Source organism: Cydia splendana, chromosome 19, assembly GCF_910591565.1.
Source record: "Cydia splendana chromosome 19, ilCydSple1.2, whole genome shotgun sequence".
NCBI classification, from domain to species: Eukaryota; Metazoa; Arthropoda; class Insecta; order Lepidoptera; family Tortricidae; genus Cydia; species Cydia splendana.
This window is the reverse complement of record NC_085978.1, coordinates 13,205,086-13,349,264: the sequence shown is the minus strand read 5'-3', so window position 1 is coordinate 13,349,264 and position 144,179 is coordinate 13,205,086. Positions and strand designations below refer to the sequence as shown.

The following is a 144,179-nucleotide window of genomic DNA, read 5'->3' as shown; positions in this document are numbered from 1 at the left end:
CGCCGACTTAAATGACTTGCCGCCGCTGTAACCGTATAGAGCGGCGGCAACAACGACGCCGCAACAGTAATGCAGCCGCAGTTGAGATCCGAACGTCACCTTAATGCTGCTGCAGTGATCTATGCCTACGGATGTAGCCTGTATTAACACGCCCACAAATGAAATGAGGGTTGATCTCTTATACTATTAAGTTTTATGGAAGAGTCAACGCAACGGTAAGTATAGGTAAATAATGTAATAAAAAAATATTTATTTTTTTGTCTTTGGTGTCGGAGGCCGAGATCCGCGTTGGATCGTTGCGTCACAACAGTAAGTTAGTAAGTATTTATTTATTTTAATGGTCTACGAATATACCTACCCCATCTAATAGACAAGTAATCATTAAATAACACGTAAAAGCAGAATGCAAATTACACGAATTAAGAATTCCTCGACACAATAGCGGATTAAGTCAAGCAAAAACGTCTAAAAAGATAAGACAACGTATTTATATTCCAAATCGATGGTTTTCCGGTAGACGCTCCCAAGTCTTTGTACGAAAATGTACTTTACTTATAAACGCGTTTTTTTATTTTTAATATTAACCTGTGCCCTCGCTAGCAATGGCCCGGGCAATATAATAGGGATCAATAAAATAGACTTCCCAAATAAAATACCAGCTATACCAGGATTTGCTTACAATAATGATACCGGGGGAACAACCACAGTTATGGGGAACTATGGTGATATAATACCGGAATTTGCTCAAAATATATTAGAAAATAATAAGACAGGATCAAACAGCATTGGAACCAGCTCAAATAATGGTGGAAACTTTGGATCCTTAATATCAGGTATTCCTAATAAAACTGGAGGTAATAATGGGATACCCGGTTACGGTATTATATCCGGTATTCCCCATATATTTGGGAATAATAAAACTAACTCTGATAATAGTTCTGGTGGAATACCGGATTTTGGATCATTGATACCAGGATATTTCGGAAATAAGAATAAAAGAAACTCCGGTAACGCGAATGAAACCGATACAGAAAATGGGAATGGATCGAACTCTGGATTTCCTGATATCAGCTCATATATACCAGACTTGATGAAAAAAAATAAAACATTTGGTTCTAATAATGGATCTTTGTATAGCGGAATACCTTTTATTCCCTACAGAACATCTTTCCCTAACACTATATTTGGTACAAACAACGATACTGGTGACAATCCGAACCCGTTAACATCAATCAATTTCGGTTCCATACCTGGCATACCTGATAATGTATTTGGAAATGACAAAGGAAATAAAACAATTGTAAAAAGACATTGTCACGAGCACAAGGAAGAACATGAACACGATGAAGAAAAAGAGAGAGATAAAAGACAAATTGCTTCTGGTCTTGGATCTTTGGGATCATTAATTCCTGGAGGATCGAATCTTAGCTCCATAGGATCCGCACTAGGTTCTGCAGACTCTGGTGATGCTACGTTAGTGCTCGGGATGTTCCAAGTGCTAGTGAAGCCTATTAAGACGCCTAGTTTAAACACAGTGACTGATATAATTCAGAATCCTCAAGCCGGAATTTCTGATATCATCAAGAATCCTCAGAATATTCTTACGCAACCTCAAACACTGCTCAGTGGCGGGAAGTGAGAAAATAATGAACATTACATAGCAAATAAGTTATAGGTTTTTACAAACTAATAGAGTTAGACCAAGAGAAGTCCGCAACGATTTTGATAGCACACGCAGTGCAAGTGTCATAATACGTCATAATTTCATAGAAGTTTGACATTTAAAATAACACTTGCACTGCGTGTGCTATCAAAATCGTTGCAGACTTCTCTTGTTTCAAATCTACTTATGGAAGCTTTTGTAGGCATCAGTTAGGTTGCGAACACTTAATAATTATCTACAGTGTTCAGTGTTTTCAATGTATATTTCACAAATAAATATTATGGTGATTTTCCTGATGACATTTTCGTTGTACAAATTCTATCTCATAAACGTTTCCTTTGCGTTTGGAAAGTTATATCATGTAAAAAATAATATTTAATTTTATTTCGTTAGTCCTCGGGATGTTCCAAGCTCCGGTGAAGCCTATTACGACGTGGTATTAACACAGTGACAGATATAATTAGGAATCCTCTAAATAATCTTTCACAGCCTCAAACATTGCTCAATGGAGGAAATTGAGAAAATAATGAACATTTATTACAAATACGTTATAAGTTTTTACAAACGAATTCTAATGCATATTTTAGTAGGCATTGTCAGGTTTCGAACACATAATAACTTACAGTGTTTTCAGTGTTTTCAATATTTTTTGATAAATAAATATTATGGTGATAAAGGGTCTAGCCAATAACAATAGATAGATAACGTTATAGGTAGGTTTCTAAGTAGGTAAATAAGTGAAAAACAAAAGAATGATTCTGGTAGGTATTTTAATTGCCTAAAGAAGATGTCAAAACTTTTAAAATTCTATTGCTCTCTCTTCAATCGGTCCCTCATTGCTGAAGATCGTGACTCCGTTTGATTCCGTCAACTAGTTGTCTCCATCGGTCCCGTTCTGTAGCTTGGTGGAGTGCGTCGCTGACAGGTATTTTTAGTTCCTCCGCTATTTGGTCCGACCATCGTTTGGGACTTCTACCCCTAGGCCTTTTTCCCTCTATTTTACCGGTCACGATAAGGCGTTCCAAATTGCTGGTATCCCTGCGTGCAACATGGCCAAAGTACCGCAATATTCGTTGCAAACAGATTGTGGATAGACGTTGAGTCTTTTCTATTTTTAATTGTTTTAGAATAGATATGTTGGTGCGGCGGGCCGTCCATGGATTGAAAATTCTATTGCGACGTGAAAGTAATTACAGTAAATAAATTGGTTTTACCCGAAGACTGTTTTGAGCCTTGCTTATCTTAAAGAAAGATATCATAAAATTAAATATAATAGGAAATAAATGACAAGAAAAATTCAATTTAACAAAAAAGTAGGGATTATGTCTAATTGTGTGTCTAATGGATGTTCCGTGTCATAAAACCTTAATAGATAAACACAATTTATTGTTAAAAAAGTATTTAATTTTTTAACATATCCTAACGTATACCCGCAAATCGTCTTCCGGGTATTGTATGATGACGTAATTTTTAGAATAGAATTGAATAGAATAACGTTTATTGCAAAAACCATCTACATAAAGCACCACCCATATAAATTTAATAAAGAGGATCTTATACATTAAACAGTTATAAACTATTAGTAGCTTAACTAACATGCAATAATAATCGTAGTATTGATGCTGCTATAGAGGCTACAAATGGACACCACTCAGCATATGCTCTAACATAATATATATGCTATAGCGCTGGTCTTCCGTGGAGCCCAGGGCAAAAATATAGCTCAGAACAGTAAAGGCAGTGTCAAAATGTGATTCAGTACATATACAGGGAGTTTTTTTACAACACTACAAATTTTGTAGATAACTTACCTATTGACGCGTATAAATATAGATAGGTACTTCTTTAACGTAAAATTCACGGTTTTACCCTTTAGGTACGGAACCCAAAAATGGAACTCTATGTAGCGCGACGTCATTTTTCCGTCAACGGCATGAAATGTACGGGCCCTGAATTGATAATACTGGGACAAAGCCAAATGATTTAACTAATATAGGTACGTAGGTACTAGGTATACGTGTCATAGCATATTTTGTTTGACTTTGCCTGTTAAAAACAATATTCCCAAGATTTACTTAACTTGCAATAATAAGGGTTGTGTGTCTATAAATGTGTCATCAATGTAAAAGGCAGTAAAACTGACAGGTGAAACGTCACCAGTTTTAGGTAAACAAACAGAAATGTTAACGTAAGGCCGACTGGTTACAGTACCAGAGTCTATTTATTATTATTACTACTGGATGAGGCAGAATATTATAAGCAATTAATAGCCTAATAGAGTATTTGACTACAAGTCAAATTAGTTTCTTTTTTCGAACTGTCAAAACGATTTTGCTACTATGGAATTTATATAAAACACTAGCATGTGACGTCAAAATCAAACTACGTGCTCTAGTTTTATACGGGTTTTAAAATAGATATTGTGTCCAAAAAATAACTGCTGTCTACGTTTCTCTATTAATCTTCTGGTGCTTTATTTCTTGCATGGTGTAAAATAATTTATTTTAAATACAGTCAAATACCCTTTATTAGAGACCACTTCCAGTTACACCTGTTTTTTAACACCTGAACCACGACCTAAGGCACTCGTTGTGTAGTCTCTGTACAAGTCTAACGGGGCACGCTCGGTAGTTTCCACGAAAGATTAAATTCAATAAAAAAGAATCAGCTTTTAGTAAAACAAATAAAAGTTTATCAAGTCCTGTTGATAAATATTTGAACCCCGAATTAAATTATGATTTGAACAGGTCGGAGAGACTAATTACGAAAGTGATAAGGAAAAACTAAAACTGGAACAGAAAACAGCAATTTTAATTTAAAAAGTGTCCCTGCGGTCCTGCTTTGGATCATACGCAAATATTAATTAACTGAATGGGCTTATTGTGTAACGTTTGTTTTTTTACTAGACACTGATTAAAAACTGTCTGTTTGGAAGTAACGCTTATTTGAAATAAACTTTGAAGTAAATTAGCAAACGAATAACCTAACAATGTTCAGATATCCTGTGCAATGGCCATCGGGAGATAATCTCGTTAATGATCAAATAATTAAAAATCGAGGTAAGAAACACACACGAGTAAGATATACACTTCAGGTAGACTCCACAGGGCCACATCGCACGCTTCGGACGCATCGCGCGCAACGGATTTTAGTATTCTTTGTAGGCAATTCGGTAATACGTAGTTATTCGGTGATAGTCAGTTTTATTGTCTTTTAGCCGAGTTGCCCGTTGCGAATTTTATTGCTTAAAACAATGTTTAAGAGATACCATGGATGTGACTAATGTGGTTTACTATGGTTTCAAGTAATATAATTACCAGGTACCGTAAAATGGGGTGAGTATTGGGTTCGCGGGGAGAGTTGGGCTATGAATGGGGAGACAAGGGTGGAAAGGGGGGTGAGATGGGTTTTTAAGGCTACTGCTACAAAAATAATGTATTCCAATTTAAAACGGAGCTATAGTAATAATACTCATAATAAAAAAAAATCGATCCAACAATCTTCCAAAATCACCTTTGTATGAAAACCCAACTCACCCCAAATACGAGGGACTACGGGGTAAGGTGGGTTTTCCTGTTTATCGTCAAAGTTATGAAATGGAACTACCCAAAATAAAATAAAAACTAAAATACAAACGTCCGGAACACTTATTATATACACCATTCAGTTTGTGAAAATGTTATCGAGGTTTGAATATCAGTATTGCGCCTCCTCACCCCATTTTACGGTAACGCGGCTAAAAGACATTAAAACTGACTATCACCGCATAACTACGTATCACCGAATAACCAAGGTTTGCCGTATATAAAGTCACACAAGAGCGTCCACTGATCCGCACCGTGGATTCGTGGACGTGCCGTCCGATGCGTGCGATGCGGCCCTGTGAACGCCTACCTTTCATCAGCACTATTTGGACAATGGACTCGGTAGCCGTTTGGATGATCTAGCCGCTAGACCAGACCACTTCACTACGCTAGACTCTAGCGTAGTGAATTAATGTTGTAAAACTTTCGAGTAGAAGAGTCAACTGACTCTGGACGTTTTGACACTTGGACATATATGCCCCTAAAGGGGGTGACGTGAAGAGCCGTAATTGTATGTTGGCGACGGTTTTCTATATTTTATTAACAATAAATATTCGTTATAATTTCAGCAGATCCCTCTCCAGAATGCGTAGTATCGGGGGCGTTTGCGCTGCTCCTCCGCGCGTCAACATACGCCGGCGTCTGCCCGCTACGCTTTACGCGCACCCCCGACGGCTGGCGTCCCTCTCCCTCCGCCTCCATCGCCGCGGCACAGCGCCTCGTTATGACTGTTTTTAGTGAGTATTCACCTATCTTAATACACTATCATTTCAGCAGATCCCTGTCCAGAATGCGTAGTATCGGGGGCGCTTGCGCTGCTCCTCCGCGCGTCAACATACGCCGGCGTCTGCCCTCTGCGCTTCACGCGCACCCTCGACGGCTGGCGCCCCTCTCCCTCCGCCTCCATCGCCGCGGCACAGCACCTCATTATGACTGTTTTTAGTGAGTATTCACCTATCTTAATACATTATCATTTCAGCAGATCCTCCTCGTATCGGATGCCCTAGCGCCGCTACTCCGCGCGTCAACTTAATATGCCGGCGTCTGCCCGCTGCGGTTCACGCAGACCCTCGATAGTTTGCACCCTTCTCCTTCCACCCCCCTCGCTGCGGCACAGTGTCTTAATCATGATTCATGACTGTTATATGAGTATACCTATCAGTGGCGACGCGTCTAGATTGTTCGTAGGCAAGCCAAGTTGCCCTTCCTTTTCTTCATAAGTTTAAAGAAAATGGCCCAAGGGCCTGAATACCAGACAAGCCTATGGGGATCGAGTTCTATGGACGCTCCGGCACTGATACTTATACCTATTATATCTGCGCGTCAACATACACTGGCGTCTACCGCTACGCTTCACGCGCACCCTCGACGGCTGGTGCTCTCTACCTCTACCTCCGCCCCCCCTCTCTCCAGAATATAATGATAGAATATAAATACAATTATCCTCTTTATTGCACAAACTCAAAATAAATTTATAAGTAAACACATAAAATATAAAGACAGAGGCTCGCTAAAGAGCCATCTTTTCCAGAAAACCTTTAGGTAATGGAGAAATGAAACGCTTAAGAATGTTGGGCAATCTCACCCTCCAGACGCGGTGATGCTGGCAGCCTTTATCCTGGACATCTGCCTAGAGCCCGGACAGAGGATCCGCATCGGCGAGACGACGCTGAAGATGTTCGTGTGGTGCTCCGACATGCTGCTGATGATGATGATCGCCAGCGTGGCCGTCTACATGGCGCCCAAGAGGATGAACCACCTCGTTCACGTGCTGGATCAGTTGCGACAGGTATCTGGCCCCGTAGACAACATGCCAATCCCTAACGCTACGTGGCGAACAAAACGCAACTGTCACTATCACACTAATATGGAAGAGTGATAGAGAATCACAAAGCGATTCGATGGTGAAGCGCAAGAGATTGTCACCTTGGCTAGGCCGCCAGCTCTTACCAATGTGACAATCGTTGATAGAAAACGACAATCGAAACTTGACTTTTTGTATTAGTAGGTTGAGTAAGGTCACTTAGCATGCACTTTAGTCTCAGGCGATGCCGCTTGGCACGATTGTTTCTTAGGTCAAACAAAGCTGATTTGCCCCGGTAGCCGGGAGATCGTACCATGCAGACCCCCCAAAAAGGGGGGGTGAAAGGGTTGGCTCCCCAGGTCCAATCTATGCTATATTCCTTCCTAGTCTTAGCAACTAGGGCAAGTTATATATCATATTCGTATAATTTAGGGACGGGGAATTCATTTTCGAAATAATTATTATACCTTTACATACAAAAAAAAATATTTTTTTACAAAAAATGAAAATGTTATGTAATTTTTTGTGACAATTTTGGATGTTACAATCACAGTGTGGCGATTTGCACTAAATAAAAAATTGGACAATATAGCCCATGTATTCTTTATTCAGAAAAATATCACTTTATTGTAGGCATTCATACATTTTTTCGTAATAAAAAAAATATTTATAGCGCGTGGCGGTAACGATTTCCATACAAATGGAACTATGCCCAAAGTCAAAGATTAAAAATGTTTACTAAAACACTGAATTTGGCATTTTTAAAGTTTAAATATAATGTTTTAATAATTTTGCAGTTATGCCCCCCTGCATAGGAATCTATTTTCAGGGGGAGGGGGGTCAACTATCTCTGTATATTGTACGATAGTCATCTTGGCTAGGCTCCGAGATATTACGCCAATACACGTCAGATGCGCATGCAGTACAGGTGCAGATTTTCCCGAGGGACTACTGGAGCTTATCAAAAAAGGAGTGTACCTACAGGTTTTTAAAGAGTCGACAACGGGCAAGTAACACGCCTGGACTTGCAGGCATCCATAGGCTACGGTGACCGCTTGCCATCATTAAAAAACCTCTGAAGAGCACAGGTCGGTTGTAATATAGTTATGACTAGTTGACTACCTATGTCAGTTGTCCCCTCGCTTGCGTTTTTTTAATAGTTAGGTTTTTCCATAAACGCGGTACTTTTTTAACTAGAAACTGACAGCGACCCTAGACTCACCTGGTGGACGGCGAGAGCCTAAAGGATGACTCACGTTAGACCGGGCCGTGGCCGGGCCGGAGCTTCCGGAGCTTCATTTTCACCACGCACCACGTGATCATCGATCAGCCAGCACAGAAAATGACATATCGGACGCCTCGGCTCGGGCACGGCCCGGTCTAACGTGAGTCATCCTTAAGATGTAGTTCCCTGCTTCAATTATGGCCTATTCACTCTTGCTCTAAGCAGTACCGTCTTTACCATAAGGGCACACGGGGCCCCATCCTCAGGGGGCCCCGAGGGACAGACAGTAACAGTATATTTGATTACCCATAATAAATAGAAGATCATAGTAGGAAAATGTTTTATTCGCTTTCTTTACTTTCCAAAAGGGCCCCAAATTCTTATGTGCCCAAGGGTCCCAGCATAGTTTAAGACGGCCCTGCTAACGAGGCCATACATTTGAAAAAGAAGTAGTGAAGGTTTTTTCCCACATGGATACCTGCAACTTTCGGGGCTATTTTAAAAATCTGCTGATTTTTATTTCAGGTCAGCGGAGAACTCAAAATCAATCCATCGGCAAGGAGCGAAAGGACCAAAACCATTACAATCGTCTGCATACCTTTGTGGGCAGCCTCCATCTTGATAGCAGACTTTTATAGTTTTTTGAGGCCCTTACTGGACGGCAAAATTTGTAAGTACTCTTACCTGTGAGCCATGGAATGTACCTACTCTCCGAGTATGCACGCTCAACGCTGATGCCAACAGTCATACATTTGACTTAACCAATGTATGGCAGTCGATGTCAGCGTAGAGGATAACTCACGCTAGAACGGTCCGGGTCCGACACTTCATTTTCTATGACGGTTAATTGATCAGTGATCACGTAAAATGATTTCTATAGAAAATTGAATAGTAAGAATTCAATTTAGGCATTGTAATATGCCTAAATTGAAGAATAAAGAATTTCACTTTCATTCACACCTAGACTTTTACTTTCACACTTATAAAGGGCTGGATATGATGATGATGATGATTACACCTATAGAATTAATAATGACAGTGTAATATAGGATCACAATACCCACACAACTGATAAGACGACGAGACAATAGATGTGACAGCAAGGTGTCATCTATTGGGCATTAGCATGTCGAGCACTAGTACGTTTACTTTATGAAGAAAATAATTCGCAGGGTACATAATGTGCATGTACGGGCCATACTACGTAGGAAACCTGATGGGAGTGCTTGTTCTTCTGCAATGGAGCTGTGCCGTGCTCGCCGTGCATGCCGCCGTGGTCGCCGTTAATGACGAGCTGGCAACGTTGCGCAGAGGTCAGTACCTGCCAGTTAACTACATCTACATGGGAAACTATGGAACCTGCGGCGGTAGCACGGTCGCACTTTTATCGCTTGTCACCATGCCTGTCACGTTCTAACAAGTATGTAAGTGCGAAAGTGACAAGTATGGCGACAGGCGATGGAAAAGGAACCATGCTGCGCCCGCTGGAAGTACTGTTGCTGCTGCAATGGAGCTCGTGGTTGCTGTTAATGACGAGCTGGCAAAGTTGCGCAGAGGTCAGTACCTGTCAGTTAACTATATCTACATGGGAAACTTTATGGAACCTGGAAGTACTATTGCTGCTGGAACCTGGAAGTACTATTGCTGCTGCAATGGAGCTATGCCATATTGGCCATGGTTGCTCTTAATCATCATGGTAGCCTTTTGATAATCACAATCTTGGATGTGATGTAGGCTTCTTCCCTCTTCTTCCACTCCTGTCGATCTTGTGCCCGATTCATCCAGTCCCACTCAGCGCTGCGGTGGTCTACCGCTCCCTCGGGTGTCCGCTCTGGGCCTTCATTCAAGACGTCGTCTTGTCCAGCGACTCTTGTCTATTCCCGCAATGTGCCCCCTCGCGGTTGCGCTTAATAAGTCTCTAATATGATAAATTACATTCAAATTGATAAAGTCATAGAAGTTACACATACTCATACATTTCGGAGGTGGAAACACATGTTATTTAATTGCATGGCCTCATTTTCCAGCTAAGTTCGAGTTGGAGTCAACTACAGCATTGGAAGACTTGTTGAGGCCACCGAAATCTGAACGCAACACCCTGGTCGACTGCTTCACAAAGCCAGCGAAGACTCCAGGTAACCAATTAATCCAATCCAATCTAATCCAGGACTCCAATCTAGCTATATTCATGTACAGTGGAATAGCGTGAATTAATCTAGCCGTGAGCGAATTCTCACCATGGCCTTCTCGCGAGGCCATTTTCTTTCAATGAGTGTAATAAAAAAGGATGGCTCCCGCGGGCCCCGTTTAGTGCGAGGCCATGGGTGAGAGGCCGCTTCGCCCACGCCTAGCTACCGCTGCTGGTCACCGTTTATCATAGCCTTTCAAGTGGCATACGTCATTTTTGAGTTGTTGGAATTACGATTTCATTTTAATTAATTTTAATTGTGATCAACGGGCAATAGAACACTCAGCATGGCCCGACATAGTCTTGACCATTTTTTTTAATTAAATGCCCAATCGCCCAGCTGATCATTAGATGAGAACAAAATGTTCGTTTGAATTGGCCTCCACCACTTAGTAGTTTTGCCCCTCTTAAATCATTTTTTGATGTAGCCGACTTAACGCCACTGGGATCAGAAATAATGTAACTTAGTCATGCAAAGGTCTATGACCTTATAATTACCTTAGTATAGTTACCTGCTGGAAAAATCCTTTATATTTATTAAAATACCTTACAAATGAAACTGCTACCAAAGATAAAAAAAATCCTTAGTGTGGCAATTTCTTCCAAAGACAATTCCCCAAAAAACCAACCTTTTCATTTTCAGGAGACTCCATGACCCTGTCACAAGCGCAAGCCACCATTCGCCGTCTCGCTCTCACCCACGAGCGTACAAGCGAGCTAACGAGACAGCTGAACGCGTCCAACGGCGTGTTCCTGATGTTCGTTCTCATGTCTACGTTCATCCGGCTGGTGCTGACTCCATACTACCTTCTGCAGAGATGTACGATCATGCTGTCTTACTTTCTCTTTTAGAGTGTGCGACAGCTCAATGCCACCAACTGCTGTTATTTTTTGAACGATCAGTCCTAACTTACCCTAAATATTACTAGGGGACTCCCTCTGGTCGCATAACAACTTTTGTCATATAACACTTTATGCATAAAATTGTAAGTCAGAAAAATCTTTAGTCAGAATTATTCCTGAGCATAACTGGGTTTTTGTCATAAATGAGTTATGACATATTTTTTATAGTCATTAATTTAATTCGCATAAAATTTTAAGTCATCTGCTTGATATCTATAATTGTTTTTCGTTCGAAGTATTGCAGTGCATAGTATTAATATAGACATAAAAAATAAGTCATATTTTTAGTGGTCATAATATGTTTTTTTCATAAATGTTACAAAGCATGAATAATAAATATGTATGGTTGTGAGCCACCTATGAAGCAAATATTTCTTTAGTCATAATCATAACCACAGAAAGACCGTATAAAAGAGGAGATCCAAGGAGCCCTATCCCCTAGGAGAAAGGGTCTTATAAAAGAAATTAATCATAGATATAGATTTATTCAAATAGTAGGTAGGTTAGGTTCGTTAGGTTTCTTTAGATGCCCGAAGGGCAAACCACGCAGAAATAGGAGCCCCGCGTCTCCGTCGAATTAAGTGTTTGGACGGAGATTAAGGCTATCAATAACTAAGTATGCCTTAAACCATTATGGTTGAAAATTATTATGCTACAAAACGTTATACGTAAAAACATTATAAGTATCGATAAATATCCTTTCAGCTGGTATGACATTTGATTCATTATAATCAAAACCTATATGCACAAAAAATATATGACACCTGCTGAGCATGTCATCAAATATTATGGCTAAAAATGTATGACACAATATAATATGACTTTTCATTTGTATGCGCAATCATGATTATGACACAAGTTGTTATGCGCATCAAAGATATGACTTAAACTTGTATGCAACCCAATATGGACCGTATTACTAGTTTTAAACAATTAGGTTTTGACGATTAGTACCTAGGTCATGCTTCTATTTTATAAGTGTAACTCAGTGTGACCGCCTGAAGATGAAAAAAATTGTCGTGAATTTCTTCTCTGTCCTTAACCAATGGTTCATTCGCGTTGAGAATGCAGTAAAATCATCACTGTACGCCGGCGTAGCCACCGCCAATCAAATCGTTCCTAATTAAAAAGTAAGTTCACAGTGCTATGTGACCACAGTTGAAGGCATACTTGAAAAGGAACGATTTTATTGGTTACGAGCATCGCTTAGCAATGCACTCACGAGAACTTTCCAAAGTTGCGAAACTTTCCACATGAGAATTTCTTGGTAACTTCTGAGAATGTTCTCGAGAACGAGAATTTATTTATTTATCGTAGTTTATATACCATGAATATTCACGATAGTTTAGGTGTAGTCCTTACTTCCAGAAAATTCCGACAAACGGTCCGACCTAGGTGGGGGGGGTGCTCGACCAAACGTCATAGACGGACCCTGGCCGTTTTTGACGCCGTCATGTTTTTTAGTTTGTCCTAGCGCGCTGAAATTTTGGTCACGGAATCTCGGGAAAATTTTTTTCATAGGTATCTAGGGGACAGATACCTATGAAAAATTTTTTTTGGAAAAATACTACAATTGCGGGAAAACTGGCCACTTTTATTTTGTATGGCAACTTTTAAACGGTGCGTGATAGGTGGGGGGTGCTCGACCAAATGTCATAGAGGGCTCCGAGACAAAACAAACTGCATTAAAAAAAAAAACAAAATGACCGACTTTATTTTTTAAATTTTCAAGTTGTTCCGAGTGCGCTGAGATTTGGCATGGCGGAAGACAGAGGCCTCTAGATTACTATGAAAAAAAAATTTTTTTGGAAAAAATCTAAGATGGCGGAACAATAATTTCCATGTTGCAGGAATGTTCTGATAACGTTTCCGCTTTTTGGGAATGTTCTGCAATTTGTACATTGCTAGCATCGCTATTAGGCTGGCTGACAATTATGATTTTACTGCATTCTTAACGCGCACGAACTATGAACTGTATATTGTTTTTTTTTTTCTTTTTTCTAAGCCCCCGCGATGGCTCTGGCCCTCAAATTGAAAAGCACTGAGATAAACCTAATGTAATAATACTAATAATACTTACTATATTTCCCTCAGTTGACCATGATGAAAGGATCATTTACGAGTTGCTATTACAAATCAACTGGAGCTTGTTCCACGTCGTCACACTCCTTTTGACGATAGAACCTTGTCACTGGACACAGGAGCAGGTAATCCGCATTTAAACTTAATGCTTAGACCTACTAGAGGTCGCTCTCTAGACTGTCTCTGTATTATTATACTGTTCGGAGCAGTCGCAAGCCAAGCGCTTCTGGACTAATCTGGACCACTGAGTGATTTACCAATATCTAAATGAGCCTGGCAACGTCATCTCAAAACTTCGTAGATATTTATATAGAATTTCATTCTATATTTATAACAGCCATTGGAAAATATTCTTTTGCTTACCGTATTCTTGGGCTTAATTACAAGCTTTTATTTATTTAGTTTCACTTGTCCCGTTGTCTGTAATCAAATCTTGCAAATTAAATTAAACCCACCTCCCGGTTTCCGATGAAGCTGAAAATTTGCTTGCATATGTAAATCGGGTGACAATGCAATATTATGCATGGTACCATCGAACTGATCTGATGGTGGAGATAGGAGGTGGTCACTGGTCGTAGGAACTCTGTGATAAAACAACGCAATCAAATTTTGTTTGGGGTTGTTAGAATTCTCTCGATGATTATTAGCTGCCTGTGGAAAGAAAAGTACAGTTAGTAAAAGCTTGTACCGAAAATGAGATTTATGCATAAAACTTATATTATAATCATGTTAAAACAGAGGGAGCGCACCCAGATCCTGCTAAGCCACTTGATCGTGCACCTGGCCCCGAAATGCGAGCGGCTCTCGAAGGAGCTGGATCAGTTCGCCAAGCAGATCCTACTCAGCAACGCCAAGTACATGCCACTCGGAGTCTACGCGTTAGCACGGCCGCTGATGGCTACGGTATGTTGTTCCATATCTCGGAAACATGGGGTCCCCGACCTTTTGGAGGCGTACGTGGGCCGAAGCCAACATCGCAGAGGTCGAATTTAAACTGTTGTGAGACATACTAATATTGAATAATTTTACGGTTTAGACTCACTTGTTTTTAGTCACTCGCGCGACATGTTTCGGAGAGCCTAGGTCTCCTTTCTCAAGCACTAACAGTGCGAGCAGCGTTCACGACGGCCGTGTATCCCGTACTGCGGCTCACCGGGTCGCACGCTGCGCGCGCGAGTAACTAAAAACAAGTGAGTCTAAACCGTAAAATTATTCAATCGCAGAGGTCCTTTAAGACAAGTTTGATGTCATGTAGAACTCTTGCTGGAACCCATTCACTGGTACAACAATCTTAGATATAATACCCGTGAACCGGTCTCAGCAGGCATTGGGGCTATTGTAACAAAAATATTTCAAAGAGTTAAGGACTATGGATGGAGTTTGGCTGGTGCTTAAGTTTGGGCTATTGTAAAGAGGTCCGGACAGGGCCAGAGTTTAATCGACAAACTAAACTGATTACTTTTCTTTTTATTGCAGATTTTGGGCGGAGTAACTACTTACCTGGTGATAATCATCCAGTTTCAGAAGATCTCTGACCAACTTTAAGATTTAATCGTAAATTAGGAACCAATGTCAAGACAACGCATTTCCCTGAATTCACATCACACGAGCTGATTATTGCCTGATTTTCTATGATCACTTAATAAATTCAGATATTCCGTGACCATAGAGATATTTAGAGAGATTCAGGCACTGAATTACTGAAAATTTCAGCTTGTGCGTGGTGTGCTGTGGCTTTTCCAGACTTGGCGGTACTATATCAGTATCAATATACTACCAGGCATATTCTAATTTTAATTAAAGGATATAAATTCGATCTGGATTAGATAGGTATGGATCGAATTCATATCCTATAATTAAAATTAGAATACGCTTTGATCGCAAACTCGTGGGTTCGGCTCTCGCCCACTTAATCTCGCCGATCAGTTAAAAAATCTGCGTAATGTACTTACTTACCGATTCCGTATTGCTAAGACCCACTTGCACCATCCCACTAACCCGGGGTTAAGCGGTTTAACCGTCAACCCAGTATCAAATTGTACTGGTAACCATGGTAACTCCAGGTTTAACCGGTTAACCCCGGGTTAGTGGAATGGTGCAAGTGGGCCTAAGGGTGGTATTCCACCTAGCACCTGTCCAATTTCTTTGTCCAATGCGTCTCACTCTCTCATTAAGCAAAATGTGAGACAAAATACACATTGGACCAATATATTGGACAGATGGAATACCACCCTATAAGTAGTTCGTTTTTTTTAGCATTAGAAAAAAGGTAAACAATCTTGATGTGTCTTCTAATTGAAAAACACGTTTTAAAAATAAGTCACGGCAAATATGTAACAATTATAAATCTAACACGATCATTTATATTCTTCTGCTTTCATAAGTAATAGTTACTGATTTTAAATGATCGGTTTTCAATTAAAAGACATGTCAAGATCGCTTATCTTCTTTCTAGTGCCAAAAAAACGAACTATAAAGTCAAGAAAAAGCTTACAAAACTAAATAAATACCTATATGAATAAATGTTGTTTGAATAGTAATATAATAGGTATGTGTTATCCTTCACGGTCGAATTAAGTAAATTTGTGTTGTGAATTAGGATCAGACTAGTCTCAAGGACTCGAAGTTTCAAGGCTAAATTAGCTCTTACTAGAACGCTCGCTTTCGCCTTGAGTACTTAAAGTGGGATCCAGGTAGGGTTGCCAGATGGTCGGGATTTGGCGGGATTCTCCCGATTTTTAGCAAGTGTTCCCGATTCCCGACAAAGTGTTAAGTGTCCCGAAAAACAGCTTCTCGTTATAAAGAAATAATTTCAAGTTCCGAACTGTCGTCGAGCGAGCGAGCGACCCGCGTCGAGCACGAGCGCGCGCGTGGCGAGAGACCTGAGCTGACGTAGAGCCAATAATGTAAAATATCGTTGTTTTTAATACAATTACTTTAATTTGAATGTTTCTTTTTCCCGACTTAAGCCCCAAAATCCCGAAAAATGTATATTTTTTCCCGAAAATAGCGCCTTTCGATCTGGCAACCCTAGATCCAGGCGGGACAAGTTTTGGCACAATCTGATTAAAATTGTCAATTTAATAGTGAGGCACGGACGCAATAATGAACTCAAGGACATTCCACTATTAAATTTGGAACGTGTGGTCGCTAGAGAGGTTGACGTCAATTTAATTTATGATCAAAATGGTGTCATCTTCAACTTTGATTATCCCATGGCGTCAAAGTAATGCGTAAATAAGATGATTTTGACTAACGAGACGGTAAGTTAAGTAATTGTCCACGACATATATCCGAATAACCACAAATAGAGTAAAGTTAGACTAAGAAAAGTCTGCAGCGATTCTGATAGCCCACGCAGTGTTATTTATACGTCATAATTTCATAGACGTTTGACGTTTAAAATAACACTCGCACTGCGTGGGCTATCAAAATCGCTGCAGACTTTTCTTGGTCTAACTCTAACTGACTTGACCACTAAATTTCATTTCTTCCGCTACAATCATTCATTAGGGGATGGATTTTAAATAAAACTGCCAATATTGCTGCAGACAAACTAAAAACACAATATTTATTAAATGCCAAATTACTTATTTTAAAACTGATTCCACAAAAAAATCTTAATTATTGTCATAACTGAACGAGGGACTATCCCCTTCCACATCATAATTGTCCACCCTATCCCCCTCTTTGTCCATATCTTCCGTCCCCTTCTCCTCGTACCGCTGCGCGTTGTCATCCGTGTCACTGCCGGCGGTGCTCCCTCGTTTCTCTCCCTCGCTCTCGTAGTATTCCCCGTTGTTGTCCTGCTCTTGCTGGCCGTAATGGTCCTCGCCGGCTTGTTGTGCTGCCTCTGTAAAATAAGGTTATATATATCTAATATCAGAATAAAAAGCGCATCATGCATATAATAGGGTATTTGAGTGTATTTAAAATAAATTATTTTACACCATGCAAGAAATGAAGCACCAGAAGATTAATAAAGAAACATAGACAGCAGTTATTTTTAGACTCTATTTCTATTTTAAAACACGTATAAAACTATAAAGAGTAGGTAATTTGATTGTGACGTCACATGCTAGTGTTTCATATAAATTCCATAGAAGCAAAATCGTTCTGACAATTCGAAAAAAGAAACTCATTTGACTAGTAGTCAAATACCCTATATTGTATTGATGTATTGTATTGTAGTGCACAATAGTGACGTACCAGTGTCCTCTTTGTCGTCGTTGTAACGGTCTTCAGTGTTGTCAGCGTTAGTTTCTTGTTGATTCTCCTGATATTCCTTTTCGTTTTCGTATTGGTCTTGGTTTTTCTCTTCGTTCTTTTCTCTGTATCGTAAAGAGTAAAAATATTATTATTACTACTTTTACATTGCATTTTTTTTACAAGAAACATTAGCACTTAAAAATCTGAATATAGCCAAAGAATGTATTATTAAATATTATATTATTGTGAATAGGGTTGTTGACACATGTGAATTTCATAACTAAACCTAGTTAAATAGACAGAAAGTGAGCAAATTATCACAAAATTGGAAACTTAATAAATTGGAATAGTAAAAAAATCACCTCAAAGTTCATAATTCAACATTTTTTTTACATCCAAAAAGGAAAAATACAATGGGACCATCCGATTCCTAACATTTTACTAAAAAAAATATTGTATACCTAGCAACTTTATACATATACGTAATATTTCACCGACAAAATCAAAATATCTTTGTTTTCCATACATCGAAATGGCTTTTTTTACATGGTGACGTCACACGTCACGATGTATTGCCATTTTGTTAGGAGCGTTTCGTCAGTAAAGTGCGATTGTCAGACTTTGAATATAATTTGTAACTTTTGTATTCCTTTAAGGAGTTTAAGGCAATGGGTCCAATATAGACATTTGATCCTCATAACAAATCTGATCGACTGATACCATTAATAAAAAATTGCCAACTAGCCTATTGGTAAGTATTTAAGAGCGTATTAGATTAATACATTAGGACTACAGAATAGGGACTATCATTCGACAACAGGTACAAAAAAAGAATTTCTCCAGCAGTTCACCTGCGTTCCTCCCCCTTCTCGTAGTCGTCCTCCCCTCTGCTCCCTTACTTCACGCCCTCCCTATTCCAGTAGCCTGACTCATCATCAGCCCGGTCCTGCAGCTCCTGGCTTCGCTCGGCGGAGTAGTCGGGGAACTCTGCCTCCATCTTGTCAGGGGATCGGGCGAGGCGGTAAAGGCTTACCACACAGCAGGCAGGGCAGGGTGCAGGCGCACGTGGTAGGGATCATCATTCGACGCCAGAGGTATAGAAGAACCGACCGATACCTTCAAACCTTCAAGAAAAGGGCGTAATCCCATCCTCACTTAGAACCCCTCTTGTGTCGTTGGGTAGCGGTAATCGCTTACCTTTAGGCGATTCGAAAGAAGAAGAAAATTCGCGTCCTCGTTTGCGTCCTATATAAAACAGAAGAATTTCTCCAGCAGTTCACCTGCGTTCCTCCCCCTTCTCGTAGTCGTCCTCCCCTCTGCTCCCATACTTGACGCCCTCCCTGTTCCAGTAGTCTGACTCATCATCAGCTCGGTCTTGCAGCTCCTGGCTTCGCTCGGCAGAGTAGTCGGGGAACTCTGCCTCCATCTTGTCAGGGGACCGGGCGAGGCGGTAAGCCTGCACGTTGAGATTTGCTGGAAAAAACAGTCTTTTGTAGGTAATTTACAATAATTTGAAGGGTGTCATTTTCCTCGTGTTATCCCGGCATTCTGCCACGGCTCATGGGAGCCTGGGGTCCGCTTGGCAACTGATCCCGAGAATTGGCGTAGACACTAGTTTTTACGAAAGCTACCATCTGACCTTCTAACCCAGAGGTTAAACTAGACCTTATTGGGAAGTACAGGTTTTTAAAGGGTCGGCAACGCGCATGTAAAACCTCTGGAGTAGCTGCAGGCGTCAATAGGCTACGGTGACTGTGCTTACCATATCTTACCGTATGCTTGTTTGCCACCGACATGGTATTAAAATAATGGTAAAGGAAGAATTATAAATTAATATGGGTTGCTTACCACCAACGCAGACGACCAGAGCGAGACAGACTCTTGCTGAAGCCATTTTCGGAATTCGTACCAATGCTTCAAGGCATCATCTTTTTATATTCTTCGGGCCTTTGAAGCTCCACCGCATTATTATTGGATAACGTATTTGCTGATAGCTCACACGCAACTTAGATAAAAGTACGTACTTATATGGAAATTTGTAATTACTTGACCTACTTTGAAAGAAATTAAATATGATTATAAGTGAGTGTGACACCAATTATAGTTATTATCATCATCATCATAGTAATTATACATACTACTCTGGGATACCTTAAAATCTTAGAGCATTTAATAACTGGAGTCGCCTTTGAGCTTACCCCTCTGCCGAAAAACTTGCACAATTCTGCAAACTTTTGTATGGACTGACATGGCTATTTGTACGTTACGTACAAATCATGTAAAAATAGCAATACATTTGACGTCCCCTCCCCCGCAAAAATCGGCAGACTATTTCGTAAAGAAAATGACAGCGATGACATCTCCAGTTACTAAATGCTCTAAGCTTAAAATATTACACATCTGCAGAGTTAAGCAGTACTTACATATTTCCAAACCACCCAGCACGGCTACGACTAGCTCTCTTAGGGCCGGTACAGACAGACTGCAACCCGACTGCAATTTGTATGGGAACTAAACGTCTTTCGAACGGGCCGCTCGATGACGGCTGTCTTCGCGGTAGCAAACCGTGTTTTAGCTGTCAGAAATCCCCGCAATTGACGAACTTCGATATTGGCGGTAGGCCCCCTGTACGTCGACTGCACGTCAACTGCAACGCCGGCGCGCAGTTCGCATAAATGTTGCAGCCGGGGTGCAGTCCGTCTGTAATTATCAAGCCGTCAACTCCACACTGAGAGAAAAATCATCACCAGGAATTAAAAAACAGTTCTGTACTGGGGGAAAAAATGAAGTTTAGTAATAATTATGGACGTTTCACTATTTCTGTAAAGTTTATTTATTTCTACAAACAGCTCAGTAATCCTAAATCTAATTTCAACAAACAGATAATAGAAATTGCAAGAACTAATAGAAATTGCAAAAGTCAATTTGTTCCTATTAGTTGACTCTCCTTGTCCCCGGATTAAGTTTATTTTTGTAATTCTAAGTGTGTTTTTGTTATCCTTTTCTCTCAGTGCATTTTATTTTTTCCACCATACTTTCTACCTGTATTTGTACCTACCTATTATTAAGCATGACGCACGCTAGCCCGGGCCGGAGCTTCCGGCGCTTCGTTTTCCATGGAAAGCACCACGTGTCGGACGCCTCGTCCCGTGCCCGGCCCGGTCTAGCGTGAGTCATCCTCTATTCATGCCTTTATGCAAAACCAACCCAATTTCTAAAATGTACGCACATGTCAAAAGCCGAAAACATGCTTCCTTATCTTATCTTAGTTTTATGTAAAACTGTCACCGCTACGTGACAGAACTTAGTGTGACACTGTAATTACCAAACGTGCATAATGCTGCTATGTGGCGTAATTTTGATACTTGGTTTCGTTTATGTGAGTGGAGAAGGTATGTATAAAATTAAAATATAGTGGACAACCGCTTTTCCTTACAAACGTAGTTCCCATTTTCCTCCCTGGATATCTAATACCTTTAAACGAGCAATTCTTGTCTATTTATTTAAGATAATATCTGGGAGACCGAGCTTTGCTCGGAAAATATAAAAACTCAAAAATGCGCGTTTTCCTAGAGACTACAGATAAAACCTAGATCGATTTTTCGCCCCCGAAAACCCCCATATAGCAAGTATCATCGAAATCGTAAGAGCCGTTACCGAGATCCCCGAAATATATGTCATCATCATCATCATATCAGCCAGAGGACGTCCACTGCTGGACATAGGCCTCTCCCAAAGAGTGACAATGACCGGTCTTGCGCCATCCGCATCCAGCGGACTCCTGCGACCTTAACCAGGTCGTCAGTCCACCTTATGGGGGGTCTACCCACGCTGCGCCTTCCGGTACGTGGTCGCCACTCGAGAACCTTTCCGCCCCAACGGCCATCGGTTCTACGGGCAATGTGCCCCGCCCACTGCCACTTAAGTTTAGCGATTCGGAGGGCTACATCCTACATCGGAAAATATATATGAATAAATATATACGAGTATACAAGAATTACTCGTTTAAAGGTATAAGATATACGTGCGTTTGACTACTAAAGGCGGTGCAGTCGGTGCTCCTTGATGAAGATCCTCTAAAATTGGATCGAAACATCTCGAGCGTATATTCGACTTAACAATACGTACGTAACCCTTTTAAAATAATTTTAATACGATCAACAGGCCTATTCGGATTTCGAGATAATCACAAGATCTTGAGACGATTTAGAGATCAACTAGATCTACATTAGATATCGACTAGATGTGACTTGGATATCTAAGTCATAACTTGTCGAAATCGTTGCAGAAGACTCACTCTCTAACAAAACGCGTCTGTTACGATCAGCACAGATATGGCCGCTAGGTGGCGACAGCGCCACGCGCGGCTTATGGCTTTCCCCATAATTGGTGTGGAACGGATGTACTTTTAGCTACCTGTAGCAAAGCGACGAAATCGCGGAGTGAGCCACGCCTGCCGACGGGAACAATTTTTGTCAATCTGATCAATCAGGTGGTGCGGCCACAAACGCCAATTTGGCCACTTTCACGAATATTAGATATCTAAAATAAACAAGTGCGAGTCGGACTCGCGTTCCAAGGGTTCCGTATATTACACAATTTTTAACAATCAGTGCCGGATTAAGATATGTTGATGCCCTAAGGATTTCTAGGTGCCCCCTCTCCCTCGGGTCATCAAGATTACATTGATTTTTTGGTAAATTGAGAGAAGTTCATTGCTGCGTTACAGCTGAGAATGGAAATCAGTCACATCATTTTATCACGAAAATTGACAGTGCCGCAGCAGTAATCTTGCAACAGAGTACCTAATGCTGTTGCAGTCGCCACCCGAATGTCACCTTTATCATAGCTTAGAAAGTAATAGAAACCCGAGCGAAGCGAGCGCGGAAATTTTTCGATATAAAAACGCAATGTGATAGACAGTTGTAAATTTTTACTTTTAGTATGGAAATCAGTCACATCATTTTATCACGGAAGTTGACAGTACTGCAGCAGTAACGTTGCAACAGAGTAATGTTGCTGCAGTCGCCACCCGAATGTCACCTTTATTATACCATATAAAGTTTTTAAAAACGCGAGCGAAGCGAGCGCGAAAATTTTTCGATATACAAACGCAATTTTACTTTTAGTCCCAACCAGGCGCGAATCCAGGATTTCATACAGAGAAGGGATGGGACAGTTTTCTATCAGCCTAGCTTCGCATAGGGCTCGATATTTCTTAGGCTTCGATATTCGAGGTTGTTTTCATGCATAAAATATGCAAGAAAGCAGAGCTTGGAATTGAATTGGCGAAGTGTGAGAAAGGCAGTAGGCCTAGCTGCGAAAGAGGAAAGCTTGGATTTGGATCCACGCCCAAGTGTAATTAAGGCAGAAGGCCTCGCATAAGACCTAACGCCGAACCGCAAAAGAGTGGGTTGAAATCGAATCTATGCATGTAATCACGACTCTTCTTCTGCTACCGATTGTTTCCCAAAGAATTACGCGCCATTATTTTTGCAAATTAGCTTTTGGACAGCTAAAAAAAATCGTATGGTAAAAACGATGTGTCTGTCCCTAATTTTAAAATTTGTTCATCTTTTTCAACCTGGCATTTTGGTGCCCCTCCTGACCGTGGTGCCGTAAGCACGTGCTTGTTTTACTTATTGGTCACAAAGTCTTTATTAATTCAACCATTAAAGTCGACGAGTACAAAAAACTTTAAGCTAGCTCTCAATTTAACATTTTTTTTAAACATTATTTTTAATTTGACCTTACAATTACTCGTAAGTAGGTAAGACCGTTAAATATTTAAAATGATTATCTTATCAGAAAACTATCACCAATTACTCTAAGAAAACTACTACTCTAAGTAATCCGGCACTGTTAACAATGTATTTTTTATGTGAAACGTGAGTGAAATCTCTTTAAAAAATCCGTAGGGGTCGGATTAAAAACTGTAATTAAGTCCGACTCACGCTTGACTGTACATTTCTAATAGGTTTTCCTGTCATCTATAGGTATAGACCTATTTTATGTATTTTTTTCAAAATTTTAGACCTAGTAGTTTCGGAGATAAGGGGGGGGGGAATGGTAATTTTTTGCCTATTTTCTTGAATAACTTCTAAACTATTGATTCGAAAATTATAAAAAAAAAATATTTGAAATCCTTACAATATTTCATTTGGTATGTAACATAATATAGTTCGAAAAAATTTTTTTTTCATTTTTTCATTTACCCCCCAAAAGTGGCCCCCATGTTTAAAATTCATTTGTTTACGTTACATGTCCGTATTCGCGTCACAAACTTACATATGTGTACCAAATTTCAACTTGATTGGTCCAGTAGTTCCGGAGAAAATCGGCTGTGACAGACGGACAGACAGACAGACAGACAGACAGACAGACAGACAGACAGACGCACGAGTGATCCTATAAGGGTTCCGTTTTTTTCCTTTTGAGGTACGGAACCCTAAAAATGCCCCAAACGCGAATACCAGCGTCACAAATTGGTATTCTTGCATCCGTACTTCCATTCTATCGGTAACATCGGTCATAATCGGCGGTCGAATTCGGCGAGCCAAATTGGCATTTGCGTCCGTACGGCGTGATTTGATCGGACAATTTAATCAGATTGGCGAAAAACTATCCCCGTCTGGAATGGGTCTTTTAATATCTATAAAATGTCTTTGATAGATTCGGAGCCTTCACAACGGCAATACTTAAGTGCGTTAGAAAACCTACCCACATTATTCAACCACATCATTGGAATGCTGCAAGTGAAACCAGAGGTTCTCGAGAAAAACGACGTTACAACCTTCCTGGAGTCACCGCTAGATGGCGACGTGGAAATAAGTCCACGGGAAACTGAACTTAATGTCTTTAAGAGAGAGTCTGAATTTGATGACGCGAAGAAAGAGCAACGATCTGATTGGTCTCTGCATGAATCTGATGCGTTCGTTGGTTCGATTCCTGGTGGGTTCCAGTTGACGGCAGAAGAAGTGGCGGAGAGGATGCTATTGACTGAAAGAAAATTGGAAGAATATCATAATGACACCCGTTGAATGCAGGGACCGTTACCGGTATTCTGAGTACCGGTTTTAATTGAGGTATAACCGGTTAAAATTGAATTTTGGTATTTATTTCGCTAAATTTTTGAATGTCAAGTGTGTGTTGATATTTTTTTTGTTATACCGATATAAGTAGGTATGTTACATTGTCACACTAGAGTTAGACCAATATAAGTCTGCAGCGATTTTGATAGTACATGCAGTGCAAGTGTTATTTAGTCATAATTTCATAGAGGTTTGACGTTTAAAATAACACTTGCACTGCGTGTGCTATCAAAATAGTTGCAGTCTTGTCATGGTCTAACTCTACGAGAGTAATAATAATAACACAAGAGTGTGTAGTGTTTGTCATCTTATAGATTTAATGTTATATCAGTTATATGTTACAGTACTTACAGTATAATAATTCTTGTGTAAAATACGCTTTACAATTTATGCATTTTAATAATAAGAGATATACAGTTAAGAGCATTATTCAGATCAATTTTTATTATTTTTGGTTGCAGTTGTGACAGCTTGGTATTTGAGGGCATACCGCGAAGCACGTTCGAGGTGTTGCCTTTCTGTCGCACTTGTATATTCGTACGTAAGGATGACAGAGAGGCAACACGTCGAACGTGGTTCGCGGTAGGCCCTTTGGTACCAATACCAGTGTGGAGACACTCCTGACTTCGGGCAAACTCGGCTCCGTTCGGCTCAGCATTGCTCCGAGCAATTATTAGGGTTGGCACAACTTGACGTCCCTTTGCGTGCACGACAACAGATAAGATAATGACTTGAATTTTGACAACCCTAAATAGCCGAAAGGGATAGTGCCGTATATTAGAAAGGGACAGCATGTTTCGACCCTGAACCGCTGTCAAACTTCGGTTTTGTAGAAAGATTCCTTTCTGTACGGTACATAGAAGGTAGGATCCTATAGAAGTGGTATACGCGTGCCTCCGTGAGGTACAAAACATACGCAATGCGACACTATGATTGGTCGAATTTATTTGTTACCCACCATAATGGGTACATACTAAAGGGCCATGGGCAACTTTGTATGGAGCCTTGCCCCAAAACCAACAGAGTTGAGAGTTAGGTCATTAGATAGGTATTTCTCTGTACTTCATTTCGTTCTATGGGCACCAAGCGGAATTCCATTGCAGAACTGAGATATTGGTATTTTAGCCAAAATTATTACCTAGGCAATAGGGTCCAAGTAAGTAAATAAATTGCTGCAGGGTAGATGTTCGATTGTTCGCGCACCGCCGCGCCGGGCGAGCACACTGAATGATTTGCCGCGCTCGCCCGGCGGTGGACTCTATTGCTTAGGTAATAAGGGTGACGACATTTTGACTAAAATACCAGTATCTCAGTTCTGCAATGGAATTCCGCTTGGTGCCCATAGAACGAAATGAAGTACAGAGAAATACCTATCTAATGACCTAACTCTCAACTCTGTTGGTTTTGGGGCAATTTTGACGCATAGTCCTTTACGGTGGGGAATAAAAAAAATGTGAGACTGTGACAAGGACAAAAAATAATAGCGCTTTCGCTGCTACTCCTACTGAAAGATACATAAGACTATCATGTTCGGTTATTATCCCCCACCCCTCATGCCAGATCCAGTTATATACTAGATTCATGGTACGGTAGTACTAAAGTTAGACCAAAAAAAGTCTGCAGCGATTTTGATAGCCCGCGCAGTGCAAGTGTTATTTTAAACGTCATAATTTCATAGAAGTGTGACGTTTAAAATAACACTTGCACTGCGTGGGCTATCAAAATCGCTGCAAACTTTTCTTGGTCTAACTTTATAGTTTATTCTGTGATGTAAGTTGGGCTCTTGAAGTGCGCAATAAATGGAGAAAACAAATAAATGATTCGGAAGATGTCAACATCGATTGCTCGGTGCTTGACCTTAATGCTTCCTTAAACATCAACAAGCCTATTGTTATAAAATAAATAATAATACAATGTTGACATGGCCGTGTTGGCGTCACGCATTATCACGTGTAGGTGACATTCAAAACAAATCAATAATCATTTCTTTTCTGGCAACAAAGGTCCGGATACATACGTACGGATATGATGGTCGTTCTTGTCTACGTGACAGCGGTATCCGTCACTTTTCAATCGCGCTCTGTTAAAAAATGACGGATATTTTATCACGTCGATAAAGCCATCCATAATAGGCCTACAGATTAACATACAATACAATAAATATTCTTCTTCTTCAACCTAGCGTTTTCCCGGCTAGCGCCAGGGTCCGCTTTCCTGATCAATCTTCTCCACTTTGCCCGGTCTTCGGCATCCTCATACAGCCTGTGAGATTGTTCTCATCTCGCCGCGAGATAGACTACCCGTCTTTTTCTATGTTAATAAAAGTAGTCTATCTCGCCGCGAAATACTGTCGTGCCAATCATGTGCTAGCCCGACTGGTGTAGGATACGATTACTACAGATGTACCTAGCGCATTATTATTTTCCATCATATTTTCACGGTAACGTACGAACGTGTCTTGCTATTTCAGTCAGTCTCGGTACAAAAAGTACTGAGGTTCACTGAACTAGCATGAAAAATACGAACGTTTCCGAGAAAATTCGATGGAAAACAATTAATGCACTAGGTACATATGTACCTAGAACTAAGTAGATATTGTGTCTAGTAAATGTGAAATTGCACGCAGGTTTAGCGGGAGTTATAGAAAAAGCGTTCTCCCTAGGGAGTTATGAAGTTTCTAGTGCCATAATTAACAGTTTTTTGTCTTTATACTTAATTTTTGTATCGCAAGTGTGATAAAAAACATTGTGTGTACTCGGGGCGTAATAATATTGCAAACTCGAGTCTATAAATCGCTCCGGCAAGCCGTCGCGATTTATCTTACTCTCGTTTGCAATATTCAACTTACGCCCCATGTTGCACAATGTAAGTACCTAGTATAATTTGAATGACGTCACATTTAAATCTATTAAAGTAAAGTTTACAAGTCGCAAATTGCTCGACATGTTTCGCTCCATGATGAGGAGCTTCAACAGGAGCCACACGCATTGGCTGACCGACTCTGTGGTTCCTGTTGAAGCTGCTCGCTATAGAGCCGAGTTACCTCACCTCACATATGTTTTATTATTTAGCCACCACTTAGCGCCACTTGCACCATCCTACTAACCCGGGGTTAACCGGTTAAACCGTTACCCCAGTGTCAAATTGTACTGGTAACCATGATAACTCCAGGTTTAGCCGGTTAACCCCGGGTTAGTGGGATGGTGCAAGTGGCCCTTAGCGGGGTGATTTTCTTGAATACTTATTACATTATCGAACGAGCGAGCGAAGTAACGAAGTTCTTACATTCGACTTGGGACACGCGGCTGGCTAGCGGCACGTCCCGGCATTTCGATGTTTTTAAGCTGAACTATCAGAGGATAGTTTGATACTCAAGAACTTAAGTAAATTTGTTCTAATTTAATTTAAATTGGGTGAACGTATAGGTCATCAAATTTTAGTCATTAAAGTTTGAGCAGGCTCGATCAAGAGGTTATTGAGCTAGAAGAGCTTAAAATGCTAAAAAGCTATTTGTGAGGGGTCTTGCTATTCTGGTCATTTTATTTGCAAGAAAGTATGGTCGAGTTTGGTATCAAATCAAAGTGCACGGTTTACACATTTATAATATTGTTTTTTTATTTTTATTTTAGATTTATAATTAATTACTCGATGTCAAAATACTTTTGATCGTTCTTATCCCAGACATAAATACACTTTTTGTGTCTAACTGTTTAATCAGAATCACTGTAAAATAATGCCTATTGTGCAATCCAAGATGGCGGCCATGCACTATGTCATAAAAGTCGTCATGGATGTCGTTTTATAGGTTTTAGGGGGCCCCAATTTCGAAAATGATGATCATTTTGGAATCCAAGATGGCGTCCATGCACTATGTCATAAAAGTCGTCATGGATGACGTTTTATAGGTTTTAGGAGGCGCAGATTACGAAAATGATGACCATTTTGGATTCGAAGATGGCACTGTGTCATAAAAGTCGTCATGGATGTCGTTTTGTAGGTTATAGGGGGCGCAGAGGGCCTAACGCGAACCACGTTCGACGTGTTGCCTCTCTGTCGCTCTTGTTAATTCGTACGTTAGTGTGACAGGGAGGCAACACGTCGAACGTGGTTCGCGGTAGGCTTTCAGATTTCGAAAATGATGACAATTTTGGAATCCAAGATGGCGGCCATGCACTATGTCATAAAAATCGTCATGGATGTCGTTTTATAGGTTTTAGGGGGAGCAGATTTCGAAAATGATCAATCAATTACGAAATGCCCATCTCGGACTAAGTAGTACTGCATTCAATTGATCTTTGTGTCGACCGCGAGTTCTCAGTTCGGGGCGAAATACTAGTTACCTGAAAAACGCACAGTCAACACACGGGATTATTGCCTATGCCATTTAGGGTTCTTGTTAAATTGGGAATTCTATAGCGTAAGTATTTAAAAAAAAGGGAGAAGCAGAGGTAGACCACACAAAAGATGGGAGGACGACTTTCCCAAACACTGGAGGAGAATATCCAAAAACCGCCAGGAATGGCGAAATATGGACGAGGCCTATGCCAATGGCAGCCTGACAGAATAAAACAAATATTTTAACTGTATTACTTTATTATGATGTCAGTGAATAAAGGCTATATTATTATTATTATAAGTATTGAACCAGGGATGTTGCGAATATTCGCATCCGCATCCGCATCCGCGGAACATCCGCATCTGCATCCGCATCCGCATAAAATCGATGCGGAGCTCATGCGGATGCGGATGTCGACCAAGTCGGTAACAGGAACGTAATATTAGCGGCGGCGCCGGCAGCGTAAGTGCTAGGTAATTTCGTCATTTCGTCTAGATCCCGAAAAGTCGGCCAAGGTACTGTTTATTAAATAAAACGCACCTATATACTTGCTCAAATACTAAACGTTTCGTTTTATTTAAATAAAAATTGCTAAAAATCTAATATTTGACGTTTTTTAAGTATCAAATTTGACATCCGCATCCGCGGATGTGATGCTTTAAATATCCGCATCCGCATCCGCATCCACGGATGTCAAATAATCTGCATCCGCAACATTCCCGTTTGAACAACCAATTTAGCTAGGACCTTAATTGCGGAGCGTGATGGTAGGTACATACGTACATGCAAATACCAAACCGAATTAATTTATATTAAATATTTTAACTACCCGCGTTTTTTATCATTGTAAAGTGGATATTTAAACAGATATACTTCAAATTTTTATTTTATTAATAGGTACACACATTGCTTAAAAAATAGGATCACAAAACTAGTTAGTCTAACTTAATCTGTTTAGGAAATATTGCGAGCATTGCGACATAACATAAAAACATAACATAAAAGCTAAAAGCAATTTGCAAATTTCGGTTTTCGCGGTAGGCCTCCTGGACCCCTAATTCGACAAGCGACATTTGACGTATCGTGTTGATCTCCCGTTGATGTGGGAAAAATCATAAGTTCTCGAATACGTACAATGTTAAAATTTTACATTAGCAATCCGCAGTTGGGTGACAACCAAACCAAACCGAGCCCCGAGTTCAGAGTTGAGTTTTGGTTGTAGGTACCAAATCACATTATCCACAGTTGATCGAATCAACACTTGATAGCTCGGAGTAATTAACAATGGAGCCGCCATTAACAGGCGTTCCCCTCTGTCGAAAATAGGCGGCCAATGGTCAACCACATGTCAACTATATGTATGGACTGACGTTTATCTGACATGAGTACCTATACATTTGATGTGCCCCTCCCCCGCAAAAAACGGCAGACTATTTTGTACCGAATATTTTAGACATGGCGTCTCCGTTGGTCCTCTAAGCTTGATAGAATCAACATGCAATAAAATAATAATTGATTTGACGTGGATGCGAAATCTGACAGTTGTAATTACTTACATGTCGAATTTGGCCCCACTTGACACTTTATACAGGATGGCCCAAAAATATGTTGACATAATAAATTCTGTATATTTTCCTTACTTGTTCATACGTGTTTCACAAAATGTCAGTACAACTACAACAATTTACCTAAAACAAAACGTATATTTCCTCAAAATATTCTCCTTCAGCTTTGATACACAAACGCGAAAGTTTGTTAAAATTATCAGCAATATGTCGCAGTAAGAAAAAAAAAGTTTATTTTTGGGCCAACCTCACACAAGGTGCTCACAAATATCTGTACACCGTGTACACGCCTCCATTGTCAAGGTGCTAGAGTGCATGTACAGATATGTTTGAGCGCCCCGGGCACTCAGATATATATCTCATGGCGACTGCACATTACATTATTTTTCACATCACCTATTCGAAAAAGGGCTTTTTCTTCCCCGCTAGGAGGGATCAAAGTGGCACTTTTCTTCCCTGCTAGGAGGGATCAAAGTTGTACTTTTCTGTTCTAGGACACGATTTTTTCTTTCTTGCATACTATTTTTTTTTTGGTCAAATAATACCTACATATTTTGGAACATAACAATTTCCTCATAGTTGATGTGAAAAGCAGTATGTGTCACACGGTATCAAAATTATTTCGTCTTGGGCGTTAACACTTGAATCCCTCATTAAGCTGAGGATTCTACTTTAGAATCCCGAACGTAGTGAGGTATCCATCGCTTCATTCAGGATTCAATGTACGCCATTGACGGAAATATATCATTTTGATCCCTTGTAACCCAAACTACTATTATAACCGAGGCTAGTCCTATCGTTTCAGTGTTCGGCGAGTGCATAGAATTGCATGAGAATGACGAGGTAGGTCGCCACGCCCCCAAACACCTGTAAAGTAAACAGATCTCTCATAGCATATATAAACAGCAACCCTCCTAACTTTACATCCGTGGACCTTATTAAAAAAGGCATAAAGTCCACCGATGTAGTTAACGGTGTGGACGATGGTATGTACCTAATAGGGAGTATTACTGCAAGTTCTACCGCCAGAGTGCAGCACTAGCTCCTCTAGTAAACCATAGAGTAACTTATACATACTGTGCCTTAAACTGTTTTTTGACTAGTTTTCACAGACAATAAAATATGACATTGATGCATCAAGGCGGTTTGTTAACAAGGGCCTACCGGGAAACGCGAATATCGACATTTAGTTATCTGCCTCTTTATCGCTCGAATATGCAAGAGTGATAGAGAGGTTAGATAACGAAATTTAGATTTTCTTGTTTCGCGGTAGACCCCCAGATTGTGACGGATAGTGGTAGAGGCGCCTCCTACGCGGAGTTTCGCGTAATATTCCCTATCGACTCCCAGATCTTTTAAATATGCAGCTAGAGTCTGCTCGGAAAGAGAAGAGTCGTGGAATGTATTGGGCCCTGTACATTCGACGACTCTTGTGCTTCCGCACAGACTATATGTGCTGAGTAGATAGTCTAGGTCTACATTAAAAGAACTCAACTCAGTCTGCAGAAAGTCTTCTGTGTCGTGATTTTTTATAGCGCGAATTCGTAGGTACCTTATCCTATTTGAAGATTCTCTCCTAATACAATTGTAAAGCCTGACCAGTAATATTATATGATCATTGTCAAGAGGGCGGTGTTATTCTCATGTATAGGGTAACAGTTCAGTATAGTATTAAAAAATTCGTTCCTATGAAATTCCGCAACATGGCGCGTGATTATATGACCGCTTTCGATATACTTCTTTAAAATAGATTTTTTCCGAAAAGGAGTTCTTATAATTCCATCTATGCCAGATGATGTCAGCAGTTGACTACGACACTGCAAAGAGTCTAACGACAACGAAGAAAATACTTCCATCACCTATACGTGCGGAAGATACCAACTGAACGGAGAAAAATAGAAGGAGGATGTCATACCGAAGCCACGAGAGGCCAGACGTGTCCTTGTTCGGCATAGTTTTCATGGCGAACTTATCGAGCTCGTTCTAAAACTAGTGAATTCTTTTTAGTTTAATCAGCTAAAGGTCCATTGGCGGATTTGCAGTCTTTGGCCCTATAGTAAATACTAGCCACCCCTTTCTCAGCACCCATCATATAGACTGCCTCCTTCCTGCTGCCCCTAATGTCTTGCCGCCCTAGGCCCGGGCCTTAGGGCAAAACCGTCACTGGGTGCCCCAAAGACTAGGCTATCATAAGCTCGCAAGATGCACGAAGCCATGGATAGCTTACCGAAGCTACGAGTGGCCGACCAAGGGTCAGCACACCGAGGGGTGTGAACTTGACATTAGCCAGGACAGTCTGTTTTGCGAACTGATCCAGCTCCCGAGCCAGAAGTTTGCTCTTCGGTGCCAGGCGGACGGTTACTCGGCTTAGCAGAAACTTGGTGGTTTCTCTCTGATAAAAGAAACAAAATCATTAGGGTTTCGTTGTCAACTAGAATATTTACATGTTTATTCATATTTATGTATGTAGCATGTATTTTATTTTATAATATTATTTATGTATTTTATTTACTTTTGGACGTTTTGGTTAGTTTACTTTTAAAATGTTACTGTGCATTCCGTAAGTTTGTCTATCTAATTTGAATTCTCCCCTCTGATCTACTCGAAGGTTAGCTGGAAGAGATCCCTTACAGGGATAAGTTCGCCTTTGTACCTTTATTTCTGTAAATATTATGTAAACCTGTGTTGTGTACAATAAAGTGATTACTACTACTACTACTACTATTTACCAGTTGCTTTTCGATGAAGGAATACATCGTGAGGAGACCGGGCTAATCGCAATAAGGCCTATTTAAGATGATGATGAGATGAACATTTTACATGTGTAGTAGGAGAGACCAATAAGAATAAGAATAAGAATAAGAATAATGTTTATTTCTTTAAAATTATCCAAAATTATAACATTCATAATACACTTAACCCGTGGAGCGCCCTAAACAGACACGTGTGCTGGTAACTAGTATAGGAGTTCGAGTATGGTCCAGCATTGGGTGTTTTTTTCGTTATGCTGTTAGAATATTACTGATATGAATATGGTAAAACTTATTTTTCATGCATATCAACGTCAAAAAAAAAACAATTAGTAAAATATTTACAGACTAAAGTCTAGATCACCTGTTCCTGGGTCCAGTGGCAAGGTTCGACGGTCAACATAAGAATGGATATGTGCAGACAGCTCCAACAGATCGGCAGCAACACCGCCTGCAGCACACTCGTGCCCGAATCTTAAAACAGACAATAAGGCCTCATTTAGACGGTGCGAGAACTCGCATGCGAGTTTCATTACATTGCGTTATTTGATCGGTAGGCTGAATTGATGTCCGCAATGGTCCGCAATGTAACTAAAATTGCATGCGAGTTCGCGCGCCGACTAAATGAGCCCTAATAATCTAATCTAAATCGATTTACTATCGGGGCGGTGTACCATTGATTTCCGATGGGCGGGTTGAGTTTTCAGTTTGATTCTTGAATATATTTCTGATATTCCGATATCAGAACATCATGTACAAGCTTTTATAACTAATTACCTATGTAATAATAATATAATCGTATGGCAAACATATTTTAAAAATAGAAACTAATATGTACAATCAGATGTCCATTCAGCCACCTATGTAGATAGGTCAAATCGTGGAAACTAAATTTGGCCCACTTTCCGATTGAGCTGAAATTTTGCATAAGTACATACCTATGTGACGTTTTCAACCAAACGGTACCACATTGTCGGTTGTCGATAGGTTGATTTAAAATTGAAGCTATGTACATGGAAATAGCGCCTTACTGGACATGGCCATGGACAACCGTCAATAAGTACCCTTTTGGTTGAAAATGGCACATATGTGAATCGGATGACAATGCAATATTATGATGACATGGAGCTGATCTGATGATGGAGACAGGAGGTGGCCATGGGAACACTGTGATAAAACAACGCAAACTAATTGTGCTTGGGGTTGTTGGAATTGTCTCGATGAGTATTAGTTGCCTTTGGAAAAAAGTACAGTCAGCGATAAAAGCTGGAACCAAATTCGGAATTATAGCAGAAAACTAATTTTCTATTAAAGATTATAATAACTAAACTCACTCAAAGTCAGTAACAGGTAGTACGGAGTGACCACAAGATGCAGGAACGCAGCCATAAGAATGGCTATGATGATAGTGCCGTTGGTCTCGTTCATCTGTCTCATCAGCTCGCCGATGTGCCCGTACGAGGAAGCGAGACGGCGAACCATAGATTGAACTTGCAAAGGATACGCGGCGAGCTCTCGTCGAAACCCTAAAATGTATTAAAGTGTAAGATAGTATAGGGTTCTGTATGTATTTAGTACTAATTATCATACCCCGTTTGCAATCAATATGTTTATAACATCTAACAAGTGTTGGGATAGTAGTTTCAGAACGTGACCTAACTCGAAAGTGACCTCCTAAGAATGTGACATACTGCGCCTAAACCAATTTTAGGTAGGTACGGAGTTTTGCTAATTCTTACTTCCAATTAATTACCTACTTACTTACTTACTTGGTTTGCGCGATGAGCCAAAATGAGTCTTGGCTTGGCCTCCAACACGAGAGCACGCCACTTAGCTCGGTCCTGAGCGGTATCCCGCCAGCTTTCGCCGACGCCGAGCCCACGGAGATCTGCCTCCACTATAATCTGCCTAACGGTATTTAGGATGACCAACAGGACGGCGTCCAGTTGGTCGACCCAAGTACGCCCTTTTGGCTGCCCGATCTTCACCCATCCTTTCGAGGTGGCCAAGCCAGCGGAGACGATGCGCTTACTTTTTTATACACCATTTTATAAAAGGATATGCTAATTATAATAATGTTAAACATCTGTACCTGTAGGAGTTATGTCGTAATGTCTCTCTGTGAAGCAGTCCACTACAGGCTTCGGAGGATTCAGGTATGCTTCTAACATCGCATTTTCTTCGACTCTCAGCTTCACTATACGTAAGAAAAAAAGATTAAACTAACTTTATAATCTGGGTTCAAAAGTGTGTGATAACGGATATGGCCCTGAATGATGGTCCCTATGACAAATCATTTTTTTATGGAACAGCTATGACGTTAAATGTTTGTAGACATTTTTTGAAAGTTTAGCACATTAATCTATTTAGAAATGTAATAAAAATACGATAAAAAATATATTTAGTATCGACTATATGGAAGATTTTGTCACCGTGGTGCAGACGCAGTAGCCGCTGGTTGACCGCGGCCCCATGCACAGCTCAACCAACTAAACCTCACTACTGACTATTAAGGATGACTCACGTCAGACCGGGCCGTGTCCGGGCCGGAGCTCCGGGGCTTACTTTTCTATGACATGACAGGTGATCACGTGATGCTTTCCATAGAAAACGATGCGCCGGAAGCTCCGGCCCGGACACGGCCCGGTCTAACGTGAATCACCCGTAAAAGAGTGCCTAGTCACCGTGGTGCAGTCGCAACAGGAGTTGGTTAATCGTAGCCGCGGCCTCGTGCACACTGCACAGTTCAACCGACGAAACCCCCTACCGATTATAAAGGAGGAGTTACCGTGGTGCAGTCGCAGTAGCCGCTGGTTCACAATAGCCGCAGCGCGGAGAACAGCTAAAGCGACGAAGCTCCACTACCGATATAGAACAGTACATGGTACAGTCACAGTCATTAGGCGCTGTTTAACCGTAGCCGCGTTGCCGTGCACGGCTAACCTACTAACTACTGACTATAGAACAGTAATAGTCACCGTGGTGCAGTCGCAGTAGCCGCTGGTTGACAGTAGCCGCGGCGCTGTGAACTGCTAAAGCTACGAAGCCCCACTGTAGCCGCGCCAGGAGACCCATATAGTTTGCCACATAGTACGAGCTGTACATTATCATTATCGGCCCTGTGAACATTTATTAATTTTAACGGTGGTGTTCGATTTTAATTACGCCTCCTTCAAATAATACTCAATGCGGCCAATTCCGTCATACGAAAAATTCCGTCAACAACGTTTTAGACCGCGAGCCACGAACAGATTTCCATGACCAAACGCCTCCCGGGTGATAACTCGTATAGTGGCTATGTATGATGAACCTTTATATGGACGTTAGCTGCCGCTCCATTGGTGGGTTGAGGAATGGCAGCCATCGAAACATGTAAAAAAGTAAAACAAATTTAGTTATCGCCTCCCATATGATATTTTGTCAAATGACAGTTTAGATGCTATTATGAGTTTAAAAAATCGTCAGGCGGTGCGAAGACTAACGGTTTTTAATTCACGATATGCATCCAAACCATCATCTGACAAAGTATCAAGCGGGGGCGATGACTGACGATATTTGCTCCTGGCCCGCGATCTATTTATTTTTCTAAACCGGTACACAATATTAATAATGAATTGTTTTAGAAAAAAGAGGTTGATGGCGGAATTTCCCATTAATTTTGCTTTATAGACCGTTCCCACTTACAATTGTATCCTTTATCAATGAAGAACTTCGTCTTGAGGTAGACCTCAGCAGACTGAATCATTATGGTGCTGATCAAAAAGCTAGTCATTACGATGACACCAATCTTCTCCACTTTTACGCATCCGGTGTTATTTAGGTCAGTATTGATCTAAAAAATGTAAAAAATTATAGGTAAGATACTGACCGCAACCCCCTGTACAGATGTATATAGTGCATAATTGTTTTCCATCGTATTTTCTCGGAAACGTTCGTATTTGTCATGATACTTCAGTGAACCTCAGTATTTTTTGTACCAAGACTGACTGTAGCAAGACACGTTCGTACGTTTCCGTGAAAATACGATGGAAAATAATTAACCACTACATCTGTATTTCTATTTGCAAATGCGAACTAATAACCACGTAGATAGCATTTGATATTGACATTGGAAAACTACTAGTGGTAGGTATCTTGTTTGTTTTTAATTCTTTTAGGTTGTTAATTCACCCTCCACTAATTGTATAGTTAGTTAGCTTGGTTGCAAATGGTATAGGTATGATATGATTTTTACGGTGCTACTTTATGGTGCTACTTTACCGCCCTAGGGCGGGATTAAGGACAATACGTGCGTTTGTCAAAAATTTGAAGGGCCATATGTACTGTAAAACGTTGTACCATACACGTGCGAAAAGGTATATAATTCGCAACTCGTGTCGATTTAAAGCACTCCCTTCGGTCGTGTTTCAATTTGGGTCAGCCTAGTGAACGAATATTATTCCTTCACTGGGTCAGCCGCATTCGAGGAAACCAGTGCTGTCAAACCGGTTTTACTTGACAGACATTCAGACGTGCTCTATGAGTAACCACTGATGAAACTCACCGTACACAATGTCAAATTTATCGCCACTCGTGTCGAATTTCCTACTTTTCGCACTTGCATCGTAATGTACTATTCTGGGTGGCAGATACTTTTGGCGCGTAGTTTAACCCGCTACTATTGAAGCTGACTGTACCTTCTGCAACTCCCTCAGCAACCGTATCATTTCCTCCATCCGAGCGGAGCCGCGGTACACGGCCAGGCTGGCTATGGCGAGCACCAGGACGAGGTCAGCGATCCATACAAAAGACGTCACGGCGGAATCCCCGACGCGGATACGCTTGCTTGGATCTTCTTGGAAGTCTAGAATTAGGGCTGCTAGGCATACGAGATCTGAAATGAACACTGTTTATAGCAACAAGATGATAACGCCGTCCGCTAGCTAGCGCCGGTGCACGGAGCGGGTGAGCGGGTTAACGAAAAAAAGTAAGAGCAACTACAACAACAGGCGCGGACGCGTGCGTCGGATTTTTGCCTATAATGGCACCCCACCCATGTACGTGCGACGGGTCCGTGCACTTGCGCCAGCTAGCGAACGCCCTATATATATATGATGCTTCCTTCATTAAGTATTTCTTTTGTTAAATAAAGTTTAAATAAATAAATTGACGTAAGTAGATATTGGTGTTTAACATTACTTTCAATTTTGTGCACAGTTTGTCAAATAGTCTCAGTACTCACTAAGAGCAGTCATGAAAACGCGCTGTAAGACGTCAAGCGGCGGCGACACCGCGATGCGCCAGCCGGCGTCCGCGGCGGTGATGCTCAGCGGAGCCACTCCTGAGCATCTCGAGGCGCGCAGCACTAGCGATAGGGCGCCGCCCACCAGGCACTCTGTAGGGGGATCTACGAAACAGAGTCCAAGGGTTAGGAATGTAATGTTACCATTGGAACTACGTTAACGTAAGTATTTTAGCTAAGTTTCTCTTGAGCATCTCGAGGCACGCAGCACGAGCGATAGCGCGCCGCCCACCAGACACTATGTAGGGGGACCAAAGAAACAGAGACTCCAAGGATTAGGAACGATATAGCGACACATCTATCCTAACGAATATACACCTAATACACCTAATTTCGTATCCAAAGTTAGGTGGCAGAGGCACATAAAATAAAATGTTTAATATGATAATATCTATCTATCACAAAAACATCAAAGTCCATCAAAAAACCGTACCACGATACCCGTACAAGCTCTGCTTTTCTGACTCCTGAAATGCCGTTGATCTCATGATGTACCATAACAAAAGTTCATTTATTTTTTACCAAATCCATTATTTCATTATAATATTATACGAGCTTTACGCTTGGTTTCAAAAAGTCTTAAGTCGCTTCAAATGTCATATATAGATGCGTCGTATCGTGTTTGGGCGGAGATTAGACTGAAGTCGGACGAGCGATTTACCGCTGAAGCTTTTATCGACTGGCGGCTTAATGTCCACCGAGTAGGGCGTATACACGGTGACACCGGTAAAAAAATACTGGTAATGGACCATGCTAGGTTTTCACGCCAAGTGCTACGTCAAGCATGGAGCTTATAGGGATATGTATGCATATTTAATGCCCAGTTTGTGTAAAGTTAGCATGGTCAGAGTTAAGTATATAAACCTACGCCACGAACTTCAATTGCTAAGCCATTTAAGGTTCATGCTAATTTGGGTATGCTACAATTTTCATTCGATTTATAGTCAATTTAAGTTGAAACCATGAGACTATATTTTTCATCCAATTTTAGTCTATGCCGAGAAGTGGAGCCACTTCTCGCCACAGGGGGTATTTTTGAATTTCGAGCGCTCTTTTTCTTTACTCCGCCCTAAGATATATTATGTCAGTAGCTCGTAAACTTTGTTGGCGATGGAACCTTTTCCAAACAGGTTTTTTATGGAGCCGGCAGTAAATTGCGCATTAGAGCGTATGTGGGGCACCCGGGTTCAGAACATCCATCCGGGCATCCCAGATACCGCTGGAGTGGCGAAGCCCTAAAAAACCCGGCCTAGCCAAGGTGACAATCGCTTGTCGCCATCGAATCGCTTTGTATCTCTATCATTCTTCCATATTAGTGTGACAGCGACAGTTGTGTTTCGGTCACTACGGAGCGTTAGCGATTGGCGTGTTGTCTACGGGGCCTGTCCGCCCACAGAGTATGCAACTGGCGTGAAGTGACGCAGAATATGGCAGAGTGGCGTTCTTTCTGGCCAAGATTTTTTTGGGTCACCGAGCCAGTGAAGCACAGACAAGACATCCTTCAGACTGAGCCTATGCTAGCGCTACCCCCTCTGCCACAAATATACGGTAGTTTTACTCCATTTTCGAGTCAAAGTGTATTTGTGTGACGCCTGTGTCTTTGAACGGACTAATCACGGCACGGGACTCGCTCACCTCGTCCCCCGCACCCCAGTATTTTTGGCAGCATCGGTTTCATGAAATAATTGCTCGAAACTCCGTCTAGAGGATTCCTAGTCTATGGACATGACAGGTGATCACGTGCTGCTTTCCATGGAAAACGACGCGCCGGAAGCTCCTGCCCGGACACGGCCCGGTCTAAGGTAGAGAGAGTAGAGAGTAGAGAGAGTAGAGGGAGAGAGAGTAGTAGAGTCATCCTTTAATCTTGACGTTCGGGCAAAAGAAAGAAACGCATACATGAGCATGACCACATCCATGCCTATAGAGCAGGGGTCACCAAATGGCGGACCGCGGTCCGGATCCGGACCGCCGCCAACATATTTTATTTTTTTGCTTATTTAACAATTTCAAGTAGAAACGGTCGTGATGGTAATTAATTATATTTCAAGAACCAGACCCCTCAAGAAACTAGGTAGTAAGAATATTATACAGGGTGCCCAGTAATTAATGGATAACCTTCTAACCACCGACAGGGCACCTTAAGCTAGTCCAGAAAATGCACATATAGGTCTAGTAGAAGTTTCGTGGTTTCGAGATAATCGCACTTTTCTAATTTTGGTTCCTTGTTTCACTAGACAGAAAAGCAGTCACATAAACTACTATATAGTGGTACACCCCTTATGGTATGATGGCCATTGGCCATTGACCTGATAGTTTAAAAAACATAATAACGACATTAGGACAAATATGATATACCTGTTATTGTTGTACAAGTTGTACTAACGCCTTAGAGCATTTAATAACCTGGAGTCGCCTTTAAGAGCTCACCCCTCTGCCGAAAAACTTGCACAATTGTGCAAACTTTTGTATGGACAGACATGGCTATTTGTGCGTTACGTACAAATCATGTAGAAATAGCAATACATTTGACGTCCCTTCCCCGGAAAATTGGCAGACTGTTTCGTACAGAAAATGACAGCCATGACGTCTCCAGTTACTAAATGAGCGTTTTCCAAAAAAATGTACATTTCATTCATGTCTTCAAAATATTGACTTCTGGGGCTCATTTCACTCAGAATCATTTGTACATTCACGCCTCGTACATGAAAAAATGTGTCCCCAGATTTCCTTTCCAGATCGTCACATTTTTGTATGAAAAGATTTTTTATTTCTATGAACGTGACGCACTGGAAAAATATTTTTTCATACAAAATTTTGGGACACGTTTTGTCATGTATGAGGCGTGAATGTACAAATGATTCTGAGTAAAATGAGCCCAAGAAGTCAATATTTTGAAGACATGAATGAAATGTACATTTTTTTGGAAAACGCTCAAATGCTCTAAGACTAACGCCTTTTTGTTATGTTAATGTATTATTTATTATAAAAGTCGTTACCGCGACGCTTACCACACATACATAAACAGGACAGGGTAAATACAAACAAATTACCTTTGTAAAAAAACGTTTATTGGTCGGGTGGCTTCACAATTTACAGGATAGGTACGATTTGTGTTGATTTTCTGTCTTTTCTGTATTTATTGAACTTCAACATACGGTTTTTACACGTCGGCGTCTAACAAGGAAACAGCCCGCCTAAAGCACAGAATAAATAATAGTACTAGGTACAGAAGACTCACTCTCTAACAAAACGCGTCTGTTACGATCAGGACAGATATGGCCGCTAAGTGGCGACAGCGGCTTATGGCTAGCCACCAAAATTGGTGTGGAACGGATGTACTTTTAGCTACCTGTAGCAAAGCGACGATATCGCGGAGTGAGCCACGCCTGCCTAAAGCGACGCAATCAGAGGGCCTACCGCGAACCACGTTCCATGTGTTGCCTCTCTGTCGCACTTGTAAATTCGTACGTAAGTGTGACAGGGGTTATAGTCCGTTTTTTTAGTATTAGAAAGAAGGTAAGCGATCTTAACGTGTCTTTTTATTAAAAAACACTTTTTAAAAATAAGTCGTTTTTCAATAATTTTCAATACAAAGACACGTCAAGATTGTTTACCTTTATTCTAATGCTAAAAAAACGAACTATACACGTCGAACGTGATTCGCGGTAGGCCCTCAGGCCCCGTAGCCAACATGTCAATCGCTTACGCTCCGTAGCGAACGAAACGCAACTGTCACTGTTACATTAATACGCAAGAGCGATAGAGAGAGACACAAGGCGTTTCGCTGTCGTAGCGCAAGCGATTGCCACCTTGGCTAGGCCGGCAGATACTATATTATATTATAGTTATAGGTAGGTACCTATACGTAATAGGTATTACGTGAGGCCGGCCCTTCACAAATGTAACAATTAAGGTAAACGTACTAGTGCTCGACATGCTAATGCTCAATAGATAACACCTTGCTGTCACCTCTATTGACAAGATGACATGTACTGGGACCGCGTCGAGCACCAGTACGTTTATCTTATTAATTTTATCAAATTATCATGATCCTATAGCCCGCTCACACTCGTGCGCGAATCGCGGTGAGTGTGGAGCGGGCTTATAATTTTTGAAGTGAAAACTTCTTTAGCGGCGCTACAGTGGGTCATTCTCGCATTTCGTGCAAATCGGTATTATTTGCAATTTACCAAAAATGTGATGGTGTTTTCGAATATCTGTTAATGCAAGGTTGTAACATAGGACCTAAAGTATATTGGCCCGCCATGAACAATTCTAAAAAGGTGGTTATTTTCTTTATATTTACAATTAACCCCCACTATTTTCATTCCTCTCTGCATGTAACGCGTGAAGTTAAACTTTGACCTCCATTTGAACCTTAAGATACTAAAAATAGAAAACTTGTTGTTGGTTCAGTAAACAAGCAATTTAGTTATGTTTTATATCCTATAATATTATACGCTAAGAAATTAACAATAAAACTATACAGCCTTATAAGTGATGGTCCAAGCAATTTCTTCATTACCGACGCGAGAAATGGATTAGCTATATTTTGCTATATAGCAAGGGTATATAGCACTCCCGCGGATACAACACATTGTTCGTCAGTCAGTTGGCCGCGTGCTACCACAGCGGTCGTCCGTATGTTGCTTTTGACGAAAATACCTACGTTCTCTCGTGTCGGGAAGGAGTGTGGTTCAGATAAATCTTCATCGCCATCTAGTGATTTATATAGTAAGTACCAATTGTACATTATTAAAATTATACCTAATTGATGTGTTTTAGGGTTGCCTTTCGTGTGGCTTATTCTGCGAAATCAAGGTCTGATATCAACCGACCTAGGCGACGAAAACTTCCAAAACTTCATTCATATCTGTTTCATTCATTTCTTTTCCTTCCAATTTTGCCAGGGAAGGTAATGAACGAATTTAGAAGGTAATGATAATGTATTTGAGGCAGTGCATTTAATGGAAAGAGGGTTAAGTTATTATAGATAGAATGTTGGTATAAGCATTTAAAACTGTATGTAATAATATATAGGGGAGCCCACCTGGTGATTTTTTGGATTTAACTAGAGCGCAGTAGATTAACATAATCTGCCGCTCTACATATAATACCAGACCGCACTCAAGGACTGTGCTGAGAAATTTGACACGTTACTAAGAGACTAAGTGAATTGGAATCATCTGATACCTGTCGACGATAAGGTAGAGAACGGGGTAAATGTTTGGAATAAAGGGCAGAAACTACAGAAACATAAACACAGGCCGATAAGCAATAATAGTGCCTCCGCCGTCAAAAGCGACAATTCCCAATCCGTGCGTGATAAATCTCAGAAAACTGATACCAGCAGTAAAAAGCGGTGTAAAATCCCTCTCAGGGCGGTGGACCATCGTGGAATCCATCCATCCATCTGTGGAATATAGCTTGAGGATCGGAGGACATACGGGCATATCTGCTGTTATTCATGGAGCACTGTCGATGAACTTAAACTCAAAGGGGACTCCAAGACTTTCGAAATAGGAGTACCCTCGACAATGTATGAATCCCGTTTATTTCCAACTATGTAGCCCGATAATCGTGGTCATTTCGTAAATCCAACGTCAATGGGAGTCAGACAAAAACCAACCAGTAATACTTAGTTCGGAATCCTGATTTGAAACCTTCACTGGATCTAATATACCAAAATATAAGGGGTCTTAACACCAAAGTAAGTTTTTCGGGCTTCTATGCTGTTGGTCTAGACTACTTAGGTACCTGCATAAGGGGTCTTAACACCAAAGTAAGTTTTTCGGGCTTCTATGCTGTTGGTCCAGACTACTTAGGTACCTGCATATATTAAGAAAGGGGTGTTTAGAGCATTTGAATGGTCCAGTACACTCAATGCTTAATCTGGTACCTACTCTCCACAAGTACATATCCTCACCATTGGAACATTTTACGGGTAAGACCGATCCCAAAGTCAAGGTATTCTTTTCTTTCAGCTTTAGCAAAGCTGTTTGAGTCCATACTCCATGGCACGTTGTCGAAACAAGTGAAACCATTATTCCTGTGCAACACTCAGCATGGTTTCAGAGCGAAACGGCCTGTAAAATCTAACCTGACCTTGGTTGACACCATCTCAGAGCATCTGTATATGGGTATCCTGATAGACGTCCTGTAACATATTATGATTTCCGAAAAGCCTTCAATCGTGTGGGTAACGATCTATTCCTACACAAACTAGACTCTATTGGGTTCAATCCACATTTGCTTAACATTTTTGCCAGTTATCTGCGTGATCAACCGCAGTATGCAACGACCAGCATGACCACTTCGTACCAGATCCGTACCATACTCGTTCTGGTGACAGCCAAGATTCAATCTTGGGGCCTTTCTTATTTGGAATAATGGTCAATGACCTGCCCTCGGTTATCCATAATGCTCGTTGTCTACTCTACGTCGACGATCTTAAATTGGTATATTGAGTTGAGAAGGAGGAGGATTGTAAGTTGCTGGAGGATGTTTCATCTCTGTTCCAATGGAGTCGGGATAACAAACTGACTTTCATTGCGGCTAAGTGTCAAGTGTGTAGTTTTAATCAAGCCCTATTTCCTACACATGCTCAATTTTTTCTTGGACCTGAGCCAATAGACTCTTAGATCCAATAGACTCTTGTAATAACAAGAGTCGTCTCAGTAAAGGATCTTGCGGTCATATTCGATACGCGGCTAACATTTCACGACCATATCAAAGCACTTGGTACTGTAGCTTCAGTAGATTAGGCTTTGTCACTCGCTACGTCAGAGAATTCCATGACCCTTGCCCCATAAAAGTTTTTTACAATGTTCTGGTCAGAAGCAAGTTGGAGGCGTCAGCATTAGCCTGGATCCCTTACGAGTCAACGTACATTCTACTATTGGAAAAGGTCCAAAAGAATTTCCTTAGGATTTATTACCAAAATTTATTTTAGGAACCCTGGGCTTCATTTCTTTGGACGTGAGGCACAAATTAAGCCTACTACTTTTAGCTTGTTGGGCTTTTCGTGGAAACTCTGGCTGCCTTGAACTATTAGAGAGGCTTGTAAGACTTTTTGTACCGGACATTAGAAATATAACCCTTAGGCTTCTCCTGGTGCATCTCCTGTTGACTCATGAGTGCTTGAGATTTTGCGAGTTTATGGAGCTACGGTGGATGGATTGGCAGTAGAGTGTATTTGGATGTTAATTTTAAATTAAAGTATGTAGTTTCTCAGTGTGTTGGTGACAAGACTGATGTAGTGCTGTGTAATCATTAAATAAATAAACAATACGAAATACGTCTTCAATCACGTACATTGTGCTTGACAATCGCTACAAGCTAGGTGGTAAATCATAAGTCGCGATTGTCAAGCCGGAGTATTTGTTAAGTCGGCTTGATCGTCTGCACAGCGCTTAAGACACGTGATTTTAATGTTGTTCATTATATTAATGGTGTTCATTTTCGTTAACTAAAGTTTTTTTTATTGCGATTTCATAAGTTTGTTTCATTACCCTCCACTGATAAAATTACCATCCATGCCCATTTCATTACCAGCGCGTAGTTCATTACAACCAGTCTTATTAAATGAAAAGGAATAAGGTTACGAAGGTGCCTTTAGCATAAAAGTGTCAATAAATGAATCCACAATGCATGGAAACCCAAAAATTTACCATTTAAAAGAAAATTTACAAATCGAGAGAATATCACCGATTTGCACGAAATGAGAGAACGACCCCTGTGCACTTTTTGAGGTGGAGAAAAAATGATAAACTCGAGACAGCGTAAGGGGTAACGCGTAAGGCGTCTCTCCTCTCTTTCTACCGCACTGCGAAAATGTATGCCTGAGCCTGCTGTTTCATGTAGGCGGCGCAGGGCGCTTGCGTGACTTATGTTATGTGTGACGGACAATGTCATTGTTTTTTTATTTAAATGCCATCTAGTGAGTTTCCCTCAAACTGGTGTGATGACTCTCACAGTGATGTGCTTAGGGGTTTCAAGTAATGCGACGATACAACGCTAGATGGCGTTAACCTCAATTATACATAGTGCTGCAGACATTTTGCACTAGGTATATGGCCCTGTTATTAATATTTTGAGTTACAATCCTCCTCAAAAAGTGCACAAGTGCAAAAGTGTCCTGGTAAGGGCATTTATTTGTATGATGATACAGATATTTGTTCCTGAGTCATAGTTGTTTTCTATGTATTTAAGTATTTATATATTATATATATCGTTGTCTGAGTACCCACAACACAAGCCATCTTGAGCTTACCGTGGGGCTTAGTCGATTTGTGTAAAAATGACCTAAAAAAATTTTTTTTTTTTTTATTATTTAATGTCGTTGAGTTGTTTTTTTAGCTAGCAGCTCATAGGAGCTAGCAGCTCATAGGATCCTATAGAAGTGGTATACGCGTGCCTCCGTGAGGGACAAAACATACGCAATGCGACACTATGATTGGTCGAATTTATTTGTTGCCCACCATAATACATACTAAATTAACGGTGGGGAACAAATAAAATGTGAAACTGTGACAAGGACAAACAATAATAGCTCTTTCGCTGCTACTCCTAAACTCAAAATCATAATTAAATTCCAAAAAATGTAACACAATGTTGCCACTTTTTACTAGCGCGTCTTGTATTTATGTAAAAATAAGTAAATAAAAGTACTTTTTTATATCATAGGAGTAAAATTACCAATAAATAAATTATTTTAACGTGTTTATTTATAAAAAGGAATTTACTATTTTACAAACAAATTATTGCAGTGGCAACATTGTCTTACTTTTTTGGAATCTAATTACGATTTTGAGTTTACTGAAAGATAAAGACTATCCTGTTCGGTCACTTCCCCCTACCTTTCATGCCAGATCCAGTTATTATACCTATACCTACTAGATTCATGTAGCAGCTGCAGGCAGCGTTGACTGTATGGTCAGGGGTGCGAAACTCCTGACTTCGGTCAAACTCCGCTCCGCTCGGCTCCGCTCGGCTCCGCTCGGCTCAGCATTGCTCCGAGCAATTATTAGGGTTGGCACCACTTGACTTCCTTTTGCGTGCACGACCACAGATAAGATAATCACTTGATTTTTGATAACCCTATATAAATAGCCGAAAGGGATAGTGCCATGTATTAGAAAGGGACAGCATGATTCGACCCTGAACCGCTGTCAAACTTCGTTTTTGTAGGAAGTTTCCTTTCTGTACGGTAGTACTATTAATTATTCTGTGGTATGGTCGCGTTTATAATTTCTTAATTATTTCTCTTATATTATATTTTCTTTTATTTTGTTTGTTTTCCAAATGATTTTTCTTGTATATTTCTTTTGTATTCTCTGTTCTCTTAAATTCCTTTTGTGTATTTTTGTAATGTTTTAATATATATCTTTATGTATTATCTGTCTTGGCATCACCGAATCGGCCCTACGGAAGACCAGCGCTGGCTTTATAGCTAGCATTATGCTGAGTTGGGTCCATTTCGTGATGAACACTTAAATAATTTCTTCTTTTCTTGCTGTTGTTGTCTGTGCATGTTCGTACATGTTTTGTGATCGTCACGAATAAAATTATCTTTTATCTTTATCTTTTTTAGGGTTCCGTACCCAAAGGGTAAAAACGGGACCCAATTACTAAGACTCCGCTGTCCGTCTGTCTGTCTGTCTGTCTGACCGTCTGTCTGTCACCAGGTTGTATCTCATGAACCATGATAGCTAGGCAGTTGAAATTTTCACAGATGATATGTTTCTTTTATGCTATAACAACAAATACAAACAACAGAATAAAATAAATATTTAAGTGGGGCTCCCACCTCCCATACAACAAACGTGATTTTTTGCCGGTTTTTGCGTAACGGTACGGAACCCTTCGTGCGCGAGTCCAACTCACACTTGGCCGGTTTTTTAAGCGATGAACTCCTTTTGAAACAAAACATAAGTGTTTAAAAACCGCTATTTTTGATTAATGATAAGTGATAATAAATTAGCAAGCAAATTCGAACGTACTTAGTACTTACACATGACATCAAAACAAAATCTGAATTATGTCCGTTAATAAATCATTCACGCGTTCATTTCGCTCGGATTTGTCGCAAGCGAGACGCACGCGCGAATTATAACTGCCATCATTCTGCAATGACCAGACATCGTAAATTTTATAGCATATTCGGTGCAGCGGAGTGGTATTAACGGAATTGGTATACCTAAACAATTTCAACCCTAATGATTAATTAGCGTTAATTACTTTAATATTAACCATTATTTACCATTTTAGTTGGAATTATCTATACCAATTCCGTTCACCGCTCCGCTGCCGCTGCACCAATAATGCTATAAAATTTACGATGTCTGCTGATGACAGTGTAGTAGAAGACCCTGCCGCAAATTTTCTAACCGACTTGATACCACGATGAAATGCACAATGGTTTCCCATAAAAGTGATGCTAAGTCCGAATTCGATAGTCTGCCACGGCGGAACTTGCCGAAAGTACGAAAAAGAAGGCCACTTCCGGTGCGAAAAAAGGGGGCTGATTTAACCCATCTGATACCGAAATAATAGTTATGGCAGCAGTTAGAAATTTACATGTAGACATAGAAAAGCGAAGTCTGCCAGTATTTTTTATGCCGGAAGTGCTTGGCAGACGTTCTCAAAGGTGGCCACCGGGACCCCTAATTTAACCCATCTGATACCACCATGAACCCAATTCCAGTCGGTAGGTATGAACCCTCATGTCAGGAATATATAAGTCTGCCAAGGCTTTTCCTGCCGAAACACCTTGGCAGACGAGATTATGTGAGCACGGTCACCATCGGTTACCCTACACTAACCCATCTGATACCACCATGAAACCAATTCCAGTCGGTAGGTATGAACCCCCATTTTAGGAATATATAAGTCTGCCAAGGTTTTTCCTGCCGAAACACCTCGGCAGACGAGATTATAAGCAAGATGACCATCGGTTAGCGTACACTAACCCATCTGATACCACGATGAAACCAATTCCAGTCGGTAGGTATGAACCCTCATTTCAGGAATATATAAGTTTGCCAGGGCTTTTCCTGCCGAAACACCTTGGCAGACGAGATTATGTTAGCAAGGTGTACATCAGTTACCCTACATCAACCCATCTGATACCACCATGAAACCAATTCCAGTCGAGAGGTATGAACCCTCATTTCAGGAATATATAAGTCTGCCAAGGCTTTTCCTGCCGAAACACCTTGGCAGACGAGATTATATTAGCAAGGTGTACATCAGTTACCCTACATTAACCTATCTGATACCACCATAAAAACAATTCCAGTCGGTAGGTATGAACCCGCATTTCAGGAATAGCCAAGGCCTTGGCAGACTTGACTTGGCAGACTGGACTTGTCAAACAAGCTGGACTTGCTAACTTAATCTCGTCTGCCAAGGTGTTTCGGCAGGAAAGGCCTTGGCAGACTTATATATTCCTGAAATGAGGGTTCATACCTACGGACTGGAATTGGTTTCATGGTGGTATCAGATGGGTTAGTGTACGGTAACTGATGGGAATCTTGCTTATAATCTCGTCTGCCAAGGTGTTTCGGCAGGAAAAACCTTGGCAGACTTATATATTCCTCAAATGGGGGTTCATAAGTACCGACTGGAATTGGTTTCATGGTGGTATCAGATGGGTTGATGTAGGGTAACTGATGTACACCTTGCTAACATAATCTCGTCTGCCAAGGTGTTTCGGCAGGAAAAGCCCTGGCAGACTTATATATTCCTGAAATGAGGGTTCATACCTACCGACTGGAATTGGTTTCATCGTGGTATCAGATGGGTTAGTGTACGGTAACCGATGGTCATCCTGCTTATAATCTCGTCTGCCAAGGTGTTTCGGCAGGAAAAACCTTGGCAGACTTATATATTCCTAAAATGGGGGTTCATACCTACCGACTGGAATTGGTTTCATGGTGGTATCAGATGGGTTAGTGTAGGGTAACCGATGGTGACCGTGCTCACATAATCTCGTCTGCCAAGGTGTTTCGGCAGGAAAAACCTTGGCAGACTTATATATTCCTGACATGAGGGTTCATACCTACCGACTGGAATTGGTTTCATGGTGGTATCAGATGGGTTAAATTAGGGGTTCCGGTGGCCACCTTTGAGAGCGTCTGCCAAGCACTTCCGGCATAAAAAATACTGGCAGACTTCGCTTTTCTGTGTCTACATGTAAATTTCTAACTGCTGCCATAACTATTATTTCGGTATCAGATGGGTTAAATCAGCCCCCTTTTTCGCACCGGAAGTGGCCTTCTTTTTCGTACTTTCGGCAAGTTCCGCCGTGGCAGACTATCGAATTCGGACTTAGCATCACTTTTAATGGGAAACTATTGTGCATTTCATCGTGGTATCAAGTCGGTTAGAAAATTTGCGGCCGGCTCTTCTACTAGTGTACCTACGTTCGAATTATCCTGTAAGTCAGTATCAATAAATCGCTCGAACTATCAAAACGAGTGTATTTACTTATTCGAACCGGCCATTCACACAATCACGCGAACGGCGAGTGGTGCATCCTATCAACAAAAGGTTTATCAGTAAGTACTTAAGTAATATTTCCAAACTCTTTATCAACGTTGCAATTCTAAAAAAAATACAATATTAATAAGGTAAACGTACTGGTGCTCGATGCGGTCCCAATACATGTCATCTTGAAACTTAAGTAATTGTGTGAATAGAGTTGACAGCAAGGTGTCATCTATTGGGCATTGGCATGTCGAGCACTATACGTTTACCGTAAAGAGATTTAGTTGTCAAGATGTAAAAATGTTCTACCTAAGTTTTAATGGAGCTAAAATATATTTAATACAAGTTACAGCGAGTAGTTTTAATGTGAAGACACGCGGTCAGGACGGGCCTCTTAATTTCATATTGTCTCGCACATAGAATTATATTAATTAATGTCATGTGATCTAAGTTCCCGTTTTTGTTTTGTTTTTGTTCAATTTTTTTGTCTACCCTGAACATTTATATAAACTAATATCGGGTAGTTTGGCGTTGTTTATTAATATCTCCATTGGCAATTTGCTGGGACGTCAGTCTTCTGTGACCACACCTTGCCTGTAACGTCGGAAAAAAGATAAAAATTATGAAATTTAATCGCGTTAGACCCGTTAATGACATTAATTATGTGTACAAAATGCGAGAATTTAAAGTGTTATATTTGCAATGTTGTTGATATTTCTCAGTGCAAACAATAAAGTGATTACTTTATGGGGTATCGGAATACCTTACACAATTTTTTTTGTATTTATTATTTATGATATTTTTTGGCACACTGAGCAAAAATAAAAAGTGCTCTTAAAGGGCCCACTGATTACCAGTTCGCCGGACGATATCGGCCTGTAGTTGTTGTTCGTAGCTGTCAAATTTTGCGTTTAATTGACAGGCTGATATAGTCCGGCGAACTGATAATCAGTGGGCCCCTTTAAATCCGGCCTTACCCAAGGGTTGGCAAAATTATTTATCGTAAGGAACCCACACTTTGCCAATCCTTATTTTTAATGAACTAAGTACAACATTGATAACAGGGTTTGTAGGTAGATACCTCGAGTGTTCATAATATAGGTAAGAATAAGATATAAGAAGTGCGTTCATTCCACGCGGTAATGCCGCCAGCCTTCTTGGCACCTTACCACAAGGCACCGAGCTGGAGCCAGTTTTTTATTTATAACTTTAGTTGTAGTTTGATTCTTTCCCCTTTTTTTAGTTTTATGTAATTTTAATGTTTACTTTAAGGCTTTAGTTAGCTTATAAGTTATAACAAGTTGTTTTTTATATCTATTAAAGATCCTACAGTCAATTATGGAGCGTTGGGTCGGCAAGACTGCGGTGGTGACGGGCGCGAGCGCGGGCATCGGGGCTGCGGTCTGCGTCCGGCTTGCCAACGAGGGGCTGCGCGTGGTGGGGCTCGCCAGGAGGGAAGGACTAGTTCAGGTCAGTACACGATGTTTTTTCAAGTTTATTTGTTAATAAATCTTATGGAACAATCTTACATAAATTACTTATTAGCCTAGTCCTACAGTATGGTCGATAAGGTTTGTGTTGTAGTTATATATGTATACTAGCGACCCGCCCCGGCTTACTACGGCTCACTATTGCTGAGTGAAAACCGCATGAAAATCCGTTCAGTATTTACCTATTGAGTTTATCGCGAACATATTACATACACACAAACAGACAGTCGCGGCGGGGGACTTTGTTTTATGAGTGTGTAGGTGTAGTGATAGTGATATATCATCGTCAAGATATATCATCGTCAAGTACCCACAACATAGAAAACATCCATTACCTACTCAAAAACAAATGTCGGTAATGAATGCCCTTTAACACACAAATGAATGCCCTTTACCAGGAATCGAACTCGAGTCCCAGTGAGCTTCATTTACCAACACTTAAGAGTAAAGGCACTTTGACAATCGTATGCGCGTATTATAGCGACGTCCCGCAATCGGACGCAGTGTGCCATACCCTTCGAGCAACACCGGCTTCCGACACATCGGAAGGGAGGGGCCCAAGCGATATCTCACCGTACAAATCTTTCTGCCATTTTTCGCGGGGGGAAAGGTGCACACAGTCGCACTTCTCACACTCTTACATACAAATTCCAATCTGTATGTAAGAGATCTAAGAATGTGAGAATCTAAGAGATGAGATGTAAGAATCTTGCAAACCTCGATCTCTTTTTGTGTACGGACGAGTGACAAGTGTCACAACACGCACACTAACACATTTTCGTTGAAGTATGTTATTGTATTCTGAGAGATGAGAAGTCGGATTTGTCGCTCAACCGATCCGCAATTTGTACTGAGCGAGCAAAATCGATAAATCCAACAATTACATGAGACTAAAATATAATAATTGTGTTTGAATGTAATTAAACGTATGATATGTAAAAAAAAATATTACATGTGAAATGTAATACTTTCTTTTTGTAAATTTGATGTCCCCGACCTCTTTTTACAACAAAAAACCGAGCAAACAGGCATTTTTGTGCAGCAGTGTTCACGCGCGCGTCTAGACTCGGTCTAGTGAAAAATCCAAGTGCAACTAGTTTTATTACCCGCGCTAGATTAGATTGACGCGCTAATCTTGTACCTCGGCAGAGGAGAAATAGTGCGAATGCCGCCTCCCTTCCGTGTTGCTCGAAGGCCATACCCCTAAGAGCAACAGAAGCAATTCATTCTCTCTCTCAACAATGCGGCGTTGTTACTCAGCGGGCATATCACCGGTCAGGTATAGCTGAATTAATGATTCTTCACGTAATTGTTTCTTTAGAAACTGCAAGCCGACGTGACCGGTGCCGGCAAGATCTACGCCGTGCGGTGCGACGTGGGTAAGCCGGGGGAGATCGCGGCGGCGTTCGAGCGCGTGGAGACCGAGCACGGCGGCGTGGACATGCTCGTCAACAATGCGGCGTTGTTGCTCAGCGGGCATATCACCGGTCAGTTATATACCTGAATGAATTTTATTCACATGAACATAAAAGATAACATACAAGACATACAGCGCATGAATGTCATGCACATAGATTAGTATATGTTATTACTGTAACATGCACTTAACGCATTCACTGCCAGGGGGCGTGGCCTAGGAACAAACTTATATGACGCTGAACGCACATGTGCGTTGGGGGCAGTGAATGTGTTAAACACTGCATTCTGCCATGTGGCATATGAAACTTAAAAATAGTTCGATGATAGGTATACAACGCGCAAAACGAAATAAGCCCTATCTATTTTTTTGTAGACAAACACAACTCAAATATTCACAAATACCTACATTAGGTTTCACACATATTACATTGAATCTTAAAGCTAAAAGATTCGTCAACCAAGACTATAAAAGCAACAATCTCACATAGGTACACAGCCGTGTCGGTCAGATAACAGATCAGATAACGGATGTTGTATCCATATTCTGTTAATGTACCCATAGCGGTAATTAGGCACTGTGTAGTCCACCAGAGATAGATATTTATTTAGCAGCATATTCCAAAGATCTTCAGGTACTTACTTAAATCGTAGGTAATTACCTACTTGCGTAATAAATGGTACCCTTCTGAATATGCCACTAATACTTGTTGTTGAATTGTTGTTCCTTAACCCGTGGAGCGCCCCAGTATCACAGTAGTATGGAACACATGTAACAATAGGGCGCTCCACGGGTTAAAATATCAACCCTCCATTTTTCAGAGGCCACCAGTAACAGTAACCCGCTACAAAATTCACAAGTCCAGCAAATTATTGACGTAAACATCACCGGCTATGTACTGTGCTCACGCTACGCCGTCGCCTCCATGAAGAAACGAGGAGTGGAAGGACACATTATTCATGTCAACAGGTTGGTATAGTCTGTAGATTTGTAACTGGCCCCGAACTGCTAATCCTTTGTCTATTGTTAAGTAAAACCGCACGTGCTACTTACCTGCAAAAAAGGGTCTTAATTATTCTAATTGGCACCTGAGCGCGGACTAGTCCAATGCTCAAACAACCAGTGCAGGTGCGCTCTCCGATAACGCGCCTTTGTTACGCATCTGGATGACACATTTTAGACTGGTTCGACTCGCCAGCATTCAGTAACCGTAGAGAATTACACGACCCTTTTTTTACAGGTAGACTGTAGAGGCACGTGCGGTTTTACTTAACAATAGGTAGACAAAGGATTAGCGGCTCGGGGCCAGTTACCAATCGAAAGACTAGGTATAAACAGAATTTCGGACATTGACACGGGGGAAAGGGCTTTACTGTACTCTATGAACGACCAACTACTAGGCACCGGAACAAAGGAAAACTCCAAACGGTTAGATTAGGAATGTTTATTCAAACTACTTGATTACATTCACTTGTTTAATACTCTAGACGCTTAAACTCAACATCCATTTACTTTATTACTCTAGACACTTAAACTCAACATTCATTTACACATCAATTAATTAACTTAGCTAGCTAGCAAGCCTAGGCAACCTAGGCTACCCACAGCCGTGAGCACGTCACTCCGAATAAGCTACCTATTTCCACGAACGCTCCAAACAGAATGCACGGTTTGATCAACTCCCGACCAAGAACCGTTGCCAATATGGCGGGAAAATAGAGCCTCGCGATTGGTGGACGACATCGCGTGATATCGATGACGTCAACCAATCGCTGAACGATATTATTCGCCCGCCAAGACATCAACCAATCACGTTATAGCGATGTTGCCAGAAATAAACCATAAATGTTACTAGTGTAAACCATAAATCATTAACTAAATAAGACTATTGAAAATAAATAATTGGTAAAATTGATAAATATTAAAAATAACGTAACCTAACAATCGGCTGTCCTGACATCGTGTGCGTCCCGCACACGACACCAGGTGGTAACCTAAGCAACCTAACAATCTGCTATCTTGACTATTTAAAACAAACTTATTAAACAAATTAGCCTTAATTATGCTTAACATTTTAATTATTCATTTATAACTTTTACATTACAATGCAAATGCAGACATTGATCTATCAAGTAATATTTAACATACAACATGTAAAATAATAATAGTTATTTTATTAGTAAATTTTAACACTACTCTAGTTAACATTATAGTTAACCCAAATTAAATTTAATCATAAACTGCATAATTTACGAAGCTATCATGTACCAAAATAAACTATAAGCTACATACATAATCCAAGTAATCAATCGATCAATCAATCAAATTTATTTCAGGCAAAAAAAATATACCCATACAAAATATTAAAAATTAAAATTATTAAGATTAAAATATTATCATATAAAAATTAAAATTGAAAATAAACTTAAAAACATGTCAACAAAAATTACAATAAACAAAAATTACATTAAAATTAAATTAAAATCTACATACATATTTACATTAAATTATACACTATGCCTCTGGATCCCATATGCAGGTCATTCCAGTGCCTCCAGAGTGTACCAGCAGTATCCCCAGGAACGAGCTGAAGCAGACTGTTGGAACTGTCACGTACTCGGCGCATGAGGGAGGCAGTGCGTTTACGGATTATCGGAATAAGTATAAGATTTTAATTTAAATAACAAATTCTATGAACAATCGATTGAATATCGAATCTAGTGAACCCAAACGATCGATTGATTGGGCCATGGGAACATCAAAATCACGACCGATCGATTATGTCGTGAAATACATTATTTACATCAAACGAGTATTCTGAACGATCGATTAATCAGAATACCTATATCCCCTGAACGATCGATTAATCAGGGTTCCCTAACCTCCTGAACGATCGATGCCTTTCAGGATGCCTATCGACGCCCGTCCGAGCCGATCGATTAATGCTCGTAATGGCAGTCGAAGGACTTTATTCGACACTTATTGCACCAAGCCGCGAACCGATCGATTCTCGCGTACTTGATCTGAAACAACGAAAAAACATTCTGTAGCAAATCAATCTGGATAAAATATCCTAACAAATATGATATCCATAATAATATCTATGTTCTAACTCGAATCGTTTCCATCATCGCTCTCAAGATCATCATTAGTTTTTTTTCATTAACTTCTAGAGCGGTCACGTGTATCCACGGCTTCATGCGGTCAGCAGCTACGGTCGTTGACCGCCTATTTTCTGTATCGACTAATCCAGGTATTGGAGCTACAACATAGCGGTCATTGCCTAAGACCTTACTCACACGGTATGGCCCTATAAAAGAAGGCATTAATTTCTTGCTCTGTCCGTTATTATTGAAACAAGTTTTTGTTATTTTAACGATATCTCCCTCATTATATATACGTGAAGGTGTCCTTCCCAAATCATAACTCTCTTTGTTTAGCCTGCTCCTGATCTATCCTAGCCTTAACACTGTTACGTATTTCACACAAATCATTTTCACGGCTATCGAAAACGACGTCATTGAGCATGGGGTTAATTTCGCTATTCATAAGAGTTCCGAACATCACTTCCGACGGCTTTCTACCTATAGTTTTCTGAAGGGTGTTATTCAGACCCCATTGAATGCGTCCCAAATGCGTATCCCAACTTTTCTCGCCACGTTTAACGCTTAGTGCCTTGAGATAGTCTAACACTGTGCGGTTATACCGCTCAACTTGGCCATTAGACCTGGGGCTAGCGACCGCATTTAAAACATGTTTTATTCCTTTATATAAGCAAAACCGTTTGAACGTGTGCGAGGTAAAACAACTACCTCTGTCACTAACGAGCCGGTCAGGGTTTCTAAATATGCTAAAAATGTCTTCTAGAACCTTAATCGCATTTTGGGCATTTGTGTTTCTGACAGGTCTGAGAAAACAGAACTTGGTAAAACTATCAACAACCACCAACAAATGAGTAAAACCCCTTAACGACTTTACAAAGGGTCCAAGGTGATCCACATGAAGGGTGTGAAAGGGGATCTCTACCTTTGCAATAGGTTGCAGTAACCCTTCGGGAGCGCCTAAATTGTTCTTTGTATACGCATATTCAATACAGGCACCCACGTATTTATTGATGAACCTGGACATTTTGGGGAACCAATAGTTACTTTTGATTCGTTCTAAGGTCTTCTCAATCCCAAAATGTCCAATTTCGTCATGATTGAGTTTACACACCTGCCATCTTGCGCCCTTCGGTACCGCCCACCTGATCTTGTCCTTATCCCCATCCAAATAGCGAAACAAGCGATTATCTTTAAGGACAAAATTCTGTTTGATATATTCTAATCCCTTTTCGTCTAGATCACTTTTCAGAATGTCAATTATTCTGCTCCACTCAGAATCGCCTAACTGCAGCGTGTGAAGCCAATCTTCGCTACGAATACCCATTACCACCGGAAACTGATCCTCGAGACATTCTGACGGCTCAACCGGATTTCGAGATAACGCGTCAACGCGACTCATTTTTACTCCAGCCCTATACTCGACAGTACAATCAAATTCCTGAAGGGTTAGCTACCAGCGTGCTATTCTTGGTATCAGATCACGCTTTGAAAATGTGGATCGCAATGCACTGCAGTCGGTTATAATATTAAATTCCTTCCCAAGTAAATAGACTATAAACTTACGAAGGGAACACACTACCGCTAGTGTTTCCAACTCGTAAGAGTGGAAGTTTTTCTCCTCGGGAGAAGTTTGCCGACTAAAATGCCACTGGGTGAAAGTTCTCAATACCTTGCGTTCGTTGCAGAAGGATCGTAAATAGCAAGAACCAGCCTATTAACCAAAATCGACTTTAGACTCAAATGCTCGTTCCTGTTCGTCACCCCACTGCCAGACGGCGTCCTTTTTCAATAGCTTGCTAAGAGGGGAAGAAATTTGAGCAAAATTCTCTATAAATTTGCGAAAGTAACTGGCTAGGCCTAGGAACAGTCTCACATTATGAACATTCTGGGGACGAGGGAAATTGACTACGGTCAAAATCTTCTTTTCACCGGGCCGGATACCACTAGCGCTAATTTCGTAGCCAAGATAATCAACCTCACACAAAAACTCTTATTTCGACAGATTCAATGTCAGATTCGCCTGTTCAAACATTTGCAGCACTTCTTCAAGGCGTTCTGGACACTGAGCAAAGTCCTTTCCAAAAATGAGTACATCATCAATGTACGCGGTCGCCTTACTAAATCGCGCCGGACCAAGTATCGTGTTTATCATTCGTTGAAAAACTGCCGGAGCATTCGCTAGGCCGAACGGCATAACGATTGAATTCGTATTGGCCGTCCGGCGTAACGAATGACGTCAGATGTTTGCTCTGCTCAGAGATCGGCACCTGGTAATAGCCAGAAGCGAGATCAAGAATTATGAAACAAGATTGACTCAATAATGGGCATTGGGTACCGCTCTTTAATGGTTACCGAATTAAGCATACGGTAGTCAACGCACAACCTTGAGGAACCATCCTTTTTACGCACAAGTAGAATAGGACTCGCGTAATCTGAAGTCGATTCTCGAATCACACAGGCGTCTAACATATCTCCAATCATCGACCGCACTTTCTCCCGTTCGTGGTGTGACAACCTGTATGGACGATAAACGACTGGACGCTGACTATTAAGTTCTATACTCATTTCAGTGATGCCTGTACAGCCTAGGTCTCTCAAGAAAGTAGCAAAACAATGCTGATATTTCGCCAACAGCTCCATCAGGTTCCGTCTTACGTCAGCTGGTACACCTCTGCCCACGTTCACCTGACTTCCATCTAGCGCCTGCCGAATATGAGTCTCACCCTGCGGAACATCCACTACCTACCCGCTTCACAACGTTGACAATTTCTGCACGACAGAAGATAAGCTTAGCCGGGATGCGACAAGATTCTGAACATGGCACGACAAGTACATTAATGTGTCCATTTACCGCTCGATGAAACCCGCCGCTAATGAAATACTGCTCGTTCGGCTTTCCTGCTACACAATTTTTCAAAAGAACCTCGCCGTTGAAAGCCGGCTTAGCTTGTACCATGACAGAAGCAGTTCCATAAATTTCAATTGTCCTAGTTGGGTAAAACATCAACAAGGCATCGCTATTATCAACAAGCTCTGAAGTAGGCAGTTCCTTCCCTACATCAAAGAATTGCAATTTATTACAACTCTTACATACCAATACATGCGCCTGTTCTGTGAACGACTGTCCCACAAGAACAGGGACCTCTAGCCAATGATCACTCACAACCTTGAAAGGTACCTTAGCTTCTACCCCATCGACGTTCATATCGAGACTTAGATTCCCTAGCGATTGGACTAAACCATTACCAAATCCCTTCAAGATCTGAGGAATATTATGTGACAGACCTAATCTACTAGCAGTTGTTTCCCTTATGAGCGTAGCGTCACTTCCGAAATCTATGAACGCCCTCAACTCAGCACTGTCGACTTTGATATCTTTATAATATTTAGAGCCTGGAGAGTCCACCATGTCTACGCTGTCCTTAATTCGCATAGTTTTCTGCACTGTACCGTTAGTATTTGCTTGCACTTTGTCATCTGACTTAGAGAAACATTTCTCCACAGTGTGGCCGATTTTATTACATCGCGCACATTTAAGCAGCGGCTTAGGGCAGTGCAGGAAACTATGACCCCTTTCTTTGCAGTTGTAACACCCTGTACCGTTGGTTGATCTATTGCTATCTATCAGATTTAGGATTTGCTGTGTTTTGACTGACTGATGTAACATCCTATGTATACCCTATCTTTCGCAAATAAATAACTTATGACTTATGACGTATCGAAATTCCTATTCCTAACATTCGATCGATCAGATTGGTTGGTTTGATTATAATCCCTATTACTGATCAAATATTGTAAGAGCTGGTCGGGATGGGTACAACGTAGTGCCAAAGCCCCGGATTTAAGTGTCTTGTCCGTAATACCATGTATTATGCACTCAGCTGCGCGGGCATCTACTATCTCGCATCGATTCACCAGACTCAACTTCTCATAATAGTACACCTCTATGGACTCATTGTACCTACTCTTCCTCCTAATCATATCCTCCAAGGTCTGGCCATAGTTTTGTTCACATGGGAAAACACTCAACAACTTATCTTGCCACTCGGCCCATGTAAACAAAATACTATTCAGACTCTCATACCATGTTTTGGCCAAACCTTGAAGTTTCTGCATAGCAAAATGCGTAGTTGTTCTTTCATCTCACCCGTATACCGAGGCGCACTCGTTCACCTTCTTCAACCATATATCCATCCTCTGATTTTTTGATGAAGGATCAAAATTTGGCAATATATTCTTATGATCGATTTTCTGTAATGGTTGGGGTGCGCCTTGGTTCACGGGCAACGATGCTAGACCGTCTCGCAGATTTTTAAATATATCGAGTAAATAATTATTTGAAAAGGAAGGGCTACGTGACCTGTTAATCCGTTCTTCGGTGTCAGGCTGTCGTGATCCGCGCTCAGCTCGACGCTCCTCATCCTGGCCCCTCGCTGACACGGGGATGCTTCGATGACGGCTGGCCGCTTGAGGTGAGCTGGCGCGCCGCGATGATTCACGTAGGTCTTCGGCAGCACGTACGCGGTTGCGCTCACGCCGTACTTCTTCCTCCAGCATCCGTAGTCGCTCGCGTCCCAGATCCACGTCCCGATCCGGCCGGTGTCGACTGTTGCTTCGGCTTTGCAGGCGACTACGGCTCCGGCTCGCGTTCGAGTGTGCATCTCTTCGTCTCGGAGTCACGAGCCTTCGTCGGTCTGGCGGCTCTGACATAGTCTGAAATCTCACGTCAGAGGATTTTAGAATCTTATAGCTAGACATAAGGAAGCAAACTACTAAGTTTAAGGTAAAAGATCCCATTAATCAAGGAAACGAATGATCAAAGCAATAACGGTTCATATAAATAAATCACAACACGACTTACTTGAAATATCATTACGTTACACAAGTTCTTTGCTCCAACAATGCTATTAAATATAGAAAGGCGTTACGTTCACTGGATTACAATTTAATCTGTTCCATTGTTGTCCGGGATTCGAACCCGATTGATGTATTAACTACTGTAACTTCAGCTATATAAATAAGGTATAGTATCACTAGGCTTAATTTCAATCGATAAAATAAGTAATCGAACGAAAATACTACCCACTTTCTATCGTAAAATGATATGAACACTAAATAGCATTAACAAAGAAATCGTTTGTTAAATTTAAACTGTTAACGGTATATTATAGCAATAACCACGGTTGAGATTTTAAACTAACATCACTAGGTAATACTTAAACTTTATCGTTAACTTTTAAATAAATAACGTTCACTTCAAATCACTTCGCACAAAAATAGCATACTATTGGGGCGTGTACTTACGTTTTAACTGTTCTTGTCACTTCTGAAATATGAACGACCAACTACTAGGCACCGGAACAAAGGAAAACTCCAAACGGTTAGATTAGGAATGTTTATTCAAACTACTTGATTACATTCACTTGTTTAATACTCTAGACGCTTAAACTCAACATCCATTTACTTTATTACTCTAGACACTTAAACTCAACATTCATTTACACATCAATTAATTAACTTAGCTAGCTAGCAAGCCTAGGCAACCTAGGCTACCCACAGCCGTGAGCACGTCACTCCGAATAAGCTACCTATTTCCACGAACGCTCCAAACAGAATGCACTGTTTGATCAACTCCCGACCAAGAACCGTTGCCAATATGGCGGGAAAATAGAGCCTCGCGATTGGTGGACGACATCGCGTGATATCGATGACGTCAACCAATCGCTGAACGATATTATTCGCCCGCCAAGACATCAACCAATCACGTTATAGCGATGTTGCCAGAAATAAACCATAAATGTTACTAGTGTAAACCATAAATCATTAACTAAATAAGACTATTGAAAATAAATAATTGGTAAAATTGATAAATATTAAAAATAACGTAACCTAACAACTCATTCATGCTGGCTCAATGGCGGAGACTTTAAAGCTATCTTAACTTTTCAGCGTAGCAGGGCACTACGTCCCATCCATACCATTGGCCAACTTATACCCGATGACCAAACACGCTATCACCGCCTTCTGCACCGCGCTGAACGACGAACTGGCACATGCAAAGGCCCGGATTAAGACCACAGTAAGTCCTTAATATATCAAATATACGGTCGATAACAGTGGCCTACTTGTACCTGATGACCAAGCGCTGTTGCCGCAGACTCGGATTAAAGGATGACTCGCGTTAGGCCGGGCCGTGTCCGGGCCGGAGCATCCGGCGCTTATTGTTCATGCTTATTGTACATGACAGGCGATCACATGATGCTTTCCATAGAAAACGATGCGCCGGAAGCTCCGGCCCGGACACGGCCCGGTGTAACGTGAGTCATCTTCTAGGCCTCCGTAACTCCCTAAACGAGTTAGTACGAAGTGGAAACGCCTGATAAAAATCAATGGCAATTGTAACAGTGTACCTAGCTATTGATATTAATTCGTCAGATGACAAACAAAACTCACTAATTACTAATTAAAAATCAACCTTGCTTTGTTACTATAACGGTTTACTATGGGTCTGAACTTGTAGTAGTAATTAGTGAGTTTTGGTTGTCACCCGACGTTATATTGTGATGTGGTCACTTAAAGGCTCTCAAGGGGCCTAGCCAAGATGAAAATCGTTCATATAAAACACTATATACGTATATATAATTGTTTATGCCAATGGAAACTTAGATAATGTATAGAAATACACAGTCACGTGACTTTTCCCGATACATTTTTTCCGTTTGTTTAGCGTTTGTCTATGTACGATTGTCATTTCTAGGCCGTCTGCTCCACTGCCATTTTACTAAATCGGTATTACAATTAAAGGATGACTCACGTTAGACCGGGCCGTGTCCGGGCCGAAGCTTCCGGCGCTTACTTTTCTATGACATGACAGGTGACTGGTTTCTATGACAGATGCCCCGGAAGCTCCGGCCCGGCACGGCCCGATCTAACGTGAGTCATCCTTCTAAATCGGTACAATTAAGCCAGCATTACACTATACTTTTACAGAGTCTCTCCCCTGGCCTGGTGGATACGGATATGGGCCGCCTGGTGAGAGAGGACATCGGCCCCATAGCCGACCAGGCGTACTCTACCACGCCTAAACTGCGCACGCAAGATGTCGTCGATGCCTTGATTTATGCTGTGTCTTCGCCTCCCAACGTCAATGTAAGACAACCCCCCATATCTTGTGTTACAGTCTCCTCTCGACCTGATGGATACAGAAATGGGTCGCATAATGGGCCGCCTCGTGAGAGAGGATGTTGACCCGATAACCGACCGCGACCAGACGTAGGTCATATATATATACCACGCTTGTCAATTAAATAGTAGCATGTATTGTTAAACTGTGGCAACCTTCTTTATATTGTCACTTGATCTTGATAGTTGCCCTAAAGAAAAAAAGGGACAGAGGTCTCCCTCGAGCTATCGCCAGGCACGTTTTTGGGAGGCGAGAGCGCAGTCTACTTTAATATGTCTATGACTGAACCCAGAAAGTTTATCAATGAAAATATTTTTTTCAGATATTGGAGTTGACTATCAGCCCTCTCCATGAGATAAGGTACTAAACAATAAACGAAGAACAATGAAACAGCGGCTGGCTTAAAACCATATTGCATCAAAGTGGAACAAAATATTTTATTTTTATTTTATTTATTAGGAAAACTTACAGCTTGAGTAACAAGTTAGGTAATAACATAGAAACAGTAAGCCAATTACAAGTTTCCATAGGTAGAAACTGTATAAAGTATATAGTGTGCGAACTTACAAATTTAATAAATAATACTTACTTACAATTATATTTTGCTTATCATGCTTAACATGGAGAATAGATTTACACAGTGGATGAGAAGAACAAAAGAGAAATACTAATAATTAAAACAAAAAGACAGAAGTAGGTACATAAGTGTTAACAGTGGGAGAAGTCTTGGCTCATTAGTTTGCGTATATAACTAAAGCTATCACAGAACAGATCGATGAAATCATGATGTTTGCAAAGCTGATTGAAAGACCTATAGTAGTATACCGTATAATGGACGTGGAACCGGTAATGGGACAAAAAAACACAAATACTCTAAAATAAGTATCTAAAAGTAGTTTATAAACACTGGCTATATTTTATCATAAATAAGAGTCCTAGAGCTGTTTCAGTTTGCATTTTTATTAAATTCGGTCACTTTTTAAGAAATTGGCGTCAATCCAAAAGTTGTCGTGTCCCTGAAAAAAATAGCACTAAGAATTCTTAACAACTTCGCTAAAAGAGGCGAGTTAATTTATTAAATTTTAATTAATTAATACTTGATGAAAACTAGAATGTGTTTTGTTAATTGCATTTATCATGAGATAAGGTATACAACACACTATGTTGTGACTCCACAGATGTAAAAAAAATAGTGGTATTTGGCCCAATCCCATTATAGGAGCTGTAAAACTGCATACCTCCTATAATGGGACAATTTACATAATGATGCTTGCCATGCCATAATTTCATGTTTAAACAATAGAGAAGTAAAATGTAGATTACGAAATATGTCAACCAGGAGGTATGCTCGGACTTCGGATAAATTAATATCGTTTTTTCAAACTTTTATTTAACTTGCCCTGTTAGTTAGTGTGGGTCAAATCTTGGTAGCTGAATTTGACCCACTTTCCGATTTCCGATTGAGTTGAAATTTTGTATACGTAATTAAGTATGCAAATCGGATGATAATGCAATATAATGATAACATGGACCTGATCTGATGATAGAGACAGGAGGTGGCCATGGGAACTCTGCGATAAACGCTAACTAATTGTGTTTGGGTATATTAGAATTGTCTCGATGGGTCTAAACAATAATAATTGTCGGTGGAAAGAAAAATACATTCAGCGATAAAAGCTTATACCAAAAATTGATTTTTTTGCTATAACTTATTCCCTATTTCAATATTTTATACTGATAGAGCAATGTCCATTATAGGGGGCCCATTATCGGATCCACGTCCATGGGGTTCCATTACTGGAGCTTTGGTGTCCGTGACTGGAGAAAAAAAACATAGTTTTAATTTGTTAAGTATGTGGAAACTCCTTGCAGTATCTTTGATACAACACACCTGAAACATGAAAGACGGATGGGACATTCATCTTGTAACACGCTAAGCGGTAGACCATTTACATGTATCAGGGAAATATCACAAATACTCCAAATTTCCTCTTAAATGTCCCATGACTGGTGCTGTTACCTTAGAAGCGCTTAGAAGAAAGGAGTTTTTCCTGTATTTACTACGAACAAAGGGAATATGGAACGTTTTTTTGGTGCGACAAGATATGCGTGAGGGGACTGAGAGCATCAATTTTGCTAATAGATCAGGACAGTCTACATAGTTCTGAGCAATTTTCATAATATAAATTACGTCAGATATATTACGCCGGATGTAGAGAGGTAGAAGATGAAGTATGGCACAATGCTGATTATAACTTTGTTTTGGAATTTATGAATTTAAATCTCAGAAAACGAATAAACTTTTTTTGGATTCTTTCAATTTTTGAAATATAGATGTCATAACAGGGGTTCCAAACCTGAGAGGCATATTCTAAATGGCTTCTTACAAATGCACAGTAGACAATTTTAATTGATTTTAATCTTTTGAGGTTCTTGCACGATCTTAAGATAAAACCAAGTGCCTTGAATGCTTTATTGACTATTGAATCAATATATATGTTTACAAATTAATTTGTATTTCATTTGTTACCAAAAGGTGAATGAACAGTGTGAGAGATACGATATGAAACTACCTAATTTAAGGATGATTATGAAAAGTGGACGTCCAGTTACACGTCCGTCTTTGGGTCTCCGACTTACGGATGACTCGCGTTAAACCGGGCCGTGTCCGGGCCGGAGCTTCCGGCGCTTACTTTTCTATGACATGACAGGTGATCACGTGATGCTTTCCATAGAAAAGATGAGCCGGAAGCTCCGGCCATGACACGGCCCGGTCTAACGTTAGTCATCCCTTAAGGGGCCCACTGATTACCAGTTCACCGGACGATATCAGCCTGTCAGTTGTTCGGAGCTGTCAAATTTTACTTCTAACTCACAGGCCGATATCGTCCGGTGGACATCAGTGGGCCCCTTTACGGATGTGTAAACAAATCGCTCAGTTTTTTCGGGACGAATTGACTGTGACAGACAGAAAAATAAATACACGAGTGAATTCCTTTGTGTTTTAGAGATGTTCGGAAATTGAATGTCCATCAATATCGACGGTATTGTTAGGCAATAATAGCATTTTCACTGATGAGAAATTTGCTATGACAACACGAGTTATTTTTAACCTGGCAGTAATTTCCGGTTTTTTAACGCATCATTGAGGGTTTGTGATATTATGTGTAGGTAAACTGTATAATGACGTTCCTAGTAGAAATGGCGTAGGTTAGTAGAAAGCAACACGTAGAGTCTGTATTACATTTTTTAACATATTCATTGCCACTAAGTGCTACGGGTTACGCTCGTAGCGCGTAGTCACGGTTTCGCCGTATGTAGCGCGTAGTCGCCACGAACAGTGTAGGTACCCGACAGTCGGGTTCTTGGCCCTGAATGTGTTGATGTGTGTGATATGCTCATAAGGAAAGTAAAGATAGGTATTTTATACATCAATAGCAATAGGTATGGATTTTCCATTGATTTTCAACAAGGAAAAACCACAATGGCTGAGTTACTCTGTGTACGGCCGTGGGCCGCAAATCCTGGGCTTATAAGTACATTCAGTGCAGTAAAAATAATTTATATTTGATATGTATAATTGTATACCGATATAAACTAAGTGAGTATACATCACATTTGAATGCGCATGTTTTAAATATTATACAGGGTGGCCAAAAAATAAGTGCATTCCCGTTGCCAGGGAGCTTTTGGGATTATACAGAGCAACTTTTGGGACATGGGACCAACCCAGAAATCGCAAAAAAATAATTACCCTCCCATAGAAAATGGACCAGCCAAAATGTATGAAACAGCCAAATCCCAAAACCTCCCTGGCAATGGGAATGCACTTATTTTTTGGCCAACCTGTATATTATACAAATATATGTAATAAATATATATTCTTAGTTTATTTCTGACGAAAGAGATAATTTTAAAGGTCACTTGATGACCTTGTGCAAAAAATAACGCATTCTGGTTTTTGCTTAGATAAATAATTTATCTTTAGTGCACTCTGTCGTGTTTTAGTGTTTTAGTGTCCCTAGTGCCTGAGTTCTAGAGAATATATCCTGGGTGCAGTTTAAAGGTACCTAGGTACAGGTAGGTACCTAATGTAATAATTATAAGTACCTAGATACATATTTCTATCAATAAAATTAAACTCCAAACAAACCCCGACAGTTAAAAATAAAATAAAATATTATTCCTTTTATATGCGTTAGCAAGTGATAGGTAGGTACTTATGTTTGAAGTCGGTGCCATACAAAATCTGAAAGTCAACACACTGTGGAACCGAATGCCAACTCTGGTGCGGTTCGATAAGAAAGAAACAAAGCTGTCCAGTAGTTCCTGGGGGGTGGTTGGGGTGTCAACTCAACCAACTCATTGAGGGTAAGTAGTAGGTGTAAAAATATACAATAGCTTGAGCCCGGAAATCAAAGAGGCAACTTCTCATGATGTTTGTCCATAAACTCAAAAAGTACTTAATTGATAAAGCCTTTTACAATGTTAATTCATTTTATGGACATTTTAATTAATATAATTATTTAAAAGAATTCATTTTGTCGTTATATTGTGTAATGCTTTTTATTTTTTTCTTCTTTTAGACAATTAACGCGTGTATAGTTTAGGTCAAATTAGTTTTAGCTGTGTGTGTGTTTTTATTTTTATGTTTTTGACATGTTCGTTTACACCGTATTAAACGATCTGAATCTGCATTTGAATCTGGGTATTGATCAGTACCTAGTGTTATTATTTGGCTTGGCACCGACTTCAAACAAATCAGTTGCTAACGCATATAAAAGAGATAGGTAGTATTTTATTTTATAATTTTAAAGTCAGCTTTTCTTTCTTTTTTGTTTTTGTTTTTGTTAAGTGTGACGAAGCAATCTGCAAGACTCGTTCCTGTCTGGCCAAACAGACATGTCACTAAACAGTTTTGCGCTTCAGGTACGTTTCAAGTTTCAAGGGTTGTAAGATCTGAATACATCAAGATTTGAGGAGTTCCCTCAATTCCTCGTGGAACCCTGGTCACCAGAACTTGAAATATGCTGAGATTTTTGTATCGTAGATTAGTCTCAAAGTTTTTGTACGGATTATAGACCGACCGCTTAAATGAGTATGGGCCTTAGTAACTTACTAAGCAGGCCCATACCAACCTACGGTTCTGAATGTTGGGTGCTGAGCAAAAAAGACGAGAATTCCTTGTTGGTATTTGAGCGTAAAATACTAAGACGCATTTTCGGAGCTGTGATGGAGGATGAGATATGGCGAACGCGTTATAACCACGGGCTATACCAAATGTATAATGAGCCTAACGTCATTAAGACCATAAAGATCGGACGCCTGCGATGGGCAGGGCACGTGATACGAATGGACGAGGCCAGAGTACCCAAGCGCCTTCTAGAAGGCCGACCGGAGGGCCGCAGAGGTAAAGGCAGGCTCAAGCTCAGATGGTTGATGGATGGCGTATACCAGGACAGGATCTTAGGAGTGAAAAGTTGGAGAAGGAAGGCCACAAACAGATCGGACTGGAGAGACTTGCTTGACCAGGCTAAGGCCCACCCGCGGCTGCCTCAGATGATGATGCTTAAATGAGTCCTCGCCTGCGCGGTACGGGGGCGACGGGGTAGGACGACTAGGGGTGGCGGGCGGCAAGCGTACGGCGCCCGCACCTTCCCCGCCACCCTTAGTTACCCATCCCCGCTACCCCGTCGCCCCCGTACCGCGCAGGCGAGGACTCATTTAAGCGGTCGGTCTATTAACGATTATATCTGAAGCGTACCGAATTCTCATTAAATAGGCAGACCAACGCATTTATTGTTATGGTAATAGGTTAGTTCCAGTCACAGACTACCTACTCCAAGATCCAGCGAATAAATAGGACGATTTGCGCCACTAACCATCAAAGTCACACATGCTACACTAATTATAGTAATTATTCAGATTTAACCTAAGTAGCTACTAGCTACCCACTTCTAAGATTTTAGATTAACAATAATGTTCTGCCGTGGAAACTAGGCATTCTAGGCAAGGCTCTCATCTAATACCTGATTTGCACAGTAATAATGGCTATGAATTAAAAATGGGGGATCTTTTGAGAGGGAGTCTGTGTTTGCAATGAATGCCGAGGAAAATTCAGATGTAAGTATATGTAGTTTCTCTAGAAAAATGTTTACACATATCGGGGAAAAACATAAGCAGACAGTGAACTCACTTCTTGAGGCATTGCATGGCCTGTTGTAGCTCATATAAAGCAAATCATTGAAATTAGTGTGTAGTGTGTGTTGGGAGACTGTGGTTACCTAAAATATTTTGAGGTACCTACCTACTTAGGCACATACAATCAAATAATTTAATTGCTTAACCATTTTGGGGTAACTTTATATTGGACATTTAATAGTGAGATTAGTGAGTAGGTATTGCACCACCAACATAGCTAAAACCATAAATAGATAAAAAATCCTATTCTAATCCTAATTTTCATTGGGTGTCCGCTATAGCTCGTTTTTTTAGCATTAGAAAAAAGGTAAACAATCTTGACGTGTCTTTTTATTAAAAAAACACTTTTGAAAAATAAGTCACGGCAAATATGTATCGTTCCATGACCAAATGCAGTAGCAATGGTCGCGAGCAGTGGGTAATAAGACTTAGGTAAAATAGGTAAGCGAGCGCGCGCACTGCTGTTTAAAATATGGAATTGTATAGAATATTCAACTCCCTTTAAATCTAGTTTGGGTAGCCAAAGCCATACCTATTGCTAAGTTTGTATATTGCAGGAACTTGTACCATGGAGCGATGGGTGGGACAGACCGCGATTGTGACTGGTGCTGGGTCAGGCATCGGTGCTGCTACTGCGGCTGCTTTGGCCGAGGCGGGTCTGAGGGTCGTCGCTGTCGACATAGCCAGTGAGAACGCTATCACCGATGTGAGTCTTTATCGATGAAATGGCAGTATCGTGGGTTAGACCGCGGTAGTGACTGGTGCTGGGTCAGGCATCGGTACTGCTACTGCGGCGGCTTTGGCCGAGGCGGGTCTGAGGGTCGTCGCTGTCGATATAGCCAGTGAGAACGCTATCACCGATGTGAGTCTTTATCGATGAACTGGCAGTATGGTGGGTTAGACCGCGGTAGTGACTGGTGCTGGGTCAGGCATCGGTGCTGTGACTGCGGCTGCTTTGGCCGAGGCGGGTCTCAGGGTCACCGCTGTCGACATATCCCCAGAGAATGCTATCACCGATGTGAATCGTTATCGATGAACTGGCAGTATGGTGGGTTAGACAGCGGTAGTGACTGGTGCTGGGTCAGGCATCGGTGCTGTGACTGCGGCTGCTTTGGTCGAGGCGGGTCTCAGGGTCGCCGCTGTCGACATATCCCCAGAGAATGCTATCACCGATGTGAATCTTTGTCGTGAACTGGCAGTATGGTGGGTTAGACAGCGGTAGTGACTGGTGCTGGGTCAGGCATCGGTGCTGTGACTGCTGCTGCTTTGGCCGAGGCGGGTCTGAGGGTCGTCGCTGTCGACATAGTCTCAGAGAATGCTATCGCTGATGTGAGTCTGCATTAATGAACTGGTAGTATTCGGATTTAAAAGCGGAAAACTTACAGTAAAACTTCCACTTTTAAATTGATTCTAAGCTTAATAGCATCGTTCGCAGACGTTTCTGCTTGTTAAAAATTAATTTAGTAGTGAAGGGGTAGGCGGTAGTGACAGCTACTGCCGAGCTTAAATCAGCCGATAGATATATTTTTTGGAATCTTTATTATTTACATCTAACTGCAATTTATTTGATAGTACCTGAGTCCGCTGTTGAAGCCCGAATCTCTGAAGAACGTGATCCCGAAGCAGGTGGATGTGACGGACCACAAGCGCCTCGAAGAGCTGTTTTGCTGGATTGACAAGTTTGGGGGCGTGAGCGTCCTCGTCAGCTGTGCTGGGGTCATGTTCCCTGGGCAAGTCACTGGTGAGTGCCCAAACGAGTAGGTACAGGATTACTTGGCTATTCTCATTTTTGATACAGTCACTTCCATGCGATTTTATTTTTTCAGACACTTAGAATATACAAGAAAAAAGAACTTAATTAACCGATAGGTAGGTAAACGAATAACAAATATACCTTACTAACGGTTTTCCGGAATGGCGTAATGTTGTACATTTCTTTAAAGTTCGTTTAGCTATTTTATAAATAAAATAAAAATCCTCTGTGAAAAAAACTAGCAGCATCAATGTCAAAAACTATCAAAGTTAAATTGGAATGGATGAAATATTTTTTCACCTCAGCAGCACGAACAAGGGTACTTTGCTTCTTAAAAACAGTGAGCAAAATGCGATTTTGCTCACTGTGTTATTTTGTCTCACTCAGTGAGCAAAATCGCATTTTGCTCACTGAGTGTGTCTAACTCAGTGAGCAAAATGCGATTTTGCTCACTGAGTGAGACAAAATGACATTCAAGTGACCTTTATAGTCAAATGTCATTTCAACATGCGGGGTCTAATACAAGTTCGATATACTTGGGTTCTATTATCTCTGTCCCTCTAGGTATGTTCTCATTGCTTAGGGTGAAAAATTTTGTGTACTACACGAGATCAAAGTTATTTACATCTCGTGCGCTTTTGAATCCCTTACTACGCTCAAGATTCTAAATTAGATTCACTCGCTACGCTCGTGAATCTATTATAGAATCTTTCGCTTGCACGGGATTCAAAATAAGCACTCGAAGAAATATCAAACTTTGATCTCTTGTTGTACAAATAACTATTTCACCTCAGAAGCTCGAACAAGGGTAGGTACTTTGCTTCTTAAAAATAGTGAGCAAAATGCGATTTTGCTCACTGAGTGAGACAAAATGACATTCAAGTGACCTTTATAGTCAAATGTAATTTCAACATGCGGGGTCTAATACAAGTTCGATATACTTGGGTTCTATTATCTCTGTCCCTCTAGGTATGTTCTCACTGCTTAGGGTGAAAATTTTTGTGTACTACACGAGATCAAAGTTATTTACATCTCGTGCGCTTTTGAATCCCTTACTACGCTCAAGATTCTAAATTATAGAATCTTTCGCTTGCACGGGACTCAAAATAAGCACTCGAAGAAATATCAAACTTTGATCTCTTGTTGCACAAATAACTATTGTTCACAGACGTGGGCAAAGACGTCGTGAGCGCGGAAAAGCTGATCCGAACGCTAGACGTGAACACCAAAGGGGTGATCCTGTGCTCTAAGTTTGCTGTCGCCTCCATGAAAAAGCGAGGCATCGACGGCCACATCGTCAACATTAACAGGTAACAATACTCACAATTACTCAGAAACTGATCCGGACGCTGGACGTGAACACCAAAGGGGTGATCCTGTACTCCAAGTTCGCTGTCGCGTCCGTGAAGAAGCGAGGCATCGATGGCCACATCGTGAACATTAACAGGTAACAACTGAGAAACTGAGCCGAACGCTGGACGTGACCACCAAAGGGATGATCCTGTGCTCCAAGTTCGCTGTCGCCTCCATGAAGCGAGGCATCGACTACCACATCGTCAGTAGGTATTAACAGGTAACAATTATGCATACCTACTATAGTCAAACTTATCTACAACGGCACAACGTTAAGCCGCTGGACTTACATGCTTGCTTTTACTGTTGCTGTTAAGAGCGCTCTTACAAGAAAAGTCGAAATAATGCAAAATTGATGATACTAGTCGACGAAATTCAGGACTTTGCGCTCATTATTAGAAACAATGAGTACTTGTTCCAGTAAAAGCGTCTTCTTATCTTTATAAATATCGTTGTAAATATTAGAAAAAGGACTTATTAAATTAGTAATGATTTTTTTTCTGATGGTCGTTTCCGAAAAACCCCGTGAAGCACTGAATGGCGAGCTCTTATTTGGAAATGTTGAGAATTTTACTCTGCTAAACCTGGCTATTTTGTATTACTAATACCCTGTACTTTAGGCATATCAAACTATATTTTTCCTACATACCTTTGAGAAAGAGAAAATCAAAGTAAAACGAACTCGATTTTCTCTCCGAAACAAGTGTCAATTCTTACGAAAATCTACTTAATATCGAAGTCATTTTCATACTCAAGCAATCTGCAACGTTTGCTTATACTGTTGGTATACATTAGTGTTTATGAAATTCTACTATAATTTTTTGGCAATTTTTTAAAAACTACTCTATATTACCGATGACGCGCGCTGCGCCAGCTCAGTGCCGCGGCAGAGCTTGTAGAGGCAGGACGTGTGTCGGTCGGCTCCGCACATTTTCAACGGCGACGACGAGGTTTTTTATCATTGTGTGCGGCGGGCGCCGTGTAAAACGCTATACTGTGTGCGTGTAAACCGCAACGAGAGACTTTGATCCTAGCACTGTTTTTATAGTATTATAATTTATAATGGTACAGTTTAATAAACTACCGGACAGGATTAAAAATATTTGAAACGACCTGACATTCTATATGTATTTATTTGACTCAAGATAGTACTCAGGGTCTGATGATGGAGCCGGAAGGTAGTCACCGGTACCAATCAACCATGCAACTAAACCACTTCGTGTTTAGGCTCGTTTTATTCATCTCAACAAGATCTTTGACACAAGATAGTACTCAGGGTCTGATGATGGAGCCGGAAGGTGGTCACCGGTACCAATCAACCATGCAACTAAACCACTTCGTGTTTGGGCTCGTTTGATTCGGCTCAACAAGATCTTTGACTTAAGATAGTACTCAGGGTCTGATGATGGAGCCGGAAGGTGGTCACCAGTACCAATCAACAATGCAACCAAACCACTTCGTGTTTAGGCTCGTTTTATTCGTCTCAACAAGATCTTTGACTTAAGATAGTACTCAGGGTCTGATGATGGAGCCGGAAGGTGGTCACCGGTACCAGTCAACCATGCAACTAAAGCACTTCGTGTTTAGGCTCGTTTGATTCGTCTCAACAAGACCTTGGACACAAGATAGTACTCAGGATCTGATGATGGAGCTGGAAGGTGGCCACGGGTACCAGTCTACCATGTAACTAAACAACTTCGTGTTTGGGCTCGTTTGATTCGTCTCAACAAGATCTTTGACACAAGACAGTACTCAGGGTCTGATGATGGAGCTGGAAGGTACCATTACCAATCAACCATGCAACTAAACCACATCGTGTTTAGGATCGTTTGATTCATCTCAACAAGATCTTTGACACTAGGTGATACTCAGAGTCTGATGATGGAGCTGGAAGGTGGTCACCGGTACCAATCAACCATACAACTAAACCACTTCGTGTTTGGCTTCGTTCGATTCGTCGCAACAAGATCTTTGACACAAGTTAGTACTCAGGGTCTGATGATGGAGCTGGACTGTGGCCACGGGTACCAGTCTACCATGTAACTGAACCACTTCGTGTTTGGGCTCGTTTGATTTGTCGCAACAAGATCTTTGACACAAGGTAGTACTGAGGGTCTGATGATGGATCCGGAAGGTGGTCACCGGTACCAATCAACCATGCAACTAAACCACTTCGTGTTTGGCTTCGTTCGATTCGTCGCAACAAGATCTTTGACACAAGTTAGTACTCAGGGTCTGATGATGGAGCTGGACTGTGGCCACGGGTACCAGTCTACCATGTAACTGAACCACTTCGTGTTTGGGCTCGTTTGATTCGTAGCAATAAGATGTTTGACACAAGATACTACTCAGGGTGTGATGATGGAGCTGATGATGATAGACAGGTACCCGTCGCCACCTTCGCGCTCCATCATCAGACCCTGAGTACTACCTTGTGTCAAAGATCTTGTTGAGATGAATAAAACGTGCCTAAACACGAAGTGGTTTAGTTGCCTGGTTGATTGGTACCGGTGACCACCTTCCGGCTCCAACATCAGACCCTGAGTACTATCTTGTGTCAAAGATCTTGTTGAAACGAATAAAACGAGCCTAAACACGAAGTGGTTTAGTTGCATGGTTGATTGGTACCGGTGACCACCTTCCAGCTCCATCATCAGACTCTGAGTATCACCTAGTGTCAAAGATCTTGTTGAGACGAATCAAACGATCCTAAACACGATGTGGTTTAGTTGCATGGTTGATTGGTAATGGTACCTTCCAGCTCCATCATCAGACCCTGAGTACTGTCTTGTGTCAAAGATCTTGTAGAGACGAATCAAACGAGCCCAAACACGAAGTTGTTTAGTTACATGATAGACTGGTACCCGTGGCCACCTTCCAGCTCCATCATCAGACCCTGTGTATCTTCAGTGTCAAAGATCTTGTTGAGACGAATCAAACGAGCCTAATCATGTTACTACATGGTTGATTGGTATCCGTGACCACCTTAATCATCATCAGATCCTCAGTACCAGTTCGTTTTTAAACCCTCGTTGATACAAACTTTACAACCTATAGGTACCAAATGCAATGACGAAACATGTAAATGAGCGAGTAGGTACCTATAATTTCTTTCGAGTAATATACCTTCATAAGTACGAGTATGGGGCTATTCATAAATTACGTCGTTTCAAATGGGAAGAGTGGGGGGGGGGGGTCTGGACATCGGATGATGGTAACATGACGTAGGAGGAAACAGATTCATCCGAAGCTTGATTTTTGGATGATTTGAGGGGTGGGTGGGGTTGGGTCAAAAATCGTCAAAAATAGATGACGTAATTTATGAACAGCCCCTATGTACATTTGCACTGCATTTAGTATTTTCGTACTTACCAAATAACAGTTTTAAAACTTTAAAAGTTAAGTACAGTTAGTGTTGTTATGGTTGATTTCAATATGCTTCGCGAAGGATCAAGAATGTTTAATCCATCATTGTAGTGCGAGTGTGGTAGAAGGGATCGGCATACTGAGCTCGCACGGCCTGCCGCAGCGCGTAAAATACCTAAACTCGCTCAACGCCGAAATGTAATAGCGCTCTTAACTAAATGGCTAAAAACTAAAACCTACAACGATATAGAAAACCTAATTCAAAATAAGTATATATAAGCACACACACACACGCGCGCGCTCACACACACACACACACACACACACACACACACACACACACACACACACACACACACACACACACACACACACACACACACACACACACACACACACACACACACACACACACACACAACACACACACACACACGCACACATCTCTTTTATATTAAGTACCCTATACCACATTAAATTTATATTAATATAATATAAGGAGTAGTTAATAGTTATATTAATGCTAGCATTTGTAAATTTTTTGTAATAAGTAATAAGTCATATTTTGTAATTTTTGTAAAAAATGTATACTTATTGTAAACTAACCGCGTGGAAGAGCGGTGTTCTCTTAGCACAAGTGTCTTCTCACTTTAAAAAGAGACACCAGTGCAGCTACTGTAATTTGCTTTTCAAGCTACTGAATAAAATATTTTTATTTTATTTTATTTATTTTATAGGTATCATACTTTATATCAGTCTAAAGAAAGGAGCACGAATAATTTCGTATATTTACCCGCCTGATCATCTCTATAGCACTAACACCAATAATCTCTAGGTCGCCCGTCATCCGGTCAAGCTCGCCGGATTTCGTAGATCTGCGAACTCGACTCCACACTCGCGTCCGCGGCTTCGCGCCGCGATTCGCGCACGAGTGTGGAGATGGCTTTGCCTCTAATTTTCTAGAGATATGCAATCTTTGAAAGGCTAGGCGTCTTATGGGCGTCCGCTAGCTGGCCGGAGCCGGAGCGGGCGCACGCACGAAATTGCCATTGTAGGTAAACTTCGTCGCACCAGAGAACCAACAGCTACAACTATGCTAATAACAACATAAATAGTGATACAGAGCCATTTATAGGATCTCACATTTGTTCTATGTAATTTTTCGTTAACCCCCAATCCGTTCAATCGCGCCAGGTAGCGGACGCCCTAAACATTGACATGTTTCAGAGCATCTCACCGGGTAACACGATGACCGAGCTTGCAAGCAAGTCGCTCGAATATGTTAGTAAGGAATCTAACGAAGTGGCGCTTCAACCCAGCGATGTCGCCGGCGCAGTGCTATATGCGCTTTCTACGCCGCCTAACGTTAATGTACGGTACAATACTACATATACAGAGTGGCTAAAAAATAACTACATTCCCGTTGCGAGGGAGGTTTTGGGATTATACTGAGCAATTATTACTATGGGATCAACCCGGAAATCACGAATAAAAAATTTGGCTGTTTCTTACATTTTGGCTGGTTCATTTTCTACCGGAGGGTAAATATTTTTTTTCGCGATATGAGGTTAGTCCCATAGTAAAAGTTGCTCAGTATAATCCCAAAACCTTCTTGGCAACGGGTATGCAGTTATTTTGAGCCACCGTGTATAGAGTCTGGGCGGAAAAAGAAGAGTCGTGGAATGTATGGGGCCCATACATTCCACGAGTCTTCGCTTTCCGAGCAGACTCTACCCACTTATTCATGAAACTTAGCATACCTTTGTTAAATTTTGTGTCTTTCTAACAAACACAAAGGTCAAAATGACAGAGAGGGACAAACGATTATCAACGGCTAGTTAGAGTTGAATAAAGCCAATAGAGTATAAGACACTTACTGCTGTATGTCTCAAGCATGTTGCTAACGAACAATATAAAGTGGCGCTACAGCATAATATATGTCCTTAGATGCAACGTTCATTCATTTGTATTTTCAAAACGGTGAACTTTTCCCTTTTATAAAACTACATAGGTATTGCAAAATTTTATGCTTTCTTGCAGATCAACGAATTAACCATCACCTCGGTAGGAGAGAAGCGACTATAAAAATCAGCGTTATGGCTTCCCGTGGCATTATGCTGAGTGGGGATCCTGTTTAGCATCTAAGTAGTTTGTGTAATTTGTATTGTATGTTATTCTATACCCAGATGTTAAATAAATGTATTTCTTCTTCTTTTACAAGCTTTTATTTAGTTTCACCTGACCGTTGTCTGTCTGTAATCAAATCTTGCAAGTTAAATTTGATCCACTTCTCGGTTTCCGATTGAACTGAAATTTTGCATGCATGTATAAATCGGATGACAATGCAATATTATGGTACCATCGAGCTGATCTAATGATGGAGACAGGAGGTGGCCATAGGAACTCTGTGATGAAACAGCGCAACCTAATTGTGTTAGGGGTTTTTAGAATTGTCTCGATGAGTATTAGTTGTCTGTCGTAAGAAAAGTACAGTCAACGATAAAAGCTTGTACCTTGTAAAATGAATTTTTTGCCAAAAACTTATTTCTTCTTCTTCTTAAAAAGACACTATCATCTGGCACGTACTATACATAGTTACATACTAAGCGAATATAGCATATATATAACTATTGAGTGAACTCTAATGCCTATTAATAATAGGCACAATAGCTGGTAACTACAGCTACCAAAACTAACCGGGACAACTATATGGCCTCAGTGGAGAGCGTGCAGCGTATCGTCGAGTTACCAAGTGATTTGAGCAGCGTGCATTTGAGGCCGCTTACAATGTTTTGAATGTTTGCATTTAAGAAAATGTGACATGTTGTGACAGGAGTGGAGTCACAAATTTTGTGACGTCACTTTCATTTGTTTAATTCGCTGTACAGTTAAATAACAAGTTTTTGGAACAATAATCATTTTAATTCGTCTAATTTTCTTTCCTAATATCAGTTTTGATTTATATAGTTACTAATATTTTTTCTTTCAAAAAGTTTTTGATAAAATATGAATAATAGGTACAACCAGTAGGTTAAGTAAGTATACTTAATTCGATTTGCCGATTTCGTTGAAAAAATGTGACGTCACACCAGGGGTGGGGAGGGGTTTGCCAAATGTGACCAAGTGTGACAATGAGGGGGGAGGGGTCATGGATGACCCCCGAGAGGCAGCCTCGGGTGCCTCAGCTCAGCCCTATAAGGTTGAGGGAACCGCTCGACCCGAGGCTGCCTCTAATCACTCTAGTGGATACGCGGCTGACGTCGCACCTCTCACCCCACTGGTCGGCCCGCTCGAGCGTCTACTCACTAATTAAACACAATTTTCTAGCACGTAATATATTAAACGAATATGGCACTTATGATTATTGAGTTATGGCGTTGGAAGAGCTGGATGAGCCGAGGGCGATGACGCTGGTGCCGAACTGCAGGATGGCGCGGAGGATGTCCATCTTCAGGGTCCAGATGGGGGAGGAACCGCTGTTGGAAGGCTGCTGCTGCGGCGGCTGCGTCTGTGGGTGCATATTTGAAGGTTAGGTAGGGAAGGATAATATAGTTCTTTTTCACATCACCTATTTGGGCGTTTTCGGAAAAAATGGTACCATTGTTTTTTCGAAAAACCAAAATTTTGGGTTATTTAGACTCAGAATCACGAGTACTATTCAATGAGACAAAGAAAAAAAGTGTCCCCAGTTTTTCATACAAATTTTGGGTGTCAGTTTTGTAACGGTCCATACAAAATATACTTATGTGAAAATGCGTTACAAAACTGTAGAAATAACCCAATAGTTGATGGATTTTCGAAAAAAGTACACTTATAAGTGAAAATGCCCATTTAGATACAGGCTTTTTCTTCCTTGCTAGGAGGGATCAAAGTGGCACTTTTCTTTTCTGTTAAGGGTATTCCGTCAACCAAAAACGCCACTTTTGACACTGACAGATCGGTATCGTACCGCAGTACTCTCTTAGAATCATTTTTCGAATTGGGCCGTTAGTCTTGAAAGGCTTTTAACCATTCTTTAGTCAACACCCGGCAATCCATCTCTAGCTATCAACTACCGATCATCGTCATCATTACGAAAGCCATTTTTTAAAAGAAGAAGATGAAGACTGTGATCGAGTCCGTCTAAGCTAACTTTGCATCGATTTCAATAAAACAAAGTGAGGAAGTGTCATTATAACTATCACCTTTTCATAGAAATTTGACATTAACGATGACATGGCCACACTTTGTCATTGCTAATGTCATGCAAAGTTATTTTGGTCCGACGATATCCTGCTTTATATAACGAAATCTGGTGCAATGGTATTTGAAGGAGATTGGATATTTCTAAATGAAACAGTTAAATATACGCAGTATTTTATTTACACCTAGATTCTTGTTATTAATATTAACTATCACATGGAATACAATTATTATAAATAAGAGCATTATGTACAGTCTTATTTTTTTATCACTGTCATCACTTTTGCTTTGCAGGCCTCCGCCGTCATATAGCGGTCGACTCCATACAAAATACTACTCCATCCATATTTACATAGCCGTATTATTTTGTATGGATACGGCCGCTATATGACGGCACCTAACAAAACTTAATTTTTGTTAGGAAAACATAGCTTTATTGACGCAAGTACGTATAGTATATAAATTTTGAGACCTGTCTTTTCTATATATTTTGTAGCAACCTTTTTTGACATATATGTAGGTATTGAAATGAAGGGTCCCAAAATTTACTTCTACAAGGTGATTAGAGAGAAAAAGAGATTTGAGAGTAAGCGTCTATTTGAGCTGAGTGGTGCGAGGGTACGCATGCAGGATGCGCTCCCATTAGGTTCCATTAGCATTCCTATTTCTAACTCTTTCTCTCTCTGTCTCTCTAGAAGTTTCTGTGTATAATTTATGTGTATCTGAATAAACTGTTTTTTGTCTTCTTCTAATCCTGTGCGTTTCGACAAACCAGGTTTGTCAAGCATCAACTCCCGAAGTGCTAAAAATGTTAATTAAGATTTTTTTCTCTTCTATAAATTTCACTTGCGAACGCTAGTCTTTTGTTACTCTAAGAATGCTTAAAGCCATGGAATACCTTCAGACAACAAAATGCTTAGCTACACTCTGTATCTTCAGGTATTTAAATAAAAGTAAACATACAATTTGTACATTTTCGGGTAGTTATAACATTTATTGGTTAACTAACCAACCAAATACGAAAGCGCCTGGATCTGTCACTGAATGCTTTAACCTACATTATTTGATCATGTAATGTTTTCATCTGCCCTCAACTGGCTCAAGGAGCCATTTGAGGGTAGATTTTATTTACTTTTATTTAAATACAGGCCTAAAGATACAAACTATAGCGTTTGTAAGCTACACTGCTGGAATGGGGTTGGGCCAACGCCATTGGGATGCTCCTACAGTCATAGTCTGTTTTCGGAAATAATGACCGGCGAGACCAGAATCCAGATCACCATTTGGAGCTTCCAGCCGAGCTGGTTTTGGACATGTCTGCTGAGAGCCCCATGAGCAGGCTCGCTATGAACCCGGCGGAGTCCTTCGGGCCCTGCGGCTCCCCGCTCTCGTCTGAGGCGCCCTCGGGGGCCTCGCCCTGAAACATCTTTCATTTTAAACACACAAAAGTAAAAGTGATAAAGTAATATTAGCTAGTCGATAGCTATCTCCCGTTCTTGCAGGATCGCTAGCAGGAGACGGTGAGCTAGTGTTGTGAGTTAGGCCTCGGCAGAGATTTAGGCCTCGGCAGAGATTTAAGCCTCGACAGAGAAGACTCGAGTAATTTGCTTTTTTACTAGGTACTACATAAGACTTGCTTTCGCTGTGAAGTCCCTGGTCTTCAAGACCGAAGCTTACTCACAATACTGCCGTGGTTATATAGGTTTTTATAAATATTAAACAAAGGACATTAAATTGGTTTTTCTCAAAACCAGTCAAGTAGCAAGTAATATGTGGCAGGAGTTTGGTAATGTTCCACTTATAAAATGTTGCAAAACTGATGTCGATTAATTAGGTTATTCCTAATTGACTTACCGCACTAGTTCCGGTAATTAGTTTAGATAAGAACTTTCCAAAGAATGCTCCGTTATTTTTCTGTAACAAATTAACTGATATGAGAAGAAAGATAAAAGCATAGGTAAAAAATATTTATATTTATATGTGTAGGTACCACATACAGAGAGGTCAACTAAAACCAAAGGAGACTATCCATCTTGCTAATCATTAGAATTATTAGATTCTGTTTTAGGTTTTTTTTACAATCTTACACAAATTGACGTAGTTAAATAATAGATACATGTAGATAAATATTTAAATACATAGAAAACATCCATAAGTCAGGAACTACTTGTGATAAACACACAAATAAATGGCCTTGCTAGGATTCGAACCCGGGACCTCCTGCTTCGTAGGCAGGATCACTACCAACTAGGCTAGGAGGCCGTCATTATAACCGACTAATTAAGTGGAACGAATTCAATCGATCGACCAAATGCAGCAATGTGTCAGAATTCGTGTACAACTTATTGCATGATCTATAGAGCCCTTTATAGATTTGACTAAAGTATAATATAAAACATAATACATACCGCGCCACCTCCAGTGATAGTTTCCAGAGACGTCAAAAGATACTGCGCTATTATGGTGCCCGGGTTCTCTTCGCCCTCTGATAAAAGGCCCGCGAACAGTCCTATCCCGGACGCTATGAGACTGTTCAGATCTATACCATCACCCTGAAATCATACGACGTAAGCAAAGATATATTCATTGTAGAAGACATGTAACATCTGTTGACAGCATCTATGCATCCCGAATGTCAAACATATGGCAGAGACTATTTCTCAGTGGAACCGCTCACTAAGCACCATAATGGGCTGGCTGAGATGTAGGATCAGTATCGCCGTTATACGCGCCACCAGCATGTGCATCCGAGGCACACGCCACCGCTTTGAGTCCACTGCCAGGTGGGTTGGGTTCGACGACGGTGCCGCCCTTCCACACATCGATTGAAACCCCTTTTCTACCCTAAATTTTTCATTGTATATTTGCCTATGTATTATTTATTATACTTATATTAAATTTGTAGAAGAGATGTAATGTAAATTTTAAGTAAGTAATATTCGTAAGTTTAACACAAACGGCACCAAGAATTAGTCATATAATTAATACACTCAAGAAATATCTCTCTCTGCACCAATTGTAGGTATCTCTATAATAATTGTAGGTAGGCATTAAGTCCGCCATTTGTACATTATTGTATTATTTTGCGCAATAAAGTTTAAATAAATAAATATAAGAGAAAACTTTCACTATTTTTGATATTTCACCGATACCTGTAAAATTTCTACCACTTTGAGCATTAAATGTCTTATTCGTCTTTTATGTTTTTGACGTGTTTAATGCAAGAGACTGTAATTGATTTCAACATAATTAACAAACTATGTTTATACTCCAATCATGGGCAGTATGGCGCCTTTTATTTTTTTATAACAAACAGAGCTTAATGAAACGTCAATCATATATATGGTGAAACATTGCCAATGTTTAAAATTTGATGTAAAATTATCCACAGGATTCAATTATTTCACAGGATTTGTGGTTTACGTCTCATTATTGGTGACACGTCGATTACAGGGGTGTTTACTAGAGTCAGACCAAGAAAAGTCTGCAGCGGATTTGATAGCCCACGCAGTGCAAGTGTTATTTTAAACGTCAAACTTCTATGAAATTATGACGTATAAATAACACTTGCACTGTGTGGGCTATCAAATCCGCTGCAGACTTTTCTTCGTCCGACTTTATAACAGATATATGGCTATAATTTTTAAATGTTCGCGTTCGCGTGTCCAGTATATAAAAATAAAATATTCAGACATCACTTACACTCAAATTTACCACAATACCACTGATTGTCGCCAGTAAAGAACCCAGATCTGACTCGCCGTTATCCTGAAAGCAAAAAATAATCAGTATTAAACAAATTAAAACATCAGTTTGCGAATCCAATTGCGCATAAATGCAGGTAGAGATTATCGTATTCGTCAATCCAGAAAGCCATGCCGAAAATAGCGACACTGAACATGGATCATTATATGCAGCAGACATTACACCCGTACAAAGTTACAGGTACCTATATGCTAGATCTAGACTAAAGAGTTGAGCCTTGAAGCGTAGTCAGAATTCAAAAAGAAATGTTTTACTTACGCCGCTCGACCCAGCCAGTATTCCCAAAATACCGCCGCCTTGTCCATCCCCACCCCCCGGCGGCTCATCATCATCATAATCAGAGTCGTTATCGCCATTACTATTATCTCCATTCCCATCGGACGCCGGCTTAGAATCCTCATCCTGCTGAGACGCATTATTGTCCCCATTATCATCATCGTCATCATCCTCTAAACTTTCTCCAGCATCATTTTCGTCAGATTCGTTGCTTTCATCAGAATCATGTTCGTCAGATTTCTCCTGACTTTTCTTACGCTCATCTGATTCTTTCGTTTCTGATACATTGCTATCGCTGTTTGAACCATTCTCATCGCTTTCTTGCCTTTGGAAAGGAGGTGGTCTCAAGTCGAACGTGTCGTCAATGTCAATTTCATTATCAAAGATTCCTTGTCTTCGTATTAATTTGTTTTGAGGTAGGAGGAATGGTTGCGGGTACCGTCTTATATACTCTCGAAGCATACGGCGAAGTATTCTCTGAAACTGTTGAGATTTATTTTCTCAGATCAAAGCTTGGAATATGGGTGGTATAAGTAGCGGATTATATTGTGTGAAAAGCAAAGTGTAAAGGTTAAAAATAACTTACCTTGTATTCAAGATTAAATACGTGCAAATTATAAATTGTGCAACACACGTTTAAATACACGTTTTAGGTGTTTTAAAACATATTTTATATTCTGAGTAAGGCAAAAAAAACCCTTAAAAAGTTAAACCAATAATTAAATGAAAACCTATTACAGAGTGTAACAAAATTAGTGGTGGTCCTTTCAAAGGCAAAATCTTTATCATATTCTGATTAGGAACGAAAGTTTTTTCTATTTCTTTGTTACACCTTGTATGTTCAACTTTACAGACAGTTCGTCGCCGACTAGATTGAGGGTTAATTTAAGTATCTGCTTGTCCTCAAACGAGACCCCTTAACAAACAGAGCACTTATTATGTAAAATCAAAAAATGCCAAGTCCATTGCAACTTGCAACCATTGCAACAGAAGTGTTCGTCATGACCGAGACATTTTAGCTCAACCAAGCGAGACCAATGTCAACGGGAAGTGTATCAACGCCACAACTACATTTAAGTGCATCAGTGACGGTGCAACATTACTACGAATCGTGCATTCACCCTAAACGTATGCCTATAACCATGCAGATTATTTCAAAAGAGCTGGCTTATGCCAGGTTTGTAAGGTAAACGTACTGTTGCTCGTCGCGGTCCCAGTACATGTCATCTTGAAACTTAAGTCATTGTCAATAGAGGTGACAGCAAGGTGTCATCTATTGGGCATTAGCATGTCGAGCACTATATAGTACGTTTACCTTACTCCTTTGTAATTAATTTGATTTACAAGCTCTCAAGGAAACTAGACAGTCTTCTCTAGCCGCCTACACATTAAAACTTGCCAAGCCAAGACTATTGCATATTTGATTTGACAAAAAAAGTTTCAAAATAGGGTTTAGCATGTCCAACATGCTAAACCTTATCTGGTCTTCGAAGATTTTTTTGAATTTTAGCGCATGCACGGAGCGGGTGAGCGAGAACCGTTTCGGTGCGGATGGCACGACAGGCGTGTCATCAATGTTTTTAACGTGTGGTATATGACACGACAGGCGTGCCATCATATTCTATGGCATAAAAGGCACGCCTGTCGTGTCATGAAATAATAGTTCGCCGCCACAGCCAAAAGTTTTCGAAAATGGAAGACGCAACGAACCGGTTAACAATAAATTGTATGAGCAACGCTAACTGGCGCGGACGCGCGCGACGCGTTTTGCACGCTATTGGGTTTTGCTCGCGGGTACGGGTAACCCGCTGGCGTGCACCCGCTCCATGCACCAGCGCAAAACGGCGGAGGGCCTTAACACAATATTTAAGTACCATTGTTCACACTGTTGATTGACAATTCGTAAACCTTATTACATAAACACATAAGATCCACCTATGGTCAATTTAGCGTTAGTGTAAGTACTCACGTTAGCACCTCCAGAAGACGGGAACAGCCCATTCACCAAATTCAACAAACTGATGATGTTGCTCCCACCGCCGCCTGTCGACGAGGTCTGCATCTCAGGGAAATCATCATCATCGTCATCAAAGGACTCTGCCGCTTGGAACTCTTTCCGTTTGTCTTCGTAAGAGTTCGTGACGGGTGGGAGGGTGACTGCCGGGTTGATGGGCCCCACTGAAGCCTCATCTACTGAGGTATCTGTGCTCTGGAACGAAACAGACTTTACGTGAAGTGGCATTAAAATTACTATATGCAGATACAAATAAATATGGAATCTCGGGCACTGAAGAAGAGATTTGGTGGATTTAATACAAAGCTGAAAATTTGTAGGTAATGATTAAGTATATATAAGGTACGACATGCCCAAGACACCTAAAACGACAGGAAATCTTGACATTGTTTTTCTAGGGCGTTTATTACTCGTAATTACTAAAGAAACAAGAAGCTAATTACTAACTAATTAGACACCAATTTGGACACTAATTAATTTTATTGGTTATTAGTAGACCAGGTATTTAATGTCATTTAACACCTGCAATGTCCCAAACTTTGCTATAATCTTTCAGGTACACAAACTGGTTAAATAGAGCTGATTGTGTCTATTTACCCATACAACCATTTCCAGTCGCCGTTACGACGCGGTGTTGACACATCTTGTGTCGACACCGTCTGTTTCGGTCACAATTCCAGTCGCAGAGTCGTCGCCGTGTCGACACAGTTACCAGAAATGGGGAAGGGTCGACACATGACACAAAGTGACATAAAGTGTGGTCGCCGTGTGCACACATTGTTTCGGGTTTGCGACTAGTTTATGCCAAAATCATTCGTTCATTCGTTCATTTTGTTCCTGTCAAATGGAAACTGTCAGATGGAAAAATACTTAAATAAAAATAAGTGACATTAATACGCCATCTCTAAAACGGATTACAAGACGTAATTATATATTGTTTGCATTTATATTACAATAGGACTTAAATTATTATGGGGAATTAAACTGCTCGAGTGATTTGATAAACTAAGTGTAATATAATCAACGCGCCACCACATTGTTTTAGTTTAGCCGGAAATGAAATTGTTTACTTCTCAGTGCCTGTGTTCATAACTATATTATTTGAAGCATTTTAGTACTTCGATGCGTATACTATACTTAAATAACAGAAATAACGCTTTACATACTACGAAACTTGTTAATAATGATGTATAAATATGGTTTAAGGCTGAGAAATATTGCAGTCACAAAGTAGTTGCAATGTTTCGACTTTGTGTCGACTCTGTGTTGACACATGACACGCGCTGTCAAAAGTAATAACAAAGTTACTGGTATGTTACTGGATTTGCAAAATGGCTCCTTGTGTTGATTTGTTTTCAGATATTCTCAAAGTGTAAAAATGCCGTGGTCAGAGATGGGCATTAATCGATTAACTGTTTATTCGACTAATTAATGGAATAAAAAAAGTTAATTCTCAAATTTTAATCGCGATTAGTTTAGTCGACCTAACATAGATTGAAATTGAATTAATCTGAATATTAATCGAATAAATTATCGATTAAATCTTGATTGAAAGTTGACAGGGGGCCATTTTTGTACGTAAAAATAATAGAAATGTCTTGCATGCAGATGGTAGCAAAACACTTTGTCATAAAAGTCGAGATGGGTGTCGATATATAGGTTTTAGGGAGTGGCGATTTAGAAAATAATGACCATTTTGGAATCCGAAATGGCGGCCATGCACTGTGTCATAAAAGTCGTCATGGATGTCGTTTTATACGTTTTAGGAGGCCCCAATTTTGAAAATGATGACCATTTTGGAATCCAAAATGGCGGCCATGCACTATGCCATAAAAGTCGTCATGGGTGTCGTTTTATAGGTTTTAGGGGGCGCAGATTTCGAAAATGATGACCATTTTGGATTCCAAGATGGCGGCCATGCACTATGTCATAAAAGTCGTCATGGATGTCGTTTTATAGGTTTTAGGGGGCCCCGATTTAGAAAATGATGACCATTTTGAAATCCAAAATGGCGGCCATGCACTATGTCATAAAAGTCGTCATGGGTGTCGTTTTATAGGTTTTGGGGGGCGCAGATTTAGAAAATGATAACCATTTTGGATTCCAAAATGGCGGCCATGCACTATGTCATAAAAGTCGTCATGGGTGTCATTTTATAGGTTTTAGGGGGCGCAGATTTCGAAAATGATGACCATTTTGGATTCCAAGATGGCGGCCATGCACTATGTCATAAAAGTCGTCATGGGTGTCGTTTTATAGGTTTTAGGGGGCGCAGATTTCGAAAATGATGACCATTTTGGATTCCAAGATGGCGGCCATGCACTATGTCATAAAAGTCGTCATGTATGTCGTTTTATAGGTTTTAGGGGGCCGCGCTTTCGAAAATGATGACCATTTTGGAATCCAAAATGGCGGCCATGCACTATGTCATAAAAGTCGTCATGGGTGTCGTTTTATAGGTTTTGGGGGGCGCAGATTTCGAAAATGATGACCATTTTGGATTCCAAGATGGCGGCCATGCACTATGTCATAAAAGTCGTCATGGGTGTCGTTTTATAGGTTTTAGGGGGCGCAGATTTCGAAAATGATGACCATTTTGGATTCCAAGATGGCGGCCATGCACTATGTCATAAAAGTCGTCATGTATGTCGTTTTATAGGTTTTAGGGGGCCGCGCTTTCGAAAATGATGACCATTTTGGAATCCAAAATGGCGGCCATGCACTATGTCATAAAAGTCGTCATGGGTGTCGTTTTATAGGTTTTGGGGGGCGCAGATTTCGAAAATGATGACCATTTTGGATTCCAAGATGGCGGCCATGCACTATGTCATAAAAGTCGTCATGGGTGTCGTTTTATAGGTTTTAGGGGGCGCAGATTTCGAAAATGATGACCATTTTGGATTCCAAGATGGCGGCCATGCACTATGTCATAAAAGTCGTCATGTATGTCGTTTTATAGGTTTTAGGGGGCCGCGCTTTCGAAAATGATGACCATTTTGGAATCCAAAATGGCGGCCATGCACTATGTCATAAAAGTCGTCATGGGTGTCGTTTTATAGGTTTTAGGGGGCGCAGATTTCGAAAATGATGACCATTTTGGATTCCAAGATGGCGGCCATGCACTATGTCATAAAAGTCGTCATGTATGTCGTTTTATAGGTTTTAGGGGGCCGCGCTTTCGAAAATGATGACCATTTTGGAATCCAAAATGGCGGCCATGCACTATGTCATAAAAGTCGTCATGGGTGTCGTTGTATAGGTTTTGGGGGGCGCAGATTTCGATAACGATAACATTTTCAATTTAAAAATGGCGGCAATGCACTATGTCATAAAAGTCGTCATGGATATCGTTTTATAGGTTTTAGGGGGCGCAGATTTCGAAAATGATGACTATTTTGGATTCCACTTTTATGACAAAATACGTAGCCGCCATCTTGGATTATAAAATGATCATCGTTTTCGAATTCTGCACTCCCTAAAACCTATAAATCGACATCCGTGACGACGCAAGTTATCTTTATTTTCAGATCTAACAAATTGCTACAGAATACAAAGGACAAAAAAAGAAGCGAGGAGGTAATGAAACAAGCAAAAATACAGATGATTCCTCGACGCAATTGGGTGATTCTTAAATTGTGTCCAGATTTTTTTTTGTCATAAAAGTTTTTATTTTTCACATATTACTCTCACAAGTTCCGTGACATTTCGACCTTGTAATTTTTTAAGTAAATGTTTTTGTTTATCTATGAGGATCTCACTAGAATAGTATAATCAAGGTATGTTTATATTTGATGAATGAAATAGTAACGCAAAAAAAAAATATATTTGTGTCTTATATTCCTGCCGAAGACTTTTATTTTACCTTTTCCTTCTACACAAGTTTGGCCAAGTAATAAGAATTTAGGGCTCTCAATTTTATTTTGACTTCTACCACAGTAAAGCTACGAGGCCATGTTTGGTATCGTTTTCGTATAAATTCGCAGTACCAAATTTAGTTAAGGTATCACATTGACACCATTCCGAAGTAAAAACATATAAACTTATTAAAATACTTTTTTTAAACTCCTCTTCACGCCTAAACTGCTGAACAGTTTTAATTTAAATTTGGTACACATATATTTTGAGTCCCGAGACAGGATATAATAAGTTATCTCAAAAATCATCCTTTAAAGGTGTGAAATGAGGTGTAGGGGGGAATTCAGAATTGACTTCTTGAAGTTAATACTGTTTAAGTTTAGGTTTGAAGTCATGTTTTTTCATCATTTTTAACTAAATCAAAGATGTAGACCATCCCAAATTTCATATAAATCGGTTCAGCGGTTATTGATTTCCCGTACAAATTTCCACGCCACTTTTCACACCTTCAAAAGATGATTTTGGTTATAAGATCTATCCTATGTCCTGTTCCGGGACGCAAACTATTTCTATACCAAATTTCAACGAAATCGGTTCAGCGGTTAAGCGTCAAGAAGAGTTTCAAAAAAACCGGCCAAGTGCGAGTCGGACTCGCGTATTAAGGGTTCCGTACATTAAGTCCGACTCGCGTTTGACTGCACATTTCTAATAGGTTTTCCTGTCATCTATAGGTAAAGAACTATTTTGTGTATTCAGACGGACATACATACAGACGCACGAGTGATCCTATAAGGGTTCCGTTTTTTCCTTTTGAGGTACGGAACCCTAAAAAGATTTATTTTTATTTTGTGGAATGGTGTCAATGTGATATCTTAAATGGATTCAGCACCCCAGATTTATACGAAAACGATACCAAACACGGCCTAGCACCTTCACTGATATAGATATATCAAGATAAAATTGAGAGCCCTAAATAAACTTTCAAGAGCGGATATCTCAAAAACTATTCAACATATCGAAAAAATTGATTGAATAAACTTGTAACAAATTAAATTGACTTTCATTTTGTATAAGTGGCCATGTCGCTGAGATGCATAGTTTCCGAGATATAATCGAAAAACGGGAAAATGGGACCTTCAAAGCCCCCTCTCTCCCCCCCGCTCAAGGGCTACGGCCGGGGACTTTTGATATGTTCACCTCCTAACTTGTCAAACCGAGTTACGGAGTCAAAAATTGTGTTCCGAGCATTTCCCTCTACAACTTTTGGAGCATTCGTTGCCTGACCTAAGTAGCTTATTGAATTTCTTTAAAAACTTTTCTGTAAAAGGTTGACGGGTGTTGGGTGTTTATATGGTTTCGGTCGATTATTATCATTTGCATTGCCCATGATGACTTACTAGAATTACGAGCACACGAGACACTAATAGTAGTTTGACAAACCTTGGTTTTCAAGAGGTATTTTATATTGACATTTGCTGTCACAAATTTGCTGTCAGATTTAGTCGCAAACCGCACGCAAAGTGCACACAAATGTGTCGACACCTTGTTACGGAAAAGTGTAGACACGGCGACGACACTTTGTTTCGAAACAATTCTAGACACATTGTGTGGACTCTGTTACGACACATCTGACATTTAGTTACCACTTTGTGATTCTGCGACTGGAATGGTTATATGGGTATGTAGGTACGTACGTAGTCTACAGCGGTATTGATATACGGGACAATTAAAAATACGGGACAAGTAAAAATACGGGACACGATACTTAAATACGGTGACAGTCCCATATATTACGGGACGTATGTCAACCCAGATCAGTAGCATATGCAGCATATGCTACTCACCACTCTACACAGGAACACGTACCTAATGCGTTCCTAAACACAAGCCAGTACGTCGATCCTTCTCTAATGTTGACCAAGCACTATAGGTATTCACCTGTTCATCTACAAATCTCTTTAGATCTCATCAGTTTTTCTTCAACGCAAAATGCTCCCCTCAGCAGACTCAACGCAAACACCTTTCTACATCTACTCACCATCAAGTCACTCGGCGAGTTCTCCCCAGAATCAAATCACAGTCATTTTATTCTCTCCTAAGTATTAAGCACGGTCACAGGAACGCACAAAGATGCCAAAAGACTCGCCGTGAACAAGCAAGCCATTGCTGATACTTATTACATATTCTAAATAACTAATACACTCACAAACAAATCGCTCCGCGAGATTTCATTATAATCAAACACATTGCCATTGCATCCTTTCCTTAGTCTTGGCACGTACTACCTACACAGGAACGCAAAAAGCGTTCTCCAGAAAACTCAGCGCGAACACATAAGAAATTGCTGGTACTTAATTATTCCATTGATAACATATTACTATTCTACCATCAAATCACTCCGCGAAATTTCATCTGAATTTCATGATTGTCATCGTATCGTCTCCTATGTCTTGGCACGTCCACAGGAACGCACAAAGCGTTCCCCAAAAGACTCAGCGCGAACACACAAGCCATTGCCAATACGTCTTCTATTGATAACATATTACTATTCTACTTCTACTCACCGTCAAATCACTCCGCGAATTTTCATCTGAATCCAGCTCATTGTCATCATATCCTCTCCTATGTCTTGGCACGTCCACAGGAACACACAAAGCGTTCCCCAAAAGACTCAGCGCGAACACACAAGCCAGTCGACCTCTCGCCATTGCTAACACTGCACAACTGATGACAACACACTCATTAATTTAATAAAATTAGCTTGCATTTGAAACTGGAATCTGGTAAGAATCTTCCATGCAATTACGGGACGGGTATTTTAAATTGTGTTACAACAGCGCGTAAGTGAAAGGCCTAGAATATTATTGTTTGAGTCATCCCAGATTAAAAGTAGGTATGTAAATATAATAAGTCTATAATGAACTAATTACGAACGAATTATTCCATTGTAGGTATTTGTAATGCTTTCTGCTTTGTTTTCTTTGCTCAGTTATTTTGAAGGTGAAATAGAGCTTTTTAGCGGCACAACCAGCCGCACGTAGTTTGTTTGTTCCATTGTAACGAGTTAATTTATTTTTAATAATTAATCGACCTTTAATTAATCGACCAGAATTTGCAATAAACTAGCCAATCTCACCTTCAAAAATGTACGAGAGTATGCCATAGATTCTAGAAAAATAGAAGCATAGTAAATTTAACCCGTTCCAAAATTGGTTAGCTACATTTAAAAATATAATTATTATTAAGTACATTAGTTATTATCTGAAGCATTTTTACTCTTTGGTCCATTTGGTGGCATTCGACAAGAATACGCCAACATCGATAAATACAAACCTTATTTTGGCAGCGTAGGTAGGTACCGTAATAATCTCAATAGCCAGAGAAGAAAATTTCAATACAAACGTATACCACGTTTGTATTGAAAAGCGGTCGTCAACTAAATATATCGAAACTAGCCAACCCTCTGTAACTACTGGCTAATCATATGCGTCACTAAAATTTGGCAATTTTGAATAATGTAATTTACCTATCACCTAGATAATTGAAATTGGGAGCTTTTTTATCGATGGAAATGGTTACCCAGACTACGTATTTTTTTTTAAACTATAAACTAACCTGTGTGACTAGATGCGGTGCTGGCGGATCGTCCGCGGTGATTGGTCCAGGCGACAGTGCATGGAATATCTTATAATGATTCTTAGTTCCTGCGGCGGCTACAGGGTGCTCTTAGGGTGACACGCGATATTAATTTCGAATTTTAAGAATTGCCAGTGATCGTTTTGGGGCATTCCATGAGCCCCTCATGAGTCCTCTGTCCCGTGCAAACGCATTTTATTTCTTACTTGCGACGCGTCCCGACTTCGCATGGGTTACACAATACATTTTTTAACGTTTCAAGTCGATGATTATTTACTGCAAATCTTCAAAAAATTTGCGTTAGCACAGGACAATTTTTTGTAGAATGTTCCTTTAAAACCTCAACATGAAAGTAGGTAATTATAAGTACCTAAGTTAATTTAGGTACGCATGTGTTATTTATATGCCATTGGATGTGGGTTATTTGGATAGATAAGGGATTAAGCAACAACGTGTAATATCAGAAACACTAGTAAGTACCTACTTTGTTTTTGTTGTGAAAAAACGTCATAAACAGTGATCGTACATTTTCCAGCATTTTTGGTGCACGAAGTGTTGTTAACGGAATTGGTATAAATAATTTCAACCCTAATGATTAATAAGCGTTAATTACGTTGATATTAAGCTTAATTTACCATTTCAGTTGAAATTATCTATACCAATTCCGTTAACACCACTCTGCTGCACCAAAAATGCTGGAAAATGTACGATCACTGGTCATAAACTGACTCAAAATATTATTTTCTTTTTTTAACAAAAATTGTTGGTGTTAGAGTTAGACGAAGAAAAGTCTGCAGCGATTTTGACAGCCCTCGCAGTGCCAGTGTTATTTTAAACGTCAAACTTCTATGAAATGATGACGTATAAATAACACCTGCACTGCGTGGGCTATCGAATCCACTGCAGACTTGTTTTGGTCCGACTCTATGTACCTATATAGTATTCGCCTATTGCTCAGCCAGCTTAAGAGCCTATCAACGTGCACACTAGCGCCACGGCTAAATAATCGTGATTATTTAAACTGGAAAATTTAACGAAATATATTGAAAAAAGGGGGTCGCTACGTACTGTAAAATCTTTATTTAATACATCAAACTAGTTTTTATGTTGCTGGTTTCAGCGATCTAGGATATCAAAACAAAAACGGCCGTTTTAACTTTGACCGCATAGATTGACGAATCCAACAACATAAAAACTAGTTTGATGTATTCAAAAGGTACTTAAATAGCGGCCCCCTTTTTTCAATATATTTCGTTAAATTTAAATAATTAAGATTATTAAGCTGTGGCGCTAGTGTGCACGTTGATGGGCTCCTAAACATCACCCTGTAGAGGGGGCGTGATGGCTGGAAGGCCTGGGTTGCGGCACTCGAGTTGCCAAACCAACGCGTCGCCGTTCCGCACATTATCGCGCTTCCTCGCGGTCACTTCCCGAGCTATGGTGCGTTTCCATCATACACCGTCATAAAATACTTACATACGTACGACTTTCGTACGTACGACTTTCGTACGTACGACTTACGTACGTTACGTAGAACTTTTAATTTTGCCCCTTAGAAAGTCCTTCTACGTAAGTATTTTAGAGCTAATTTTATTTATGCATTAGTTTTTATTTTCATACTTAATGACAAGTAATAGGTGTAAATAACAAAATATAAAGCCTTAAAGTAAAAATTACAAAATAAAATTTTAAATGCATTAGTTTTGTTTTTAGTAAACTGTATATCATTTAATTTGGTGTATAGGTAATATCTTTAAGTTAATATCTTTTCATCTTCTTACATGTTTTCGTTAAACGCATATCTTTAATCCTTTCATTTGAATGTAATTTTTTTTGTAGTGAGCCTTCCCACTGAACATTTTCACTAACTCACTAAGGAGGAGTTTTGGCCGATGGGTGTCAAGTTTCGGCGGTTCTGCGGCTGACTTCCTGACACTCCAGGGTTGCGAAACGCATCGTAGCCATAATTGTGTGTTTTGTTAGGTATAAGATATTTCATTAAAAAAATGTATGGTAGTTTTTAGCTATGTATTTATCTATGGGCAAATAGTTGCCTGTTTTTTTTATCAACTGTATTTATAAATTCTGTTGCTGCGTACGGCGTCAACCAGACTTATGCCCCGGCCAGTCAAGAAACGCTATGAATTATGGTGCACATTCTGGAGCAGAAGGCACATTTGATGCATATGTTCAGATATTTCTGTGAACTTTGACCGCTCCGATTTATCAGATGGCGATTGTGCCGGCAAATGTTCGTCTACCACTAGTAGAGTCTCTTCGGAAAGAGAAGAGTCGTGGAATGTATTGGGCCCCAAACATTCCACGACTCTTCTCTTTCGGAACAGACTCTATCCGTTTTGTAACAGGATTGTGTAATGGACACGCGCTCCCACGTGAATGCGACAGCCGAGGCGGTATCGGTATTATTTACATGGCGTACCTACTCGTTATGGCCCACACTTATACTTACTACTATAATATTATTAAGAAACGTAAGCGGGATGTTTAAATTAAATACTTAATGTCAGCGTTTGAAAAACCATTGTCGATTTAGCATAAACACTATATTACATATTTTGATGTATTATTGTTTTTTATGCGATTACTCCACCGACAAGAGCCAGGCTCTTATGAGGCTATTAACCCTTTATAAGACACAAGGGTGTCTGAAATTATGCAAACTTGAACCCTATCCCTTTCAAAGTTCAAAATCAATGTGGGAAATATATTCCCTCTGCCTTATAAAGGCTTAAGAAAAAGTTGCTTCACGAAAGTCGACCGATAACAGTTTTGTGTACGTTTTTGCCACATTAGTTGAAACACGTCTACTACTATAATATTGAAGAATAGGAGGAAGGAGGTGTTAACCCTTTACCAGGCTGACATTTCAGAAATGACAATAGAATGTCAGTCTTACTCATCGAAAATAGAACGCATGTTTGAAGTGCCGTATGTGGGAAATATAAATCCCTTAGCCTGGTAAAGGGTTAAATACTGTCGAGTTCACAAATATCTCTACAAGCCAACGTTCCAAAAACATATTTACATAAGCCATTTTACTAGACAGCTACCGCATTAAATGTATACCTAGGTAAAAAACCGGACAAGTGCGAGTCGGACTCGCCACCGAGGGTTACGTACTTTTTAGTATTTATTGTTATAGCGGCAACATAAATACATCATCCGTGAAAATGCTATCACGGTTCATGAGATACAGCCTGGTGATAGACAGACGGACAGACGAACAGTGGAGTCTTAGTAATGGTAATGGGACCCTTTTTACCCTTTGGGTACGGAACCCTAAAAATGAACAGTCGAATAGGCTCCTAGGGGGCTATTCATAAATTACGTCATTTCAAATTAGGGGGGGGGGGGGTCTGGACATCGGATGACGGTAGCATGAAGTAGGAGGAAATGGGGTCATTTGAAGCATGATTTTTGGATGATTATAGGGGGGGGGGGGTCCAAAATCGTCAAAAATCGATGACGTAATTTATGGACAGCCCCTAGGGACCATCATTCGATGCGAAACGAATAATTACCTAATTATTAACACCGACTCCATGTTACTCCACTGATAATTACGAAATTAAAACACCAGGTATATATTACAATAACTTTATTTACTAATTATATATATACTATTTCATAATTATATATATTTAGGTAACATAATTGGACGGATTTCCCTTGGTACATGTAAATAACTACGAATCTATGGTTTCTATTTACAAAGATTTTTTACAAGTAGGTACATTACAATAGATAATTAATAAAAAAGGTACAAATACAACGTATACAACGTAGGTTTGCTTACGTTAGATGTTGAGTAGCAACATCTAACGCAGTGGTGGGCAAAGTACGGCCCGCGGGGTATCTCCGGCCCGCGAATGGATTTTATCCGGCCCGCCGCCGGTCCTATGAAATAATTTAGTATATGGCACTGGCATTATCGCAAATCAAAATAAATTTTGGCTACAATTCTGGCCCTCCACTTAAATTTCCTAAACTTTTTGGCCCCCCACGAAGTAAGTTTGCCCACCACTGATCTAACGTAAGGTAAGGTGGGGTAAGACTAACATAAGTTTATTTTGCTCGGAGCAAGACACAGCTGAGGAGGGGTGCTGCATGAGGATTCCATACAAGTGACACCTCCTTGTGCTTTCAATGAAATCGGCAAAGCAATATTCTTTACATTTTTTATAACACCAAACCAAATAGTAATAAAAAATATAACATAAAAAAAAAAAAACATAGCCACAACCGAATACAGAACCTCCTCCTTCTATGAAATGGAAGTCGGTTAATAAAATACGAATAAAAACGATACCTAATCAATCATTGCAAAAAGTGTATATTTAACTGAACAGCAAATAAAACAAACAAAACAATTTTCGGTTACAGATGAAGTTAATGTGACGTCACAAAGTTTGTAAATCCCCCTTTCCCTTGTCCCAACATGTCACATTTTCTCGACCTCCTCCCTCCTTATCCTCCCCTTATTTTAGAAACGCGACGCGCGGAAAGACGCGAACATAAAATAAAGCTCTGTCTGATTGGCGCAGTCACTATTTTTTTCGAAAGCGACTCCTTCCAATCAGGAATTAGGTATGACTCCCTTATACTATACATCACGTAAAATTATATACTACGACAGAACTGAACCACAGTTAATGAGCTACTTATGCGTTTAATTGTTACAGCTACAATTCAGGGTGACTGTACAAGTAGGTATTTAAAATAGCATAGGTAACTACTGACACTATTAGACAGTTCTAGATATATACGCGGAAATTTTACGATATGAACAATTAATTAAGATTACGAGGAAGTAATTACAGTGAGTACTTTAGTGATTAAAAATTACGGATATAAAGACCGTGATTGATGAAATAAGTATAAAAATAATATTTTACACGAATTAGATATAAGGAAAATATATGTGCCATTTTCAACCAAAAGGGTAGGTACTTATTGCCGGTTGTCAATAAGGCGCTATTTCCATATAGCTTCAATTTGAAATCAACCTTATGTACAATCGACAATGTGGTACCTTTTGCTTCAAAACGTCACATATCGCAAACACAAATAGGTATCTCACTATAAGGATATTCTCAGACCACTACAACTAGTTTTACTAATTTTTTCTCGTCTAATTTTCTAATAGATATATACCAAGTCTTGCAATTTCGATGTACATTTTAAACTAGTAAAGCTATCTACCTAGCCGCTTTCTAGAATTCCTAGATATTCGTTTATATAAACAAAAACTATTCAATTTATACGACAATCAACCTGCAAAAGTGCTAAACAATTAGTCTTTAGATCTTTAGAATCCCGCTAATAGACATTATTGTGACCATCGTCCATGCGAAACAATGGTCTGGCAGTCCTCAACTGTACGTTTCACTTCACCAGAAACTTCTTGCCTCGCACAGCTAACCTCTGGAATGAACTATCGCCTGCGAATTTCCGGACCGTTACGACCTTCAAGAAAAATGCGTACTCTCATCTTAAATGCAACGCACTATCCCTCTGGTGTCGCGGGTATACATGGGCTACGGTAATTGCTAACCATGAGGGGATCCGTCTGTTCATTTGCCTATTCTTCTTCTTCTTCCTTGCGTTATCCCGGCATTTTTGCCACGGCTCCTCGAAGCCTGGGGTCCGCTTGACATATATATCATAAAAAAATGCCACCTGCATTATCGGGTTTACTAATCGGTGCCAACAGATGCGTCAGACCGCGGGGGTTTGAGTTTCTCCAGCAGTGGGATGGCAACGCCCACGAGCTCTTCCCAGGCCGCCAGTCTGCGGCACGGCCCGCACTCGCATCCGTCTTCTACCAGCATGTCTCCTTCCTCGAACCTGCAAGTGGATGTAAGGGTTAATTCATCATTAACCTTAAAAAGACATCTCGAAAAATAGTTTGCAGACGGAAAAATCGATGCGGTTTTCAAAAACTTAGTGGACCTATCTCTGATAGTAGTGAGCTTAGCGAGGAACAGAAGCTTATTATTACCTGGTATTTAACAGAATGACATGATGTCACGATCCTTAGCAATGAGAGAACGACTGAAGAAGAAGTTGTGTAAGCTCTCGTTCTTTTACTTCACCCAAAACCGAATGGTACCACAGGTGCCTTCTATAAATATGTTTCTTGCGAGATAGTGCGAGTGACGTAAAATTTCAAGACAAATTGAAGTAAGTTTAAAGACCCTTGATAGGATAGGATCCTGCGTTTTTAAGAGATCATTTAGTCTCTAACCTAGTATAATCTAAAAATGTAGCGTCTCCCTATCCTATCTCGGACAATGGCGAGGTTCAACCGAGTTGGATACACTAATTGAATAGATATACAAACCCGAGATTTTTCCCCGACAACGCATGGTCGCTGTCTTCCTCCAAGCAGCCTTCGAGATGCAACTCGTGTTCGACGCTGTGTGCTAATTGAATACATATACAAACCCGAGATCTTCCCCCGAAAGCGCATGGTCGCTATCCTCCTCCGAGCAACCCTCGAGATGCAACTCGTGTTCGACGCTGTGTGCTTTGACGAACATCGGCCGCTGAAACTCTTTGTTTGAATAGTTGTTGTTGTCGAGGTCGAATTTCACCTGTAATTGTAATCGTATTGTGTTTGAGCGAGCTGAATGGGAAACAATAAATTATATTATATTTATACATACATACATACATACATATAATCACACCTATTTCCCGGATGGGTAGGCAGAGCCCACGGATTTCCACTTGCTACGATCCCGACATACCTCTTTCGCTTCCTTCACTTTCATAACATTCCTCATACACGCTCGCCGGTTTAGGGTTATATTTATATTTAACAAAAGCGTTGCTTAGGTATTTAGTATCTGCATAAGTAGCCTAGGTATTTATATTGATCTGTAGCTATTCGTAACGTTCGCAAAGAACTCAGGGAGATGTTTAGGTAAAGGTGCTCTCGGGTAGTTAACTCTTTACCAGGCTGTCATTTCAAAAATGACAATCGAATGTCAGACCTACTTCATCGAAAATAGAACACATCTTTGAAGTGCCGTATGTGGGAAATATATATCCCCTAGCCTGGTAAAGGGTTAAAGTCGATGAGTCGATCTGTAGGTATAATTACTGCGTTATAGTAATTGTGTTTTGTTATGCGGTCAAGTTCACAAACATCTTGACAAGCCAACGTTCCAAAAATATAGTTACACGCCTCTAAAGGCCCCTGTACACAATGTGCCAGCGTGGGCCAGCCTGGGGGACGCATTTATGCGTTAGAAGGAGCAAGTGATATTGCTATCTCATTCTACCGCATGCCTGCGTCCCTTGGACTGGCCGGCGCTGGCCCATTGTGTACAGGGGCTTTAGACACTGACAATAAGGTCAGGTAAATATATTTTTAAAATTTTGGCTTGTAAAGATCTTTTTGAACTCGACCGTACCTCTGTAATATTGTAGTTACAATTATAAGCGTAAATTTGCTTAATTTTTTTCGTGCCTGTTTAGTGGTGGAAATGGTCGACCATTATAAATATACTGGGTCAAGCAGATCTTGTCAGTAGAAAAAGGCGGCATCCCATAGAAAATTTGAATTTCGCGCCTTTTTCTACTGACTAGATTTGATTGACCATCTATAAGTGTATTTTTCTGGTTGGCCAGTAATAATGTAGGTACAACTAGTATTGTATAGTCTGAAAAACAAAGAGTAGAAATTAAAAAGTGGCAATACTGTAGTGTCGTCCCGTTTTCTTAGATTGATTTGAAAGGGACGACACTACAGTATTGCCACTATTTAATTAATTCCACAAACGGGTCTACCGCGATATAATTTCATTGTTTTTACCTTTAATTCCGACGTTTCAGCGGAGTTGCACCAGCTGTGGTCACGGAAAGACTGACGTCCCAACAAATGTCAACGGAGATTTTAGACCCGTAGCGCCCGTAGCGCGGTAGACCCGTTTGTGTAATTAAATATGTGTACAAAACGCGAGAGTTTAAAGTGTTAGTATTGCCACTTTTAAATTTCTACTCTTTTTTGTCAGACTCTAGATACTAACGTGATGTTTTATTTGCGGATCGCTGGCGCGCCGCTCGCCCGCCGCGGGCGCCTCGCACGCGGCGAACACGGATTCGTCGTCTGAAAACATCACATTCATAAGCATACCCCGGGCACAGAACCAATAAAAGTACTACCGTACAGAAAGGACACTTCCCACAAAACCGAAGTTTGACAGCGATTCAGGGACGAATCAAGCTATCCCTTTCTAATGTATGGCACTAGCCTTTCGGGTATTTAGGGTTGTCAAATTCAAGTCTTTATCTCCCACCAACCCCAATAAAATCGGAGAAATGCTGAGCCGAATGGAGCCGAGTTTGCCCGAAAGGAGGAGTGTCTCCCCACTGCCCCGGGGTTGTGGAGGGAGGGGGGAATGATTTACACTAGCCTAAAATAGGTAAAAACTGTAAAAACTCGCGTTTAGTTTAAAGTAGAGAATGCTCCCGGTATAATGCTATGGCTGATTTTGTACGGCGAGAATCGGGAATTCCTGGTTCTTAGCTGGTACCATTTTGGTATCTAGAAAACCGGTACACACCCTAGTAAAAGATCCCGTGTCCCGTCCTTAGGGGACTCTTCCTTGTAATCCCTTTCTAGGGGCGTATACGTCGCGTTGTTGTTTATAAGAATTTTCAGTAAACGCGTAATAAAACGCCAAAATCTGTATGAAGATAGAGAAAAAAAATAAAGGAACTTTTTTGATTAGGTCAGCACCAATAGAAAATATACTTTCCACTTTGGCCATCACTATCTATGTATATTTGATGTTCACTGTATTTAGTTTTGATTTTTTGATTCGTTAAAGAAGTACTTCTCTTCATAGTTCATCAAAATATGAGCCGATTTTATATACAACCAGTAGGACACTATTAAAGACGCTTTCACGCATTGCACATTCAAAACAACACAAAAAGAAACAAAAAGTTTATTTGTGACCCCGACGTGATTTGAACACGCAACCTTCTGATCTGGAGTCAGACGCGCTACCGTTGCGCCACGGAGTCGTATAGCAGGGCTCGCGAAATTACTGATCACTTCTTGTATTTATTTACAGTATGGTCGACGCCAAAAATAATTATTGTCAGTATGGTTTAAATACTGATAATAATTTTTGTAGATAATGGCATGGCGTTCCACAATAAGATAGTAACACGATTAATTTAATTAAATGAATTAGGTAATCAACAAGTTGTCAAAAATAATTTGATGCATAACCATTATCTTATTCGTAATTAAATTTTGATTGGAATGCATATAGAGTTGAACCAAGAGAAGTCTGCAACGATTTTGATAGCACACGCAGTTCAAGTGTTATTTTAAACGTCAAACTTTTATGAAATTATTACGTATAAATTACACTTGCACTGCTGTGCTATCAAAAAATCTTTGCAGACTTTTCTTGGTCTAACTCTATTAATGTATTTTTACCAGTACTTACAAGTTGGAGTTTATATAAATATTTATTTATTTAAACTTTATTGCACGTAAAATAAAAAGTACAAATGGTGGGCTGAAATAGAAACCATTATTTTAAAGAAAAAGTGACAAAGCCCTCCAGTGGTGAAGACCGGATTCGAACCGAAATTACAAAGTTGAACAAATGGCAAACATAATGCCTTAAGGCATTCTCTACCAGTCACCCATATAAATGTTATTTATAGAATAAAATTTGTAATATTAGATAGTTTAGGTACACTCTGCAGCAATAGTTGCTAAGCGAGCGAGGTGTTCAAAATGATCTTGACGCGACTTTATTGTTAAGAGTTTGAACACCTCGCTCGCTTAGCAACTTCTGCTGCTGACTGTACTGTACTACTTATATTGTTTTGTTGAGAGGAAATACCAGCTGAGCCCCCCTTCTCAGATTTGAGAATTTTAGGTGAATATCTCCGTCGCGCTGACGGGGACGGCTCCTAAAATTAGTGCGATAAGGACACCTGCAGCTCAGACGAAAAATCCTTCATAAAAATCTCAGAAAACGAGGTTTCAATCTCAACATTTTCCTGTCACAACCGGCTGCAGACGTATCTTGGTCCGACTCTAGGTATATTCGTGAAAGTAGAAAATTTATATCTGCTGTACCTGTATTCCTCTCTTCCGTACAATAAAGTGTTACTTACTTAAGTACTTACTTATCTTCGTCTAACTCTAGTGCGCATTCCGTGAGCGTTTCATGAAGACTCCGTGGCGCAACGGTGGCGCGTGTGACTCCAGATCAGAAGGTTGTGTGTTCAAATCACGTCGGGGTCATTAGGCCCGATGACGGGCTGTTTAGGCCCGATGACGTTTGCAGTGAGGGTAGTGCGAATTCCGTGCGCGTTACACAAAGACTCCGTGGCGCAACGGTAGCGCGTCTGACTCCAGATCAGAAGGTTGCGTGTTCAAATCACGTCGGGGTCACTAGGCCCGATGACGGGCTATTTAGTCGCGATGACGTTTGCAGTGAGGGTAGTGTAGTGAGCATTCCGTGCGCGTTACACAAGGACTCCGTGGCGCAACGGTGGCGCGTCTGACTCCAGATCAGAAGGTTGCGTGTTCAAATCACGTCGGGGTCACTAGGCCCGATGACGGGCTATTTAGTCGCGATGACGTTTGCAGTGAGGGTAGTGTAGTGAGCATTCCATGCGCGTTACACAAGGACTCCGTGGCGCAACGGTGGCGCGTCTGACTCCAGATCAGAAGGTTGCGTGTTCAAATCACGTCGGGGTCACTAGGCCCGATGACGGGCTATTTAGGCGCGATGACGTTTGCAGTGAGGGTAGTGCGCATTCCGAGCGCGTTACACAAAGACTCCGTGGCGCAACGGTAGCGCGTCTGACTCCAGATCAGAAGGTTGCGTGTTCAAATCACGTCGGGGTCACAGTTGTTTTGTTTTTTTTTTTCTATTTTCACGAATATACCTAGAGTAGGACCAGGCAACGATTTTGATAGCCCAGACTGTTATTTAAACGTCATAATTTCATAGAAGTTTGGCGTTTAAAATAACACTTGCACGGGCTATCAAATCGCTGCCAACTTAGCTTGGTCCAAAGACAATAGATAGTATAGAGGGGTCCTGTCATAGTAAATTTTGTAGTCACAGTAAATTTACTGCCATCTATCGACACACGACTAAAACTCAAAATGAAAACGTATAAAATTATCAAAAAAATGTATATATATGGATAAATTATTTTATTATTTTTATATCATTTTGACCCATGTTCATTCACTGATATCTATGTGTTAAAATTGTTAAATATGAAACGGTGTCGTCACGCCATCTAGCCGAGCATAGGCCAAAGGTGTGTGCGCCATCTATCCGAGAATGACTTTTTCTTGATTTCCGAGGCACGTTTTTTCCTTAGACTTTATTCATCTTATTCGAAGTTACATATGCCTTTGGCTTGGTCTAACTCTACAGACGTATGACTACCTATAAGCTAAGGCAACATACTGACCAATAAATGCGGCAAGAGCCGCTGCAGCTTGCTTGGTACTAGCGGGCGCGAGCGGGCAGTGAGCGTACGCGTTCCACAGCGCGCGCGCCAGCAGCGCCGCCTGGGGCGCGTCGCGCGCCGCCGCCGCCGCGGGCAGCGCGCGCGCCGCCGCCTGCCCCGCCGCGCGCGCCGAGCAGCCCGCGCCGCACACGTTCACGAGCACGCCGGCGGCAGCGCAGCGGACACTGGCTTCCTCTGAAAACGAAGACGGTTATAAAACTATTATTCTTTTTAGAGCCCACTATGTGCCACTGCTGGGCAAAGGCCTCCCCCCTCTTTTTCCACTCGTCTCTGTTTAGTGCTATATCTGGCCAGTCTCTCAAAAAGGAGTCCAAGTTATCCCGCCATCGCCGACGAGGTCTGCCGGCTCCCCGGTTAGACTTCAACGAGAAAACTTCCCAGTTACTTATACATAAAACTACGCCTAGGTACTTATATATTAGGCATTAAATCATGTTATGCACGATCATCTCTGATCTCTGAGATATCTTCTGTATCACTTGAACATGCAAAGGCCCCCAGTTACCGTGATGCTGATAAGCGGGCAGCGCGTCCAGCAGCACGCCCTTTAGATCTGACCCTCGAGCACGACGAGCTGCGCCGCGCGCTGCGAGCACGACAGGTTGCCAATCGCGCGTACCGCCTTGCACGCCACTAATAGAGATAAGGGAAAAACTACACCCAAGTTACCGTGATGTAGGAAAGCGGGCAGCGCGTCCAGCACGCCCTCGAGCACGATGAGCTGCGCCGCGCGCTGCGAGCGCGACAGGTTACCAAGCGCGCGCACCGCCTCGCACGCTGCGTTCGCGCCGCCGCCGCCGCCCAGCCATCGACACGTTGCTAATGGAAATAAAGGAAGAAAGATTTCATTCCACAAAGCACACAATACTTAAAACCATACCTGAAACAGCAACAGATAATATAAGGTAGGTTACATTGTCATTTCGCGTTCAGCAATATTATGTTCTTTGTTTGTTTCTAGATTAGGTATGTACAGTTGCCATCAGATATATATCGGAGCGGTCGAGGTGCTCATAAACATCTGAACACGCCTCTCGGGCCACTCCAATGTTTCTGATGGCGACTCTACTAGTCCTTACTTCTCTTGTAATACCTAATTCCATTGGCGAACCAGACCAAGCTCTTATGACATAATACTAGTTTACTAGAGTAGAGCAGAACTCTATAATTCCGAGTGCATCTACTGCGCTATCTCATCTCTATAGTTCCTAATAATACACTGATTTAAACTTTCACGATTATTAAACATTATCAAACACATATATATATTATTTTGTTTGATAATGTTCCTAATAATTCCAAATTATTCTTGGATACAGCACTTATTACATCTATACGGCCACCAGACCGGGCGCTCGTCCTCGGCGGAATGATCCTCATTCCTCAAGCATGTCTACAAAGAAATAAATAAATGATACCTTTGCAGACGTCGTCCAGAGGTTCGGCCAGAGGATCAGGAGGCGCAGGCGGCTCGCGGTAGAACGTGACGTTGTTGAGCGTCGCTAGCGCTGCTGTGGCTAATTCTTCTCGGCGGTCCATCGTACCTTCCTCTGATTGGTTCTCCTAAACACACAATAATGCTCGCTAATGGGCAGTTACAAATGAGGATCACGGGAATTGGTGCGCCCTGGATTTTGAAAAAGTTGAGGATGTAAACGCTACGATAGGATAAAACGAATAAACAAATCTTACAATATACGACATTTTGGACAAAACTCTCCCAATGAAAAGCGGCATCGAACTCGCTATCAAGATGATGCAGGCAGTTTGTTGATATTTTTCGTAACGCAGCGTACTTCGTAGGCGAACAACACGCGAACGCGAAGCGAAGCGATGCGGCGCGGGGTGAATCAATCCTTTGATACCTATAGAAGGGGTGCGTATCATAATGAATACGAACTTTTGATATAATTTCAATTTACAAACGTTCAAAACGTAGTATAATCTTATGTATAATGCACTAAATCTATATTTTCAATTAGTATAACATAAAAATAATATAACATACAATATACATACCGCTGTTTGGTATAACATACAAATAAACTAATTACATTTAATATAAAATTCATTATGCATATAAATTAAAATAATGAATAACATCTCATATAAGTATCTGAACAAAACATCAGTAAAATTATTTGGATAGCTCAGTATTTCATAGGTCATCGAAACTAATTACTGTCAGAAAAGTAGGTTAGGTTAGGACTGTGACTCCCCAGAAAAAAAACTGCTACCAGAAAAGTAGGTTAGGTTAAGTTAGAACTGTGACTCCCCAGAAAAAGAAACTGCTACCAGAAAAGTAGGTTAGGTTAGGTTAGAACTGTGACTCCCCAGAAAAAGAAACCGCTACCAGAAAAGTAGGTTAGGTTAGGTTAGAACTGTGACTCCCCAGAAAAAGAAACTGCTACCTGAAAAGTAGGTTAGGTTAGGTTAGAACTGTGACTCCCCAGAAAAAGAAACTGCTACCAGAAAAGTAGGTTAGGTTACGTTAGAACTGTGACCCCTCAGAGAAAGAAACTGCTACCAGAAAAGTAGGTTAGGTTAGGTTAGAACTGTGACCCCTCAGAGAAACTGCTACCAGAAAAGTAGGTTAGGTTAGGTTAGAACTGTGACCCCTCAGAGAAAGAAACTGCTACCATAAAAGTAGGTTAGGTTAGAACTGTTACCCCACAGAAAAAGAAACTACTACCATAATAATTTAGAAAATAAAAAACCCGACTGCAAAAAAAGCTATCTTTAGAAAAAAATAAAAAAAAACTGTAAAGAAAAAAACAAGTTCAGTAGTCGAGAACATTGAATCAGTTTCATGATTAACATTTTGTATGTCAATTTGGACCTTGGAGTTTAAAAATAATGTCCAAATCGCTTGTGACGGATCCGGAACGAGGCATACGAATCGTTATGACACAGATAAAACAAACTATACATTCTTATACGAAACAGCAACTTCAACAGTCGGAACCCATTAAAAGTCTAGGCTGCGGCACTAATGTTGACGACAGTAATGGGTCCCGACTGTTGAAGTTGCTGTTTCGTATAAGAATGTATAGTTTGTTTTATCTGTGTCATAACGATTCGTATGCCTCGTTCCGGATCCGTCACAAGCGATTTGGACATTATTTTTAAACTCCAAGGTCCAAATTGACATACAAAATGTTAATCATGAAACTGATTCAATGTTCTCGACTACTGAACTTGTTTTTTTCTTTTCAGTTTTTTTTTTTTTTCTAAAGATAGCTTTTTTTGCAGTCGGGTTTTTTATTTTCTAAATTATCTTTTTTTTATTTAACACTTTTTAGTTAGTATTAAAAGACGGCAAATTTCGCAATCTTGTCATTTCATTGAGGGAGTTAATATCGTGAGGATTATTAAGTAGCTTGCGGTGGTCTAAACTACTGATAATTAATCCATTTAGAGACCTAACGCGGCTCAAAGCTACATATGCTTGACCTTTTGCAAAAATGCGAGAACTTAAATCAACCACAGCTCGGTCTAAAGTCGTTCCTTGTAGCTTATGTACAGTAACACCCCAGCACAATATCAATGGCAACATTTTTCTCTCTATTTTGCCCTGTCCACGAAGTGCATCGAATTCGGTCGTCGATGGTTCGATTCTTACGCCTACTCCAGGGACACTGTTTTTAATAGCTTTGTCGTCGGACGATACAGTAAGGTAGGTATACGCGCGCGAGCGAGGGCGATAATTTTTCGATATAAAAATCGCATTTTGATAGACAGTTGTAAATTTTTACTTTTAGTATGGAAATCAGTCACATCATTTTATCACGAAAATTGACAGTGCCGCAGCAGTAACGTTGCATCAGAGTACCTAATGCTGATGCAGTCGCCACCCGAATGTCACCTTTATCATACCTTAGAAAGTTATCGAAAACGCGAACGAAGCGAGCGCGATAATTTTTCGATATAATAAAACGCAATTTGATAGACAGTTGTACATTTTTACTTTTAGTGTGGAAATCAGTCACATCATTTTATCACGAAAATTGACAGTGCTGCAGCAGTAACGTTGCATCAGAGTAATGCTGCTGCAGTCCCCACCCGAATGTCACCTTTATCATACCTTAGAAAGTTATCGAAAACGCGAGCGAAGCGAGCGCGATAATTTTTAGATATAAAAAAACGCAATTTGATAGACAGTTGTACATTTTTACTTTTAGTGCGGAAATCAGTCACATCAGTTTATCACGAAAATTGAATGTCACCTTTATCATGTGTTAGAAAGTTATTGAAAACGCGAGCGAAGCGAGCGCGAAAATTTATCAATATAAAAAAAATCTGCCTAAGTTATATAATATAACTTAGTTTTATTGGAGTATGTATCCATATAGCATTCAACTCCAACCATAACTTGCCTGAAATCAGGGGAGCAAAAATACAAATGTAAGTTACCTACATCATATATATTTTAACTGATTCGATTTGTAAGAAAGGTAGCTTAGCACCCAGTGGGTACTTTCTACCCGCTTGTCACCATTGTTTGGATATTGTACTATACTACTATATTAGGAACATGCCAATTATGCTAATTATATCCTATTATTTCAGGTCATCGAAATAGAGGAAAGAAAACGACCTACGAAACCAGCTGTTGATAATAACACGACTAAGAAGTTGAAAGGTGAAGGAAAAGGGAATGGAACAGGAAAAAACCACAAGAAGATATAATTTGTTCACATTTCAATAATGAAAACAATTCTTACCTAAAACTTCGGAAAACTGGGTAGGGTGTCAGTAGTGTGGACGATGGGCCCACACAGCTTGTACTGAAGTCGACGACTAAGATATGGAGGATGTTTTGATATTATTTTTTCTATGAAGAGAATTAGTCCTTATCTTGCCCCATTTTTAATATTCCGTCTTATCCCATATGTGGGGTAAGATGGCGTATTTTCCATTTTTGATAATTGTTTGTACCCTTATTTATGCAAATAAATATTTTTGATTTTGATTTGAGTGCTGCAGAAATTTTGGACTAGTCATTGAGTTTTCACTTCTGTCGGCACTCCCGGAGTGCAACCCGTTGTTTTTTTTTTCAAAGTACCCACCTTCGTGGCCATTATTAAGTGCTTAAGGAGGCGATACGTATGAACATGGATTTGATATGGATACGATATAATTACGATTAGGTATAATTCATGACGGAGAAAATAAATAATTTTAAATAATTTTATGCAATTATACGCGTGTTCATATGTGTGTTTATTTTTTTACCACTACGTAACTATGTAAACTCATTTTTAGTTGTCTTGGTTACTTAATGTTTACTCAGTTCCCCAAAAGATGGCACTGTGCAATGAGGGGGCAATTAATTTACTGTCGTTTAATTTTGTTGTATTATTAAATCAACACAATTATCAATTCAATTGTTTTATCCGTACGATTGATTGAATTTTTAGAAGAGGGGTCTTCTAAACTTAAGAGTTAATTTAGCAAAATCCTTCCTCGGTGGCTTATTTATGTCACATCGTATTAAATTCAGCGCCATCTGTTAGTTTACCAGGGTACTCTATAGTGTTAGCACATATTTGAAAAAAATTTGCCCCTCCTTCCTAAGTAGCGCCATAAGATTCAGGAGCAAACTTAAGTCAATCGAGTGTTGTGCCCCCCCTTTTAGGGGTTGAAATTTTATAGCCTATAACCTGGCCGGGGATTTTCTCGACAGATTAGTAAAGTTTTCATCAAAATCCGTTCAGCCGTTTTCACGTGATGCGCGTTCAAATAAACAGACAAACAGATAAACAGATAAACAGATAAACAGATAAACAGACAAACAGACAAAAATTCTAAAAACTGTTGGAACGTGTTCTGTTATCAATTCTAAGTATTACCAGCCAACTTTTTTTCAAATATCTTCCATGTACAGACTTTCGACCCTCTTCAGCTTTATTATACGTATGTATAGATAGAAGATTTATTCCAAATGAAGTAATATCTCACCGTAAGCTGTAGCCTGTAAGTGACGCTTTAGGTCGTTAAATAGTTATTTGTACAACAAGAGATCAAAGTTTGATATTTCTTCGAGTGCTTATTTTGAGTCCCGTGCAAGCGAAAGATTCTATAATTCTATAAACTCGCTACGCTCGTGAATCTAATTTAGAATCTTGAGCGTAGTAAGGCATTCAAAAGCGCACGAGATGTAAATAACTTTGATCTCGTCTAGTACACAAAATGTTTCACCCTAAGCAGTGAGAACATACCTAGAGGGACAGAGATAATAGAACCCAAGTATATCGAACTTGTATTAGACCCCGCATGTTGAAATTACATTTGACTATAAAGGTCACTTGAATGTCATTTTGTCTCACTCAGTGAGCAAAATGCAATTTTGCTCACTGAGTGAGACAAAATGACTCAGTGAGCAAAATCGCATTTTGCTCACTGTTTTTAAGAATCAAAGTACCCTTGTTCGAGCTGCTGAGGTGAAAACTATCTTTCGAAGCAGAAGCACTCTGGGTTTGTCAATAGTATTTTATACAATCGTGATCTAATGACAGTTTTTTCAACCGAGTACCGCGTTTAGGTCACGAAGCTTATTTAATTTTTCTTAGGTACCTATTCTAATCAAATTTAATGATAAGGGAAACGTAAAAAATATAATTTAAATAGGTACTTACATAACGATATGACACCACTTGACATATAGTATGTCAACTTTTTATACTTGCATACATACATACATACTTAAATAAATACGTACGTACATATAGGCTTCATTACAATATTTTTATTTAAATTATAGGATAGTCATTAGTCACATAGTCACATTGGCCTCCTTTGCGTCGCGCAGTGCAGTATTTAATACTGAACAGAATTACTATAACTTTATAACGTTATAGATTTTAAATGGTCACACTAAATGAAAAACTGTAAAAGACACCTATAACTAATTTTTAAATACCTATTCAGTGATACCCCAGTCGACATATTTCGTTAACTTTTTTTTTTTTTTCAATTTTGGCGTCTGGTTGTCGCCATATTGAATTTTGATTACTGTCATGTCTTTAGTGACACACGCAAAAGTAAGACGGTTCGATTGACGTAAGAATTATCAAAATCGGTTCACGCGTTTGGTCTCTGGAGTGCCACATAGGAACAAACATACATACATACATACATACATACATACATACATATATAGGCTGATAAACACATTACCCTCCTTTGCGTCGCGCAGTCGGGTAAAAATAGGTTAGGTTAGGTTAGAACTGTGACCCCCCACAGAAAAAACTGCTACCAGAAAAGTAGGTTAGGTTAGGTTAGAGCTGTGACCCCTCAGAGAAAGAAACTGCTACCAGAAAAGTATTAGGTTAGGTTAGAACTGTTACCCCCCAGAAAAATAAAAGGTTAGGTTTATTGCGTGGTATTTGTTTTGTATATTATATTATTTCAACGTTATACCTTTTTATACTTATCATAAACGATATTATATGTAAAGTTCATTATACATTATAAAATTATAGAATTCATTGTTATACGTATCGCACGTTATACTTATTGCACGTTATGCCATTCAAAATTATACTAATTGAATTTATATATTCTGAGCAATATATTATAGGATTGTATACGTTCTATTACTTACCCCTATAGAAGTGTCCTACGTGGGCGATCTCGTTGCGAACGCGAACGCCTTGGGCCCGCCGCGCCGCGCCGCGTCGCGTTCGCGAGTTTTTCGCTTACGTTAAGCCCGCTCCACACTCGTGCGCGAATCGCGGCGCGAAGCCGCGTACGCGAGTCTGGAGTCGATTTCGCATATCAGCGAACTAGACTCCACACTCGCGTTCGCGGCTTCGCCCGCGATTCACGCGCATAGTCTGGAGGGGGCTTTAGACGCAGCGACGGTTCGTTCAGCGTGCTCTGCGCACAAACCGCCGCTAGCACGCCCCTTAACCCTTTACCAGGCAAAGGGATATATATTTCCCACATACGGCACTTCAACCATGTGTTTTATTTTCGATGAGAAGGTAAGAATTACATTCGATTGTCATTTTTGATATGTCAGCCTGGTAAAAGTTTAAGACACAGGTTGGCTACTAGTCTACCTAGTTGGTAATCGTCAGCTTACCATCGGTTCATGGGGTTTCTCCGCAAGTTCGAGACAGCCAAGCAGCGCACGCACGGTCCGCTCTGCATGCGCGGCGCACAATCCACGCCCCGCGCGCTCAGTAAGGCACAGGTTGGCTACTAGTCTACCTAGTTAGTAATCATCAGCTTACTATCGGTTCATGTGGTTTCTCCGCCAGTTCGAGGCAGCCAAGCAGCGCACGCACGGTCCGCTCTGCATGCGCGGCGCACAATCCACGCCCCGCGCGCTCAGTAAGGCACAGGTTGGCTACTAGTCTACCTAGTTGGTAATCATCAGCTTACCATCGGCTCATGGGCTTTCTCCGCAAGTTCGAGGCAGCCAAGCAGCGCACGCACGGTCCGCTCTGCATGCGCGGCGCACAATCCACGCCCCGCGCGCTCTGTAAGGCACAGGTTGGCTACCACTCGGACTGTCTGGAAACATTATCATTTATTAACTCACATTTATAGACGGGTCTAACGCGAATTTTATTCAATTACCTTGATTACATACACATTAACACATTAAACATTATTATTATCAGCCTTCTCTTTCAAATGATATTCAATAGATTTCTAGTTCCAAACCAAATTGCCACTCACTACCTAGTTCCAAACCAGTTTATTCGTGAGTAGCAAAGAGAATTTGAAATAGAGGAATATTTACTGCCAGCTTTCGAAACAAATGATTAACACTTTTAGAACGCCATTTGACTTTGTTTTGATCATGATTTTTTCACTGATATGCATTAAATGTGTTAAATGTCAAAAAAGGCGGCATCAGTTGGCCTCGGCTGGGCGGAGCTGGAAGAGGCCGCGCTGGACCGCGAAGAATGGAAATCCCTTCTGAGAGCCCTATGTCCCTGATGAGGGATAACAGGATATCATTATCATCATCATCATCAAATGTCAAAAAGTATCGCCATCTACTCGACGATAGACCAAAGGTATGGTGCCATCTTTTACAATATTCCTGTGGTCTAAATTCTTTTTGATGAGTAGTAAATACGCGTTACCATACCTTGATTAGCACGTCTTCGTTGGAGCCATCAGAACCACCCATGTCTGTGCCTGCAATAACATCAATGAACCTCATTATTAGACTCTACTACTGCGTCATTGCTAAACTTAGGCTTTCTCCATCGATCGCCACAATGGCTGGTCCTGAGATTCATCAGCTCCCAGGTAGTGAATAGATTCAGGCGTTACTTTGCGGAAACTCCCACTTTGTGGGTACTGGGAGCTCCCAGGTTATTATCTTACGAGGCCGTCCGACCACCCTGTTAAGGGTTCTATGCGCAGACCTTTTCTGTGGTCGCCCTTTAATGCCCTAAACGCCGTCCGTTCTAAGGACTATGTGGCCCACCAATTGCCAATTCCAGACTGTCTGTCTCTGCTGACGATTAGTATTGTCTCACCTACTAAATGCATGTCGGGATCGCTTTCCGAGTCCCTAACTTCGTGGTCGTTGTTTCTTTTCGTGTACGACTCCAAAATCGTGAGTAATACGTCCACTCCACCCTCTTCGTTGTAGATCTATAACAAACATATGTGTTACACATATATTACTTAACATAAGTCATCAGAATCATCATAGTCGAAAAGAGTGAAGCAAAGAGGGAGTCAGCGAAACCAAACTGAACGTGTATAATGATGACGATTGGGAACATCAAATAATTTAAGGAAGAAGAAGAAAGAAGAAAAGTCATTTATTCGATAAAGCACACATACACAGGACAAAAATATGAAAAACAAAGAAAAAGAAAAGGATAACAACAACAATACAAAGACAGCAGACAAAAATTATATACACACAGACAGAAAAATAAATTACACTTGAGTCCAGCAATGTGTGCAGTAAGGAAAAGGCTTACCACGATAAATCATCTGTATTTTGTTTTCGGCCATAGGTAAGTACTTGACGTAGAGAATGATAGTAAGGAGGAACTCACATTCAGCCTAGCTTGGTCAGTAGCGGCGGCCATATTGCCAAGCACGTACGCCAGGCGCACCGCGAGCGGCGCCCGCGCCGCGCACGCCGCCAGCGCGCGGAGCAGGGCACCCGCGCTTGATGGAGCCCCGCATAGCCAGAGGCAACACGACTCGTTCGCTGAAAGAACACTGGAGAACAGAATATGTTTAGTATTATTTAAGGGAACCTGTTTCTCCAGAATCGCATCAGATCCTGACGAAATTGATAATGGGGCCAACTCGTAATGAAGTAAAAAAAATCCAAATCGTTTCTCGAGACCCTACACTCCTTTTTAAAGTCAATTAAAAAGATTAAGGTGTTTTTGCACTGGTTTAGCCATAGCCACCAGAGCTGCCAATTCAGTTTGAAACATAGGTATGATTCGATTCGAACATCTTACTTGTCAATGTAAGAACCTTAATGTTTTTAATCACCTAAGACACCGCGCAACGTTAGTGAGCACAGCACGGTCAGTATGGTGCGCAAGCGCGGCGAGCAGCTCGCCGAGCGCACCGCTCGACACGAATGCTCGCGCCGCGCGCTCGCCGCTCGCCAAGTTCCGTAGCGCGCCCGTCAGTTGATAGAGCGCGTGTGTGGACTGCTCAGACACGCCTCGGGGGTTCTCGGCTTTCTGCAACAGACATGGTAAATCTTCTTGGTCTTTGCCGGCAAGAAATGGTACTATGTCACTTTAATTGTATATTGCTACAATAGAGGTAGCTTCAAATTTACTCTTCAAAATAGAAAAGAGTAGAAAAGAGAAATGGTAAGATAGTTTAACGCATGGCAACGGAGTCTACATTCTAAAGAAAAGACGCTTACCACAAAGATTTTCGTAGACTGACCCGTCTGTTGCTATCTCTATTGCACTCACATATTTATATTGCTGTCTCATATTTATGCCGGCTGTCAATGTCACTGTGCGAGCGCGATAACAATATTATGTGTTCCGTACTCTACGTCAGAGGTCTCCATTGAGAGAGTAACGTCTCCGGTGTCCGATAGATGCCGCTAGCGTCTATGTAGTCGCTCCGCCCCACGCCGTGACGTAGTTCCGCTTCCCCTTCCTGCGAACTGTTACTCGATTTCCGCGACTCGCCGCCATGACACATTGTTTCGTCGACTGTCTTGTCCGATGGTCCGCAAATTTTTTTTTTTGCGTACATTTTTGCAGCATGGTGCTTTAAAATTTCCGAACTAAAGCTTGTTCCATTAAATAGTGAAATATAGCAGAGATCGCTATTATAGTCTTTTGGCGATCCCGCGATCGAAAGTGCTTTTCGATTCTACCCACTTTTTATTTTTATTTTTCTTGCTAAATTATTTTTTACATACCATGCTGCTAAAATCGTTACCGTTAACAAGCCTGGGAGTACCTCGTGTCGTTAGTTGCGCATCGTAAATGCCTACTTTGACAGGCACGGTTCTCAGGCGGGTCGCGCATTTTCGAGATCGAAGTAGGAAGTGCGTCAGTAGTTTTTTATCAACAAGTGGTAACGTAAGTCGCTCCGCGTTCGGAGAGGGAACGTGCGTCGTGCCTGCGGCGGCGGGCGCGGCGCCCGGGCGGCGCGGAGGCGGACAGCCTGTGCGCGCCGCTGCTGGGTGCCGCGCTTCAATAGGACTGATAAGGAGGTTTGGATTGTCTCGAACCATCCGGTGAGCCAGTTTAATGATATTCTAGTTTTATTTGGCGTTCAGAAGCGACGCGACAGGGAGCCCCCGCCCGTGGCACCGGCGCCCCGCCCCCAGCCCCCGCCGTGTCGCGCGCCGCGCCGGCGCCGTCGACTTTCTTCTGCTGTCGTCCGAGATGACTCCGAGACGCCGCGACGCTGCGGAGTGGTGTCGCGGTGCGGGCGCTCCCAGTCCGCGGGACTCCGAGACACGTCACACGCCCACTCCTGTTGCTGCGGTCGCGGCGCGAGTGGATCACGGACCTCTCGATCCCGTCCTGGCGTCAAGGTGAAAGCGGACCGCTCCTGCGACTCCCGACTGCTCGATGTGGAAGGAAGGTAAGTTACGTGGAAGCAGTGGAAACATTACGAGTACAGCGGCGGTGCCGTTCGCCCGTCGGCTGCCGTCCGTCATGACGTCGCTGGTGACCTACGCGCCGGTGGAGGCCACCACGATGGAGCCGCCGAGGGCAAAGTGTCGCCGTGATGATGCGTGCAACTACGAGCCAGCCTACAGCGCTACGATGGCGCTGCCCGCCACACGCATCGGCGCCTCCCGTGCAGGTAACGTCCGTCATGTGCACCGGCGCCTGTCGAGCTGGCCGCCACGATGGCGCCTCTCGCCTCACGTATCAGCGCCTCCCGAGCCGGCGGCAGCGGCCGCCACGATGGCGTCGCCCGCCTCACGGCTTTCGAGCTAGCTGCTACTATGGCGCCTCACGCACCAACGCCACCTGAGCCTGGCGGCGGCCGCCTTACGTACCGGTGCCTCCCGAGCTGGCCGCTACGATGGCGCCTCTCGCCACACGCACCAGCGCCTCCTGAGCCAGTGGCGGCCGCCATGATAGCGCCGCCCGCCCCACGCACCGGTGCCTCTCGAGCCGGCCACCACGATGGCGCCTCTCACCTTACGCACCGGCACCTCCCGAGCGGCGGCGGTTGCCATGATGGCGCCGACAATCACGCCGATGCTGTCCACCTACAACTACGACGATGTCGTCCCTTGCAATGGCGCCCATGTTCTGTTCGCAAGAATACCACCGCGAACTTACCCGTCCCCGATGCCCTGCCCACCAAGCAGACGCTGGGCGCCACGGTATCAGTTTTGTCCTGTCCACATGGTCCCATTGAGGTACGCAGGCGCATATAGTTATGGTGCCACAGCACGAACAGACCGCTAAACTCTTGGTTTCGGTTAAGGATGGCGACGGCAGGCAAGGTCGTTAGGAGCCTCGTCCTAGCGTGGCTCGACTGCCCGGAGTTGAAAGCGGTAAGATTGTCGATACCCAGAGGAAAATACGTCGCGTCCCTGAGCTTCATAAAGGTGCTGATCGACGAGGAGCCGTGCCGCTTCGAGGGTCCTACAACGTCTCGAGGCCAGCGAGCGATCCAACCGGAGAGCAGCTTTGCGACACGATCCTGTGCGACCGCTCACAACCGAGGTTGAAGGCATCGAAAAGGTCTGCAGACCTCACATAATTATCTCTCTGCTGCCCGCTCTCTCCAGCTTAAGTTCCGTCTTACAAAGACGAACTCGTTCGCCAAGCCCCTAATAAACAAAATGGGACAAATAAACCCGCTGCGCCTGAACAAGCTTGAGTTTCCGGTGCTAAGAAAAAGGGGCCAGGGGGACTCCAGCAGTTTCCATCTGTCTGTCTTCGACTTTATCGAAACAGTTTTGTTACGCAAAGCGCCAAAATCGATTTTAGACTTGATTTCATCAATTCGATTTCTTTAAAAGCATGCTACCATACCCCTATACTAGCTCAATATAGGCGTTTCTTCGGATAAAGTGAATTAGACCATCACGCTCCTAGACATCACGTGGGACACGCGGCACAGCACCCCGATTGAAAGTTTTCTTTTTCGTGACATACAGGCCTGCCTTGCTGCCGAGTTCCTGGCAGAAATGAGACTCAATGCCTCCTGTTTAGTCTTAAATTCGCAAACTTTAGTTCATGGAGGAAGGTGACACCTTCGCAGTCCCCAGCAACACTTCTGACAGCTGCCGAAAACCTCGTGCCACTTCCCTCCTCATCTTATGCCTGCAGTCCGTTACAATCTCCAATAATGGTAGACAATGTACGAGGTAAGGCCCTTTCAGTGGAGAGTAATCGTTAACGGGCCGCATCTGCAGCGCTGACGACAGAAGTGTCCTACAAACATACAACCGGACCGTTACAGTATACATAAAACGACGGCGACACTACATCCCTTCCGTTACTACGGCTGTCGCAAAAACTGCTGATGCCAGCAGACCGTCTACAGGTCGCGCTGGTTCCTTGCTACTTACCAGGTCGGTACAACTCCCGAGTGCGACGGTTTATCAAGAAGTCACTGCGCGCCCGAGGGGCCGCTGCGCCCAGAAGCCGCCGAGACTATCTTCGCCTGATAGGCGCCCTGTTGGCCAGCCTCCGCTTTCGAGAGCCCTCGCACTGTGCCACGGTATTTCTTAACCGACTCTTTGAACTGCTACCACGACGCGTTTGGCAGCTGCCGGTGAAACGACTTGGCATGGATGTCTCCACCTCCCAGCCTAGTCTGTTTACTGTGACGGCGTGATGAGGAGAGCCTTCACGCAGCTGCGGTAAGCTTGCAATTTACTGGCGGTCCTAGTGAACACAACGTCAGACCGCCCTTTCTAACGAGTCAACGACCTTAAGAATCGAGGCGTAGCTCCTGTCAGATAGGACGCTCCAACACCGGGCTAGCGGGATCAGGAGTGACGTCCGCTTGATGTACTTACTGGCGTGACTGGCGCATGCATGCAACATGCCAAGGGCTAACGCTACGTAGCGAACGAGACGCAACTGTCAGTGTCTCACTAATATGGAAGAGTGATAAAGAGACAGAAAGAAACTCAAGTGATCGTCCGGGGGATGCTCCCGGTACTGAGTTTGTATGGCGAGAACCGGGTATTCCCGGTTCTGGTACTGTGTTTGTATAGAAAACCAGTACCGGGAGCACTCCTTAGATCGTCGCCTTCTCTAGGCCGCCTGTACACCCACAATGTAGAAATGGTCTTCATGGTGCATCAAAAATAAGATTGATTGCCAGGTACCTCTAATATCCAGTGAAGTAACGAGCTATCTCAGGCACCTATTTCTACTGTCCATGTTAGCTTTCAGAACGACACTTGTTCATAAGCCTATCGGACACTATGCCTTCTTCCAACGCCATTAATAGCGAGACCAGCGCCTCCCAAACCACCAGCTTGGGACGCGAGAAATCTAATTAAAATTACTTGCCCTAACTTGAATAGCCCTACAGCGTACCTATATAGAAGAGCTGCCGCTCTTTTACTGTTAGCATCAGGCCGCAGGGTCAATGACCTTACTCTACTACTCTGTAGCCCGGGCAATTGCATAGATAACTTTCGCGCTATTATTTTGTGTCCGAAATTCGGCTCTAAACCAGATAACGTGTCTTACCGACTGGACTCTTAGAGACTCCGGAATAAAGTATAGACCCAGTAAGTAGGTAGTCTGGGTACGTTAACTTGTGAGAATTACACAAAATGTTAGGGGACACTGCGCCTATTTCTTCCAGCCACAGTCTCATCCAAGCCGGCCTCGCCTACGATTGCTTTCGATCCACGATGTACTTATTCACTAAATTGACTGGAAAACTATCCAATTAGCTTAAGTTAATTGGAAACATGACTTTTTCAGACGATTCTATCGCCGAAATTCTGCGGATCGGATGCGATTTCGAATGAGAAATCTCTTAAACCAGTTTAACGTCAGATTCGAACCTGGGATTACAATTTAAATTCTCAATTTCCTGTAATGCATCATTATAACGAGTCACTGTGATTTCATGGGTTGCAATAAGGCGTATATATATTTATTCTTTCTCTGAGTTCTATGACAGTAGGTGTAGCCCTAACGCTTGCGCGCCCGCTGACTCGCCACCAGGAGATAATAAACAGGTCTCAATGGAGACCTCTGACGTAGAGTACGGAACACATAATATAAAAATTTTACCTTCCAATAAAATTGTTATTATGTTTCCTTCTACGTCAGAGGTCTGAGTAATGCCTTCCTGGCAGGCTACTAGGCTACTTTTATGCCGACGGTACTTCTCCTCAACAATGTGTCATGGCGGCGAGTCGCGGAAAGCGAGTAACAGTTCGCAGGAAGGGGAAGCGGAACTACGTCACGGCGTGGGGCGGAGCGACTACATAGACGCTAGCGGCATCTATCGGACACCGGAGACGTTACTCTCTCAATGGAGACCTCTGACGTAGAAGGAAACATAATAACAATTTTATTGGAAGGTAAAATTTTTATATAATTTATGCGTGTGCAATAGAGATAAAGGACGGTTAAAGTACGAAAATCCTTGTGGTAAGCGTCTTTTTCACCGCCTTCATCTTTATCTGCAACAAACTGAGCTAGAAGCTAAAGACCCCTCATGCCTCTTCCCCTGCGTGGGAAGAAAGTGACCGAACCCTAAGTCACTGTTTAGTTTTAAGTTTGTATAAATTGCCTCGCCTTCAGGGCGAAAGCACATTTCAGATATTAAGCATAAGAGCCCTGCGCGACTCGGCTTAAAAGTTCCGTGTCAATAAAAAAAAGGAGCTAAAGAACACATTCCAGGTGACAGGAAAAATCTGGTTCCGACTTACTGCATTGTTCAATATTTTCAAATGCAACGCGGCCAGATGTAGCGCGCCTGCGCGGTGAGCGAGGGTGCACAGTCGCGGCTCCAGCGCGAGGAAACGCAACGCCCCTGCTCCGTAGACGCAACACTCGCCTTCGGATAGCGGGTCGGCGCGCCCGCAGCCTTCCACTAGCAGCTCTGTTAACAAGTAAGTAATGCTCAGAGCACCAACTACAGTTGACAGACTGATCAACGCACTCACCATTAAACTATTGAAACTTCCCATTCAATAAAATTACATTCGTACAGTCACGCTCCGTGATTGTTACGCCATTTAGGGTTCTAGCTAAATTGGACATTCCATAGCCTAAGTATGGAACAACCAATTTAACTAGGACCCTAAATGGCGTAACAATCGCTGAGCGTGATGGTACATTCTATAATAATAATAATAAATAAATAAATCTTTATTGTTCAAAAAACACATACATGCTATATATGAAGTTGGAGCCCTGGAGACTGCGTTAGTTTACACTGTGTTGCAGCCCCAGTGGTTGCCCGTATTACATAATCAGCTAAAATTTGAAAGAACAATTTGACTTAAATTGTAACATAAGAAGTATGGACAATAAACTCTTTTATATAATATCTAGTTTAGGTACAAACAATAACAATATAGCGGGAAAGGCTATTCAAAAACTTGCATGCATTGGTGTGTGTGTGTGTGTGTGTGTGTGTGTGTGTGTGTGTGTGTGTGTGTGTGTGTGTGTGTGTGTGTGTGTGTGTGTGTGTGAGAGAGTGTGTTAAGTGTGAGTGTGTATGTGTGCGCGTGCGTGTGTACTAATCTAACACCCAAATAATCCCTGGCTTAATAGTTTCTCAGTCTCATCATAATTCATATTACACAACCATGTCCAAATTGTCTTCTTAAAAGCATGATTAGATAATGTTTTTATAGTTTTAAGTTCTATTTTTATTTTATTATACATTAAGGGGGCGCTATAATTGATATTACGTCTGGCAAATTTAGTTTTGCATTTCGGAAGAGGACAGCGCTCAATACGCTTGTGGCATATCGATAACGTTGGGACTACTTTGTGGTGATATCTTTTTAGACATTGCATGATATACAATTTACGAACTGTGGGAACCATAGCCATGTTATATAATTCGGTAGTGGGATAGCGGAAAGGTAGGTATAGCATGACCTTTAAAAGAGCTCGCTGGGCTCTTTCTGCCTCAATCATATGAGTCTTAGCAGCAGCACCCCAAGAGCAAATACAGTAGCTCACTATGAATTCACCTAGTGCTTTATATGTTTTAATTAACAGTTGCTTGCTTGCCACGCTTCTTAAGTTTCTGAAAGCATATATAAGTTTCCGAACTCTAGAAGCAACAACAGTAATGTGATGATTCCATTTGAGATGCGCATCGATCTGTACTCCTAGGTATTTGAGGTGATCAGTACGTTTCAATAGTGCACAGTTGCAGTCCACGGAGATATTTCTGTTGCATGGGTAAGTGTGTATAGTCACTTTAAAATCTTTCCCAGGTTTAGTGGCTGCTGTTTTACTAAAACAAATGTAATTTGTTTTGGTTATATTGAGTGAGAGCAAAGAATCTTCCAACCAAGAGGTGACTAGTCTAAGGCCATTTTCTGCAAGCGCACGTACTCCGCCCCAACTCTTATCATGGAATAATAACACTGTGTCGTCTGCATGAGGGTTTCGCAACCAGCTATTTTATTTTTGCAAAGGCCATTAACGTAAATAAGAAAAAGAGTTGGAGCTAGGGTACTGCCCTGTGGGACGCCGTACTCAATAGGAATCCATTCACTATTGATTCTGTTGATGCATGTACATTGCATTCTCCCTGTCAGATAATCTGTGAAAAAATCAAGTGCAAGACCCCTTATGCCAATATTCTCTTTTTTAATCGAGCTAATAGAATTGGGATTGATACAGTATCAAAAGCCTTTTGTAAATCGAGAAACACCCCCAGGCATTTTTTCCCGTTATCTAAATGTTCCGTAATAGAGTTTGTAAGATGGAGTACGGCATCTTCAGTCGAGGTTTTTGCTCGAAACCCATACTGGTTGCTGCCTAGAAGGGAGTTTCTCTCCAAAAAGCTCTTGAGACGTTTATTCACCAGTTTCTCAATTATTTTAGATATTGTAGATATCAACGCTATGGGTCTGTAATTAGTAGGAAGACTTTTGCTCCCACTCTTGAATACTGGTGTAACTTTGGCTCGCTTGAATAGATCTGGGAATACTCCCGTCGAAAAGCAAAGATTGCATAGATAAGTTATTGGTTCCAGTAGAGACAGCCTACATAGTTTGAGCATATCTGAGGTAATTCCATCCTCACCAGGAGCACTCCCAGACTTTAGTGTTAGTATAGTAGCAGAAATTTCCGCACCATCTGCAGGATACAGAAAAAACGAGTTGGAGTTTGCGGAACTAACATCTGAACTTTTAGATGCCAGTTGCGTGTCTGTCGTGTTGAGGTTATTAAGCGTAGCGTCAGCAAGTGTTTTACCGATTGATGTGAAATATCTATTAACTTTGTTTAAGGACTCTGTTACATTTTTTTCTATTTCTAATAATTCTTCAGCTTGATTTCTATTTGTGCTTAGATTACATACATCTTTGATAACTTTCCAGGTATTTTTTATATCTCCTTCATATTTTTGTAGTTGAGACTCGTAATATTCTTTTTTTAAAGATTTTATTAACTTGTTACATACATTCCTATATTTATAGTATTGGTTTTTTAATCTGGAATCGTCAGGTGCTCGAGTGAAGTTACGCTGCAATTTATTTCTTTTACGTATAGATCGAACTACACTTTCAGTAATCCACGGCTTCAGTGGTTTCCTCCTTTTTGGTATGATTTGTGCACAGGAGTTTACATCAATAGCTGATTTTATTCTGTTTACTAATAATTCAGCGGCCAGGTTAGCATTAGTCATGTTGTAGTACTGTGTCCATTTTTCAAGAGCAAGTGTTTCACTAATAGCTTTATAATTATATTTAATTTTACGGTAAGATCTAGAAGCATTGGTGCAAGCTCCGTCGGAAACGGTTAGTAAAACAGGGCAGTGATCGGTAAGGTGATCAAATATATATGTGGACCAAGTATTATTACTCTTTACCATGAAATGGTCAATACAAGAGTTAGGACCCGCTGTTGGCTTATCAACCCCCTGTAAGAGACCATAATACAGCATTAGTGTAAGGTAGTTTGCACCTTGGCTCGCAATCTGTCCTGATAAAATATTTATGTTTATATCCCCCACAAATATAACGTTTGGTGTATGTATATTATGCAAGATTGAGTCGAGGGAGTTCAGGTATGCATCTGGATTGCTGTAGCAAGGTGGTCGATAGGAACAGATTAATGTGTAGGCTTTATTAACCTCTACTACCAAGCAGTTACCATCATTAACCGCGGGTTCTTGTGAATGTGCACTATGTTTGCTGTGCACATAGACTACGACGCCATCGTTTTTATTAAGATGAATTTTAGTGTAGTAAAGGTTGTAATCTGTAATATTGGGTGGCGCACGTGAGTCGTTAGTCCAGCATTCAGTGAGCACCAAAACGTCAATCGCAATATCAAAACACGACACAAACACCAGAAATTTATCTAAATTACAGTTTAAACTACGTATATTTACTGTTAACACTGTAAAATTACCAAACCTGTCAAATTGTGAATAATCTGCAGGCTCCCACAGTTTGTAACAGTTAGGACTGCCGTGTTTATCTAAATCATCATGTAAATTATTTAATGTAGTTTGACTATCGAATGTTATAACTGGGTAGAGCCGGAGCAAAATCCTTGATCAGTATAGGAATTTTAGGAGTTACTGCTTTCGGGTTTGAGTAACAGTGTAAGACTGTGAGATATGTGGGGTGCAGGTATGTTTTTGTAGATTGATTGCGCGAGGTGTAGATATGTGTAATTTGAATATTTCTGTGATTAGGTGGTGTAAATTGCCATTTTGTAGCCTGTTTGGGTAAATATCTTAACCTATATATATATTTTGTATCCTTAAATAATAATACTAATATGTAATTATAATTAGTTTTAACACTTACAATATAAGTAACAGTTCCTAGTCATTTAGTAGCATTTTTGACTGCAGCGAAGTCGGTTTCAGCTGTTATTCGATGCGCGGGTGAGCCTTCATCGCGCCGCAGGTAGACCACTCCGCGCGCGGTCCAGCAGAAGCGGAAATGGTTTTCTGCGGCGAAGTCTCTTGCTTGACGAAACAGCTTCCTTGATTTAAAAGTGAGGGACTCCGAGATGAAAATGCGATTCTCCTGTTCGTTTATATTCGCGAGCTTGGTATTAAGTTGCTTAGTGGGGTGTTGTTTATTAAAATTCTTGTAGGCAGACATAATACATTCTTTTTTACTGGATGTTGTAAACTCTACCATTATAGGTTTATTGCCTTCAGTTTTGGTGTTTATTCTGTGCAGGTCTTTTATATCTGCCACGTCGATATTCGCGCCGATTGTGGAACAAATTTTTTGTACTGTGGTGTGCAGGTCCGTTTTCGATTCACTCGGAGTACACTTCGGCACATTACGAATTTCGATTTCATTCGATCGAGATTTTTTTTCCTGTTGCTCTAACCTGTTTTCGAGTGATGCAATATATTTTTGTGTCTCATTGCGTTCTGTTTTCAATTTATCGAGCTCCTCACGCATGTCGTCGTATTTATTACTCAGGAAATCGATTGACTTGGATATTTCAGCATATTGCTCCCGAATGCCGTCAACTGATTTTTGAATGGATGTCAATTTGTTGTCCTGTTTTTCTGAAAATTCTGTAAACTATCTTACCTAACAAATTAGTGTTCCTGAAGAAGTAATCATTCTTGTCATTTCTTGCAATCTTAAAGACCAGTTTGCAAGCGGCCGCTAAATGAGCTCCTGTGACTCTCATCTGAAATCAGTACCATATGAAATCAAATATACTTAACTGTACTGTTCACGTATGTCTTCATTGGTAATATAAGTTTAGTGTTGTAAAAGTAAAATTTGTCTCCTAAATTGTTTTCTCCTCACCGTAAGCATGGCCCTCGCTATAGCCACTAGCACCCTCTCATCATCACTGTCTATGTGAGTGTAGAAGGAACGTAGCACCATATCTCTGAGACTGGTAGCTGGCATGGACTTCTCGAGGCAGTTTTGAAGCGCCTCCATTAGCTGGACTGTTCGTTCGACGTCTCGGCTGCGCTGGGAGAGAGCCTCCGCGAGCTCTAGCACTGTCATACTGCAAGTAGAAGGCTTTATAATTCATTTTCAACGAACGAAAGCTAATGAAAGTCATTCATCAGATATATGTAAATAGGTATACTAGGAACCCATTATCAATCTTCTCCAGCTTCAAGACCACACAACTTTAAGTAAATTTAGGGCTGTCAACAACGAAAAAGCGTGCGGCTTTAATGCTGAAGATCGAGGGTTGAAACTCGGACTCGGGCTAAAGACAGTACCAATTCTTGGGAGTCACGTGAAGCCAAGGCTTGCTTAGTGTCACATGGCAAAAGGCTGAGACAGCGCCAGGTTGGCATTGTTTGTAATTTAGTCGACTTCTGAGATACTAAATTACGTGAAATTATAATGGAATAAGATTCATAAGAACAAACAAATTTTTGAAGACTAAAGGGGCCCACTGATTAACAGTCAGCCGGACGGTATCGGCCTGTCAGTTAGAACAAAATTTTGACAGTTCCGAACAACTGACAGGCCGATACCATCCGGCGGACTGTTAATCAGTGGGCCCCTTAAGTATTATGTACTTCTCAGGGTCTTCAGATGTTGAAGTATTCGGGAGTTGAACCGAGAGTTGCTTGACGGGTATGCTTCCCAGCGGGTATCCACCTCCAACGTCGTATGACTGTGATTTTGTCGTCGCAAAATGCTTGCGACGTATCCCGGGGTCTGGGCTCAGAGCTGCGAACAATAAGAATAAGTATCATAGCCTCCTGAGTCACAGATGCTCTTAGAAAGGCCTTATTCCAAAGCTTAATTTCAGCTTCCAAATATAAAGGTTCCAAATATAAAAACAAAGTTATAGCTTCTAGGAGACTATTAAAAATTACAAAAACGGAAATTTCAAGTTGAACGAAGCTACGCAAAAGGTTGACAATAAACATGCAATTCTTTGACTATTTTTGGCTATCCATCAGAGAAGCCGTGGCTCCGGGCGCCCTGTACCGTGTACACTCTTGGCATCGGTCCGTCATAAGTGAGCTAGCTATACGAGCGATCGGGTTGAGCTGGAGCGAGGCCAGAAGGGTCACTGAAGATAGGAAAGTGTGGCGCGAGCTTGTGAAGACCCTTTGCACCTCTGGGGTGCCATAGGAATAGGACAGCAACAACATCAGAGAAGGTTCTGTTGGAATTTCAGATAAAAAGGACCTTACTGCACTTGAAGCACTAAGGACCCTTCTGTGATGGAAAGCCAAATTCAAAAGTAGCAAAATGATGTTTAATATATACTTACATTTACTGTTGAGTTCCGTACTAAAGTCGTCACCATCGCCACTTTCACTTCCCAGAGGGTGCGTTATCGATATCATATTGGTCAAATCTACATCGTTTTTCGAGCCTGAAACATTACATTTTCTATGTTTTGTAGAATTGATCTGCACGTGAATTTCATCGAAAGATCATTCATTCAGATCCCAGAACAAGACAATGCGGCAGCACGTGAAAAACTCAAGAAAAAACAAAGAGAACATTGTAGTCCCAGTTGTGCAACAGTAAAAATATGCCTATAAGCTATAAAAAAATTTAAATACACAAGGGAACTTAATGCAAATTTTCCTCCTATAGCCAAATTAAAACTAATGGTTGCACGCCAAGAGGAGTTTAAAGCTTTACAGCTTAGAGAATATAACCAAAAGGAGTGGTCATTAACAGGCGTTCCCCTCTGTCGAAAATAGGCGGCCAATGGTCAACCACATGTCAACCACATGTATGGACTGACGTTTATCTGACATGGCTATGTTTACGTTACGTATACATTTGATGTGCCCCTCCCCCGCAAAAAACGGCAGACTATTTTGTACCGAAAATTATAGACATTGCGTCTCCGTGGGTTATATCCTCTAAGATTTACAGCTATAAACTCCTCTTGGCTTTCGGTTTGGGGCTCCTGCTAACCCAAAGTTATGCCGGCTATACTTACCGCAAAACTAAAATCATAATGCTATCTCCTTTACCCTTGTTAAGGCCAACCAAGACTGAAAGAGATGGCATTATGACCTGACTCGCCACTAAGTTTTGCGGCAAGTATAGCGTGATACTTGTAATAAGAAAAGCTTGTGGTTGTATTTAAAACCGAACCATTAAGCTTTCCGAGTCTGTATCTTTAGGTATTTAAATAAAAGTAAACATATAATTTGTAAATTACCGGGTAATTATAACAATTATTGGTTAACCAACCAAATACAAAACCTCCTGGATCTGTCACTGCACGACCTGACTTTAACCTACATTATTTGATCGTGTACTGTTTTCTTCTACCCTCAACTGGCTTAAGGAGCCATTTGAGGGTATATTTTGTTTACTTTTATTTAGATACCTAAGTGGACGCTCGAGTTGAGCGTGCAGCGGGGCGGGGCGTGCAGCGTGCATGTTAAACAAATGCAAACGTATAGGAGCGGCCTTAGTGCACGCTGCTCAAATCACTTGTGAGCCCGACGCCACGCTGCACGCCCCGCCGAACGCTCCGCGTCGAGCGTCCACTCAGGCCTTACGGCTCGGCCACGACATCGAGCGACTTGCGACCGCGGGAGCGATAACCATAGGTTGGAGCGTGACACAGCGATCGGACCTTTCGCTCCAACCCCCCCGGGTTATCGCTCCCGCCGTCGCAAGTCGCTCGATGTCGTGGCCGAGCCGTTACACTAAAGATACAGACTATAGTGGACTCACCATCAGGCGTGGTCTGTCCCGTGGTGTTCCTCCGATGCAGAGGCTTGCTTTTCCCGCTGAGGTGCGGAAGCTTCGGAAACGCGCCCCAACCCTCGCCAGCTCTTTCTGCAGTCTGATGAGCCGGCTGTCGAGTCTGTACGTAAGAAGCACAGCATTTACAGCAAAAGTCCAGTAAAAGCGTGTAGAGGACACACCAAGTTCATTGATAGGTAAATGGCACCACGGGGAGCAATCGATGTGCACATATAAACAAGTCTAGGTTCTGTAATGATGCTGAAAGACTTTAGCATTCACTTTTAATGAGCATTCTCGTGAACAGAAGAATATACAGTCGAACAATTCGCCGAATCTGCTTATAAACTGCGAATGCTCGATGTTTTGCTCGAGTAAATGCTCAAGTCTATAAGCACCTTAAGGGGGGTTTAGCCGCACCACGCAGTACATTGAACTTTTAAGTATTTAAGTCCGCCAAACCTTAACAAAAGCATTTGGTATACCTCGGCTGTGTTAGGATTGCAAACCTTAAGGTGGCCACTGACGAGCCTTCCAACAGTCCAAATAGCGTGGCTGCAATCCAAAATCGGTCCGTGAATGTCAAAAACGTACAATGTTTAATATTAGGATGCCGTCCATTTGGATTAATCCATTGTAACGGCATCCATTAGGAAAGCTCGTCAGTGGCCTGCTTTATGTTTCTAAACTACCACGCTTCGCTCGCAAGTTTACATCATACTTCGCTTGCAATTCTTTATTTCCCTTATTTTGTACCATCAACTAGTAAACTAGTGTGCGGGGTGTGCCAGAAGACCATCAAGTCGTTCGTACAATTAACTTTTTTTTAGCAGTGAGCAGGCCAATCGCCAGATGGTAAGCCATAACTGTCACCCATAGACACTCGCAACAATAGAGAGAGAGAGGGGGGGAGGGTTGGAAGTGGGTTTACAGCCTTTAAAATGGGAGTACGCTCCTTTTTTTAAGGTTTGAAGGAAATAGCGCAGGCGACAGACTTTGCGAAGCAGGAAATGTTTAGTGATGGGGTAAAGAGGGTAACTTACGGCCTTCTTCCTGATGTTGTGTATTTCGTGGTCGATTTCCTCTTCGAGCCCGGCGACGCGAGCGTCCTCGTTGCTCTCGCTCAGACTCAGGTATTTTAGGCTGTAGATGACAGGATACAAAACATCCTTACAGTAATCTCATAGAAATTTCAAGTACATAATAATACACACGCAAAGGTGGTTAAATTGCAAACTAAATTAGTAGGTACATTATGATACATGTGTACGACGTTAGTACATCTCTTACTCAAATGCACTAGGCGGGCGTGGGTCCCTCCGAGTCCGTTATCCAAACAACACGCGCTGTGGTTCTCTCGGTGTGAACGGGCGGCAAGTACGCAGTGGGCGGAGTGCGCCACTGCCTGCGCTGCTTGACGCTCTGTTCACTGTATGGAACACAGGTAGGAAGATATAAACTTACTCGAACGCACTGGGCGGGCGAGGATCCCTCCGAACTCGTTCTCCAAACAATACGCGCTGTGGTTCTCTCGGTGTGAACGGGCGGCGAGTACGCAGCGGGGAGCGCGCCGCTGCCTGCGCTGCTTGACGCTCTGTTCACTGTATGGAACACAGGTAGGAAGATATAAACTTACTCGAACGCACTGGGCGGTCGAGGATCCCTCCGAGCTCGTTCTCCAAACAATACGCGCTGTGGTTCTCTCGGTGTGAACGGGCGGCGAGTGCGCAGTGGGCGGAGTGCGCCACTGCCTGCGCTGCTTGACGCTCTGTTCACTGTATGGAACACAGGTAGGAAGATATAAACTTACTCGAACGCACTGGGCGGGCGAGGATCCCTACGAGCTCGTTCTCCAAACAATACGCGCTGTGGTTCTCTCGGTGTGAACGGGCGGCGAGTACGCAGCGGACGGAGAGCGCCGCCGCTGCCCGCGCTGCTAGACGCTCCGCTCATGTCTGTAGACAGAGACACAGAGGTACTTGAGCATCTCGGATATAATAAAACTGGAAGTTCAGTGTACGAAAAAATTTAAGCTGAGCTCACCTATGCTATTTGTTTTGTCTCTTTCGTTGGTCATTTTCTTTTAAGTAGCTATTAAGTTACTGCCAGGGAAATAATGCTAAGTAAAGAGAATACCTAAAATATTTTTTGCCAGCCATGTTAATGGCAGGCGTGGCAATGGGATCCACTGTAAAAACTACAAATAAGAATATCCAAAATTGACATATTTTCCTCAAGCTTGGGCAGTATTTCTTCAGTCTCGTTACTATAAAAAGTTTAAACTTTAAATCCAAATCAATAATAACTCCACATTTGAAATACGTTAGTACCTATAACTACTTCTTTTTTGAGTCATTAATAAACCTCAAACCCAATAACAAGCAGCAATTAACTTTATTAACTCAATATCTGGAAACTTTAATCATTTATTAACTATGGTTTTAACTACATAAGTACCTACCTAAAAACGTTATCGGACTCCCATATGGCGGTCAGCAAAATATAACCAGCACGTGACGATAACTCAGTAGATATAGGTTGGAGCACGCGCTTAGTCAGTTAAGATAATGTCTGTATCACCGATCTGTAACACCGGTCTGTATCGCAGATTAGAGATGTGATGTCAAGATAACATGATGTATAAAACGCATAGTTATGAAGGAATAAATTAGTCTTAAGTCCCGTCAACGGTACCTTTTACTCACCCAGCCCTGTTCCTCTAAATCCCAAATTACGATCGGACAAGTATACCGAGTTCTATAACCTCTATGAATAATTAAAACTTGAAATAAATCGTTGCCATTTACGGCGGGCAGTGGCGTGTACCGTACTGTACCTACTGCCCTCACCCTGGCAACCGAGAAACAAGGCCGTAGGGGTGTAGGTGTAGCTTACCGCAATAATAACTGTGTAGTGTGAACTATGAGTGCATTCAACCTTCAGCAATACGTAATGGCGACCTAGAAACCAATTCGATTCGAACATACATTTCGATGTCAGAATGATAATATGTATATCATTATGTTATCAATTATCATTCGCCCGTGCGTCTTGCTCGCGCCAAGTTTATGCATTAGGTAACTACGAGCAAAATGGATTTTTGGAAATTCAAATCTCAGTGGGGTGAAATGGGATGAAAGAATTATTAACTTGGTTTCATCTTGAGTTACATGTATTGTGTTACCTTCGTATACTTATACACTTATACAGTGCATATAATCGTAACCGTAAACTCAGCCTGAAAATTGATTGGTACACATAGGTACAATTTATTGATTTGACACACATTTAATTGATTTTAGGATATACAGTCAGCATTAAAAGTACAGAATGAAACAACGCGCCAAAAGTATCTGATTTTGTTACGATCAATGATTTTTGCAAATAGTGATATTGATATCGCAAGCTCAAGTGGGACTGGGCGGGATATGTCTACCGAATGCATCCAGATCGGTGGGCCAAATTGGCTACCGAATGGACACCGCAGGTTAGCAGAGGCAGAGGCAGACCAAAAAAGAGATGGCAGGACGACCTAGGCGCATTTTGCAGCGACTGGCATAAGCATGCTTCAAACCGTGATGAGTGACGGAAGAAAGGAGAGGCAATTGCCCAGCAATGGGGCGCAAAATATCACTCCTATTCCTCTCATGCGTCGCTACGTCCCTACTGAAGTGGGCAAGTACTATCTAAGTACCTAAGTAGCGTTCGCGTGTTGACCGCTGGGGTCAAACACCGCCCGCGACGGGTAGAAATTTGCTCCAAACAACCAACTTCAAAAGAAAATGGAAATGAAGATTCCAATCAATAGGTTAATACAAGTAAACCTGTCAAGTCGAGTGTTATTTACGTATTGTGTTACGTACAGATTTATTTATGCCGAATTTATATAATATAAGAAGAAATTAAGGGGAGGCTGCTTCTCCATACAAACGTAGTCCTAATTTTCCTCTCTATATATATTAACCCTGAAATGACGATCGAATGTCAGTCTTACTTATCGAAAATAGAACACATGTTTAAAGTGCCGTATGTGGGAAATATACAGGGTGACCTTAGCCATTGGACAAACCCTGAAATCCCACGTAGGGTTACTTCTCAGAAATGCTCTAACGGTAATATTTTTTAATTAGAACAAAAGATAAAAAAATAAATTTTCAAACAAAAGTTATTTCCAATAATCGACAACAAAAAGAAACATACTGTATTAATCATTGGCAGTGCTTTTGACAATTTGTTTGAAAATGTGCGGCAATGATGACATTTGTCAAAAGTCAGAATCTTATTAATGTCATAAATAAAAAAGATAATCAAAGCGATCGAAGAAGGTTTCATACTATTTATTACTTCAGGAGAGCTACTTACACATACAGGTTGCTCCAAAGTAAAAAAATCGTAATTTGTTAATTTCTTCGTAACCGCTACACTACACCGATTGTTATGATACTTAATTTGTATACTGGTTCTAAATACCCTAATGCATATGTACATTTCGGCTTTGTCCAATGGCTAGGGACAGCCTGTATATCCCTTAGCCTGGTAAAGGGTTAACATTATTGAAAATATTTTTACGTAATTAGATGTATATTAACCATAGCTATGCCCCTACGTTTGACTTTTTTAGATTTTAAGATTATTGTAAAAAATCATGCGAAAAACCGATTTCACACAAATTTTTAAATGCTCGTAACTCGTATCTCTTAGAATAATTGAAATTCGAAAAAAAAAGAATGTAGGGGCATAGCTGTGGTCGATACACAGGGAATCCTAGTTCAGGCACATGTAAACTATCACTATTTTAAGTCTTTATTTTATATCAATGTAACCATGAAATACGTGTTTTTTGAATAAATTATGTTTATGTTTATGTTTGATATACAACAAATTGTGTCAAAATATTTTAAATAATGTTATTATCCAGAGAGGAAAATGAGGCCTACGTTTGTATGAAAAGGCGATTTCGCGCGGGTCCTCCACTTTCGTCTTAAGAATCGAAATAATCGAAGGTCAGTAGTAGGTAAGAGTAGTAAAGGTAGGTAGGTAAACTGCAGGTAGCAATCATGATCCACATTTAAAATGACGCAGTTATATTACTACCTTGATAAAGCCACTCGCGAAGAGTCATTGCGACATTTCCATATTTATGAGCTTCCTGCTTTCTTTGCGTGAAATGAGTCAAATTAACTCGTAAATAGAAGCAAAACCGTGGCCCTGAACGTTTTCGGCGGTTTCTTTATGGCCCTTGACGTCGCAACCTACGTCATAACTCATGAGTCGAGTCTGACACCTGTTAAGGTTCCGTCACACAGGCGCGTTTTCCGGGCGGGGCGTGATCGTTTTATATGTATCAGCGGCGCCCGCAAAACGCGCCTGTGTGACGGACCCTTTAGTCAACCTATTTCTCATAGTCAAGGGAAACTAAATAAAGAGCAAAATGTAAAGCTCTTTGATTTGCGTTCCTTTTTAGGGTTCCGTACCTCAAAAGGAAAAAACGGAACCCTTATAGGATCACTCGTGCGTCTGTCTGTCTGTCAGTCTGTCACAGCCTATTTTCTCGGAAACTACTGGACCAATTAAGTTGAAATTTGGTACACATATGTTAATTAGTGACCCAAAGATGGACATGTTTTTTTCATAATTTTAAAATACATAGGTTCGAAGTTATTTAAGAAAATAGACAAAAAATTACCATTCCTCCCCCTTCATCTACGAAACTACTGGGTCAAAAATTTTGAAAAAATACACAAAATAGTTCTTTACCTATAGATGACAGGAAAACCTATTAGAAATGTGCAGTCAAGCGTGAGTCGGACTTATGTACGGAACGCTAGAAACACGAGTCTGACTCGCACTTGGCCGGTTTTTCTATCAGTTTTTCATTAGAGTCTTCTTCGGAAAGAGAAGAGTGTGGTGGAATGTTTTGGGCCCTATACATTCAACGACTCTTCTCTTTCCGCACAGACTCCATTAATAAGTAACTCGCTGCCTATAATTTTCACTTAAATGTAGAACCGTTTTTATACGAACTTGCAGCCTGTTGCAGCCCTAGATAATTAAACTACCTATTTAAAACTCTACCTACCTAATATTAAAAAGTTTCATTTCACATTAAAGCTAGATTATTATCATCGTCCTAAGAATTAAGCCAATAATTTACAATAGCCCAAGTCATAGCTTAACTTAGGCGTCTAGTAAAGTATAATATGGTGTAGACTTGAGTGTCGTTCAACTTTGCATAGAAATGACGGCAGCAGTTTTCTCATAATATAAATCGCTTCGGAAGAACCGTTGTAAGTGTGACCTCCGATTTCTTACATTTACCACTGATTTTAAGACCAAGTAACGCTAGGAATGTAAGACACAGTGGAGACAAAATATTTTGAGAATATATCTGGTAGCCAATTCTGTTTAAAAAAAATCATATGGTAGGTATAAACTTAAATAGATGTCATATACTAAAAAGAAAGTGACCAAGTCCTCCAGTGGCAAATTAAAATACACAAAACCCAAATCAAAATCCCTATATACTAATATTATAAACGCCAAAGTATGTCTGTCTGCCTGTTACCGCTTCATGCTTAATTCGCTGAACCGATTTAGATGAAATTTGGTATGGAGATAGTTAGAGACCCATGGAAGGACAAAGGGTAGTTTTTATCAATCCTCTTTCTTAATTTCACGCAAACGAAGTCGCAAGCTTATGCTAGTAGGTATTTCTCTTCTTCTTCTCCGTCGAATTACTCTTGGCAGAACAGTCGTGATCATTCTACGCCAGTTCTCCCTGGCAGATGCCATTGAGAGATGTAGGTAGGTATTAGTTAAATACTTTTTACAGTAGATATGGCCCTACTTTCCCGCATTAGTGCGGGAAACAGCACTTTCCGTGCGTATGTCAAAAGTTTAAAGGGAAGGGCCATATGTACTGTAAAACGTTGTACGACACACGTCCCCCTTCGGTCGTGTTTTAATTTATCGCCACTCGTTCCGAATTTCCTCTTTTCCGCACTTGTATCGTAAATAACAATTTTTCTCAAAGTTGAATTTGATGGTTGTCTGCGTGCGCCGCTAATGCTGATACACGAATCAATCAGAAGGCATCTCGTTAGCACTTATTGGTGGTGGTCGTGTCAAAATGAGATGAAAACCATATCAAATCGTTAAGTCAGTGTCGGTTTCGCGTGACTGGATATAATTTTATTCACCTCCACAATGTCGTGCAAAGAAATGAAAAAGGGTTCACAAAGAAACGCAATAACTGAGGCGATAATCGTAATGGAAGGTCTGATGTTGCAACTTTTATAATTAAAGACTATTTTGATACCTAAAAACATTTTAAAAAATCACGTAAATAGGTTTATCTACACACAAATCATAAACTCTCTATGACGCCTTCAAAATCCGTAAATAATGGCCCACATTACGATAAACTGTTTTGTTCCAGCAAATTTTTTATCTGTGAAAATGTGGTAATAGCTTCATTACTATATCAAAATCGATTTGGTAATGCATTCAAATTTCGAACATCTCTGAAAAAAAAAGGAATTCGATTTGACCCCTATTCTAATATCAGTCGAGATGACGTTTTATCCGAAATCAAATGACAATTGCATACAATATTGACAAATCCCGCATTGGTAATCGACCCCGACTCTAGTTTGTCTCTGAATTAAAAAAAACTACGGATGCGTGACATGCGTAAAAAAAGTTTTCTTTTGCCGCCATTTGACGTACAGTTTATATTTTAATTAGTCTGTAAGTAAAAAAATATTTGTTTTGTTGTTTTTAAAGTAACTATAACAAAAGTTTCGTGTAAAATGTGCGATAAAGATATTTCGGAGACGCCAGCTCATATCCGCGAGTTCCGCCAGAGAGGAAAGTGCCCCAATGTCGGCTGTAATATGAGGTTAGTGAATATATCATAGAAAGTTTATAATATGTGTTTAGATAAAGCAGTGTATGTAACTGTACATAATTAGGCATTAAAACACTCATGTGATACTATTATGAAACTCATTTCATTCGTTTCATAAACCCACACTCGTATTTTAATGCCTTTCATTATGTAGCAGTCACATAAACTACTATTAAAATGTACCAAAAAAAAATATGTAACTACTTTTGCACATCGAACTCATCCATTATTTTCTTTTGTTAAAAATAACAATTCAATAACAATGATATCCGCGATCCCATGCAGGCACTCACGGCCGTCTCAGTGCTCAGCGAGCTACGTTCGGAGAAGGACTCACTACACCTTAAGTATCATAGTTAATTTAATGCGTCTCGTGTAGGACTTACCTCCGTAGAGAGCAGCCCGCGCCTCGCTGATGATCTTGGCAGATGTTTTCCGCCGCGGCGGCGCGTAGAACGGTGCGCCGCCGGCGCCGACGCTGCGCCGAGGGTTTCGCTCCCTATGAATGTGAAGTTACCTCCATAAAGCGCCGCTCGCGCCTCGCTGATGATCTCGGCAGAAGTCTTCCGCCGCGGCGGCGCGTAGAACGGTGCGCCGCCGGGGCCGCGCCGCGCGCCACGCTCACCCATCGCCTCCGTTTCTGCACAAACATTTCTCACTTTACAAACTCCAGAGAACAATGGAAACAGGTTACAATTTAAAGCAATATCCATAAAGAGTGACTCGTTTTCAATGTTCGTAAGTGCAGAAAAATCTATTGAGTTTAGGTATTTAGAGTTATGGTTTTATTTTTACTATTAAGGTTTTATCTTACCCCCTTATTCATATCATAAACGTTTACTAAATTTGACAAGACGATAATAATCGTTTGTCCCTTTCCGACGTATTGGTATGATGGAAAGGGACAAACGATTATTATCGGCTAGTGTTTAGCACCCTATTTCCAGTAGTTGACAGTCAGCTTGTCACCTCTATTGCTCATCCACAAAACCTAGCAATGTCTGCAGGTTGCTAACTACCTCCTTGTGTGCACGGAGTCGCTAGGTATTTGCTCCTGTACATGTCTACCTGTTTACAGTCTAGGAGGATATGTTTTATTATTTCCTCTTCTTCCATGCAGGCGCGAGGTATAGCCACATTAGCAACAACACTTAGCTAACCAATAGTGAGTCGTATATCTTGGCAATAAAGCTTATAAAGAGTCGGTTAACATTGTGGATGACACAGATGTATAAATTATTCGATTAGTAAAACTAGGGCGCGAGCAAGGCCACGTGTCTGCTTGTCTAATTGTCTATCCTCCTAAGGCCCAGCCATAAAAATGAAAAATCCATAATTTGCCACAGAAATTTGAACCTATAGTGTAAGAAATAGAGTTGATTTTGCGTTGTTGGAAAATGGAACGAAACAAAGCAAAAGCGACTCTGTTCCAATTGAATAAGATTTTAAATATCATCGAACTGATGAGGTACTATAGGTAGGACCTTGGGCCTTAGGAGGACATAGCTAGAGGAACACGCGATTTGCGGTAAATGTCTACGATTTCCAATTACTTTCTGTTGGCGGTTGACAAGAATGACAGCACGGTTGCTTTACAAAGATCGCTTAAAGTTTTGTGTAAGTACAAACGTTTTATACTGATTTTGGTTGTCTGAAACTGAGTTTACCGCTGCCTAAGGGTGGACCTTAAGGGGCTACGCCGGCTCATTGGACGCCAATGACCGATATATCCGCACCACAGGTGCAACGCTTAAGACTGATTAATCAGTCACAGACTACAGAGCAACATAGACCTACGTGCATATGCATAAAGTTCAATTTCAGTTTTGACACTTCGGCAGGCGTGGCTCACTCCGCGATTTTGTCGCTTTGCAACAGGTAGCTAAAAGTACATCCGTTCCACACCAATTTTGGTGGCTAGCCATAAGCCGCGCGTGGCGCTGTCGCCACCTAGCGGCCATATCTGTCCTGATCGTAACAGACGCGTTTTGTTAGAGAGTGAGTCTTCTGTACCTAGTAGGTACCTACTATTATTTATTCTGTGACTTCGGTGACGTGACGTCCGCGTGACTACTTTTGTGTTTGACACGGCGTCGAAAAGGTTAAATAAGCACTTTTATTTTTTTTGTAGACAGCAAGTGGTGTATGTTGTTTTCACTGAACTAAAAACTAAATTATTCTCGAAAGCAGTGACAATGAGTTAGTCTGGGTATTTTCCATGAAAGATACTTAATATTATTGCTTTTAAATTCCTTGACTGATTTCCAATTTATAAAGATACAATAAAGCAGTTGTGCTAGTATAGTTAAAACATACGATGCAATACAAACATTAACCTCCTTATTCATAAACGTTTACTAAAGTTGACAAGCCGATAATAATCGTTTGTCCCTTTCCGACGTATTGGTATGATGGAAAGGGACAAACGATTATTATCGACTTGTTAACTTTAGTAAACGTTTATGAATAGGGGGTTAGTCCTTGAAATTAAATATTTATAATCAGAAACGGGACACACACGTGAAAACATTTAAACTCATACTTCCAGTTCTCACGATAGTATTTTTATGTAGTATAACCCTGAATAAATAAAACATTTAATCATCCATACTAATATTATAAAGGCGAAAGTGTGTCTGTCTGTCTGCCTGTCTGTCTGTTACCTCTTCACGCTTAAGCCGCTGAACCGATTTAGTTGAAATTTGGTATAGAAATAGTTTAGTACAACATATATAGGATAGTTTTTATGTCGGAAATCATCCCTGAAGAGAGTGCAAAGGGGGGTGGAATTGAAAGAGTTAATGATTTGCCTAATAATTGAAGTAAGCAATGTGCGAATTCAATAATTGCTATTAGCATTATCCAGGCGCTATACCTATTTTAGCTGCTGCCACTAACTCCACGCAGACGAAGTCGCCGGCAAAAGCTAGTAGATAAATACAGCAATTCATAAAGTACATAGAAAAAAATTATATAATAATTTAATTAATTAGTTTTATTACCAATGACATTATTTAAGTCTTGTATCGTCATTCATTACTTACGTTAAAATTTACACGTGGAATAATTTCGTAAACTGTATATTTGCACGTGGATCGAATGTTTTCAATTACAAAGTGGAAACTTTTATATTCCTTGGAAAGAGTCCCAAAATTTACGAGGATTTTTCCGACTTTTTGAAAAACTTCTCGCAACTTGTTACCTGTAATCGTCCTAATCTTACTTATGGAAAGTTTGTGAGGGTGGATGCATGTAAGTTTGATATTATTTTATGGCAAAATGGATTTGAATTAATTTTTCACGACAATTTACCCCGGAAATTATCCTTCATGAGACTGTAAACGGTATGAAAGTGCTATTAAAAAACGGAAAAAATCTTACACTTACAAAAATCACAAAATAACTAGGCTCTTGAAGGGCTAGTGAAACAAAACCGTGTAGACACCTATTTAAGCTGCAAACGAGTTGTATCAAACAATAGCTCGGCTATAGTATTAGACGCCCCATTCAAATCTAATTTTAAATCTTCACACTATAAGAAAGCACTCGAATCTACAAACGAAACAAACCAAAACTTACAAATTACACTGACAACAATTAAAAACTAGTTTAAAACAAATAAACTGACCAAATAAATGTAAACACATACCTAAAATTGTCAACACAATGTTTGTTTACGTTATTATGTAACCATGCCGTAGCGGGTGCTACGGACGGGGTGCTACGCGGTACTGCCGCGTAGGCTCGTAGCATCGTAGAGGGACCCGTTTGTTGTTCAAACCTTATACCTAAGTTTATTAAACTACGTCATACATACATAGGAACAGGCGGGTTAAGAGCCCATCAACGTGCACACTAGCGCCATTGCTAAATAATTCATGATTATTTAAATTTAACTAAATATATGTATTTAAAAAAGGGGGCCGCTACGTACTGTATTTTGTATTTAAGTACCTTTTGAATACATCAAACTAGTTTTTATGCTACTGGATTCGTCAATCTATGCGTCCAAAGTTAAAACGGCCGTTTATGTTTATTAGAGTTCATAGTTCATAGATCAACGAATCCAGCAACATAAAAACTGGTTTGATGTATTCAAAAGGTACTTAAATACAACACGTACACACGTACACGTAGGTACCCAAGTAACATTTTAGTCCTATAATTTTAGTTTTTATCGCTAAAAGCTTGTATAGACGTCGTATTAAGGTTTCAGAGATGACCACCTGTCGTATAAAAGCGCTTGGCAACACCTTTTTGCTCTATAGGCTTATACAGCTAATATATTCTATAAGCAATTGATGTAAAGGTTTACATCATCATTTTATAGAGCCGTTACAGGCGTGTACTATAACAGGTTCAAATATAATCACTATAGAGCAATATTACTGTATAATAGTATTTGGAATCACTTTTATGCAACTAATTTGCGCTATTAAGGTTCCCTGCCAAGCCGCTATAGTTTTGTGTTTTAATAGTGACAAAAACCCAACTATACAACGATTTTAGGATATAGTGGCTTTAGAGATGACTGCTATAGTACATAATACTTTAGTAGTTTGCGCTATTAAGGTTCCCTGCAAGCCGCTATAGTTTTGTGTTTTAACAGTGAGAAAAACCCAACTATACAACGATTTTAGGATATAGTGGCTTTAGAGATCACTGCTATAGTACATAATACTTTAGTAGTTTGCGCTATTAAGGTTCCCTGCAAGCCGCTATAGTTTTGTGTTTAAACAGTGACAAAAACCCAACTATACAACGATTATAGGATATAGTGGCTTTAGAGATCACTGCTATAGTACATAATACTTTAGTAGTCATATGAACACTATTATAGAACTGTTTTGCTCTATAGTAGCGTTTTTGGGACATATTTATAGCGTTAAAAAGCGCTTTAGTAGTTTTTAAATCCCTATTATATCTCATCGCTGTAAACGTCACAATGACTCTTTTATATCACAAAACTGTTGTATAGTGGTTTTGTTTTTTCTTTTAAAAGACAACAGCGTTATAGCTGAGTTTTTATGTCTTTTATAAACCGAGTTAGATACATAAAGGTAGAAAACGACTACTTGTAAATGATCAATTTGATCTGTAATGGCTACTTATATCTTACTTATATAAGTTCAGGCCTAAGCCACATAATGTGGTTCCGTACAAAATATTTTTATATTTTAATGAATTGATAAAAAAGACCCCAGTGATATTAGTGATTGTAGGTGAGATTTATCATCAATGATTTAATACAAGCATAAAATCGTGACGGTTTAGATATTTATCGACATCCATTATTAGCACATTTTTTTTACCAATCTCATTGAAAAAGGAAACAACAGTAATGACTACATCTAAATTAAAAAAAAATCCTATATCTTTCTAAAGAGTTTGTAGGTGCAACTGGGTCACAGCAAAATTCTTTTGGAACCCTAATTTTAATCATGATGGCGGTGAATATTTCGTCCTAAGTTCTATAGTTAGCCTATAAAAGCGTCGGATTTACTTCTTGGCTGTATAGTAGTAACTATGGTGAATATCATAATATTTTATTAAATTATTTTATTAAAAACATAAATAAATCGAGGGGGCATTTAAAATTCCTCATTAACCTAATACTATTCTAACGGTAAAACTTCCGTCCC

The 144,179-nt window shown here is 40.9% G+C and overlaps 6 protein-coding genes, 1 long non-coding RNA gene and 5 other non-coding genes across 15 annotated transcripts; 8 read left to right on the top strand and 4 right to left on the bottom strand.

Annotated features, from left to right (window-relative positions):
* Positions 1-6,029: 6,029 nt before the first annotated feature.
* On the top strand, positions 6,030-15,848 carry LOC134800070 (gustatory receptor for sugar taste 43a-like). The gene is made up of 9 exons (XM_063772534.1): positions 6,030-6,189; positions 6,840-7,036; positions 8,802-8,946; positions 9,449-9,589; positions 10,304-10,411; positions 11,108-11,284; positions 13,462-13,574; positions 14,188-14,352; positions 14,926-15,848. The coding sequence occupies exons 1-9, from the start codon at positions 6,177-6,179 to the stop codon at positions 14,992-14,994; spliced, it is 1,128 nt and encodes a 375-aa protein (XP_063628604.1). The 5' UTR covers positions 6,030-6,176; the 3' UTR covers positions 14,995-15,848.
* A 1,221-nt stretch (positions 15,849-17,069) lies between these two features.
* LOC134800340 (testis-specific Y-encoded-like protein 2) lies at positions 17,070-19,744 on the bottom strand. Its single transcript, XM_063772841.1, has 4 exons — positions 19,507-19,744; positions 18,939-19,131; positions 17,659-17,780; positions 17,070-17,302 (listed from the first exon to the last, which is right to left on the bottom strand). Exons 1-4 carry the CDS (start codon positions 19,550-19,552, stop codon positions 17,070-17,072), a joined length of 594 nt encoding a protein of 197 aa, XP_063628911.1. The 5' UTR covers positions 19,553-19,744.
* Positions 19,745-52,458: 32,714 nt separating this feature from the next.
* Positions 52,459-66,591, top strand: LOC134799803 (farnesol dehydrogenase-like). The gene is made up of 6 exons (XM_063772209.1): positions 52,459-52,640; positions 53,982-54,147; positions 54,899-55,046; positions 63,131-63,260; positions 64,172-64,330; positions 64,687-66,591. Exons 1-6 carry the CDS (start codon positions 52,509-52,511, stop codon positions 64,729-64,731), a joined length of 780 nt encoding a protein of 259 aa, XP_063628279.1. The 5' UTR covers positions 52,459-52,508; the 3' UTR covers positions 64,732-66,591.
* Positions 66,592-70,515: 3,924 nt separating this feature from the next.
* Positions 70,516-73,857, top strand: LOC134800034 (farnesol dehydrogenase-like). 3 transcript variants are annotated; one of them, XM_063772478.1, is made up of 4 exons: positions 70,516-70,663; positions 71,123-71,271; positions 72,138-72,306; positions 73,487-73,842. In XM_063772478.1, the coding sequence occupies exons 2-4, from the start codon at positions 71,134-71,136 to the stop codon at positions 73,630-73,632; spliced, it is 453 nt and encodes a 150-aa protein (XP_063628548.1). In that variant the 5' UTR covers positions 70,516-70,663; positions 71,123-71,133; the 3' UTR covers positions 73,633-73,842. The 3 variants fall into 3 exon arrangements, with proteins under 3 accessions (XP_063628548.1, XP_063628550.1, XP_063628549.1); XM_063772480.1 differs by lacking the exon at positions 70,516-70,663 and adding an exon at positions 70,850-70,872 and having other exon boundaries at positions 73,487-73,857; XM_063772479.1 differs by lacking the exon at positions 70,516-70,663 and adding an exon at positions 70,895-71,006 and having other exon boundaries at positions 73,487-73,857.
* Positions 73,858-77,272: 3,415 nt separating this feature from the next.
* LOC134800035 (uncharacterized) lies at positions 77,273-79,250 on the top strand. The gene is made up of 2 exons (XR_010145500.1): positions 77,273-78,408; positions 79,078-79,250. It is a non-coding gene; the product is annotated as an uncharacterized LOC134800035 (long non-coding RNA).
* Positions 79,251-81,496: 2,246 nt separating this feature from the next.
* On the bottom strand, positions 81,497-94,826 carry LOC134800033 (dentin sialophosphoprotein). Of its 2 annotated transcripts, XM_063772475.1 has the most exons (8): positions 94,745-94,826; positions 93,694-93,853; positions 87,230-87,469; positions 85,243-85,743; positions 84,922-84,987; positions 83,628-83,771; positions 83,074-83,133; positions 81,583-82,636 (listed from the first exon to the last, which is right to left on the bottom strand). In XM_063772475.1, the coding sequence occupies exons 2-8, from the start codon at positions 93,835-93,837 to the stop codon at positions 82,496-82,498; spliced, it is 1,296 nt and encodes a 431-aa protein (XP_063628545.1). In that variant the 5' UTR covers positions 93,838-93,853; positions 94,745-94,826; the 3' UTR covers positions 81,583-82,495. The 2 variants fall into 2 exon arrangements, with proteins under 2 accessions (XP_063628546.1, XP_063628545.1); XM_063772476.1 differs by lacking the exons at positions 93,694-93,853; positions 94,745-94,826 and adding an exon at positions 93,516-93,642 and having other exon boundaries at positions 81,497-82,636.
* A 3,597-nt stretch (positions 94,827-98,423) lies between these two features.
* Positions 98,424-139,173, bottom strand: LOC134800339 (armadillo repeat-containing protein 2). The gene is made up of 22 exons (XM_063772840.1): positions 139,055-139,173; positions 132,439-132,583; positions 132,093-132,229; positions 131,672-131,808; positions 130,617-130,749; positions 129,181-129,285; positions 128,474-128,627; positions 127,737-127,944; positions 127,512-127,614; positions 122,682-122,854; positions 116,816-117,012; positions 116,362-116,530; positions 115,828-115,945; positions 115,431-115,480; positions 114,709-114,844; positions 114,411-114,538; positions 107,740-107,884; positions 106,991-107,140; positions 106,262-106,495; positions 102,823-102,902; positions 101,234-101,382; positions 98,424-100,633 (listed from the first exon to the last, which is right to left on the bottom strand). The coding sequence occupies exons 1-22, from the start codon at positions 139,164-139,166 to the stop codon at positions 100,483-100,485; spliced, it is 3,114 nt and encodes a 1,037-aa protein (XP_063628910.1). The 5' UTR covers positions 139,167-139,173; the 3' UTR covers positions 98,424-100,482.
* On the bottom strand, positions 103,754-103,825 carry Trnaw-cca (transfer RNA tryptophan (anticodon CCA)). Its single transcript has one exon. It is a non-coding gene; the product is annotated as a tRNA-Trp (tRNA).
* Positions 105,150-105,221, top strand: Trnaw-cca (transfer RNA tryptophan (anticodon CCA)). Its single transcript has one exon. It is a non-coding gene; the product is annotated as a tRNA-Trp (tRNA).
* On the top strand, positions 105,305-105,376 carry Trnaw-cca (transfer RNA tryptophan (anticodon CCA)). Its single transcript has one exon. It is a non-coding gene; the product is annotated as a tRNA-Trp (tRNA).
* Positions 105,460-105,531, top strand: Trnaw-cca (transfer RNA tryptophan (anticodon CCA)). The gene has a single exon. It is a non-coding gene; the product is annotated as a tRNA-Trp (tRNA).
* Trnaw-cca (transfer RNA tryptophan (anticodon CCA)) lies at positions 105,610-105,681 on the top strand. The gene has a single exon. It is a non-coding gene; the product is annotated as a tRNA-Trp (tRNA).
* Positions 139,174-144,179: the final 5,006 nt, after the last annotated feature.

Coding starts and splice junctions, on each gene's coding strand:
- LOC134800340 (XM_063772841.1), bottom strand. CDS start 19,552: ATGGCTTCAGCAAGAGTCTGTCTCGCTCTGGTCGTCTGCGTTGGTG. Junction 19,132..19,506: donor TCTGGTCGTCTGCGTTGGTG/GTAAGCAACCCA, acceptor TGTTTTTTCCAG/CAAATCTCAACGTGCAGGCT. Junction 17,781..18,938: donor GAGAAGGGGGAGGAACGCAG/GTGAACTGCTGG, acceptor TTTACGATACAG/AGAAAAGAACGAAGAGAAAA.
- LOC134800033 (XM_063772475.1), bottom strand. CDS start 93,837: ATGGCGAGAGGTCGACTGGCTTGTGTGTTCGCGCTGAGTCTTTTGGGG. Junction 87,470..93,693: donor ATTCGCGGAGTGATTTGACG/GTGAGTAGAAGT, acceptor GTTTCGTTCCAG/AGCACAGATACCTCAGTAGA. Junction 83,134..83,627: donor CTATCACTGGAGGTGGCGCG/GTATGTATTATG, acceptor AATTTGTTACAG/AAAAATAACGGAGCATTCTT.
- LOC134800070 (XM_063772534.1), top strand. Junction 11,285..13,461: donor ATACTACCTTCTGCAGAGAT/GTACGATCATGC, acceptor TATTTCCCTCAG/TTGACCATGATGAAAGGATC. Junction 14,353..14,925: donor CACGGCCGCTGATGGCTACG/GTATGTTGTTCC, acceptor TTTTTATTGCAG/ATTTTGGGCGGAGTAACTAC.
- LOC134800034 (XM_063772480.1), top strand. CDS start 71,134: ATGGAGCGATGGGTGGGACAGACCGCGATTGTGACTGGTGCTGGGTCA. Junction 71,272..72,137: donor GTGAGAACGCTATCACCGAT/GTGAGTCTTTAT, acceptor TTTATTTGATAG/TACCTGAGTCCGCTGTTGAA. Junction 72,307..73,486: donor GTTCCCTGGGCAAGTCACTG/GTGAGTGCCCAA, acceptor TATTGTTCACAG/ACGTGGGCAAAGACGTCGTG.
- LOC134799803 (XM_063772209.1), top strand. CDS start 52,509: ATGGAGCGTTGGGTCGGCAAGACTGCGGTGGTGACGGGCGCGAGCGCG. Junction 63,261..64,171: donor AGGCCCGGATTAAGACCACA/GTAAGTCCTTAA, acceptor ATACTTTTACAG/AGTCTCTCCCCTGGCCTGGT. Junction 64,331..64,686: donor CTTCGCCTCCCAACGTCAAT/GTAAGACAACCC, acceptor TATTTTTTTCAG/ATATTGGAGTTGACTATCAG.
- LOC134800339 (XM_063772840.1), bottom strand. CDS start 139,166: ATGGGTGAGCGTGGCGCGCGGCGCGGCCCCGGCGGCGCACCGTTCTAC. Junction 116,531..116,815: donor AACGTTGCGCGGTGTCTTAG/GTGATTAAAAAC, acceptor TCTGTTCTCCAG/TGTTCTTTCAGCGAACGAGT. Junction 107,141..107,739: donor TCTGGACGACGTCTGCAAAG/GTATCATTTATT, acceptor TATTTCCATTAG/CAACGTGTCGATGGCTGGGC.